The 144,179-nt window shown below is 37.7% G+C and overlaps 1 protein-coding gene across 2 annotated transcripts; it reads right to left on the reverse strand.

The window, feature by feature from the left end:
* Window positions 1-29,178: 29,178 nt before the first annotated feature.
* On the reverse strand, window positions 29,179-116,832 carry LOC145990929 (catalase-like). Of its 2 annotated transcripts, none has more exons than XM_083126466.1 (10): window positions 116,667-116,832; window positions 52,909-53,080; window positions 51,641-51,782; window positions 46,178-46,328; window positions 42,481-42,660; window positions 35,856-36,047; window positions 35,033-35,185; window positions 34,172-34,404; window positions 32,331-32,463; window positions 29,179-29,765 (listed from the first exon to the last, which is right to left on the reverse strand). In XM_083126466.1, the coding sequence occupies exons 1-10, from the start codon at window positions 116,721-116,723 to the stop codon at window positions 29,673-29,675; spliced, it is 1,506 nt and encodes a 501-aa protein (XP_082982592.1). In that variant the 5' UTR covers window positions 116,724-116,832; the 3' UTR covers window positions 29,179-29,672. The 2 variants fall into 2 exon arrangements, with proteins under 2 accessions (XP_082982592.1, XP_082982593.1); XM_083126467.1 differs by lacking the exon at window positions 116,667-116,832 and adding an exon at window positions 109,335-109,358.
* Between the last annotated feature and the right edge of the window lie 27,347 nt (window positions 116,833-144,179).

The following is a 144,179-nucleotide window of genomic DNA, read 5'->3' on the forward strand; positions in this document are numbered from 1 at the left end:
TACATGCTTTGACACCTGACAAACAAATAGGAATCCCTTGATTGATGAATGACTTCTTGAATTACAGTGTCATCAATATTTCATATTAAGTATCATAGAATGAAATTGTTTTAATAGGGCGCAAATAACTTGAAGGAGCGCCATGGAATTCTCTTTAACATTTTTTTTTACTATAGACCGTTTGGCTCCTCATAGCTATGGCTCAGAAGCTGGACTATCAGAACAGCAGATGTTGCGAGCGAAGCGAGCAAGAATATTTTACGAAATGTATTTTTATTTGTATTAAATTTGAAATGGAGGGGGTCAATTGCCCCTCTGTGCCCCTTGCAAGTGTCCTTGGCCGTCTGGAAGAACAATGCAAGGAACACGTAAAAACTAATTCCATCATGAGTATCCAATTGTCCTGCTATTCTTAGATTCTCCTAGTCTTGTTTCTTTTACTACAATTTGCTTCCCCCAGGGCCTTCCCCATGACGCAGTGGTAGCATCGTCGCCTTGTAACCAAGGGGTCCCGGGTTCGATACCCGGTGGAGGCACAAGTGGTTCGGATCCCACTTTAAACTGTAGGTCCAGTCCCGATTAGCCATACTGTGCATAAAGTGGACTTAAAACACCAACTCAACAACAACAAATTTGCTTCCCCTCCAAGGTTGGGGCGATACCCATGTGGTTGCGGCACTGTTTATGAGTGTCTCTTCATCAATTTCACGTCATCACTCATTGTTGCAATTAGCTAGAAGTGGCAGAAAAGCAACGATAAGTAACAAAAATCAAATATCCACTACAGCGCACTACGACGCCAGGGGTCCTGGGTTCGAATCCAATCGGGTAAGACATTGATTTGTCCTTAATGAGAAAATTGAGAATTTAGTAAATGTGATAGTATATGTGGAAACAAAGATTGATTGATTGATTTGCCTTACTTTACTTCCCTTCTTGTGCCACTTCTGGCTAATTTGCGAAGATAGGGTTGAGTGATGAAATTATGCAATTGATGAATGAACACTCACAAACATCCATGCCCAGGCCAGGATTCGAACCCGGACCCCTGGCGTTGAAGCGCGATGTGCTAACCACTACGCCAAGGAGGCCGGCTTGTGGAAACAAAGAAAGAGAACGACCGGGGGGGGGGGATACCTCTTATGGGTTTTGCTTTCATATTTAAAAAAAGACAGAAAAGCAAAAATAAACCAAATCTGTCAATCAATTCTTTCTTTGTAACTCTTTCACTATGCAATTCTTCTTTAGCATGCAACGTTTTTTTTAATTAAAATCATAATACGATTTATGAAATGATGAAATGTGAAATGCTAATGAGAACACGGACAACCTTCTTTGTAATATATCGATCAGGTTTCAGAAACATGAATTTTTACAATACTTTTGCATGCGCAATTTTCTCTCTTTTAGAAGTAGCATGTTTTAATTATGTTACTAATCATTAAAGGAATACCTCAATACCATCCCGAAGTATGATAATTAATATTTACCCTCAAAGTAATGAAACACTTTTCCTCTCTGAAACTCGCATAGAAATGATAGCGGCCGTTTGCTTCGGCCAAGCCCCGAACGAACATAACCGAAGGGGCACCGATCATAACCGATCCTCCCACATGACGTCACGCGGTCGTGCATGATCGGCAAATTTTCGGATGGCGCTATCTTATATATTTAGTTACCTTGGAAGAAAAGGTATGGCACGAAGTATCCATAAGAAAATTTCGTTTATTTGTTTTTAAGTCGAATTTTATACTCAGATAGGCTAATCGGGACTAAACCTACAGTATAAAATGGGGTCCGAACCAGTGTGCACTTTGCTTCCAGCAGGGGAGTGGGCAGTAGAAACCAGGACCTCTTCATTATAAGGCGACAACGTTATGCTATTGGAGGAAAAAATATACAGAAGAACTCACAGGGAACGTGTTATATTATCACCATAAAAGTTGCGTTCATTTAAGAGGGTGTATTGCCAGAGACAAATATTTGAGACTTTCGGAAAATAACGTTATTGTTCACGTTGTTTCATTGATCCAACAATGAAACACTGTGAAATTGAAACTACCACCTCAACTTTCGGAGTGGTATGAACTAATGAAACTCCACTTTTGGAAGAGTAAGTTGTTGCTGATTCGACTGATTTGTTTTATGTGAAGTCACTTTTCTTCTAATTTTGGCTAATGGCGACAATGAGGTTCAATGGTTATTAGATGAAAGTCACGAAGGGGGGGAAACAAATACACGCACGCAGACATTAAAAATACAACCCCCCCCCCACACACACACACAGATTAATATTTTGACTGCGGTTCCAAGCGCCAGAGACTCGTCCGCCTGCAAGATTAAAGTTTCCAGGGTATACTGTGCAGTATAAAGGTTGACATTTGAGCGCTTTCGAAAAGGTCACGCCATACAACCCAAGTCGTCTGTGAAGAAGAGATGAATTACCGGGTATGGTCATGGCCGTAGGCAGGGAAAAATTCGGGGGGGGGGTCATTCATAATTGTTCCCATTGGCGTCGCCAAAAATTTGAATAATAGAAATAATAACAATAATTGTACAATAATAATTAAAATTTCATAATAATAAAACAATTTTATTCCAAAATAATAATACCAATAATTATTATTATTATATTATTGTTATATCCTTGAGGAGGCTTACTCAATCCAGCAGATGAGTGAATATCCAGCACAAGTTTCTTTTAGTTTTTTTTCACGTTTCATACAGTGTGTACTGAAATGCACAATTATTATACTTCGTCATTAAACTTTAGATACCTTCAAGAGAAAAGCTTTAAAAGTTAGATGGAAATTTTAGTCATAAAGCTTTTGTTGTTTGACTTTAAAATTAAATTTTTGGAATTTTGAAAAGTGTGGAACCAGTTATTCTTTTTAAAAACTTAGCCTGGTGCATGGATTGTAACCTCAATCGTGAACGTAATGCGCTACAAAACTGGAGATCCTAGGTTTGAACTCCTATCAAGGGGGATTTTCGACTTTATCGGACAGGGAATTTAAAAGCTGGAAAGGGAATTTTGGGACAATCATAAGGGAATCTTCAGTCTATATTCCTTGTGACGCAGGAGCAACACTGGAAAGATGACAACAGAAGTGATAATGGTGGGGTCGCGGGTGGGCTACGATTCTGAGAATAAATCCTGTTTCACTCAAGTTTCAGAATTCCAAATGTATGAAAATTCTAGCTCGATCATTTCAACATTGTCTCCATGTATTTTTGTGATGCTTCGAAAAAAAAATTGAAAATTTGTTACCATTTTGGTTTCTGAACTTTCATTAATCCAACATGTCGGAAGTTTCGGGGGGGTTTGAACCCTAGAAACCCCCTCTAAATACGGCCATGGGTATGGTGATCAATTTCGATGAATTCCTTGTGTCCAAAATCACATTCTACAAAATGTAAACTATTTGTTACCTCAGTGCAGGTGTTCATCTAACCATACGTGTGTTACTTCTCCCGCATGAGTAACGAAGACTTACTTCTGAAAACGAATAGCAACTTAGCTAACAGATTTTTCAATGTTACTTGATTATTACTTTTGGGCGCTATTTTGTCAAAATAGCCTTTCATAAGCCTGGGGATACTTTATGCAGAATGAACAAAGAATTGGCTTTTCCGTGCGTGCGTGTTTACATTTTCAATAAGACATTAATTTTAATCCAAATATCCACTGGCGGCGATTAGGAAGAGCGAGATGCCACTTGTTGCACCCGCATTATGGCTTCTTAATGCTAAGACTTTTCTACCAAAAAAGTAAACTGTCCTTGCCCCCAGGTTTTGGCACCCGATAGCCGTTACTGATACATTTGTCAGTTCTAATAACCTTGTAAGCCAAGAAAAGTGATCATTAACCCCCAAGTTTCAGTCAAAAACTCATAAAAGGCAAAGGCAATTATAAATAAAGCATATCGTATGTACATTAAAGAAACCGAGGAAAGCATTAACAATAATATAAAATCTTTTTGGAACTATGTACATAATAAGAAGGGTAGAAACGCGTATTCAAATCAAACTATGATACATGACAGCAGAACTTTACAAACAAATCAAAGTATAGCTGACAGCTTTGCTTCATACTTTCAATCTGTTTATGCTGAATATCCTAGCACATACGAAATTACCGATGAAGTTGAATTAAAGGCATCTAGTTCACTCACTAATTATGGGATCACTGACAAGGAATATTGGTATGCAGTAAAAAAATTAAAACCGAAAAAATCCAGTGGACCAGATGGAATTCCTCCATATGTAATTAAGGCTTGCGCCGAAGTGCTTCAGAAACCATTATGTTTTATTTATAATTTAATAATGAAGACACAATGTTTCCCCAAGATTTGGAAATTAACTAAAGTCTGCCCAATCTTAAAATCAGGTGAATATACAAGAATTGAAAATTATAGACCAATTGCTGTAATATGTGCACCTGCTAAAGTGTTAGAACAAATTTTATATGCAAGAATATTCAAACATGTCAAAAACTACATAAGCGATTGCCAACATGGGTTTTTTCCAGGTAGATCTACTACAACCAATTTAACAAATTTTGTGCAAGATGTATATAATGCATTCTATTGTAGATCTGCTGTACACACAATCTATATTGACTGTGCAAAAGCTTTTGATAAAATCAACCATGATATTCTTCTGCATAAACTATCAGGCTTTGGTTTGACAAATAATATGTTGAATTTACTGAAATCATACACATCGCATTTGCGAAAAATCAAGGTCCCTACTAATTGGAAATTACTTTCTGGGCAGCCCTCGTATAAATCAGTAGATGAAAAGTGAAAATTTAGCAGGGCTGGCAGAGAAAAGTCAATTCTTGAAGAAAGTGATATGATTTTATGATTGAATGATTCGAGTAAATATATTAAAATATTTACATACTTATTATTAGTATTTTATTTCATAATATTGGACATTAACTTCACTCAGTGAGATTAATGACCATCTCTTATGAGTTTAAACAGACAGGACAAGAGTGGCGTTAATTTCAATACTAGTGTGGCAGTAAATCTGAGGTTGGGAGCATGCACTTGCCAAATTTTTATAACGTTCACCAATGCAGATTTATGTTTCACATTTTTGTGATAGTATTCAATATACATCCCGTTTTGTTGGATTCTTCTTGATATCTAAGAATAGTGCAATGTTATTGTAAACGTATGTTAACTTGTGCGAAACCAGTAATACGTCAGGATGATGAAAGAAAACCTTCGTAAGCACTGCTACATTAAATAAGGTGAAGTGTGATATGCACCTTCTGCCTTTAGGGCTTTATGTTAGTCTGGTTACAATCCTTTTATCGGACTTCTCAAAGGCTTCTTAGGGTTAGTAGGACCAAGCCTTTGTGTGGTCTGTGCTGCAGGATTTATTTTTAATTATTAGCAATATAGGTTTGAAATAAAAGATCATTTAGATATTTTACTCAGAGATTTATTTGAACTTCCGATGATATACAAACACTTTTCAAACAGACAATTCACCCGATACAATCTGTAGGCCTAAACCTATTAGTTGTACCGAAGTTTATAACCCTGGTCCAGGCACGTATCCAGGAATTCCTTTCGGGGGGGGGGGGCTCAACACCAATTTTTTTAAGGGGTATAGTAAGAACCTCACACTTGTATGTTTAAGACCAGTGGTGGCAATTGGGTTAAAAAACGGGGGGGCGGAGGGTGGTGCAAGGAAAGTTTATTTTCTCTTGGTAGACAAGGCTTAATATTAACAGGGCATAATATTGAGGCAAAAAAATGGGGAGCAACTATCCCTTAAATCGTCGCCACTGTAAGGCTGTCATTTTAATCAGAACGTGAAATCGGAACATTTTTTACCACTCGACTCCTCTGTTTCCATGCATTAACATTGTGTGCCGGAACCATCTTTTTTTTATTTTTTTTTTTTTATTTTTTATTTGAAACTATTACATATTATTGTGCATGTTATACATTTTTTGTCATTATAAAGTTAACATTACATTTAGGAAATTTGCATATAACATATCTCTTTTACAACGAGGGATCATTTGGTATTCCTGGTGCAGGTGATTGACAAATTGGGTGTGAAAATCTTGTTGCCTATATATGGATACAAAAAGGGTATATTGGCCTAAGAGCCATTGTACACTGTGGCGTTTTGTTCTTGTATAATATGCAAAGGAAGGATACAAAAGAATATCTACTGAAATGTTACGTTCTGATGTACGACAAATTGTACTCACAAGTTTTTTGATATATAACCATGATTTTTGGATTATTTGACATTCACTAAGCTTATGCACTAAATTATCTTGTACATTACATGTAGCACATATTGGAGTATTTACTAATTTTATATCATAAAGTTTAGCTCCAGTAATGAATATTTGGTGTACAATTATATACCACGCTGATCTGACTCTTAACGTAAGGTGGCGGGCCTGTATATTATTCCATACTTCCCGCCAATTGACTCTTGGATTCCGATCTACAATTTTACACTGTTTTTGTGATAGTGAACACATTCTTCTATATATTTTTGATGTCTCTTGCGTTGGAAGGATAGGAGATTGTATTAAAGCGTAACTGATATCCACTATTGTATTCTTAAAATACCATAATCTGTCTGGAAGTCTTGTAACATCAATGGGGGCCTCCAATTGAATGTTGTCCAAGGCGTGCCTCAGAACTTTACTAGTGAGGCTGTTAGGGTGTTGAATCAGTGTCGTTACATCAGCTTGAATACGTAGAGCCTGGCTTTTATATTCCACGTTTACAAGGTTCATTCCCCCTTCTGCATAGGGTAAACAAAGCGTTGCGTGATTTACACGCAAGATTTGACCGTTCCAGACAAACCAGCTCACAGCACTCTTGAGCTTAAAAATATCCAGTTGCTGCAACGGGAGGATTTTTGCTACATACCACACCTTGAAGAGAGCGTACACCTGTACAAACGTCACTCTTGACTGTATACTAAGTATTCGAAATTTATTCATTTGTAGAACTGCTTTAACACCATTTATCACTCTGTCATAGTTTAACTGGATCATTCGTTGAAGGGAGCGCGCGAAAATGATTCCAAGTATTTTTATCGATGGAACAACATGAAATTCTCCGCTCTGAGGGTAAGTTATATCCGGGTTTAAATACATAAGAGTTGATTTTTTCTGATTTACTGTGAGCCCTGAAAGGGGACCAAATTCCTGTAATACTTTAAACGTTGCAGCAACATCAGTCTGCGTATTTATTAATACATTAACATCATCAGCATAGGCCAACACCTTTGTGTTTATAGATTGTATGGTGATGCCTTGTACTTGCTTTTCTAATGCAGAAAGAAGAGGTCTCAATGAGATACAGAAAGCTATCATCGATAATGGGTCACCTTGTCTTACTCCCTTGTGAATAGGAAGTTCTCTTGTCATAAATCCATTTATTTGTATTTTGGATGTTGCGTTACTATAAAGGCTTTTAAATGCTGACAAAAAATGTCCACGTATACCGTATTTTTGAAGCACATTAAATATGTAATCATGGTGTACCGAGTCAAATGCTCGTTCAAAATCTATTGTTAATATAGCATTATCATGGTTATTTCTATTGACTCTATAACAGGTAAGCACTTCACGAAGCGTTTGTAAGACATTTGTAATTTTCTTGTTCATACCAAAAACATATTGTGTATCTCCAACTAGTTTTTCTACATAGGGCATAAGTCTGCCTAGCATACAGCGAGAGAATATTTTATAATCAGTACATAAGAGGGTAATGGGTCTATATTGACCAACTTCAATGGGTTTCACACATTTTGGTATTAAAACTATAATCCCAGTAGTTGAGGATTTTCCCATTTTATACCTTCGGAACACTGCATTTATCCATTCAGTTAGTGTTTTTCCCATCAACGTCCAAAATGTTTGGTAGAGTTTGTTTGGTATCCCATCCAGACCAGGTGCAGAAAACGGCTGCCCCGACTTAACCGCACGGAATACTTCTTCGCTTGTGTAGTTGTTATTTAATTGCTCACTTTCCTCATCGTCAAGGACCTCGGACAAGGATTCCAAGTTATACGTCAAATCTACATTTTGTGTTATTGGTTGGGAAAATTGATTCTCAAAATAGTTGTAAAATCTTTTACGTATTTCCGGGGCTGTTTTTATTTTAATTCCAGAATTATCGTTTATTTCGCTAATAAATTGTCTTTTTGCATTGTGTCTTTCTTGCAGTACATGGCTTATCGATGCAACCTCTTCTTTATCAAAGTGGGGGAGTCTGCTGCGAATTTTTACATCTTGTCGTCTTTCAGCTGTCATCCTCAGCAGTACAGCTTGTACACGTTTTACCTCTGTTTGCACTTGTTTCCCTTCAGTGGCTTCATGTATAAGTTCACGCAGCACACGGTAATAAAAATTATATTTATTATTCCAGTCACTAGAACGTTCCTTACAATAACTAAGACAAAACCGTTTTATGCCCGGTTTAAGAATTTCATCCCACCAGCGAATTATATCACTTTGTCTGGTACGGTGTGCTTCCCATACATTCCATTGGTCCTGAAAGGCTCGTTGGAAATTTGCATCTGTAAGGATAGAAGCATTTAATTTCCAGTAGCCATACCTTCTAGGTACTATTGGTATATCCACATTTATCGCCATGATTACGGCACTGTGGTCTGAAAAACAGGTGGGTGTTATACTAAGTGACTTGATTTGTTGGCGTAAATGTGGTGTTACATAAAATCGATCTAAACGGGAAGCACAATTATTACGAATGTACGTGTACCCTTTCTGTCCAAAATATTTGTCATTCCATACATCTGTAAAATTAAACCCATTTACTAATTTTTGCAAAGTATTGGAGGTATTAAAGCCAGGTCTTTGGTCCTGCGGATGCAGGACACAATTGAAATCGCCCGCGCAAATTATATGTTCTCTTGTACCCTGCATTTCAGTAGCGACATCCGTCGCAAAAAACGCATCCCTCTGTTTCCTAAATTGTGTCCCTGAAGGTGCATATAAATTATATACCCAAACATTAGCTATTTTTGCTGAGATAATTCTACCATTGGGATGGCACATCACATTTGTAATCGGTACGGTGTTACGTACTAACAGGGCTGTTCCTGTCGCTTGAAAGGTCGCATTATTATAGACTAATATGTTTGGGGGGAGGTTAAATGCTGTTATTCCACATTCTTGAAGAAGTGCTATATCTAAAGATGATTGTAGGAAAAAATCTCCTAGCGCCTCCTGTTTAGTAAAAGATCGCATTTTGTTAACATTGATCGTAGCTAAACGGAGAGTCGTCATCATATATACAATTAACAGAAATTTAAGAACTAGGGTTACCCAACACTTCGAATTATACATTTTGCCCAGTGGACACTAATATTCGTACACTGTTTTTCCACTCCCTTCCATGCCACGAAACGTAAACCTTGCATATGTGCACGGTACCTCGTGCAAACACGTGACCAAGCCACATATACCTTTACTCATTTTACACATGCTATTTCTGACTTTCATTTTTACTTGCACCCACACATTCACTAGACACACTAGGGGAAACACTGAATTTGGATCAAATCACAGGTTGAAAATCAACACTCGGGGCTAAATTTGTCACACTTTGGGATCTGGTTATACGTACTGGGGAGGGGGCTATTGCCTGATGCTTCACGTTCTTCTTGTGGTGGGGGTTAGGTGCCACATTTTGTTGTACTTTTTTCTTCTTCAACTGCTTCTGTTCCTGGAGTCTCTTCACATTTGATTTTCTTTTGGCATTGTCCTTAGTTCCTGTTGTGGTTTCACCAAGCTGAACCTTGTTTTGTTGATCTTCCAGTGTATGGGATCCTCCTGCTTCGTACATGTCAGTCTCCATTTGAAGATTACTCGTAGTGTCAGACTCGCGCATCGCTTGATCAGTTGTTTCCAGACTGTCAGTCACCAACACGTTATCCCGTACGTCACTGTGGAGGTTGTCTAAAGATGCCACATCTTCCGCCCACGATGTGCTGTGGATAGACGCAGGTAGAGGTGTTTCCTTGGTAGGGTCCACTTGGTGTTCTAAAACATCAGCTTTTTTCGGCTCTATTTGCAGATTTTTATCGCGTTCATTGTTCACAGCTTTTTCTTGCAACTGCATTGGAATTGGCAACACTGTAAATTGTGTGTCAGCCTTTATCTCCGTCTCATGCGCTGAACGTTGGCTAGGTGGTCTATGTACCTTTGCTGCATATGACTGCTTAGGCTGGATTTCTACAGGAGTAGCACATGCTCCAATATTGTCTTGTATCACTCGCTCCCCCATAGCACCACGTCGTTGTGGACAAAACCGTGCTGTGTGTTGAGTGTCTTCACATATTTTACAGGTAGGTTTCTGTCCATAATATGTTACCCAATATTGCATACCCTGTATTGATACATAGGACGGGATTGGCTTATTCAGAACCATTCTCACCAACTTAATGCCTGTACGAGTTTTATAAATATGCTCGTCCGAATATCGCTCGTCCACCGGAGGGGTCTTAATTTCACCATACTGCGCAAGCACTGTACGGATATGGCTATCGGTTATTTCCATTGGTATAACATGTAGTCGCACTAGTGTAGTTGTCCTATCAGCCCAGTCTAATCTAATTTCATGTTCATCATCCTCATCACAATACACTAACTTCCCTTCAAATTTATTAATTAACTGTTCGCCTAATAGACGCGTCACTAACTTAATATATACACACTTACGGTATTGGTCCAGTTCAATACTTAATACCTGGTCTTCAGTCAATGCAAGAGTATCCCGTATCCAACGATGAAGCGTCAGCGATGTTGGGCACTTCTTCACACTTGAAAACCATAACTTTAGCGTATTTACGCGACGAATTTCCATTTTCCTTTCAATTCAACAACTTTACGTAACTTGAAAATTTACGCGTTTCGCGTCGTCTAGCACGCCAGAGTCCCGATGACTCACCGGTTCACGACGGCGATGTTGCTCGCGCGGGCACTTCCGCTGAACTAATCTCAGTATGTGTGTTTGTCCATTTCTTCTCATCAGGCATAAAAACATCTATGGTGTATTTGAGTGTTTTTTACGAAGCTGTTACACATGCATGGGATGGGCAATCCACTCGACAACGCGAGATTCAAATTGTGGGCTGCCAACTGACGCAGACAGCTCTCGAATATTTCTCTCTGATTCGAGCCTGAACACCACTAACGTGTCTTGTCCTCCAATGTTTGCAGCTGTTATAAAAGCCGAAACCTACCAAATTGTTCAGATTCAAGCCTTAGCATTCACAAGTGTTCAAAAATGACTGTCACAGCTTCCGCTGTCTTGTCATATATCGGCACGAAACAAAGGAAGTCTTCTCGAATACAGCTGGATCACGAAACAATAAATGCACAATGAAACCTTTTGTTCCCAACACATCTAATGTTTCGTCTCCCAGTATGATCAAATGCTTATTCATTTATCTCCAGTGACGTGCCCAAGGGAGGGTTGGTGAGGTCATAACCCCATTTGATCCAGTATTCCTTTTCTTTAATAAAAGAAGAACGTCAAAGACAGGAAAAAATTGGCAAAATCAGGACTGACCACCAAAAATAGTATGCGTAACCCCTCTCCCTTCCGAAAATCCTGGGCACGCCACTCTTTATCTCGGACACATTTTTTAAAATCAACTCACCAGAAGTTTTTATCATTCCGTATTGGAGATTGAAGTAAGATGCGTTCTTCCTGCAGTTTTGGATATGATCCTTTGCGGTGCTGTCTGCCTGCCTTCACACCTAACCTTAACAAGGCCCTAATTTTCCATCCTTGTGACTTCGATTTTGAAGACTTATGAAGGTTTCAGACCGAAGGAAAAGGCAATACATGTCCATTGGAATGGGCCAATCAACAGCAACGTTTCACACCGTAGCGACACAAAAGGCCTCACAAACCTAATTTCGAATTGTGAAATCCTCAGGCGACACGGTGTGAAATCTCCCGTATTAAGCCACTGTCATTGTCACCTCGAAATAGTACCTCTTGTTGACCACAGAAGAAAAAAAAAATCTCCTCAACCGGTGGGAATGCTCCTCAGTTTTATTCTCTCTCCTATATTTTCTGTGCTTGTTCACTATACAGGCAACACCTTACGATTTGATATACACAGGACATGTACAGTCGGAGAAAGAATTACCTGGGCCACGGGACCTAGAATTTCGTAACTTCTTAAAGCCTGTTGTTTATGCAACCCAAATAACAAAATATTCGCTTAAGTTTGCCTGGAGGATCTGAGTTCTTGGGAAGGATTGAGCATTGATAGCATGAGTCACGTGACTCATGACCCAGCCACAACAAACAGCAGCTGTTTGCTACGTGGCCTCAAGAAGAAAATTTCAGCAATTGGTTTCTTAACAAGAGCTTCTCGTAAGGAAATATTCTTTACAGTGATACTAGTCATTGTCAAGAAGGTTCACTGAAATGATGGTTCTCATCACCGACCACATGCCACACGTTAATTGTTTAAGTCTAGTTTATGCACTGGACCTACAGATTAAAGTGGTATCCGAACCAAATGTTCCTCTATCTGGTATTGAATTCGGAAGCCATTGATTACATGTCGAAGACGTTATCACTACGCCATCGGAGAGGCAATGGAACGCCTTGAGAAAGAGAAGAGTGAATCCATATTTGGCGCAAATTTTAAAAATAAGACAATATTTTGTGGTGACTGTTTCGAACCATGGGAGAGGCATAGATATTTTTGTCCCATCGTCCAATTTACGAGTTTATAATTTTTCCTCACCGACACGATTAACACGAGTGGTAGAAGAAAAGCGAAGTAAAATAAGTGAAACAGAAATAAAAGGAGAAAGCGAAACAAATTTTATCCATAATATTCTGCAGTCGCTTCAGTCGTATTCACGGAATGTTACCTTTAAAGAGAGCGGTGGTCTTTAACTTGTCTTTTCCCCTTCCGTTGTGGTCTCGATTCTCTCTGTCACGATTGGTCTAAAACTAATTAATGCGACGTTAATTAAACAATCCAAACAACGAAACAACGCACAAAACAACATTCCACTTGTTTTCGAACCGGAAAACAATTGAGATGCTGTAAAATTCAGCAAGATGCAGTAATAAACTGGGAATTTGGTACGGTATAGAATTAAATCGGTGAAGATGTTCGATTTGATTGGATGTTTGTTATTTAGTGTCGCTATTCTTTCACTTTTGACAAATAGCGACGATGAAAATGAGTAATGAGTGATGATATGATGACATTGATTAAGGGACACTCACCAAGAACACCCATGGCCAAGCCGAGATTCGAACCAGGGGCCCATGCTGTCGTAGCGTGCTGTGCTAACCACTCCGTCACGGAAGTCGGTTGGGAGTGGACATTATACCATATTTTCTGTGCGTAATTGGGATCAATGAATGGAATGACTAGGCATAGTATATTATTAATATATTCATATCATAATATCACGTCATATTATTCGGCACGAAGTAACATCAGAGGCATACAATATTTCATTTTTGCCTTTCAACTAATTCTTCGACTTCAGGTTTATCACATCAATAAGATAAATTATGAAACAAATGATAATGAATGTGGATATGGACAGTTATTACGAATTACCTGACACAAGCAACATTAAGCAGACTCGGTGGGCAAACTCATTAAGTGGTCGACATTCGACCTCGTCAACAATGTTCCCGGGTTTGAGTAGCGTCCTTGTAACACGTGTTTGAGTATTTCGTCATTAATTTCATGTAATGGTCACTCGTCCATGGCTGGGAAGAAAAGTTATGTTACGTAACAAAAATAATAAAAATAAACATGATCGAAGAGTACTTATTTCGTCTCTCACGAAATCTCCTACAGAACCGGGATATATGAAATATATGTATCTTCACATACTTTTTCGATTTCTATATTTAACTAGCCGAGACCGAGAACGGGAGAGCAATTTTCAATTCGATAAACCGAGAGACGGAGACACTGTAAAATCTTGTTTCTTTCTTGACATCTCCCTAATAGAGTTGTTGTTCTGTTTGTTATTGGCTGTGTATTTGCAATTATTGTCATTATTCTTCCCCTCTAGGTAAACCTTTACGACGATTTATGATGAAATAGAGCAGATAGAAGGGCAAGAACAAGAAAGTCATGCCTGCCCGGGACTTCAACCCAGAACCTTACGTAACGAGATTTCAAATTCTGGAGAAGGCATCCGTGTATCGCTTGGCTTTCTCTTTCCTCTACTTCTGTTATTTTGTCATACACGTATAATTAAAACGGATCTGAGAAAATATGTTGCGATCCATTATTGTGTTGGTTAGATACAACAGATGTGAATTCCAATACGGAATTTTTTTTTTTTTGTATTTTGTTGAACATGAAATTTTCTTACCCTGTGACAGTTCATTATTTTAGTTTTTGTTTTGTGCACAGATAAGCTAATCGGGACTGGACCTTCGGTTTAAAATCGAATACAAACCACTACGTGCCTGCACTGTGTATCGAACCCGGGATCCCTTGGTTACAAGGTGACGACATTATCATTACTCCATCGAGGAGACCCCGTGACAGAATGTTATTCATTCGATCTATACAAAAATATATTTCTTCTTTTTTTTGTTAACTACTCTTATATGACTCTTTTTGCGTCTTCGATTTTTTCTTGTTTCAGGAGATATAATAATACATGCAGGCTGTATAATCCCCCCCCCCCCCCTCCGTGCAAATAGATAGAAAGCTCACTCTCGAGAACTAATTTATAAATAACGTAACCATTAGGAAACTATTCGAACATTAACTGATATAACTGCAGATGAAACAATACTTACAGACGCTAACGAAATATCTATTCTTGTATAAGCTCACAGGCAACAGGTATCTGTTGAGCCATTCACTCTTGCTAACTACGAGCGAAGGTCACTGAATCAAACGGTAGCAAAAAGGCGTCTGCTCTACGAAACAAGGGTTAGCAGACGAGGCCCGTCTTCTTGCTATCAATGACGTACGAAGTAAGGAGGAACACAGCTTTCATATCAAACTAGACGTATGTTTGGTCCCGTCTGCAAGAAGTATAGCTTACCATTGAGGGGAGGAAAAGTGTGTGTGTGTGTCCAGGTCCTTCAACTTTCGTATTCTTTTTAATTTCAGAACGCGTGCTTTATCGTCGACTTAATCCAATCTATCCGTTGTAGGTTTTAGGTTCTGTTTCTGTTCGGTAATTTCACATTATCTTTCTGCTTATGTTATTAGCGACGAAGGTTCTGGATTCGATAATCTGGACAACAACGGGATTGTGTTGGTTGCTTCATTTGGTGTCTTAAGTACACTTTATGCACAGTTTAAGACTAATCGGGAATGCACCTACAGTTTAAAGTGGAACCACTATATGTGCCTACACATTACTTTGCTACTAGATACTTGCATGCTAAGATGTAGGAAGTGCTGCATTTTCAGTGTGTGGAATATAGAGTTATTTTGGATACGAAGGATCGGACAATGGAGTAGTGGGAAAAGGATCACCTCACATGTTTGAATTATACCCTCCCTCCCCCCCCCCCACACACACAGCATATCGGCCGTGGCTTTTATAACGAAATATAACATGGATGAATTTAGTCAAGAAAAATTGGAGTCTATTTACATCCCTACGGAACTTGATTGATTCATTGATTGAATTGTTGTTTTAAGTCCACTTCTTGCACAGTAAGGCTAATTGGGACTGGACCTACAGTTTAAACCACCATGTGCCTCCACCGGGTATCGAACCCGGGACCCCTTGATTGCAAGGCGACAACACTACCACTGCGCCATCGGAGAGGCCACCCTACGGAGCTTGGAAGGAAGTTCAGGTAGAGATTAGAAAGTTCTGTTCCGACAAAATCTGACGTATAGTAAATGAAAAAGCGAAGTGCTAACTCGTGCTTTGCACCAACTCATGAAGGCGTGTAGGGGGTGTGGATTTAGGGCCCCCCGCTTTCTTGCTACGGCCGAAGGATAATGTGATCAGCACCACGCTCCTGGTCCCTTTACCCCCCCCCCCCCGAGTTTCCTACAGGTAGCCACTTTGTACGAAGCTGGGTGGGCGGCGGAGCCACTTGAATAGGTGGACAAAATTCCAATTCTCCCCAGTCGGGGATCGAACTCTCGCCTGGTAATCAAACGCCCTAACGACAGAGCTACCGCGGCCCATATAGTATAGTAGCCTTTGTAATTAAGGCAATAATTATTTTAGCGTTTCGTTCAACGCTTTTAGGTGAATCATTTTCGGACATGTAACGTGTAGCTCTTGTCGGTTCTGCGACTTGCATTGAGAACAGGCGATTTTCTGACGAACAACATTCCACCTAACAAGTCACGTGACTTTCCTACATTTCCTGTGTCTGTTGGCTATTGCATGAAAGACGAGTTGCTCTTGAGACAGACAGAATCACCCGATCACCTAAAGGTGCAATGTGTGTTGCCTACCCTTCCGGCATTATTTACTGCCATTAAAGTCTTATGGGGAAGAACTTTTTTCCACCACTGTACTATGTAGACATTTTAACGAAAAATCGGTTGAAGTCAAGGATGGCTAGGTGACTCAGTTGGTAGAGCCCTGATTCGGGTCTTGGTAGAGCCTGCAATTTCCGCCTAAAATGTCTACATATGCAACATCTTCTTGCTTTCCCTTCTTGACATTCATAAAATTTTCGGCTGTCTCTTTATGGTAGTTAAGTGTTTGAATGTGTTTCGAACCCAGTAGTATTTTTTTATACCATGAAATTCTCGGACTGCATATACGAAATTTAGTTCTGGCAAAACTAAATCATCACTCAAAACTTTGATTTTCAGTTGATCTATGCAGCTTATTTCTGTTTTAATAAACCACTCCAATATTCGGTACTGTTGAAATATTCACTTCAGAGAGAGAGAGAGAGAGAGAGAGAGAGAGAGAGAGAGAGAGAGAGAGGGGGGGGTTGATCTCTTCAGACCTCGACCCGAACTAGCATTACACTGAGGTCCCGGAAGTTCTGCAGTCGTCAATGTCTTCATTTTCCGAATCACTATATCTTATAAAGCAACCAGAGGACGCTGACTGATCACTAATCGAAAAATTGAATCCGCGTATTTATATCCTCATTATATTCTAGAACGTTCCTCAGATAAAACGATTCGTTAATATTGCCAGTAGTTGACTCCTTCTCTCATTCAAGAACGTGCCCTCTCCCGCCTTCCAGAGATTTGATATTACAACGAATCGCCCTACGTGTGGCGCTACCTTTGTTGTACAGCTTCCAAATGCTGACAAGTCTGTCTCTACATAGTGTTCAAGTGCACTGCGACAACACCGAAAGCGCAAGAAAAGTTTACGTGCAATATTATGAACAACATGGTTATAGAACATTCTCCGTCTTGCCTCGATAATTGTCTATCTCCTTAAATCATCGTCACATTATTATAAGCCAAAAACCTAATTTTATCTAGTAAAAAATTAAAAAAATTCTGGGGGTGGCTCGAGCCACCTCAACCCCACCTTGGATACGTGCTATTAACAGTAACAGGGTTATATAACATTCTCCGTCTTGTCTCGATAATTATTTCTCCCAAATTATCATCATATTATTCAAGAAACCAAAATCCTAATTTTATCTAGTGTAAACAGAAAAATTTCCTGAAGGGGGGCTCGAGCCTCCTGATTCCCACCTTGGATGCGTGCTATTAACAATAATAGGGTTATAGAACAGTCTCCGTCTTGTCTCGATAATTATTTCTCTCAGATTTATAAATCACATTATTCAAGACGCCAAAAATCTAATTTTATCTAGTGTAAATTGAAAAATTTCCTGAGGGGGGCTCGAGTCACCTCATGTCCACCTTCGATACGTGCTATTAACAATAACAGGGGGTATAAAATATTCTCCGTCTTCCCTCGATAAATTTCTCTCCTTAAATTATTTTCACATTATTCAAGAAGCCAAAAACCTAATTTTATCTAACTTAAATTGAAAAATTTCCTGGGGAGAGGGTCGAGCCCCCTGTGCCCCATCTTGGATACGTGCTATTATCAATAACAGGGTTACGGAACATTCTCCGTCTTGCCTCGATAATTATTTCTCTCCTTAAATTATTGTCACATTATTTTATTTCACACCACAAGAAACCAAAAACCTCATTTTATCTAGTGTAAACCTAAAACTTTCGGGGGGGGGGCTCAAGCCCCCTAAGCCCCCCCTGGATACGTGCCTGCCCTGGTCCTTTTGATGATGCAGGAGAACACTTTATTCAGAGTTGGGTTGTGAACTATCTGCCAAATGGAGTACAAGTACACCAGCCGAACCGAAGAACGAGGCAAGATATTTCCCCAACGTCCCCTGAATCATCAGCTTTTCAGCAACCAGGAGAATGTCCTGCTGGCTTACAAAGGTCTTGCTCTTTTATATCAAAAATTTGTTTACATTTTTCCAAGGTAACTACATCATTGTTTACATAAGCATAGTTTCAGCATCTCTGCAAGAATTAAGTTAACAATCCTTTACTTAAAATAACTCATTTTTAAAGAAAGAAATCTAACATTTTTAAAAGAAAAGATTTCAACATTAATTCGTATAACACAGATTGAACATTTTTGTGCTTGAAAAAACATGTGTTGGCTGGGGCGACACATAGCGTTCCCCCAGAAGAAAATATAATTAAATATAAGTTAGCGTTATTTAATTTTGTTTTATAACTTTTTTTTTTTTTTTTTTTTTTTTTTGCATATTTTCATTTTTTCTGGTTTGCTTTCTAACTTTTCCCCCCTTCAAATATTCTTATCTTCTGCATGATGTGACGTGATTTCCATTTTGGATCGTCTTCTTGGACTTCATTCTTCATCTGCATGTATCTTCTGGAGAACAGGAAATGGTTTTACATCTTGTTCAATACACTCCTTAGTAAAACTTCTTGACGTCCATTAGCCAGGTCTTCCATCCATTTAGGTCTTCTTCTAGATTCTCCTCTTTTGAAATGGGAGATGGATTTTGTAAAGGAAATACAGGTTGTTCTGCACTTATGTCGCAGTCGCTGTTTGTCAGAAAATAAAGGACAGTGTAGTTTCTCCTCATCTTCTTGATTCAGCAATCCTGGAGCATTAGCTTTCTTTCCTATATCTTCCTCGGCGGCGGACCTATTGTCTGAATGAGATTCCCTTTCAGCCATCAATAGTTTAACACACGAAGTCTTACCACTAACTGCTTCAAAACTATCTTCTTGGCCATCTGGAATCAAACTTTCTTCATCGTTAAATATAATTTGCTGGCACCTGCATTCAAATTGACTTTGTATCTTTTGAAGAAAGGATATCCGAATAACAAATCTGCCTCTAAATTCTTAACTACGTACACTTGATCTTCGAAAGTGTGTGCTGCAATTTCAAAAAGAATGGTTCGGCATCCTACATGTCCAACAAAATCCTTTAACCCTATTCCTGGACATCTTTGCAGTTTCAAACCTGGTAATCTCTCTCGGAGCTTTACCCACACGTTATAATTCATGATGGTGCATTCACTTCCTGTATCCAAAGTACATCTTATTTTTAATCCCAAAACTTCTATTAGAATTTCTGGCTTTTTGTTACAATTTTTTGTTACTTCGAAGATGGCAAATAACTTCTCTTCCTCTGAATTTGGACAAGAATTTTGATCCAGATACAAAACATCTAATTTGTCATTAGTAATAAATTTATCTTCTTCGCTCTCACAAACATCAAGATTGTGTCGCGTTGTAGAAGGGAGAGCTCCATCTACAACGACCTTTGGTTTAAATTCGCTCGACTGGTAGAAGGAATTTCCCATACAGGTGTTCTGGGATTTAAAGAAAAGTCTTCTGGAATTTCATCAGTCTGTATTCCACATTCTTTCCTGCGAGACTGGTTCCAGTTTCTTTGATTCTGTTTCTTATTCCAGAATGTCCTTCTATCGGCATCCTTCCTTTGGAACCTTCGATTTCCATTAAACCTTTGGTTTGTCAGTTCGGGTCTCTTATTTTCTTCCTCTCCATTCCTCCAGGATAGCCTAAGATTCCTTACTCGAGGTTGAGGATTCCATCGTTCATCAGTCCGTTGGTGGTCGGCTTTCCATCCTTCCATTTGTTCAGATGCTTCGAACCTTCCCAGGAAGCTCGCAAGTAGGTCTATGTTGGCTGGATCCCGAGTTAGTACCAGTTGTCGTACTCGTGAGGGTAATTGGCCAATGATCAAATTCAGTACTTCTGATTGGTTGATATTTTCCGTTAGATTGCAGTAAGCTGGATAGACCTCCCAGCAATATTCTTCTAATGATAACCCGGTACCTTTGCTATAATGTCTATTCCTCAGAGTATTCATTTCCCTCCGTTTTGCTTCGGGTGAAGCATATTGCTTTCTAAATGCAGAGCGGAAATGTTCAAAAGTTTTCCATCTGCTCTCATTTGCCATAAACCAAGCCTTGGCTTTACCCACCATTAGCGAGGGTACAACTTTTAGCCGATACATCATAGGCATTTTCATTAAATCCATGTAAGTATTTATCTCTTCTAGGTACCTCTCTGCAGATACTGAATTTATTTCCCCATTAAACTTAGTCATGGAACTGACGTCAGACATTCAGAAAATTCGATAGGATGAACAGTTTAAGTAGGAATTGGACTCTTCCATTTTTTCTGGGTAGCAGTCCCTAGTTTGTCTTATTCTGCCGTTCCTTTTTCGTTTCTTTCTTTGGCATGGTTCAGAATGTTCGGGAGCTTCGGAACTGGAAGAATGCGAAGAGCAAGAGATTCTTACACATATCCTCTTCGGCATGGTTTCCATTTCTTCTCTTTGCTTAGCTGCAAGGTTTCTAACTTTGAGGATAAGGTTTTTATAATATCAACTTGTTGTGTTTGGACCTCTTTCGTCTTTCTTATCTCACCTTCCAAATTTAAGGATATTTCCCTCTGACTTTCCTTCATCTCGGTTAGCAAACCGCAGTTTACATTATCTTTGTCCTCTCGATTCTTTATTTCTTGGTTCAAACATTCTTGTAGCTGTTTAAAATGGTCGTCATCTATATGCTGATCTTCTCTCCTTCTTTCCACTAGTTCTTCATATTTTTCGTCTCTCTCTTTTCTGATCTCAGCTATCGCTTCGGATATTTCTTTTCCCAGATTTATTTTAAAATCTTCAAACATTTTCTTACTCATTTCTCGTTCCCTTTCTCTTTCTGCTTTCTGTTCAGCATCTTGTTCACCCAACGTTTCAATTAAACATGCAAACTTTTGGTCATTGCAACAGTGAAAACATGTTTTTCAAAAATGTATGTGTACTTTATGTATTTCGATCTCCTGAGTTCAAATATGATACTCAAAACATCGTATCACCCACAGTTTTTGCACAAATCGCATAAATTTGCAAATCATATAGTACAAATGTATTGCACAAGCATCATGCAGAAGCAGAATACAAGTACACATCGCCAGCACCAATTACCTAATTCATTCCGTGTTTTCTTGCTTGTCATGGTGTGACTCCTGCCTTTCCTCTTATGGGACGTGTCGGGGTGCTCACGGTGAAGCATCCAGCAGTAGTCACCCATCATCCGAACGTCCCACTGCCCCTGATATCATCATTCCATTTCCTTGATATCCTGGTGGATTCGCTCCCCCTGTTCCTCACTTACAGCACCCAAGTTTGGAGGGAAAAAGTTCAGGTGAGAATTTAAGAAGTGTAACTTCAAACTCATTGAGCATCCCATCATTTTGAATTTCGTCAGCATGTTCTCAACTATGTCAATATAGTTCGGGCTAAGATTGTTTCCCAGAAAGTTGTGAACCACCCACTTAAAGGCAGTCCAGGCCTCTCGCTGTACGTCAGTCATTGATTGGAGGAAATCGTCATCTAACATTAGTTTCCGAATATCTGGACCAATTAAAACACCCTCTTTCAACTTACCATCTGATAGATTGGGGGAACTTATTGCATAGGTACTTGAAACAGTTGCCACACTTTGGTAATGCCTTGACAAAGTGCTTCATAATGCCCAGTTTTATGTGCAGAGGTGGCAAGAGTATTTTCTCTCTTTCCACTAGAGGCTCGCACTTGATATTTTTGTCCCCTGGAACCAATTCAAACCTTCGAGGCCAATGTTTGTCACGGGCCCGACTATCCTTCACTATAAAAAAATATTCCCTTTTTCTATAAAATGTAACTGATGTACCAGCTGCTAACAATTTTCTTTCCTGCAGTCTTGACCCTAGGAGCTCTGCTTTATCCTGCGTCAGCCCTAGATCATGGACTAAATCATTGAGATCTGACTGAGTGAAGAGTTGAGAGCCCTCATCAGTGCCTACTTCAAACGCTGTATCATCAGTCTCCTCCATGGTATCTGTGTCATCACTGTTGTCCATATGTAATGTCTGCGGAGGCTGTGGTATAGGTATGTCCGGGCCATGTGGAACAGGACGAATTGCTGAGCGAATGTTCGGATACACAATAGCATTCTTGTTTTTCCTGTTTAAACCAGCTACCTTACAAGAGCAGAAGTAGCAGTCGTCGGTATGATTCTGTCTGTTACTCCCGCCAGACCATAGGGATGCCAAATCGAAATGACTTCTTCTTTCCTGCAGCCCACCATCGTAAATCTTTTACACACACAACCCACACCACCTGTGGAGCCCATGGTTTATTTACATCACCTAGTTTCACTCCGAAATAGGCATGGTAGACCTTTTTCACAAAAGCAGATATGTTTCTTCGGTCTTTTTTCACCACAAGTTCACCACAAATATAACAAAAATTGTTAGGAGAGTTTACACAGCCTCGGGGAGACATATTCCACTAACACTTCCTGCTGCAAACACAACACAGTGAATGAACAGGCAACGCCATTTGCATTTCGATAGTTTGCTATGTGTCGCTAGAGGTGCAAGTGTACAACAGTTGAATGCGATGCAGAGGTTCTGTGCTTCATATGGTGTTTTCCTGTGATATTATTCATGCAAATTTATGCAATTTGTGCAAAAACTGTGGGTGATACGATGTTTTGAGTATCATATTTGAACTCAGGAGGTCGAAATACATAAAGCACACATACATTTTTGAAAAAATAAATTTGAAAGCGATGCGACGCTTCTGTGCTTCATATGGTGTTTTCCTATATGATATTATTCATGCAAATTTATGCGATTTGTGCAAAAACTGTGGGTGATACGATGTTTTGAGTATCATATTTGAATTCAGGAGGTTGAAATACATAAAGTACACATACATTTTTGAAAAAAAAGTTTTTTTGACTTTTCATTTTGTAACATTGTCATTTTCTTCCTTGTCCTTTAATCGTTGCTCTTTTTCTTCTTCCTTTTCTATCTGTCTTTGCCTCCCCTGTTCAACCTCTAGCTTCTCGATTAAAAGTGCAAATTTCTGATCATCTTCTTCCTTGTCTTTTAATCTTTGTTTTTTTCTTCTTCATTTTCTTCTAAGCTCTGCTCTTTTTCATCTTCCTTTTCTTTTAATTTTTGCTCTTTTTCTGCTTCTTTCTTTCTTAAAATCAATCTTAAAAGGGATCATCATTTCCCTCCAACTATCATCTGTTGGGGTTGGCGTAACTTGTTTTTCCACGCACTGTCTACATTTAACGTCCACCTCTGCTGCTACGTCAGATCCTGGGATCTTATGTGCGCAACTTTCATGAACATATCTGTTGCAGCTGGAGCATGGTAATAAGGTTTCCTCCTTTTTTTCTTCATTTGTACAGCAGTGGAGCCTCTCCTTTTGCTGCCTGGCCAAAGATCTCTGGGAACCCATCATCTTGGCTTCTTCTGTTTCTGGAACAGGCTTCTTCTTCTGCTGGGCCACGAAGATCCACAGGTGGTTGCTTCGATGGTCCTGGTCACAGTCGCCAAAAATCATTGACACACACAAAGGCTTCTTAGGGTTAGTAGGACCAAGCCCTTGCGTGGTCTATGGTGCAGGATTCATTTTTAATTATTACCAATATAGGTTTGAAATAAAAGATCATTAAGATCTTTTACTCAGAGATTTATTTGAACTTCCAATGATATACAAACACTTTTCAAACGGACAATTCACCCGATACAACTTGTAGGCCTAAACCTATTAGTTGTACCGAAGTTTATAACCCTGGTTCTCTTGATGCAGGAGAACACTTTATTCAGAGTTGGGTTGTGAAATAACTGCCAAATGGAGTACAAGTACACCAGCCGAACCGAAGAACGAGGCAAGATATTTCCCCAATGTCCCCTGAATCATCAGCCTTTCAGCAACCAGGAGAATATCCTGTTGGCTTACAAAGGTCTTGCTCTTTTATATCAAACAATTGTTTACATTTTTCCAAGGTAACTACATGATTGTTTACATATCCAGTTTCAGCATCTCTGCAAGAATAAGTTAAACAATCCTTTACATACAATAACCCATTTTTAAAGAAAGAAATCTAACATTTTTAAAAGAAAAGATTTCAACATTAATTTGTATAACACAGATTGAACATTTTTGTGCTTGAAAAAACATGTTTTGACTGGGGCGACAAAAGTGAGCCAGAAGAGTAATAAAATTCCAGCAGCATATTTGAAGTCTAAAGCTCATTGTTTATGCATGCAATTTTTGTTGGAGTTTGCAGTCCAAAGACATCCAACAAAACTCAATTCCATAAGTGTGTCATGCATGCAATTTCTGTCACATGTTGTAGTGAGATACTTTGTCGAGTGGCGATATTCGACAAAAAATGTATGTATCAATGGAGCCTATTTGTTTCCACGTTACTTCAGTTTGTCCAACAAAATGCCTTACTACAATGTCCGACGGCACCACACGCTCCCATCCCCATCCCCTCTATCTGTTGACAGTTCTGTCCCCTTACTACTCCCATACGGACAAGAAAAAAATATAATTTAATGCATTTTCCACACAGTATTTAGAGGCTTAGCACATTTTTCTGCCCCTCCCGAAATTTCTCTCTCTCTCTCTCCTCCTGCCATCACTGGTTTCTGGCACCGTGGTTGTGTTGCATATAAAAGGGGCCTAAAAGTTGAGGCCGAAACTTAGCAACAAGATTTCCTTTCTTTTAAAAAAAATAAAATAATAATAATAATAATAATTCGACAAAATTCCCTGATATTTTCCTGACTTTTTTTTGACACCTCAAATTCCCTCACTTTTCCAGGTCTGTCGCCAAATTAACTCACATTAGTTAATGTCTCTTATTTATTCTATTAGATTGACTGAAGGGGAGTTCAGAGAAAGGTGGAAAGGCACAAGGAGCAGATGAAAGTGAATGATGTTAAAAGGCACCTTCTCAGGATTTGCCTGAAATGAGCCAGAAAATCAGGCTCGATAACAGCACAAAGGTTCATTCATTGTCTGGATATCTATCTGTAGACAAAACATATTACATGAAATTTGTTCCTATGCCTACAAGTAGGCCTGTGCAATATTTCAATAGCAATCAGATTTTTCTAATATATTGATATTTTTAAAATGTCAAGTTCGAGGATGGCCCTTAAACACCCTTACTTGAACCACTACACTCAATTGTGTTTTGGAACTCCTGTTTGTCACTTATTCAATGAGCAACACATTCTCTATTTCAAGTGGAAAATGTTAGCTGAAGGGATGTTTGGTCAAACATTGTGCTTACTTGGGGGGGGGGGGGGGGGAGAAGCTCCTGTGATTCAACATGGTGACAATGAGATAGCTGAGGGGATGCTTTGGGAAAATTTTGCTAGCTGAGGGGATAGCTCCACCCCCCCCCCCCCCCTCTTTCACTTAAAGCACAGGTACAGCGCCTTGAATAACGTAGTGTGGAAAACGACCCAAGAAACTGGTTCCCCGAGACGATGACAAGTAGATGGCAGTGCAATCGACACAGCAGCTAATTTTGTTATGAAAGTAATGCGGCTTAGTTAGTTTTTGGAATATATTGTGTAGATTTGTTTCTCTAGAAAGGCGGTAAGTGAATTGATGGAAACAGTTATATTTGTGGAGTGATTTGCAGTCACGAAATGGCATTAATTTACACAGAAAAGTAACATAAATACGTTTTATGTGCAACGCAACACGAGCATCAACATATCGCATGTGAGGCTGGACGTCAAACGTTGGATTGTGTACACAAGTTTATTTTTGTATACTAATAAAATTGAAATAGTGTCATGAAGGAGAAAAAATGTTTCGTGGCGTACATATTATGAAGTCATTTTCCCGAAATGCAGATATTCGAAAGAATTTAATTTCATATTCCATGGAGTTGAAATAGCCGATTACGATGTACCTTGTCATCTCTATCAACAAATTGCTTTACATTCGTGTCGATTGGTAAGTAGAACTTTGGTGTTAAGGACTGTGCATTTTTACTCGTGACTTGGCTGTAAAATGTCTACCTTGTACTTGATGAAAATAAACTGCAAATTAATTTAATTAATTAATAATAAAATAAATTAATAAATTGATTAAAATAAACGAGTATTGTCTGTGTGAATTTCCATAAAAATAATATTTGTGACAATGACAATATTAATGAACCTTTCAGGATAATGCATACACAATACTAATTCTCGCAGCAATTGTCATGTTACGTGTTACAATCCATACCTATGTTTTCTTCCGTATTGTTAATAAAAAACTCAAGGACAGGTCATGATCGACGGTTCATAATATTATTTAATATTTTCGCGACTACTGTACCAAATATCATAACAATTTTCTGATGCAAAGAAATGTTACAAGGAAAAGAATCAGACGTTGCAGCAAAAACTCCATTTACTTCCATTATAAGCAGTCGAGCGCTGTACCCCGGTGTCAACACCAGCGCCTCTAGCGGATTTCATTTTCGAGTGGAACCAGCGAGAGAGAGCAAAACCATGCCGTTTTCCACACTACGTTATTCTAGGCGCTGTAGCACAGGTATCAATTTGTTAAAATATCAAGTTAAATGTTGGTCAGATATTTAGTAAAGTTATGATATTGTCAGCATAGTTGATATTAAACTACCTACCTAAAATTTTCTAAAAGTAACCCTATCTTAACATGCCCCAACACACTATATACATATATATGTGTATCTTCAATGTAAATATTCTAGCCTGTGAATGTATGGTACAGACAACAGAGTTAGTAATAAGGTGTTTTATACAGCATATATTGATACACTTGTAGGTTTAATTGAATCTTCTGCAAATATGCTGCATAAAGAAACTAACTGCCAGAGTACTAAGTGAGGCGAGTGTATTAAAATGCCCAGTTTGATTTTTATTCATACTTGTCACCTATTTTAGACCTGCCTTCACATTCTAGATTACACTAAATCAATTTAACAGAACAATGTATTCAAGATGTAAAAATATTCAGTTAAACATGATCATTGTATTAGAGCATCAAAATGTGGATATCATGCAAAGTTGATTTACATGAAATCTGTAAATTGGATAAATGGAACATTTGGATGATCAATTTGTTGATGATCCATACTGTAGAATAGGGATGCAATGCTTACACCAGCTAAACTCAAAGAGTTAAATGACTAATTTGAATATCCAGGTAACAGGCGTGCCACCTGATAATGTTCGCATGAGCACGTGAATACTCATGTATCTTAAATTACGTACATATTAAATGCACACACACATACGTATATTTATTCGAAAGAATACTATGTTTGATGTACGAATATACACACAATTTACTCTGACACGACTTCTTTCACATCTGATAACTTCTTTAGATAGTTGGTAATCCTGACTCCCACGGTGTTCCAGGGAGGGCGTTGAACACAATTGCTGTGCATGTTGCATAGAGCTGACAGCTAAGGGGCTGTTGGCCACTATACCCCGAAGATATTCACTTTGCTGTGCGAACGATGATGCAAGCGGAAATACTTCTTACATTCGGCACCAGAGTGCAGCATGTAGAAGGCATGTCTAGGGGGACTCGAAAATATCTGTGCTACATAGTTGCAAACTTTAGCAAGAATTCGCTAAACCTGGCAGATTTTAAGGGCGAGAGGGACAATTTCCCCTAGGTCCTTCTTGCATTACTTCAAATATAGCGTGATTTTGGGGGGAAATTGTTGAAATAAATTGAACTGCTATTCTCACTTTTCAATTGAAGATGAAGTTACAAGGAAGAGGAGTAAATCTGCATTCAGTACAAAAACAGTATTGTGAACACTCGTATGCGAACCGCACGCGACGCCACTGCCAGATAATCTGAATATGTATTTGGGTAATCCAGAATATTATTGCATTCAAGTGGTATGGACAGTGAAGGCTATGGAAGGTGAAGTTAAAAGGAATAATTCTGCCATTGTGGTGGTAAAGTCAGGATTTGTCTGGCATGTGGAAGACCAGGGTATGATTCCCAGGGTGGCTGATCTCTGGTAGGAATGTATTATGGTCTAGTCACAAGGTCCACATTAGGTGGAGGTAGATAGCATGCAGTGGTGGTGGGCAATTCAGGAAGTTGGCATGATGACGGCTTTGTATGAATATTCTTGTATTGATATATTTTTCGTGGTGGTAGTAAATGTTCTGTAAATGAAAAAGTAATCTTCTTTATTTATTATTCTAATAGCGATGAAATTTTGACTGATACCAATGAAGTACCAATATAAAATTTATGGATACTGACAAATATTCTACCGATCTGATATAAAATACCAAATTGTCCTTGAAGAATCTAAATGGTTCACTCACCTCCTTAATAAATGTGTGTTAGCAGATGACTGCAATGCAAAAGAAGCTGCATATTTCAACATTTACTTTTTAAAAAAGTAGGGCAGATTGTATAATTATACCCATAAAAATAAAATTGCAGAACACTCACTAATAAGATATTTATAGATATATTGGATCAGTACAATTATCGGTAATATTACTTATAATTTTACGGATAAAGCGATGCCTATATTGTGGCAGATACCAATAGAGTAACGTAAAATCAGTCCCATACCTATGTTCTAAGGATCTGAAGAATTTTCCCAACAAAGTCCTTCCATACATTTGCTCTGGATTCATCCACTCATAAACGGGTAGCTGGGAAAAACCCTGGGGGTGTAACTGTGGCTGTAGTTTGGTGCTGATTACACCACATCCACAATAGCCAAGCTTTGGTGGCTTTATCTTTAAGAATCTGCCATTGCACAGCACATACTAACTCCAAGTTTAACATCAAATAAAATAACAATGCAGAGAGTAACATTTTATTTATAAAATAAAAAGTTACAGGGAACCAAAATTTTATTTCTAGGTTTTTACCTCTAACAATATACATCTTCATTAACACCATGATAGTTTTATGAAAGTGAGTGCACAAAAAAAATGAAAATAGTTGAAGCTCCAAAAACAGTTTGGGAAATAGAGTATTACATTGTGCAAAATCTTAACACACTGGTGTAATAAAGTATCAAAAATATAACTGATTGCACTTTGTAACAATGTCAGTTGAAAAACTTCATCTATATAATTCACAATTAAATTGTAATAAGCAGCATAAGAAATCTCTCACCAATGTAGACTGCAGAAAATTCTTCTACATTTCTTCAATTATACAAAGTTTGACTACACTAACAAATGAATGAAACCAAGATTTCCAATCACCAGTACATGTAACAATTAATCCTCTTTAAAAAAATCTTTAAAAAATAGGCCCACAAATTATATTTTTTTTCAATTATCTGTATTTACAAATTTGACCTTGTTGCCTTTTTCAGGCCTTCACGCAACCTGCGCCCAAATTCTGCATCCACCTGGCTGAAGTTCTTCACAGCTCGTTCCTGCAGAAGAAAAAAGACCCAGTTATTGATATATATATCAAGTACATAATACGGATAGTACTTGTATTACATACTGGATGAAATGTGTTAAAATTAGAATAGGAAAATTAACTAAAATTTTAAAAAAGTTTCTGAACTTTAAATTGTTATCAAGTTCAAGAATCGTCTGTATTGGCAGGAACAGACATCAGTATCTGTATTGGTTCAAAGTAGTATGGGATCAGCCATAGTAACTTTAAAACAATTTCTACCAAACACATGTTACAACTGTGTTGTCAATAGTAGGGGAATTTCATTGTCAAGGGTGGGACACGTTGACTACATTTTTCATATTAAAGCGACTGTTCTACTGATAGTTAAAACAACATTTTCCTCACAGTTTCTGTGCAATAAAATATGAAACTTAACACTATTGATTAAACATGTAAGTTGCAATACTTTCCCAGATTTCTAGCTATAAGTGAACAATTTTGTGTCACGGGTGGGACAGACAAAACACTGCCTCTTCACTTAATGAGAAATTTATTGTAATTTCTGTGATTGTCAAATGATAAAAAATAAATTATTTAAGACAAAGAGAGAAGGTAATTGACCTTTGAATATTCTAGTGGAGTTGAGGGGGGAATGTATCAATTAAAGGAGAAATTGTTTCTTTTTTTGTGTCACAGATGGAACACAGTAGGAAACGCAAATAAATCAAAAAGTTAAAATAAACAAACAATATGTAAAATACCTTCTAACTTAATTATGTATAATACTTGAATTTTTATGCAAATAACAATTTTAGATTCTTCATTCACAAGATAGGATAATGTTACAGCATTGCATTTAATTTTAGAAATTGAGGTTCAGGAACACTTTCACATGGAATGCCCCAGAAAATAATGCAAGACTACAGAGTATTTTGCATAGGTGATGTGAATACCGTTATTTCCACATTGAGAATTTAATTGTTTTTTTCCCGATTAATATTGAAGGACCACTGCCTTCATTAACAAAGGTTATGGCATCTGGGACTCCATCTCTGTCCCAGATGCCCTAACCTTTCTTAATGAAGGCAGTAGCCTTAGAAATTAATCTTTAACAATTAAATTTGCAACATGGAAATGTGGTACATCACTTGTACAACATCAAAACTGCATTTACAGCACCCACTATTAATAGTGAGTATTCATTCAAATTCAATGAGAAATCAGCCAATACCTTCCCTACAATCTGTGTAAGTTAATACACATGCAAAAATTATGCAGCAAAAAATGTCTTTCTACACTACTGCTTGTGCAAATTGTAACATCATGAAAGAATTATGATAATACAGGAAATGCAAAGCAGGGTACAACATACAAATTATTTGAATTGCCGAGTGATTGCGCATGTCTGGGGCCAGCAGCACTGTCTTAACTGCTGTGTTAGGTGCATAAACAAGACAGCTGTTGAGGAGCCAGACAAGTAGCGCATGCATCGTTTCTCCAAGAGTCACTATGCTCCGTCAATCTGGCAGTGAACCACGAAAAGTGACAACACCACAAAATGACAAGCATATTTCCGCATGGAAATGACAGACAGACCATACAGCTTATCACAAGAGTTATCACAATGGTGAAGCACTGTAACAGGCGTGGCATTGTCTGCTTCCACAGTTCACAGATCTACTTCACAGAGAACTGGCTGCATGCATTCCGTTGTAGCAGAATCCCTTGACTCTAAACCATCAACGTCTCAGGCTACAATGAGCTTGTGAACACAGACAATAGCATGTGAATTGGCAACAAGTGTTTTCGGATGAGTCCCGCTCTAACTTCGACTACAATGATGGCTGCATACGCCTTAGATGATATTGTGGTGAGTGTTATCTTCAATCATGCATTGTTCAGCATTATATCAGCCTAATGGCAGCAACCGTTACACCAGACAAGTTGTAGAGGCAGTAGTCGTACCTAACTTTCAGCGCACTCCTGATGCTATATTTCAGCAGGTCAATGCCCGACGACATGTTGCCAGGAATGTTTAAGCATTCTTCGCACTTTGCAGCACAACAAATTACTTCTTCCCTGGCCTACACGGTTACCAGACATGTCACCTATTGAACATGTCTGGGATAAGGTCACTAGGAAACTAGTCCATCAAATTTCTCCTGCAGCCAGGAACAATGAACTGAGGTATCAGCAGCCTAGCAGGCAAGTTACAAGAAAAACATCCAAAGCCTATTTGATTCGATGCCATGACATATAGCAGCTCTTCATGCAGCTCGTGGAGGCTTCACAAGCTACTGATTATTTGCATGTAATATTGCTGTATTGGTCTGAAACTTTATTTATGTATGTCATTATTAATAAAATGTGGAATACATTTCATTCGATTTGCATGATTCCTTGATGATGTTGCAATTATCACAAACAGTAGTGTATATTATGAAAGTTAGACCTGCAATCCTCAGGACAAGTAAAAACTTTTTCTTTGTCATAAATAATATGGACCTTACATGAATTACACATACATAGATGTATGTGCAACTAATGCATTTAACTTGAATTATCCAACAAAGCTTCCAAGGCAAATAAGTACCTGAATAAAGTCTACGGCATCCTTCAAATGGCCAGAAATATTGTCAACCAATCGCGTTCTCTCTTCTTCCGACAGTGTTTTCTTCCAGAACACACCTGGCTGGGTGAAGTTATCCTCATCTGCTGAGTTGTACCTATAAATAGACAATCCTATTATCAAATATACATACAAATAATTATTGATTTTGTAATATATTTTATGGAACTTTTTTCTTATTAACTGAGAAGACTGATACTTAAAGGCACATCATTTTGGTAAATAAAAAAGCAAAATTTCGGTATAAAAACAGAGTCAATTTCAGGTTCAAAAGTGGTAAATAAAATGAAATTTCGGCATTATAGCGGTGAAAAATCAGATGTAAAGTAGTATATAAAAAGACATTTTGGTTTTTAAATTTGGAATGTAATCCTAAATTTGATTTAATAACCATACTTATTACACAAAATTAACATTTCACTTCTAATACCACTTCTGTGTAAAGGAGTCCATTTTTGCTTCTCCAATATTAACAGCAGAATTAATCAATTTTCTGTGATTTACATGACTCTCAGGATAATTCAAGACCTCAGAAGGTGACACGTCGGTAAATAAACCCTAAATTTAGTGTCTAAGAGTTTATTTCACAATTTGCAGTTCATTTCGCATTATTTCGTGACAAAACATAGTAGCAAAATGCCTCTCACACCTTTCAAAACATGAAAAATTAACACTACAATGTGTTTCTTGAAATTTCGTTTTTTCATCAAAAACGAAATATGCATGCCCCTACTGATACCAGAATGGCAAAAAAACAATATCAGGTTTTGGACCCTCTAAAAATGGTCATAGTCTAGTGTAAATATTTTGTTAGTTTTGTTTAACACAACAGGAATCAGATTCATTAATGTTTATAATTTTACAAATCTGGTAATTCTATAAATACATCTGTAATTGAATGTACAAGTACAAAACCATGTCATTTACTCCAACTCTGCATGATAAATATCTATGTATGTAGTTTCTTTTTCTTTGACAGTAGTTCAAAGAGTGGTAGAGTCATGACATGGGGAGGAATGTTTTATCCTGTAAGTTATTCTAGGTTCGTTGAATTGGGTTGGATTGAGTTGGTGTTTTAAGTCCACTTTATGCACAGTAAGGCTAATTGGGACTGGACCTACAGTTTAAAGTGGGATCCAAACCAGTATGTACCTCCACCGGGTATCGAACCGAGGACCCCTTGATTACAAGGTGACGATGATACCACTGCATCAGGGAGGCTCTCGGTTCATTGAAGATTTATTTTTAGTTTTATCCCCTCCAGAGATAATCCCTTAATTTTAGATATCAAAGAAGTTAATAATTTATTCTATATTAATTGATGATTCTCATTTCAAATATCTAGAGGAGGGATGATTGTCATTTTAGAAGTCAAGGGAAGCTGTTTACTCATGTTAATTGAAGATACCATGTTAGTACAAAAATTTCAGTGGGGTGCCCTCCGTGCCACCAGAGAATCTTGTCACTTAATCAATGTATCTTAAATCACTTTCTCTACAAAATATCTCAATTCAGCATGGTTCTGTACATCTGTACATTGATTATAAGTTCTACAAATTTCATATCTTTATATCCGCAATGGAAACATTTTACAATTACTGGTAGCAGCAAACTGATATATTTACCAAACACTGGGTCAAATTACCAATTAACTGTTCATAAAGATGGATGAAAAGATACAAGTGTGGTGTGATAGCAGTGACATGCTTGTGGAAGATTTTAGAATGAAATACCGGATATTATGTAAGATTCATCTCTTATGATAGTCCCAAATAAACTATAGATACAAACAATCCACTGCTAACCTATCAACATCTGGAGAAGCCTTGAATTTGGGAAAGGCGGCACTTGGAACTTCCTCTGGGCCACCAAAGCTGTTGGGGAAATAGTTGGGTGCCCCTTCTTGGTTCTGGAAGGCCTGGGGACCATCTCTCTGGTAGTTGGCAACTTTGGTATTGAATGGGCAGTTCACAGGGATCTGCAAGTGGTTGGCTCCAAGACGGTGGCGGTGTGTGTCGTCATAAGCAAAGAGACGACCCTGGAACAATAACATGGAAGTTGTTGAAAGTACTAACATGACACACCAGGATCAAGGTAAAAACTGTGCTTGTCAACTGGTGTAATAATTAAAAAAATAATGTTAACACAAAAATGAACATTAATTCACAAAATATTACACACTTTTGTCACAGACACAACAAGGGGAGGGAGGTGTAGAAAGTAGCATTTGATCTTGATAATTCACAAAGATGTTGATTAGATTGATATTTTTTTGGAAAAAAGAAAATCAAAATTAGGATTGCATGCTAAAGATTAACAATAATACAAAGTGACAATGTTTTCATTTCAAATGGATTTCAATTGTACTTTTCTAGAAATTTTATACTTTTCCTTTACATATCACAGTATAGGAGCAGAGTAAAAAGTACAGCACACAAAACATTTTGCAAGCTGTTTAGGCAGATTGTCAAATAAAGTCAACCTCCATTTTGCATTACCCAATATAATATTTTGAACAAAATTTCAGTCTGAAAACTACCTGGGCTTTTCCCTTTAATTTTGCTTTTATTTGTGGCTATTGTCATATTTGTCAGGAAAAACATCGTGTTATTGTCTGTAAAAAAAAATAAGGCAGGCATGATTTACTCCTAAAATTTTAAACTTACCTGAAGCATCTTATCAGGGCTTGGTTCAATGCCTGGGATCATGTGTGCTGGGCTGAAAGCACTCTGCTCTACCTCAAGGAAGTAGTTCTTGGGGTTCCTGTCCAAAACCAACTTTCCTACAGGGATCAGAGGGAATTCTGAGTGAGGCCACACCTGGAAAGAAAAAAATATATAAGGTTACCCATCGATTTATAATAATCTTTGTTAGACTCATAGGCAGGATGGTATTTGAAGGAGGGACGTGAGGAAATTTCCCCCTCTGGTTTCTGCATCACAGGTGTAATTCATATAATATTCCAATGCTTCAAGAGTAGTTCATGGAATTTTCCCCACTGGAAATTTTTGCAATACCATGCTATTAATAGATAATGCCAATTGTTGTGAGTAATTTGTTGATGGTTTTGTTTCAATTCCTTGAACCTGTCATTAGGCACAATGCAAAGTGAATGAATATGGTGGACAACTTTAATGCAGGAATCTCTTAAGTGACTGCAATTATATTATCAATAAAATAACAAGATAAATCAAACACACTACAGCACTGAAATTTCCTCATTGCATTAATAATTCTACCATAACTTGCTATAGAAAAAACTGGCAAAGATTTCACAGGTTACTAGGATCTCAATTTCCTTTCAAAGACAATACATACACATAATTACTTTTAAAAAATAAACACACTACTTGCTTTTAAGGAGGTACACTTTTACTAAATATTGACACTTAGATGAATAATTTCTTGTTTCAAGTGAAGCAGTAGCAAATATATATAAAATAACATGTTATTTAATGTAATATTTTCAATTGAAGTAAATTTAATTACCTTTGTCAAGTCAAAAGGATTGAAGCGGTACTTTTCTGCTTGTTCGAAAGTCATCACTTGAATGGAGAATGTCCATGAAGGAGGCTTTCCACGGGAAATGGCATTGTACAGGTCTCTGATGCTGTAGTCTGGGTCAACTGATGCCAGCTCATTAGCCTTGTTCACTGGGATGTTATCTATGCCCTGGTCAGTCTGGAAGAGAAGTAATAACATGTCTTAAACACACAAAAAGTTTCTGCCTTAGTATATTATTATTATTTATTTATTTTTTATTTATTATCTCCATAGGGTTACAATTAAGCCATACAACATTTTATTGAGACCAATATTATTACAAATAATGACTTGATGCCGTATGTAGTAAAAAAAAAACAACATACAAAAGTTACATCTAAGGAAAATGAGATGAATTTACATGAGTATGTAGTGTGTTGCATAGTAGCAATGAAATAAAAAAAGTTTGAGTGTTATACATATTTAAAAGAAACGAAAGTGTAGGGGTGTGTGGGTTTGGATATGAGTGTGTATGGAATTACTGATCGAAGGAAAGGGATGAAAATTTTAAAGCATATATGCGTGGAGGGGTAAGCACTGAAAATAATATTACTGAGAGTTAGAATTTATAGGCATGTGAACGTAGAAGACAACAAAACTGCACTTCGCTGGTACTAAATTTGACCTTCATCGGGAGTGAATTCCAGGTTACCGCTGCAAGGTACGAGAAGGACTTCTGACCAAATCTGCTTTTGTTAGGTTTGTGGATTACTAGGTCTCTATGTAAAGACGATCTGGTGTTTCGGGTGCTGAGCTCACAGCGGAGCTTAAGCCTATTATGCAATGGAGATGATTTGTTATGAATACTATGGAATACCTTATTCAGGTAGATATAATGTATTCTCGAAGTGACTGTGGGTATGTTCTAAATCTTGCACAATTGTTGGGAATTCTTTTCTTGGGAGTGCATGTGAATGGTTCTTAAACAATTGTTTTGGATAGTTTCAAGTTTCTTCAGATGAGTTAAGTTACCGCCAAAAATAAGACTAGCACCATACTCTAATACGGGACGAATAAAGGAAAGGTAGAAATGTCTACTAAGATTTCTATTGAGATATTTACGAATTTTTTGAAATATGTAAATATGGTGATAAATTTTACGGATATAGTTATTTATTTGGAGGTTAATATTTAGCTGGAGGTCGATAATGATTCAGAGATACTTTAAATGATTACTCAAAGGTACCTTCGTGTCATTAAGGGTAATATCTATCCTGTTAGCCTGGATTCTCTTACCAGTGTGAAGCACCATGGCCTTCATCTTTGCAACATGAAGCTTCAGGTTATTGACGTTGTACCAATTTAGTACTTTGGGAAATGAGTTTTCCATTTTCTTCCATACAGCCTTGTGCGTACAGAGTAATCGATAAATCTGAATTTATTAGTGAGATATCGTCAATAAATAGGTTGAATAATTTTGGGCCAAGTTTAGAGCCTTGTGGAATGCCGGAGGACACTGACTGCTTGGTAGAAAGTGAACATCCTACTTTCGTTGAGATTTTTCTATTTGCGAGAAAACTTTCCATCCAGAGAATTATTTTGCTATGGAAACCAAATCTATCCTTTAATTTTTGTATTAGCAACTTGTGGTCAACAGTATCAAATGCTTTGCATACGTCCAGGGAAATTAATCCAACCAGGAAACTGTTCTTTTGGTCCAGTATATCGTGCCATTCATTAACTAAACAAAGTAATAATAATTCCAAGGACACATCCTTCCTGAATCCAAATTGTCGATCAGACATAAAATTATTTGTTTCCAGGAAGGTAGTAGATTGCCTGTTTATTGGTAGTTAATTGCCTGTCTATTACCCTCTCTAAAACTCTGCTCAAAGTAGGGGTTAGAGAAATAGGCCTACAGTTAGACCCTAAGGTAGGAGATCCAGATTTGTGGATTGGGGTTATAATGGAGTGCTCCAGCTCGTTGGAAGAACATGTTTATTGTGTCGGCGAGGGGCTCCACTATAAGTGGGGCAACACCACCACTGTTGGGAATGCCATCCGAACCTCCTGCCTTTTTTAAGTTTAATTTATTAAGAATTGCCAAAACTTCATCGACCGTAACAGAGTTTAATGTGAATTCTTCAATTTGCTTAACGATAGTTGAAATAGAGTCTTCTCTTAGTATATTTACGCCTAAATTGTTGGTATTAACGTGCACCGATGATTTGCAGATATTAGAAAAATGAATGTTCAGATAATGAGCTATATCGGATGGGCTTGTTAGGTGGACATTGTCGACTAGTAAGTGATTAATTATTGTTTTTTATTCTCTACCCGTGATCTCATTGATAACCTTCCATTTGCAGCTGTTATTGCTAGTGGTCTGGTTCACCATATCTCTGTAGTAATTTACTTTTGCCTGCCTAGTAACTGTTGTGCAATGATTTCTAAAAGATTTGTATTGCTCCCACATATAGTCACAGGAAGGATCCACCGCATTCTGGAACAGGCAGTCCTTCTGTGATATTAATTTAATAATTTGAGGGGTAATCCAGGGCTTCCTGCTTTCTCTCACCCGGAGAGTTTTCAAGGGAGCAAATTCGTCGAGTGCAGTCAAAATGAGAGACTGCAGATGACTGACTTTTGTCATCCACGGTTAAGTCTGGATATGTACTTGCGTAGAACGGAAGAGAGGATGCAAAGGTGAAAAAAATCAGGTTCATATTTTGTGAATTTTACGGGTAGTAATTAGCTTCTTTGGCATACATGTTATATTAATTTTGAGTGAGATGTAAACGAGAAAATGGTCACTCATGTCCTCATAGACAGTTCGTTTAACTGTGTGCAAGTTAGGGTTTGAGGAATAAATGTGGTGAATTAACGATTCGGACGTCCGCGTAATTCTTGTAGGCAGAAACGAGTGGTTTGTGTCCTAGAGCTGATAAAATTTTGAATAATGTATTTGTGTCTTGGTCATCTTTCAGTAGATTTACATTCATGTCTCCTAGGAATATGGATAGTTGGCTTGGTGGTAAGCTTGTGATCGTCGTTTGCAAGATTTCGCCTGCTCTTCTAACCAAACTGCTAGGAGGTCTATATCCACAGCCAACAATAACACTTTTATTTGTTTTAGAACACGAGACTCTCACCCAAAGCCCTTCAAGGTCACTTTCATTGACCGAGGCTACGTGAGAGGTAAGAAAGCTGTTCCTAACGAAGATAGCGGTGCCACCTGCTAGGGTGTCTCTGTCGTTTCTAAACAGATTGAAATTAGGGATGCTATAGAGAGAGTCAGGAAGGGATAACTGCAACCACGTTTCGCTCAATGTGATAACGTTAAATTTTGATATTTCAGATGTGGAAAATTCTGTGAATTTGTTGTCGAGCGATCAGACATTCAGGTGGCATACGTGAATGTGGTCTTTCCCCTCCCCAAGCTGAACATCCGGCAGGGTAGGGTACAGCCTTGAAAGCACTTGCTTCAGGTCTGTCGGCACCTTGGAATGTGGGCCGGCAGTCGGGGAGGGGGTGTCCTCGAGGGTTGCTACTTGGGGTGGAGGATCAGCCATTCCTTGCAAATGTCAAAGACCTGTCTATGGCTGCAAGTGTTGCAAACTCAACATCAGCTTTGGCACCAATTCTAAACGATCGTTCTGCTATTTGATCAGTGTATAGGGAAGGGACTGTGGAAGATAGGTATAGACTTACGGACCGAGTTGTTAAAAGTAAGAGAATTTGAAAGTGGAATTTATACATATACAGGGTGGCGCACGAAATGTCATACCATTCAATCACCTCATAAAATTTTTAATATCATATATTGAATGTTCAAAACACGTATGCGGGTGAGTTGGTTCATGGAAAATCAGGTAGATGTCAGGAGAAGTCAGTATCGGACACTATTTTGTTGCGAAACAGCAGTTTGCAAGATGGCGGATAACGGCCGGTTGAGTGTCGAACAGAAGGTGAAAGTTGTAATTTTTTTGCAGAAACAAAGAGTTTGGTAGCGACACAAAGGTATTTTCGTGCACACTTTGGTACAAGATGGGCTCCTTGTAAACAGACCATTCGCAGATTGTGCCAACAATTAGAAACCACTGGCTCTGTGTTGGATAATAATGGACGGCGCCCGTCAAGTGTCCGAACACCTGAGAACATTGAAGCAGTTCGCGTGGCTTTGGCACGAAGTCCAAGCAAATCAACAAGAAGGGCGGCTGCTGAGTTACGAATATCTCGTAGGTCAATCCAAAGGATTCTCCACTCTGATCTTCACTTGTTCCCTTACAAAATGACAGTTGTCTAGAAACTAACGGCAGTGGACAAGGAACTAAGGCATCAGTTTGCTTCGTGGTTAGTGAAAGAAGATCATGTTCTGCACAACACTTGGTTTACAGATGAGGCGTACTTTCATTTAAATGGTGTGGTAAATAAGCAAAATGTTCGATTCTGGGCAAGTGAACAGCCTCACAAACTGCATGAACGTGAGAATTATGGAGAAAAAGTGAGTGTGTGGGCAGCAATTTCAACTCATGGAATCATTGGACCGTTTTTCTTTGACGACACAGTAAACAAAGAACGATACGATTTATTCCGCAGCTCTTGGCAACAGGTCTCCATTTACATACTCAGTGGTTCATGCAAGATGGAGCCCGCCCACATACTGCAAACATTGTTCTTGATTTCCTGTATGAGATGTTTAATGTGCGTGTAATGTCTAATCGGTTTCCTGAACGTCACGAAGGTGGGAGATTGTGGCCCTCGCATAGCCCGGATATTAATCCTTGTGACTTTTTTTGTGGGGTTTCTTGAAAGATAAAGTTTTCGCAAGGAAGCCTGCAGATGTAGTGCAACTCAAGGCCTTTATTGTGCAGTTGTGCCGTGAAATTTCGGAGGATTTGTGCCGGAGGGTTGTGACAAATGTAAAGGTTCGCTTGCAAGAGGTTGTGAACCATAATGGTGGACACATTGAACACATTCTGCACTAAACAAACTTTCCATACTCTGATAATTCACTATGCATTAATTTTGTAATGTTTCGATAATAAATAAATGTGTAATAAACAAAACAAATGGTAAGACATTTCGTGCGCCACCCTGTATATTTATATTTATAATGTAAGGCAGATGGAAGAAAAATAAAATAAATTACTTGAATTTAAATTCAGGATTATGAAACTTAAGGCTGTTCCAATTTTTACAATGAAATTAAAAATAAAATAAAAATAAAAATATCAAAAAAAAAATAAAACTATAAGGGAAAAAACAGAAGAAATAACACAATTTATGAAGCGGTTGAGTAGCTTCATTCCCAGTGATCTATCACTGCAGTTTGTGTGAACAAAAGTTCATCACATGTTGTGACGTAGTGTCTGACATTATAAAGAAACACTATCTAGCACTGTTTCCGAAATTATAACTTTTGATAATTAAATTATACATACTGTGATTGGTATGATAAACTAATAAAGAAAAATACACTATTGTTATGTGTGAGCATTCCTATGCAGTCAGAAGCTTACTTTTAAAGCAAAGATGGTGATGAAAAATTGTTGCTAATTTAGATTGTGAACCAGATGGCGAGGTCAGTATGGCATCTGCCTGTCATGTGGCAGAGTTTGGTTAAATTCCATGAGTGCAAATTTTCTAAACAATGTCCCTGCTTAAACTGGCTCAGGGACTCACCTGTGTCTCATCCATGTGCATCTGGAAGAAAGCATGGTGAGGGGGTGGGAGGTAAGGAGAGCTACAGAATGGTGTGGATCACATCACTTCCACTACGGCTGTGTGAGAATGTGTTGTTGAACCCTAACTTCACACACTGTATTTACCTACATGGCATGGTGCAATGTACAGACAATAGTGTACATTTTTTCATTTACATAATTTAGTTTATGCAATTGTAGTGAAGATAAAATTGTAGGGTTGAGCCGATACAGATGCTGATACCCTCACATATTCCCTCTGATACAGATATTAATTGTAATGATTAGAAGTTGTTCAAAATATTGATTAAGTACAAGTATCAATTTACCAAGATTATTACTTTAAAATATTCAATATTTATTGAATTACATGTTATCACAAAATTCAGCTTTTTCACACAAAACTTGAGTAAAATAAGAAGAAACTTCGAATTTCACATAATTTCCAGGACAATAAGACTCCATGGAAGTGTCATGCCATATTCTTGCAGACTCCGTGAAAAACAAAAATGCCGGAAAACTTTCAACCAGTAATAGTACTTTCCGATACAGATACCACTGGCATTAGCCAATGCCGATACATCAACATTAGTATCAGTTCAGTTCTAGAAAATTACATTGTTGAGGGACTTATAGACAAACATGCTGAAATTCTTTCAACTTCCTATCGACCTGAAAAACAACCTTGTATCATCTCTCCATTTTTACCTTGACTTGGCCTTGTTTGCAAAAAAAAAAAAAAAAAAAAAAAAAAGTGAAATTATAAAAATCTTATGGTGTTTTTTCTCCTGACTACCAACGAAATTGTTGTACAAAACGAACATAGTTAATTGATCTTGACACATTTTTTACAGTGAAAAATACAAAAACTAAAAATGTAGTGTAAATATTGGTGCCAGTACTTTACACATTGATGTAAATTTTACCTTGTAATGGAACTTGCAGTACACTGCCTCATTCTGGGCATTCACCAGCTTGAATGTGTGGGATCCGTAACCATTCATGTGTCTGTAGCCATTTGGAATGCCTCTGTCGGAGAACAGGAACATCACTTGGTGAGTGGTCTCTGGCCTCAGGGTAATAAAGTCCCAGAACATATCAACATCCTGTAAATAAATATTAATGCATTGAAATAAATGCAGGAATAGATTACAGAAAAAATTCAGCAGCACGTAAATGAGTGTTCAATAGTGACATTACCTGACAAATTTAATTGGGGATCATTAGATTTTGTATGCAATTTAGTGACTCCCTGCAATTTACCAATTTTTCTTTAAACCTTCAAACCTGAATAATTTCTAGGATGCAGAAAAACTGAAATGCTGCACACTGCTTTTTACAAAATTTTGTGCCAAAAAACTATTACAAACAATTTATCAAAATTTTAAGCAATCTACATAAAAATAACAAAGAATGGAAATACTCTACATCAGTGTTTTTAATTGCCAGGCTGTGGCCTGGTACCAGGCAACAAAAGGTTCTCCTGAAAGTGATTCACAACTAATTTGAACTAATTACAATTTTTTGAACAAGCCTAGACAGAACCAAACTCTTTCTCTTTATGATTATGCCATTATTTACTAATATTTAATTTCAAGGGTGCCACTAATTGATGTATGAAATTAAAACATATTAGAAAGGTATTTACCATTTGGAATTAGGGCATTAACTTTTTCTAAAAAAAGAATTTACTGGGCTGCAGTCCCGCAAAGGTTGAGAATTTCTCTTCATGCTGCATTCACTATCTACACAATATACCTACTATCTGTATATTGTGTTATGAAATTAATATACGAGGGTGGTTTGAAAAGTTCTCGGAATCACCACCAGATGTCAGTGCTAGGACAACGAGGTTCCCGCATAGTAATAGGCCATCCTTTATTAATAAACACGTGGTGCGTCAGTGTTCTAGGTAGAGATCTGTGGTGCGGACGTCACTTTGTAGTTGTTTCCGTGCAGTGCTTTGTGAAGATGGAAAAAATCGAGATTCGAGCGGTGATTAAGTACTTCGTAAAGAAAGGTATGAAAGCAAAGGAAATTCATGCCGATTTTCTGAACACACTGGGGGACTCTGCTCCTTCATATTCAACTGTTGCAAAGTGGACAAACGAGTTTAAATTTGGTCGGGACAGCTTAGAAGATGATCCACGTAGTGGTCGCCCAAAATGTGCTACTACCCCAGAAATTATTGAAAAAGTGTATAAATTGGTCATGGAGGATCGCCGACTGAAAGTGCGTGAAATTGCTGAAGCTATAGGAATGTCATCCGAACGGGCATATCACATTTTAACAGTTGAATTGGATATGAGAAAATTATCTGCAAGATGGGTGCCGCGACTTTTAACACAGAACCATAAACGCATCAGAGTGGACATTTCCGAACAATGTTTGACTCGTTTTAAGAGAAACCAAACAGATTTTTTGCGCCGGTTTGTGACGACAGATGAAACGTGGGTCCACTACTATACCCCAGAGACAAAACAACAGTCAAAGCAGTGGAAACATGTTGATTCACCACCACCAAAGAAAGCAAAGGCAATACGGTCGGCCGGAAAGGTAATGGCGTCAGTTTTTTGGGATGCGAAAGGGATTCTGTTGATCGATTATCTTCCCACTGGTCAAACAATTACGGGACAATACTACGCTAATCTCCTCGACCAACTAAAGCATAAGATACGGGAAAAGAGGCCAGGTTTGGCAAGAAAGAAAATCATCTTGCATCAGGACAATGCGCGCCCTCACACAAGTGTCGTTGCCATGGCAAAAATTCATGAACTTGGTTACGAATTGTTGCCACATCCGCCTTATTCGCCTGATTTGGCTCCCTCAGACTTCCATCTTTTCCCCAAACTCAAAAGTTTCCTCGGTGGACGGAGATTCTCTTCAAAGGAAGAACTAATAGCCGAAGTTGACACGTATTTCACAGGCCTGGAGGAATCTAATTTTCGAGATGGGATCAAGGCATTGGAACATCGCTGGACCAAGTGCATTAGTGTACAGGGAGACTACATTGAAAAATAAAAAAAAAATCACTGTTGTAAGTCGTTTCTTTCTATTCCATTCCGAGAACTTTTCAAACCACCCTCGTAGTTTAATATGTTATTGATTTTAAATGCCCATTCCTAGGTACTCTATTTCTAGTTATGCAGCTGATTAATGTACATTACTTGTATTGACATATTAGTTGTATCTGTAAATTTGTCAATAATTTTACCAACCAGATACTTCTCTAAAATTCTTACAATTGAGAGCACAATTCTATCACTTCGGTATTGTTTTTATGACTACAAACATAATTCATGTACCTGATTTCTGCCATCTTTTTCGGTCTATCAGGGTCTTCATGACACACATTAAAGTGGGAATGAATTATCTTGAATACATTTAATTGTTACATTTACCTGTTACTGGTAGTTACTCTAATATATCAAGTGTTGAAATTTCATACCAATAAATATGTCCCCATTTTTTTAATTATTACTTTCTTTATTCAATGCATGGAGTTAGTTATTAATGAATTACGCAAGCATCCACACGAAAAAACAATTCTGATTAAAATTTGTATGATCACTGGCTTCATTTCATTGGCAATTTGCAAAGACAAATGTGGAATTAAGTTTTACAAACAGAAAAACGGCAAATGGAAACCGGAATAAAAAAACAACATACTTAGGATGTATTCTATTAGCAAGAGAGCAATAACATGAGTTTATGTTAGCACTAATTCAAATGACAGTACACAGTGGCCTATGTGGACAATTTGAGGTTTTAAACTAGCATTTTCCCATCCACTGAATTGACATGAAAGTATGCGGCATATGCAGTGACAGCAATTCCCCCCCCCTCCCCATGGTTTTGGAACCCAATCGCAGCAACTGGGCATATGCTTTGCTGTTAACTCCTGCCAACAAGATGTTTACTGCTTGTGATCACAGATTTTATTATTATTATTAAGCAGAACAGTATTCAGTTTCATGTCCATTAGAAACTGGAAACCTTGTTTCCACTTTGTATCTTTAGCCTTTTCTGGCTTATTGGTATTTTTTTATTACCATTTTATCATTGCCAATGTTGATTAATTGCATTTAGTTTCTTGTTACACATTTTGCATTTTAGCTAATTTGTTTCTCCAAAAAGACTACCAACAGAAAATCCATTCCTTTACTTTAGTTCAAGTGCAAAGATAGAGCAGGCATATAAAGGTACGTAACTAATACCCAAAGCTTTAAGGTGTGGTGTACGTAACTTTCAAGTCTACATAAAAAATACATACTATAGATTTTTTTGCAACTGCAGTAGTTGAACAGCCATCATGTCTGAAGTACATTAGAGATCATTTTTAAAAATAATTTTAAGATGACTAAAGAATATTAAGGTCATTTTTTTTAAAAAATAAAGTTTATTACGGTCATTTTTCAAAAATAAAGTTTACTATGGTCTTTTTCTTTTTAAGAATATTAAGGCCATTTTTTAAAATAATAATTTAAGATCACTTTCTAAACAATTTCAAGTCATTTTCCTCCCAGAATTTATATATCGAACTACTTTCAAGGCCTACTTATGACTTTGTTGCTCTCAATAAGCAAATAAAAAACATAAAAAAAGCACTTCATTGCAACACACCTTAAGATGAGTGGCAGGGTTCCTCTTCTGTGTGTGAATGAAGCTGGGGAAGAAGAATGGGTCTCTGATAAAGAAGATGGGTGTGTTGTTTCCTACCAAATCCCAGATTCCATCCTCTGTGTAGAATTTCACAGCAAAACCTCGAGGGTCCCTGTAAGGAGAAAGTAGCAATTTTAACACTCAACTGGTTGCTGTTTACTATTGTATAGTGCATTTAATGCAATTTCTCAATAAGGCATACAAAACTAAATGAGGGTTGGTAAATTTACAGAATGATTTTGAATTACACCAAGTACCAGAGCAATCATATGTCTTACCCTGAAGCCAGTAAGTTAAACACTGCACACAAAAATATTAACCTTAATTTAGAGCTTTCAACCCCTTCTAAGGTAGATCATCAGCCAAAGAGGTACAGGTTGGAAGCAGAAGGAAACCCTTTTTAAGTTTACTTTAATCTTAGCTTACCCGAGGGGGCCGTCAGGCTCACAACCTTTTTCTCTTTTTTTCGATTTTTCAACTGGTAATATTTTTATTAAAAAATCACGTGGTGCCTTGGGATGCATGCTCCGACATGACACTAATGTCTGAAATAGTGCACAATTGGTTGGTAATGATGGTAATTTTTGCAATTATTATAATTACTATATAACTGAATGTATGTAAACAAAAAGAGCAATGAGGCAATATTAATGTTTTTTTTAGGTTTAGTGAATGATAAAATATGTGTTTAACACTTGTGCAATAATTGGTTCTTATTTCTTATTAATGATGGTAATTTTTGTAACTTTTATAATTTATGTGTACAACTACAGCTATGTAAACAGTAAAGGAAGGAGTGATTAAATAACAAATTTGTTTCCTGGATTTTAGTGATAAAAAGAAGTATGGGACTGTGAGCCCCCCCTCAGAAAAGTAAGTTTCTCATATGACATGGGTAAGCTAGGGTAAGTGTTTCCACCTTTAGGAAAAACATCTGATCATTTGTTCTTATCCACCTATCTGCTCTTCAGTCTTGAAGCACACAGGGTGACACTTACCTTTTGCCAGAGCTTATATGGTAGCATGAAATCTGCATGTACATTGCATGTATACTACCTTCTGGAGTATCAGCATGAATATATTATATTTCACCATATACGCAAGAGAAATTTGTCATGTTGCACCAGCAAAAGTAGGCATAATTCAGTGATTACTCTCATTACTTGGGATTCATTGGTCAGTGCTCTATAACAGTGGTATTCAAACTGTGAGGCACCCGTCCCTGGGGAGAAGCCGAAGTTTCGCAGAGGAGGAACGAGAACTTCCAAAAAAATATTTAGTTTTTCTGAAAATTTGAAATGTGTTAATAAAAAAATATTAATTTCTTCTTCTGTATTACTATAACTCATGTTGGTTGGCCATGGGTAATAACATCTCCCGTGTTCTTGAACTGAGACAGAAACTGCACTTGTACCTTGTAGAAGAAAAATATGCCAATGCTGCAAACTTCATTGACAGTGTCTTTGTCCAGAAGTTGGCATACTTTCCGATATTTTACACAAATTAAATGTTCCGAATGTATTTCTACAAGGTACAAGGGAATCCTGCATCTATCAGACAAGGCATCAGCCTTCAAAATGAAGTACCTGCTTTGTAAGAGGAAGATTCAAGATGAAAGCATTGGTCTCATAAATTGAGCATGTTGTTAGAAGAAACAGGACTACAGTTAAATGAGGAAATCAAAACATTGCTGTTTGCCTGTTTTTAACATCTATTATCCAGTGTGTCTTACTATTTGTATTTATCTATTTTATCTCGTGAATATAGTATCACTGAATGAATTGACAGCAGCTTATAAACATTTAAAAATTGTACATTACCTGCACTAATTACACACATTATATTTTCATTTGTGTATGTATATGTATAAACAGGAAATAAACACAAAGAGATTTTGCATTGATATTTCATGATGACATCACCTGCATTTGTATATTATGTGGGGAGGCACATGCAGATCTTAGCAGCGGAGGTGAGTCACGACAGCTAAAAGTTTGAAAACCCCTGCTCTACAGGATGAACTGTGCCTGGCAATTTATTGACATCAGCACACATTTCAGATCTGTTCTTCTATTAAAGGGAAAAACTGACAAGCTGTATTACACTGCAATTTAAAGTCATTTAAGAAATTACCATTAACCAAGGTATTTGGTATGGTAAATAAATAACCGGATTAATGCAGTAAAAAAGCGATGAAACTTACGGGATATGTAGGCCAGGCTGGGGTATGCCACATGTCTGCGAGACGAGTTCCAGACTGCGTCACTAGGTGGCAGCACTGGCATGGAAGGGAGGTTGTGTATGTGCAATTTGCCTCCAAGGTGCCAGTCAGTCATTCAGTGTCAGGTGCCACAAAGGAGGCTAAGCGATCTGTGATACAGTTTCTGATGACAGAAGGCAACACACCAGGGAACATTTACAAGCGTATGACTGCTGTGTATGATGGTGAGTGCATGTCCCGAACACAAGTGTATGAGTGGGCAGGTCGGTTTCGAGCAGGACACACAACAGTGTCTGATGAGTAGTGCATAGTGGGCACCCTAAATGTGCCATTATGGATGAGTCCACTTCTGCCATTGATGACCTCATACGGGAGTATCGGGGGATTAGTCTGAACCAGATTGCAACCGATCTCAGCATTAGTCATGGTACAGCATACACTATTGTTCATAAACACCTTCAATACCAGAAGGTGTGTGCAGCCTGGGTGCCAAAGATGCTCACAGAGGAGCAAAAGGCTACATGGATGGGGAAGTCTCTCACGCTTCTCCAGAGGTACTCAACAGAGGGCGAGGGTTCCCTGGAGCACATTGGGCAATGGACGAGATCTTGCTCAGCCGGTATACACCAAAGAGTAAATGCGACAGCAAGGAGTGGAAACACAATCCTCGTACCCGCGACCCAAGAAAAGCAGATAAGTCGACTTCGTTCGCAAGGTGATGTTCATATTTTCCTTTGATCATTGTGGTCCACTTCTCGGTCGCTTCCTCCAGCAGGGTGAGAAAATGAACGCTGCTCTGTACTCTGACATCTTGCGAAATGAGGTGAGGTGTCATCCTACTGCAAGACAATGCACGTCCCCACGTTGCTGGACACACTATGGACATCACCGCACAAATGGGTTGGGAATGCTTAGACCATCCCCCTACAGCCCTGACCTATCCCCATGTGACTTTCATGTGTTTAGCCCACTGAAAGGCACCCTACGTGGAATCCCCTTTGCCTTGGATGCACATTGGTTCTCACAGAGGCCACAGGACGTCTGGGGCAGGGGCATCAAAAATCTGGTGAAGCGGTGGGATGCCTGCCTCATCAACGCAGGGGGGTATGCCGACCAGTATTAAAAAGTAAGTCTGTACAAGATTCATTCCGGTTATTTATTGACCGTACCAAATATATAGTAATGTGGCAAGTGGTTAACACTACACACATTTGAAGTCCAATGAACTGTAACTGCAGTGAAAAAAATGGGTGGGAATGGGGCACTTCTGAAAAATTATTTAAAAAATGCATTTGGAGCAAAAGAGAATTCATCATTAGATATCTATGTACTTAATTTAAATGTAATCCTTTTCTCTTTCTTCGTTATTCAATTTATGTTTGTTCTATTCAATCCATGTTCATTAAGCTTATATGTAATCAATGTATATTCTTGTATTTCATTTTTGCATTGTAATCAACTTCCAGACAAGGGTCTGTTGTCAGAGCGGCTCGAGGCCAAAACAAGAAGACACTAATAAATACTATTTTATTATTATTGACATAATTTTCCTTGTTCGCCAAGGTGGGAATGGGGGAAGGGGGTGACAGTGATGCTGTCACTGTAACTGCCTAGTATCAGCCAGAAGAAATTCAAGTTTGACAGCATGTTAATGGTGAGATTACTTAAGAGTGGAAACATAGTTTTCTGCTTGTAGCCTTATTAGACCTTATTCACTTATGAATATTATTTTAGAACAATGTACAGATACATGTGTTTTACCTGATGACTGCCTCACCTATGGAATAATAATTTTTCCAGCCCACATTTTGCCACATTTCAACTTAAAAGTGCAACAACAAGGTTTTTCACAAAGCTGAAAATTTGGCAGCAATTATCACCAACATTAGTAAGAGCCAGGCATGTAGCCAGGGGGAGGGCTAAGAGGGCTGAAGCTCCCCCTTCCTAAAATTCTACAAATATCTAATTTAAATAGTGTGTAGTGGTAGTTAATTTTACTTCCTTAGCAGGATTAAACATTACATGGAAAAAAGTTTAGTGTATTATAGAGCAGCAACCAGCTTATATTTTTATATTCTACAATTTAATCCAAAGAATAGATGGACCCACACCTCCCAAAATTTATAGTTTTCTTTGTGAGAGGTCACACAATAAAAACTTTATCAGTAAAATTTGCCCATAACTTTTAAAGCCTTTTACACATTCTGTTCAAAAAAAGTTAATAACAAAATACAATAACTATGAATTTCAGTACAACTAACTATACAAAATGTAAGAAAAATTTCTTACTTAATGTCACTCATACTCATCGAATAGCAAAGTCCCGCCATTTATGTAATTACAATAATAATAATAACAATAAATTTGGATTAAAATTTGTGTATTTGTAATAACTTATAATAGTTATTATTGTAAAATAACAATTATAACCATGGTAATAATTATTATTGTCATTATTACTTGTACTAATCAAGTTTGATCAATGGATGACTTGCCCATTCTACAAATATTTCTGGAGACGCTTCTGCTGATAAGGAATGAGCACCCCCCCGCCAAATAAAATCCTGGCTACGGGCCTGGTACTAGCAGTAACATCAAACATTGAATCAAAGGTTTGTTTGCCAAATTTGGTTTCAAATCCACCTCATCCACAGATAATGCAATTGAGAGTTGATACACAGTTCAATAGTTGTTAGCATTAAGGTTGAGCCGATACTCTTACAGATTCCCAATGGTCCTGATGTTTGAAAATTGTAATAAAAGTTATTTCAAATACTGATTAATATTAGTGGGTGTATTGCACTCAAATCATGAGAATCAATTTACGCGAGTTTTGCATTAAAATGTTCAAAAATTATATCAGAATATAAAAATACCTACAAAGTATTGACAAAATACAGCTTTTTTTACATAATATTTGTCATAATATCAATGAAAACTTCAAATTTTGCATAACTCTCAGAATAATTATACTCCACAAAACTGTCGCACAGCATTTTTGCAGACCGTGAATGATCAAAATGCCGTAAAAGTATCAGCCTGTATCAGTAAATAAAATCCAACCAAAACTTTGATACCGATACCAGCGTAGCTTGTTACTTAAGTGTGAAAAACCTTACAGCCTGTATACCACTTATTTGAATAAGTCTTAAGTACTTAATGTAGTCAAAGGAAATGATAAAGACATCAGAGTTACACCATACCTTACTGTATCAGCTGATCCACTCTCTCCACCAACAGTCGAAAACCTCACAGCAAGTGGAGTACGTTTACCAATTTTGGAGAACACAACAGCCTTAGTGTACTTTGTGATGTCATGGGTCACTTCAAAGTAACCAAATGCACCTGTATTGGAAATGAAAGAGAATAACAGACTTACTTATGATCTCAAACTGAGCAAAAGTTTGAATTTTTAGTACGTTCAACTGGCATTAAGATAATGAAACTGAAATCACGAAGTTGAGTTTTATAAATGTTCTGTTCATTAATTTGACATGGAAGTTTTGACAGCCCTCAAACAGGTGCACAAAATGATAAAAACTTTTGAAAGTAAATTGTTGGTGACGAAAATAAAAAGGTAGGTAGATAATGTTCCCCATGCTCATTGCACCATGCCATAAAGTGCACAGGGAAATGTGGAAGTGATGCGATAACCATGTTCCAACCACCTTTACCCCTCAGGGTTGCACCAAAGTACCTCTTATTACAAGCTAGGTGAACAACAGAGCCACTTATGTGGGAACAAGGTCGGGAAAAAAAAATTAAAAATTCCAATGTTAGATCATTCACTCCAGGTCTCCTGCGTCAGATTTGGTTATTTAAATGATTTGTTTTTTATGTTGAATACAATAAAATATTGGTGGAGCATAAAAAGGAGCTCCCTTTAAGTAACAAGGTTAGTACCCTTGTCTTTGATTAAAGTAATATAGGCTCAATACCCACTTGGAGGTTGAAAATGATAGTTTTGACCTAGTCTTTGGTCTAGACTCTAAAATGACAGAAAAGAGCAGCATCTAGTTGTGATGTGCTGACAACAGATCACCCAAAGAAAAGCTGCTTTGCAGGCCTTTGCCCACAAAGAGCCGTTGCATCAGAGATTAGTTCAGTTTAGTTCAACAGCATCCAAAGATCTTTTGTTAATAAAGCCCATGACCTCCAATACGAAAGATTATGCAATTCCGACGTGAACACTTATGATTTCAACTCAAAGAAAGGAATGCAGAGCAGAATTTAAGATGAAATCCTGAAAAAAGTACAAATTATGGAGGAAAAACAATTTAATCTAACATGTGAATTTTTCACCATCACCCACCCCTTCCTCAATTTAATATACTAGGTGAAGTGGTGAAGAGGGCAGGGAGTCCTTATTAATGGTTTGAGAGTGATTTGTTCTTTCAGGAGTGGAGTGAGTTATGAGGATGGCAAACTCAAAACTTTACGGACTATTTTTTTATTAGAAACTGACACTCACCAGCTCCTTTGGCATGCACCACTCTTTCTGGGATTCTCTCCCTGTCAAAGTGGGCCATCTCGTCCAGAAAGTGGACATCCTGGAGGAGCATTGGTCCTCGTGGTCCGGCTGTGATGACATTCTTCTTGTCGGCAACTGGTGCTCCAAAACCTGTTGTTAATTGATCTGTGTTCTGCAAGACAAAAATGGTGGGAAAATGTAAGTCTAGGAACATACATCCACATGTATACACAGGTTAAAATGCATTTAAATATCCTAAGTCATCCAAGTCTCTTCTGACAAAGTTGTTTTTTCAGCCATCATAAGTGATCAACACCTAATCTGATCATTGAAGATTCTGCATCTGAGCTGTGCCTGGGTCAGGTGCCTTCGATTTCATCTAATCATCATTCATTCTCATAACTAGGGCCCAGGACTTTATGTTATATCATATTTTTTTTTGGCATCAGATGGAATACTGGGGTCAGATCTTTACGTATCTGAAATGGACGAACTTGATAAGGCATATTTTGACTTATTTTACCAATTTCGTGTTTTTACAACATATTTCTTCAATTTTCTCGTAATACGATGTATTTCTGCACAATTTCGTAATTGTCTTGCTTATAATCGGTTATTTTATAAATTATTCTTCATACCTTTAGCGCAACAGATAGTTTATATTATCGATGGGAGGATAACGAAATTATGGACAAAGAAATTAAAATCAGATGCCGTGTTGTCTTACCAACTAGTACAGAACAATAATACCGCTCTCCCTTTCTTTTATCCCAACAATGATAGCTGTGCGAACATTATTGAGGAAAAATGTTCTCAGTCAAACAAGTAAACAAGTTTCAATTGTTCATTTCTTTACCTTTTTTTCGCTTATCACAACAATCAATCCAAAGAAAAAAATCCCCTACAGTGAACCTTACCATATTTTCAGTATTTTCCCACTACATTCTTCGGTTAAAGGGATTCTGACTTCATTTAATACCGCACCCCCACCCTAGTTAGGGTGACAAGACACACACATTCAAAAAAAAGAGGACAGAGGATGGGGGAAAAAGTAGGACAAAGTCATAAAAGAGAGGACACTGCAAAAAATGAGAACACATTTTCCATTATTCATAATTTAATCAAATTTGATCAATATAGAAAATCTTACCAACACTTTGCTCACAAATACTTCTCAGATGATATTTTTCAATAGTATCCTCTTACCTTTAAGCAAAGAAAGCAATTTCCTAATATATTATTTAACATATGACAATCATAACTAAGAATATCTATAATTTGAAGCACAGAATTTTGCTCCTTTTCCAATTCTTGAATATTAGAATGAAATATCATCATAAGCGAATGCAACTTAAAAAAAAATTAAAAAAAAATTGGTAGTTTATATTGGGACAAGGAATATGAATTTAATTCCACTAACATTAGTATCACTCTTTCAACATCAAGTGACAGCCACCTTTTACACTTTACTCATATTAGTTTCTTCCATCCTTTAAAACCTGGATAATTTCTTGCCAGGTCATTGTTGAATTTTCACTTTATGTACAAAGTAAATAATACTTAATAATCAAAATTATCACTACAATTTCTGTATTGCGTATGTATGACCCAAAAAGGGGTTTCATTATCACAGCATGCTACAACGCCAGGGGTACAGAGTTCGAATCCCGACCTGGGCATGGGTGTTCTTTGTGTGTCCCCCTTCATCAAAATCATCATCATATCGCTCATCTTCATCTTCGTGATTAGCCAAAAGAGGCAGAAAAGCGAAGTAAAATAAACCATATTAATAGAAAAGGAACTGCACAGAACACACGCGTTTCAGCAATCTGGGATGCACTCAGGGTGAAGCAACATATTAAAATAATACTAATGACTCAGTCTGGCAACGTGATTGTGTACAGCTCCCAGATGCTAGGATTTTCGAGCGGGTTACGTAGCGCCTACTTTTTTTTTCAATAGTTTGCCCTCATTTTGCCATCTTTTCCTGCTTTTGACTTTCTTTTTTAGGAATACAGGGACACAGTGTGTGTGTGTGGGGGGGGGGGGGGTATAACTGCCACCAACCCCTCACTTGGGCACGCCACTACGTACATAGTACATACATATATGCTTGCCTGGTAATCTGATTCATTGGTTCCAAGTAAGCATATCGTGTTTCTAGGTTTCAACTCCCTGGATAATTTAATATTACTAAATCCTAAATCAGCGTAATATAACATTATTTCCATATTCATAATGTGCCTAGTCTTGCACATTTTTAATGATTATTTCGTTGCTAAGTTGTTTTAAATAACGTCGCATTAGTCCACAACAGGATAATCACGACAGGGAAATAATAGCACAATGTAGGGAAAGGACTATGACGTAGAACTAACAGGTAATGTCTCACTGCATACAACTGTAGTCACTTGACAGCCACAGTGATACATCTATGCCTTACCCAGTATTCGAACCTTGGCCCAATGAACATCCATTCGTGTTAATGTTATGGCCAAAGATGATTTGTCACGTAACATTTTTAGTTCGCTTTTTAAAAGAGTTTGATAGCCTGTGACCTGTGATGAGTACGAGATATAAACCAGCTTTTTATTAAACCTTCTGGACATGAGACTCTAGCATCAGCCAAGAAAACTTCCTTGAGAGTAGGTCTTGTTAAAGAAATCAATTTCTGAAGCTTTCTTCTGAAAGCCTTGTAGCGCCCAGGTTTTATTGATTGATTGATTTGGTGCTTTAAGTCAACTTTATGCACAGTAAGGCTAATTGGGATTGGACCTACAGTGTAAAGTGGGATCCGAACCACTATGTGCCTCCACTGGGAATCAAACCCGGGACCCCTTGAGTACAAGGCGACGACGATACCACTGCGCCATCGGGGAGGCCCTGTAGCACCCAGGTGGTTGCTATGGGCGACTCACGCTAAATCTTGTAGGGTGTTTTTGTCAATAAACATATAAAGTGTATAAACGGGAATTTAAGAGTTAATATACTACATAGGTTGTAGTCTGTGCAAAGCTGCACTATCGATGTTCAACTGTTTTTGGGTTCTCTAATATTTTTTTTGAAGTACTTGTGTTCGTCCGAGTGCGAAGCACAATAAACTTCTCAGAATAAACTGTAGATGTTATTTTATTAAACCAACATAGGTTATGGGCCCAGAACACTGAGAACACGTCTAATGCAGTTGTAATAAGGAAAACGAGGTAGTGCGGCTGTTCATGTTTGAATACAGACTGTGAAAATGGAGTCTGTGAAATCGACTATACAGAAGTTAAATAACAGGAACTATCAAACGTGGAAGTACAAATTGGAGTTACTACTTCTAAAGGAGGAATTGTTGGATGTAGTGACGGGTGTGCAGCCGAAAGAACCGGATGAGGAATGGAAGAAAAAAGACAGAAAAGCTAGGGCCACCATTGGACTTTTGCTGGAAGACGATCAACTCGTTCATGTAAGAAAACAGGAAACAGCGAAAGGATATTGGGATTCTTTGCAACGGTATCATGAAAAATCAAGTCTCACAACTAAAGTGTATTTATTGAAGAAATTGTGCCGCTTACAGCTTAGTGAAAATGGCAACATGGAGCAGCACATTAATGCAATGTTGGATATTGTGGATCAACTTGCAGCTTTTGGTGAAAATTTAGCGGAACATTTGCAAGTAGCAATGTTGTTGTGTAGCCTGCCGGACAGTTACGAGATGCTAATTACTGCACTGGAGACGAGACTGGAAGAAGACCTAACTTTAGAAATGGTGAAAGGGAAGCTCATACATGAATATAAGAGAAGAAAGGAAGCCAAAACTGACAGTGGTGTTTATTCAGAAAGTGCTCTTAAAGTGAAATCCGATAATGTGAAAAATGTCTGTTATTTTTGTAAAAAGCTAGGTCACTTTAAACGTGATTGTTTTAAGTACAAGGCACATAAAAGGAAAATTGTGTATAAAGCAAACCAGGTGAGTAATGTTGAAGAAAGTGAAAAAAGAGATGATGAAAGTGGTTCTGATTGTGATAATGTTCATTTTCTGTGTTTTGAAGCAAGTGAAAAAGGTACAGGTAAAGACAAATGGTACATTGATTCAGCAGCCACATGTCATATGACCAGTGAGAAGGAATTTTTTGCCACATTTAATCCAAGTATAACAAATGAAATATACCTTGCAGATGAAATCACAAGGAATGGGTCAAGGTGTAATACAATGTATACATGATAAAGGTATACAGGATGTATTAGTAAAATCTGTGTTGTATGTACCTGAATTGCATGGTAGTTTACTATCGGTGAAATGTCTTACTGAAAAAGGTTTAAATGTTGAATTTCACAATAACACTTGTATCATTAGTAAAGATGGAAAAGCTGTTGCATCAGCAGATCTGACAAATAATTTATATAAGTTGAATACTATTTCAAATGTAGAATCTGTAAATCAATTGCACAAGGAAAGTCATGAAAATGACAGGAAATGTATTCATCTTTGGCATCGTAGATTAGGACACAGATGCAACAATTGTTAAAAATCTTGGTAAAGGAAATTTAGTTAAAGGTGTTGATATTGATGCATGTAATGTAACTAAAATTTGTGAGGAATGTATTCAAGGTAAAATTTCTCGTAAATCATTTCCAAAATTGAAAACTGAAAAATCAAAGGAATTATTAGATATAGTGGTCCGATGGATGTTGAAACTCCTAGTGGGAACAAATATATACTTACATTTATAGATGATTTTAGTAGGTTTACTATGGTATATCTAATGAAGAAAAAGAGTTAAGTTGAAGATAAGTTACAGGAATTTGTACAATATGTGAAAAACAAATTTAAAAGAAAACCTAAAGTCATCAGGACTGATAATGGAGGAGAGTATATGTCATTACAATTGAAAGATTTCTTCAAAAGGGAAGGAATAGAACATCAAACTACAGTACCATATACCCCACAACAGAACGGCGTTGCGGAAAGGAAAAACAGAAGTTTAGTTGAAATGGCTCGTTGCATGATAATTGATGCTGGCATACACAAGAAGTACTGGGGTGAAGCTATAAATACAGCAAATTACTTACAGAACAGGTTACCCACAAATATATTGGAGACTACTCCATATGAAAAATGGTACGGAAAGCAACCATACATGGGTCATGTGAAAGTGTTTGGCAGTGTTGGATATGCTATGATTCTAAGTCATCGACACAACATGGACGTTAAAGGAACAAAACTTGTCTTAGTTGGATATGAAGGATATAGGTTACTAGATATAACATCAGATAAGATATACATAAGCAGAGACTGTAAATTTATTGAAAACTCAAGTCATGTAATTTCAACTTTGAAACCTATCCAAAAATCTGATTCTAATCATAATACTGATTGTGAATTATCCGTGGACATTCTTGGAGAGGAACCAGAAATGCATTCACATTTTGGTAAAAAGGAAGTGAAGAGTGATTCAAAAACTGATTAACATACAGATATCAAAGTAAATAAAAGGACACCAGATGTTATCAGAAAATCTGCTCGTACAACAAAAGGACAATTACCAGCTAGATGTCTACAAAAGGTCATTGTGGAAAGAAAGTTACCAACATCTTTTGAAGAGGCAGTTACAGGACCTGATAATGATAAATGGGAGACGGCAATGAATGAAGAAATGAACTCATTAAAAGAAAATAAAACTTGGGAACTAGTTCAACCATTAAATGGAAGAAATGTAATTGGTAGTAAATGGGTGTATACCATTAAAGAAGATGCACAAGGAAAAGTTACTCCTTACAAAGCCAGACTAGTTGCTCAAGGATATTCACAAATATATGGTGATGATTATGATCAAGTGTTTGCACCAGTTGGAAAACAAGCAACATTCAGAGTTCTTTTAACAGTTGCAGGACAAATGAATATGGCAGTCAAGCATTTTGATGTAAAGACAGCATTTTTGTATGGTGATTTAGATGAAGAAATATACATGAAACAACCTGAGGGATATCATCAACCTAGGAAAAAAGAATATGTATGCAGATTGAAGAAAAGCATATATGGGTTAAAACAAGCAGCAAGATCATGGTATAATAAAATTGATGATTTTTTGGTTAACAATGATCTCAAAAGAGGTGAGGCAGATCCATGTCTTAATACAAAATCTGTTGATGGGAATATGATCTATATTCTAATGTATGTAGATGATCTTGTGAATGCATGTACAAATGTTGATTTGATTAATGATTTAGCAATGTTAATGTCAAAGAAATTTCAGATTAATTGTCTTGGTGATATTAGTTGTTATCTGGGAATTCAAGTTGAGAGAAGTAAGGATGGAATTTTTGCTCTTCATCAAAGTAATTATATAGGGAAGTTAATCAAACAATTTGGATTGCAAGTTGCAAAATCATCAAAAATTCCAATGGATTCTGGATACATTAAATATGCAGAAACTTCTGAACCATTACCAAGTAATGAACAATACAGACAAGCTATTGGAGCATTATTGTACATAAGTATAAATACTAGACCATACATATCAGCAAGTGTGTCAATTTTGAGTCAGAAGGTCAGTTGTCCTACTAAAGCTGATTGGATTGAAGTAAAAAGAATTTTTTGTTATTTAAAGGGAACTCAATCATATAAGTTAAAATTAGGAAACAAATTTGAATTTGAAAATGATTATTTGTTAGGTTATGAGGATGCTGATTGGGCTGGGGATGTATCAACTAGAAAATCAAACAGTGGTTATGTATTTATGTATAAGGGAGGTATGATAAGCTGGGCTTGTAGAAAACAATCTATTGTTTCATTATCTTCCACTGAAGCTGAGTATGTGGCAATTGCAGAAGCATGTAAGGAAGCAAAATGGATAAAATATGTGTTAAATGATATGGATAAAAAATGTGATTATCCAATTATCATAAATGAATATAATCAAAGTTGTAACAAATTAATTAAAAATGAAAAAAATAGTTTGAGAACTAAACATATTGATGTAAAATATCATTTTGTACGTTATCTGTATTATAAAGGTGAAATAACATTTAAGTACTGTGCTTCAGAAGACATGATTGCAGATACATTAACAAAACCACAAACAGGTATAAAGTTAAGAAGGAATTGTAACTTAATGAATATGATGAGTGAGTAATTATGATGATACACACTTTATTATTCATTGAAAAAAAGGGGGGTTATATGTAGGGTGTTTTTGTCAATAAACATATAAAGTGTATAAACGGGAATTCAAGAGTTAATATACTACATAGGTTGTAGTCTGTGCAAAGCTGCACTATCGATGTTCAACTGTTTTTGGGTTCTCGAATATTTTTTTTGAAGTACTTGTGTTCGTCCGAGTGAGAAGCACAATAAACTTCTCAGAATAAACTGTAGATGTTCTTTTATTAAACCAACAAATCTTTCCTCAGAAACCAGGTCCATCAGACAAAACTGAGACAATTTCGTCATTTGGGTTAAAGCGGCAACTGGCTTTAAGACAAAATCAGAGTTTACGTGGCCCACGTATCTTAATTATTCCATTGCCGTAAATGTATACAGTAGTGGGCCAAGGCTGCTTGATGGAGCTAATCTCCCTATGGGCCTAAAATTTAAAAGCAATAGAGGCCAGATACTTGATAAAACTAAACTATTGTAGAATTAGTGGAAGGAGATGCATGCCACATTACACCCTCCCTATTGGATGCACCTTTAAAGGAATCAAACAAGAAACCCCGTAAGTGCAAGTAGTAGCGGGTAGGAACTGCCTACGCAATCTTACCAATTGTAGAATGCATCTCGTTGATTAATAAACGAGTCAAAACAAATGAAGAAATAATGGGTGGTGTCAGGAAGCCTACAGGCTCCGCTCCCAGACAGTTGCTTTTTGCATGAAGCACAAGAACTCGTTTCACGATATAACATACGCTTGAACTCACAAATTATATATATATATAACACACACACATATACGTATATAAACTCACATGAGTGCTGCACAAAATTTGGCATTTCTTCTCTTACAGCCAATCGACCGTTTGTTTTCGAATATACCTCGTATATCTATCATTGTGTACCTAACAAACAGTGCGAACCTCCTTGATGGCGTATGGTAACGTCACGTCACCTTGCAATCAAGTGGTCCTGGGTTCGATCCAGGCGAAAAACACAGGGTGGTTCTGATCTCCTTCAACTGTAGGTCCAGTACCCTTTAACCTATCTGTGCATAAAATGGTCTTTAAAAAACTCGAACCAATGGACTAAAAACTGCAATTGCTTTTGATTCGAATGCCCAGTTTCGATGTGTTTCAAAAATTCGAACCATGTATGAACGCCTTAATGCGTAGTTGTGTTTTACCCGAACAAATCTTTGAATTGTTAAGTTTTAAGGCGAGGAGGGACAATTTCCCCTAGGTCTTTCTCGCTGGGGCAGCTGCTCATCACTGTTGCCAACTTCGCTCTTTTGGAGCCAGATCTGGCTCTTTCGTGCACTCGTTTGACTGTGAACTGTGTAACCCGACCTCTGCCCCACTATGATGGCACCACTGGCTCCGGCCCATAAATACCAACTTTTGCCATGAGTGTACATTTTGCACGTGACGTGATATTAGTATGGCTATAGGCTGCGTCACCCACCTCTTCTTTCCTCCCCATGTATTTTTATATATAGCGCTGTGGCTAAGATGAAGATGACAATTTTGTTATCCGGGAACCCTTTATTTTCGATTTTATATTAACATCATTGGATTATTGAGATGGGTGATGCCGCCAAATCTAGGCGGTGAAAACTAAGAATAAATTGCCATCACTTTAAAGCTAACGGTAATAGCAGTACCCCCACCCCTCTGACAACTTAAATTACCCTAGTAGGCACTTTATGCAGCCTTCGTTAATCTTGAAAGTCCTCTTTAGTTATATTAATGGTGAAATTTAGCTCTATTATGCACATCAGGTTTGGCAACACTGCCAGGATGGCCGTAGGCGGCAAGGAGAAATGCAGTAGGCTTATGGGACCATTATTTTATTCGTTGAACTATGTCATAGTAGTAGGAAAAGTCGAAACTCCCATTTGATGATCCGTAACTTGAAGTTGAAGTGGATGTCCCATAAGGAATACATGGGATTCGGTAAATACTAGGGATGGGCCGATATGAAAATTTGGCCGATACCGATAAAGTACCGATATAAAATTTACCGATACCGATAACCGATATTCTACCGATCCGATATAAAATTAGAAATGGTCCTTGAAGAACCTGAAAGGTTCACTGACCTCTTTAATAAATGTGTGTTTCAAGGTGACTGCAGTGCAAGAGAAATTGCATATGTAGACATTTACTTTTTTAGAAAGTAGGGCATGTATATTATCCATAAAAATTACAACAAAATGGCAGAATTTTGCACTAAATTATCAGAAAATAATCGATATATCGGATCGGTAAAATAATCGGTAATTTTACCGATAAACCGATACACCGATATGCCTATATCGGCCGATACCGATAGAGTACCGATTAATCGGTCCCATCCCTAGTAAATACTAATTCATCATATTTTTCAAAAATCGTATAAGGCTTAATAATCAACTTAGGAAACCGCTTCCACTTGCCACATGGGGAGAAATTCATACTCTTCATTTCTGGCGGAGATCTTTTTAGTAGCATTGCTCATTCCGACGATATTGGAATAAATGCATGCCTGGTGCGTAATTGTCCCTCTTCGCCTTAAGTCCACTTTTATGCACAGATAGGCTAATTGGGACTGGACCTACAGTTTAAAGTAGGATCCGAATCAGTATGAGCCTCCACCGGGTATCGACCCTGGGGCCCCTTGATTACAAGGCGAAGACGTTACCACTACGCCATCGGGGAGGTCCAGAAAAAATCTTTGTGGTTTTAAAAATGTAAACAATACCGGTATGCTAGAGTGGATCACGTCTTATCCAAAATCAGAGTGACCCACCCTATCAAAATGCAATAAGTAAATTTTGTGATAAAAATAAAATTAATAGATAATTATTTTCTTGATGTGCCCACCTAAATATTTCACAGCCATTCAGTGGCTCACTACGCACTAGAAGTCTGGCGCCGCCACTGGTAAATAAAAAGAATAAAATAAAAAGCAAAACTATTGGGGACGGGTTCAGAGGATGGAGGTATGGTGGGAGGCAAGGGGACGCTTGTCCCCCCTGGAAAACGAGTGGTGAAAAATTGTATTTGGTTCATTGTGCTTTTTACGTTTGAAAGTAAAAGTAAATGTTATTAACTTTTCTATATGTTTGAACGTAAAGTAAATTTTATTAATTTTTCAAATAAAACAAAGCATTGCCAAAATTTCGAGGCATATATTCCTTGCCCTCCCTGGGAATGTGTTGTTTCACCCCTCTGGAAAATGCCTTATTTTGCCGCCACACCCCCCCCCCTCCTGAAAAACCTGCATCAAAAGCTGAATAACCAAGAAATGTTCATGGTTTATCTCACTCATGGCCTTAAAAAGTCTCATACTCCACTATCTTCGTGAAGTTACTCGCAGTGAAAGAAAAAAAATTACATCGTGTTTACAGGACAATACAAATGCCTTTCGACCAGTTACGTAATGAATCTCAAAATGCGACATCATCCTACGTTGCCAAGAAGACACGAGAAAACTTGTTGCATGCTGTGTCTATTTCTATACACAAGCGCAGAGCTCGTATACCGTAACTGCCACTAAAGAATGGAATTCCCTCCCAACCTCCATCAACAGCCATAAGCTATTTAAAAAGAGTGTCAAACAGTATCTACTGGCAAGGCGGCGAAATACTTAATCACGAGCAACTTTTCATTTATTAAAAAAAACACTGTAACATTTGGCAACTGTGTGCATATAAATTTTATAATTTCATTATTTTATTTCACTTCATTATTATTATTATTATATTCATTGTTCCAGATTACTGAATATACATATGTACTAAAGGCAAAAGCAACAAACATTAGATACCTATGTTCAACAATTTATAGGTAAATCTGTTTTTCTTTTTCACTATCTATACATATATGCTTATATACCTATATATTGTTCTTATTTGTATTGATATATAATCCTTTTCATGTTTTTATTTTTTCAATGTATACACTTTATTCCATTGTATTGTATTAATCTATCAGACAAGGGCCCTAGAGGCCGAAACACGCCCGCTCTAATAAAGACGATTTTATTATTATTATTATTATTCCTCGACGTTCTTACTGAAGTGCTGTAACCATAACCCCCGAGAATTTTTCACATCACCCCAATTTTTTTTAAAAAACAAAAACAAAACAATTGCATTATTTATGGTCGTTTTGAGTCCAAATTTACCTTTCTATCCTTCTAGAGTGGAAATTCTGATGAAACAGTGCCTCGTACTGGATTCCTATTTGAGATAGTTTGTGTAAACCTTGATAGGATGGAATACAGATGATTATGGGATATGTTGATAAATCACCGAGGCAATAATAATAAAAATGGGGGTGTTAGTAAGACGTAGACAAGTAAAACTCACGCAAACGCTGTTCCTTCGTTCCTGAATGTCCTTTGAAAGAGGGCATGAAATGGTGGGTGCAAGGGATGTTCTATTCACTCGCAAGTCATTTGTCAGTTATCTTGTACAAAACAGTTTCAGTATGAATGACTGCATTTAACATTAACACTCAAGACTGCTCGCTCTTCTCAATTGCAAACAGTCGAATGCACTACATGCAAATATCAAAATATGATTTTTCTGTACGTGGAGAAAACACTAGCATCAAATTTTAATACAATGTAGAAGAAAAATGAGCAAAATTGATCGGGAGTGTTTTTGATATTCAACTTTGAATACTAAACACTTCCAACACTTAATCAAAACGTGTTCGAAATATCCACTTGTTGACTAGATAATATGGATTATTGATATTCAAAGGGGTGTTTAATTCCTAGCTTGATTCATTCCCAATATATACTCATTTGAAAATAGTGTGTTATGAAAATAAGCAATCCCTAAAAATCGGACAAACATGATTTTTATTCAAAATCCTTGTAGTCGGTTTTATAAGAAGAGGAGGATCCACGCACCCCATTAAAAAAATGGTCAAAATTAGAGCTGATACCGATGTCCTCACCGATTCCCACCGATACTTGTGTAATTCAAATTTAAAATAATAATTATAATATATAACTTAAAATAATTATAGCCTATCCATATGTATAAATGTGTATAAGTATTATTACATTTTATAGATATGCATTTCTAACAAGCGGTGATGAATAAATTAACCCACCAAACGTTTTTCTGTGGACATATTTCATGTTGTTATTCTTCCTGTTAGCTAATCTGTGACGGTGGAAATTTCACGTACTTCTTGCTGTTCGTGGAAACTTGAGTCTACGTTCATGTAAGGAATGCAAAATATATATATATATTTTTCGAAATTTTCTCAAGACCAAAGGTAAGTTGGAAAAGGTGAACGAACCTTTGAAAAGGAACAAATGTTGGTCTTGGCCGCGCTTCTAGCGACTCAAAAACAATGGTATCGGTGGAAAAATTTCAACCGATACTTACCGATACATCAGCCCTAGTCACAATGTTAGGGATCATAAGTCAACGCCTAACTGATTTTCCATGGAATTTTAAAACTAAAACCATTCGCTCAATTAAAGAAAGAAAAATAGTATTAACACAATTTTAAAAAATTGTGCAACTTTAGGAATTCTGGGTTCCATCTTCACTTGTCACAGTTCAGATAAATTAAATATATAGTTTCGTTTCTCCATTCTGGAATTTGACCTTGTTAATATACATATCTTAAGGTTGAAATAATTATTGGAAGCTTTCCTGGCGGCGAATATCGAAAAGGTTTTCTCGGGCAATCATCCAGGTGATTTCCTGATAGGGTTCCGAGCTTTCGAGAGCTAACATCACTCTCATCTTCAGGGATTGAAATCTGAAGTGGTGCTCTTGGTGAAAAACTATTTCCAAATAGACAATCCATATATATATATATACGAGGGTCGTTCAAGTCAATCGGGGACTTTTTTTTTAAAAGAAATAGAAAAACAAATTTCAAAGTGTGGTAACTGGATTTATTTTTCCACATAACCTCCTGCTACAGTTATACACTTATCCCAGCGTTTAACTAACGACTGGAATGCTTCGGCATAGAAAGATTTATCATTACGGCGGAGCCATTGTAGGACAGCATTCTTCACTTCATCACCAGTGTTGAAATGTTTTCCTCTAAGGAATTCCTTCAGGGTTCCAAACAGGTGAAAATCACTTGGCGCTAAGTCAGGACTATAGGGGGGTGTCGTAATATCTCCCAGCCGATTTTCTGGAATATTTGGAATGTGCGTTGAGCGGTATGCTGTCGTGCATTGTCTTGCAAAAAGAGAACACCCTTTGTGATGAAACCCGGACGTTTCTTCCATAAACTCTTATGCACATCACGCAGAACACTGCAGTAATATTCACTGTTGATAGTATAGTATTGATACTTGCAATTTCACGAAAGGTTATGCGACGATTGTCCAGGATCAGCTGCTCCACGCGCTGAATGTTCTCAGGAATGACTGGCGTGGGCTATGATCCACCACGACCGGGATCGTCAGTAATAAAGATACGGCCATCTTTGAAGCGCTTACACCATTCAAATGTCTTACTGCGACAGAGTGTCTCATCACCGTACTGAGCCTGAAGTCTTCTGTAAATTTCAGCAGGTTTTCTGTCCTCATTCACTAAAAAACTTCATCACAACACGCTGTTCCATGTAGACGTCCACACTGTTGTCCGCCATCTTGAATAACGGTCTATGCAGAAGCGCGGGAAATAAGCGCCGCCTACCAGTAACAGCACACAGTTGCCAGTTCCTACTGCATACAAAACCTCCAGCCTAGGCGTCTATTTAAACCTGGAAAAGAAATAAGTCCCCGATTGACTTGAACGCCCCTCGTATATAGACACACACACACACACACACAGGGTGGCCCAAAAGTCAGTTTCCCCTAGGAGAGAACAAAATTATGATACTTGCAGTAAGGAAATAAATGTGTATTTATTGCTGGAGAAAGGTAAGAGAACATAATCTACCGTACATGCTCACCATACCATCATTTGCAATACATTCTAAGCAACGATGATACACAGATTCACATATATTTGATAAACCCTTCTTTCAGGGGAAACTGACTTTTGGGTCACCCTGTATATATAGCCCTAAATATGTTTTTTTTTTAGCAAAGTTCTCCGCCGGGCGCCACCGATTGAAACAAAATTCGATATTCGCCTCAGATTTAGTTCCAACTTGCAATTCACCCCCAATACAAGATGACCCTGATTCACAAGGTCTGAAAGTTTAAGAATACACGCTGAAGTATGAATTAATCCTAATTTAACTGATTACACAGGAAAGTTATTAAGGAAATAATTCCACGGATGTTTGCATTTGTGTATAATTCGAATGCGTGGAACACTTTCCCAATACAATGCAAGTGAAACTCCAGTGCAACAATGTCACTGAACTAAGGCAAATCCGTTCCAAAGGTATGAGGATTTGATCAAAAGAAAGGAAAATTATTGTTGCACGTGTATAATAAGTTGCACAATGCAGCAGAGCCTAGCAGCAGAGCCTATCGCGCCCCAAGTTAGTTTGGTGTCAAACGTATCAGGGAAATCGTAATATCTAAATAGGAAGGAAGTCTCTCCACCAAGGTTAGCTTTCTCAACGGACGATTTCTATTAACTCTCAGAGCGAAATGTCCCCACGTTGCAGCGCGCCCAGAAACTTCGCGGGGGGGGGGGGGGTTGTGATAATGGCCATTTCAGGGCGTAGAATTCTTTATTTAGTGATATTTGCTACTATATTTTATCACACTTTAAAGGAAATCGGGCCAGAGGGAGAAAACTGTTATAGTTATCACCACGGGCGGCTCAAAATAAAATTTTACGCTCCACCCCCAGCCTGTCTTACTTTCCATCCTCATCCAATAAAAAACAAGTTTATTTATTATTTATTTACTGCTTTAATGACGAAAATACTAGCCTAATTTTAAAATACTAAAGAACACGTTTATTGTACACAGTCTTTATTTAATATCTACAATGACATCAAAATAGCAGTAATCTCTCAGCTTCAATTGCTGCATGATTTGGCAATATACTTATTGTTATGCAACAGTAACTTCAATTAATTCTTGTTAACAATAAATTCAACTCCTTTAAAAACTAATAGCCACGCACCCGGTGGAGGCATATAGTGGTTCCATCTCACTTTATACAGTAGCCTTTCTGTGCATAAAGTGGAATTTTAAAAATAAACTCAAATAAGGCTTTGGTGCTAATCAAGTGTTGGCGCACCGGGTGTCCCTAACTATCACAATCTCACCTTGAACACTACACTTGCCATTTTTCACATCATTTTTAAACTTAGCTAGCACACAAAGAAGATTCACGCTAACACCTAGCAACAGATCCTGTATGCATATTGCACTTCATTCCCTTCCTCTCTAAGTAGTACTTTTCCATATCGGGCTTCAGTATACTATATTGAAATACTGAAATCAAAAAATATCTGATTAAATTATCAAGAAAGAAACTTGACAATTTATCAACGAGAATTACGATATAAACTGAAAAAAAAAAGATCCTTGAAATTAAGAACCATATCACAACGAAAGTTTTTAAGCCCTCTTGTTATATATTCGAATCCCAGGCCTGGGCGTTCCTTGTGAGTGTGCCTTCATTAATTTCATCACATCATCCTCATCGTCGCGATTAGACAAAATTATCAGAAAAGTGACGTAAAATAACCTAATTCCATCAATTTATGTCAACCCTGTATATCTTCAGTGTTTGAATTTAAGAAAATGTACAAAATTGGAGGAGGTGGGGAGGGGGGAGAGAGATTCCTATTTTGACATTTTTACCTGATATCCATACTTTGGAAACCATCAGTGGCGGTAGAAAGTATTCGAGGGAGCGGGTGTCAAAAATTCCTGATTAAAATACGCTTCCATTTAGTTCTATTTCTAGCAAATACGCAAAATCAATCCACCAAATTTTCTGTTTTATTGCTCTGGAACGTTCCGAGATATCGATACCACACGGTAGTACACGACCGACGACGGATAAGGGTATTTTTTTTACCCAGCCATTGCGCATTAGTAACTGAAAACCAACAATTTAGACTTACAAGTGAGTAAAATTAACTTGAAATGAAAACAAATATTATTACTTGCAATTCTTTTCATTACTAATTGCGAAAATGAAAATGGGTGGGGTAAAGGCACAAGAGTCGACACCCCCTCCCAGAAATTGACATCGTTCAAGTTACAAAATAAAGATTATTTTTATTGTTAATAATAAATAAAGTTCAGTTAGTATTCGAACAGAATAACCAAAGTAAAAACTGCATTAGATAGAAAAATCTTATTAAAATACAGGAATCAGTTTGCTTTCATATTGTACTACTTGATAAAAAAAATTGTTCCACAGTTTTCAAAATTCAAGAAATTTGAATTTTATGCGAGAGGTCAAAATGTCCCCCATACTTTTAAGCTTATTCCTGAACTAGGTGTGTAAAGTTAATAACAAGTAATAAATAAAGAAATATGCATTTCAGTAGGTCTACGCGAACTGGATGAAATGTAAAAAGATTTCGAAAAACAAATGTTCTAAGACGGGGGTTCCCAAATTATTTTTTTTTTGTTTTACGGCGCCCTTGATTTTTCACTAATTTTCCGCGGCGACCAAGTCAGAATGTAGGCCTATCTAACACATGTAACGCTCACTTTTAGTGTGGTAGTTAAAAAATTAACATTTCAAATTCAGAAACATTTTACAAGGCACGTCCAGAAAGTAAGTTCCGTTTGGTAATAAAATTAAATTGTGTACAGATACAGAAAAGTTATTTATTGCACAAAATTCTACAACTCTTAAACTACTTTTCCACATAACTGCCGAAATTTTGCAGGCATTTGTCATAGCGTGGCACAAGTTTTTGTATACCTTCTTCATAGAAATTTGCCGCCTGTGTCTTCAACCAGTTGGAAACAGTTTCTTTCAGCTCGTCGTCATTGTTGAAGTGTTGACCGCCAAGGAAAGACTTGAGATGTAAGAACAGATGAAAGTCGCTAGGAGCGAGGTCAGGGCTGTACGGAGGATGGTCAAACACGTCCCAGCCAAATCCCTGTAGGAGGTTTTTCGTCACATTTGCAGTGTGTGGTCGTGCGTTGTCGTGAAGAAAAACCAACACCTTTTGACAGCAATCCTCGACGCTTATTCTGTATTGCGCAATAATAATAATACAGAAACAGGCGGCAAATTTCTATGAAGAAGGTATACAAAAACTTTTGCCACGCTATGACAAATGCCTGCAAAATTTCGGCAGTTATGTGGAAAAGTAGTTTAAGAGTTGTAGAATTTTGTGCAATAAATAACTTTTCTGTATCTGTACACAATTTAATTGTATTACCAAACGGAACTTACTTTCTGGACGTGCCTTGTATATGTAAAAAGTACTAAATAAGTACATATTTGGAACATTCATATCATTGACTAACAAGTACGTGTCATTTCAGTGAAAATATTGGAATATTTTGCGGCGCCCCAGGGGAACCACTGTTCTAAGACATTCACTGATCTGATGGATCAAGTAAAAAGTCTCCCCAAAGATATAATAATAAATTTGGAATAAAATTGGTTATTTTTATCATTATTGTATTATAATTTCTACTATTCAAGTTTTATACATGGCTGTCCCCCTTACAAAAATGTCTGGCGACACCCATGGGAATAGAGGTTTTTTCCCTGGTTGGGAACTAAATTAAAGATGTAGCTGGGAGAGAAATTCCCAGACTACTTCTCCCCTCGTCCAAATCGAACACTGTATACATCCATTGTTTCACAAGTGTTGTGCTGAGACCGTCAAGAAATTCGTGAGGCACTGCAAACGAGTCTCGGACAGGATGGGGTGGGAATGCGTTTCCACGCTCAAGGCCAACTTCTAACCTTTTTTCTCTCCAAACAAACATGCAAGGAGGCTTATGCTTCACCAAGCATGATACAGCCGGAAAGTTTCAATAAACATGAGGGAAGTCAGAACTTTACACGCATTCGTATAGAGGCTTCTTATTCACAGCGCAGGATCCGAAAATTTCGTGAGTTTTCGCAGTAATTGGGAAAATAAGAATATTGCAAAATTAATTTCTTCCAAAGCGGATAAGATTTTACTACCGACACAATTAATAAGAATGCAATTAAATTCACTTGAATGTAAGTAGTTAGTGACAGGAAGATGTATATACTTTTACGAGCCTTTAACTGGTTCAATTTACAGTTATCACATGATTTAACCCAAGGACTATATAATCACGATAGATTCAATCACGTTCTCATTTCCTACTGTTGAGTGACGTCATAAAACTATTATAAAAACATCAAAGGCTAATTAATAAACATGTAGATATATTATAGGGCGACACGATTTGAATTTCAAGTTTTGCCGTTTCGTGGCTGCTTTATAAAGAATCTCGAATTTGCAATCTAGAGGGTGTGCGGACGTTTTAGCGTCAAAGATACATATTAATACAGTGGAACCTTGATAACTCGAACCTCAACATCTCGAATTCCTTGATAAGTCGATTTTTTTGTAATCAATAAGTCGAAGTGTAGGGTGCGTACGTACAATGTCAGGTGATCAACAATCGTGTCGGGACTTGAACTTCTCCACCCTGCCGTGTATGTAACCATCATTGTTAATGTGCTGCTACTTAAACTTTAGACCTCTATAACTCGAAGTCGGCGATTTTGGCTCTCAATAACTCGAACCTTGGTAAGTCGAAATCCTTGATACCTCGATTTTTCTTTTCCCCCTGCAAGTTCGAGTTATCAAGGTTTCACTGTATTTGGAAACAATTTTGGGGAACTATATATTCATATTGTAAAACCTATTATATTGTAAAACCAAATATTTGACTAACACCGAAATAACTTCAGACACAAACAAATAATCCATATTACCATATATTGTAAACTAATCAACTATTGTAAATCAAAATTAAATAAAACAAATAACAAGAAAAACGGGGGTTCGGGTTCTGTAGTGGCGGCGATTAGGTGTCAAAACTGGGGGGAGGCAAGGAAAGTTTATTTTCTCTCGGTAGACAAGCTTAGCATTAAGACGTCATACTGCGAAAAGTGGGAGTGGCAACTGCCCCCTTTGGGGAAGTGTTGCAAAAAAAATGGAGGAGAGGAGTTACTGAATGTGGGGGTGATTGGTTTCGTCTCTTTAAATTCACACTTTTTCCTCTCTCGATTATCGCTACTATGGGAATAATTAGATTAAATAGGTGAAGGAACAGAATGAAACAAACGTCCATGTCTGGCACATCCCAGAATGTTCAGCTACCACCGTGCCGCGCCTAGGATTCTCGTAACGGTGTTTATGCCATCCTTTTAGTTGTCTGTCCTATCATCTTCACCCACATTTAGTGTTTCTCTTTTAGAAATGCTGAGGCAAGGAGGCGGCATACGATCCTCACCAACCAGCCCCACTCTCTATAGTGAAATCGCGGTATCTCCCGACGAGGGACCCGCCTTTCTAGCAGTGACCTTCTGTTGCCGCGTTTACCTACGAATGGTCTTACGGTCAAACAGCCGAAAATTACGCCCACCGCTTGGGCATGATCCGACATTACAATCCCTCCTCCCAGAAGCAGCCAGCAGAAAAAAACAGGATTTTGTCAAAGTAACGTTCTGCGCTGTGATTGCAGACCGGTTCCTAGCTGACTACTTTAGTGTATTACCACTGCCAGCTACTGAAGCACTTTTTGTTTAGTGAATCAAAGTCTACTGTGTACCTCCGTACATGAAATGAATCCGGAAATTCTAGCGTTAAATGTAAGGTTAATACCTTGAGAAGGCGATAGGCTATCGCAAATGTATTTATCTTATGACACCCACTACTGGTTAACTTCCAAGAGAAAATTACCCGATATTTGCAGACCCTGACCGAGGCCATCCTGACAATTAACAATATAATGCCTCAAAACATGTTAAAGCGAGGAACAAGTCCTTGTTAAAACGACGTTTCTAGTCTCGTTGTAAAGAAAAGCCAGTGTCGCTAAGCGGGCGTACCACATATTAATCAGGTTTCCCTCCCTTTCCCAATGATGCCAAACCGGTTTCTAAAAAAGCCATTGTAGAAACATGTCACGCGTGAAGACGACGGGGCAACGTTCTATAAGACGACGGAGCAACGTTCTATCCAAACTTGAGAAGGTCACCTTCCACTGCATGCCTGTGGAAACTTCTTCAAGCACAACACGTCAGCATTTCCAACAAGGAGACGGACGCTCCACGCCATCTTCATCGCTTCGATACATACATTCACATTACACACACACGTAACTCCGATCGGGAAAGTACTAATTAGGAATTATTTATGTTTACACTTTGAATTTTTAGAAGTATTGGTAGAAGTATTGGTGATTCAGTTAATTCTATCCATTTTGCTAATCTTGCGAACTATTTATAAGTACTTCAATGATTTTAACACTCGCACGTTTTGGTGATACGCAGTGTTCAAAATGGAAGGGGATGTGGCATGTGGGTGTATCATTATGAGACGTATGCCCCCTGAAAGCACTTCTTTCACTTTATTTAGTAACGTTAAATTTCCGACTGACTAAACAAAACCACACCTGGTATTTCAAAATTTCTTCGTGTTTTGTAAGCCAGTATGACCTTTGCTCGAATTGAAAATTGTTATCGGGAGCGAAGGGAGCTTGAGCTTTGGGGCTAGTTGTGGGGAACCTGCTGTTACAATATGGGCCAGCTGGGTAAATAGTTTGCATAAATTTTCCTATCTAGGAGGATACTAACACCCACATCCCCTTCCATTTCGAACCTTTAACGTGAGTGTTAAAATCACTGAAGTGACTTAAAAATTGAAATACTTATAAATCAAAAGAATTAAGTGGGCTAAATTTGGTAAATTCATGCCTATGTGTACACATATTGGAACTTTGGGAAAGCTTCAAGTCAAACAGGCACACACACACACTAAGCATTCCACTTTTCCAGGTCAGTGGGAAACCAAACAATCAGTGGTAGCAGAAAATATACCAGTTGATATCGAGCTTATAGTCTCACGTCATTACTCGAAAAAAAAATGCTCTTCATTGGTATTCACTGAGGAAAATTTTAGGTATGTATATTTGACTTTTAAGTGAAGAAGTCGTGATTGCTTATGCAAATTCCAATCTGGTCTAATTCATATAAATTCTAATATTCTAATGCTCTCCTTTGCGTAAGTAAAAATTTGGACCAGATTAAGATGATGCCTAGTCCAACACAAGCATGGGCTTCATTTCGTCCATATTTACAGTAACGTTCAGATACGCAATGTTAACACAATGAAATCACTTCAGGAACGAGATTACAAAAAACTTTTGTTGCCAGATCGAAAGTCCAATCAGATAAAGTGTATCGGAAACACAACCGGGTCAAACACTGACCTAATAACCTAGCCTAATAGATAACTTTATCAATGATACCAAGTTTAAACAAGACTGAAAGAAATACGCCTGCAGGGTGATTAAACAATCATAACGATAACTATTGCTGACTAATTCGGTTTAGATATACGAAATGAAAATGACATTGTTTATTGTCACACGAGTACCACGCTTGGTAACAAACGCCAGTTTACTGCCATCACTACACCATCATTTCAATGTCCTTCAGACAGACAAAAACGCTGGATCATCTTTCTTTACACAGTGGGAACAAGTCCTGTGGCGTAACCTTGGCACGTGGTATGCATGCATCGCAAACAAGGCATAATGGCTACACTTCTCCGTGTCCTTAATTAAGCTCAGGAAACTGCCGCGATATTTTCTTATAAAGAGGAGAATAAGATGAGAGAAGATCGTCCCAAATAGACCCACGTCAAGGTTACCAAGGCGTCTTTCTGTTCGATTTTTCACCTCGTGATCCACTTTCACTTCCACATTTATCTTGAAACTCTCAAAACCGATGTAAACGATGCCACTCGGGTCTTGTATGAAAAGAAAGGTACTAAAATGCAAATTTGGAGCTGAAATGACGGTACCAGGTGAGTTCTCTTTCACCTGGGAAGAGACATGGACTGTAAAAGCTACCATATTTTCAGAACTTGAAACAGGGACTTCTTTAAGAACAATAGGATCATAAGAGGAAATAAAATGACCAGATTACTACTGTACTTCCCCTGTTGTAACCCATTATATTCCATCTCCTTCCCCGTTGAAATGAAACTAATGCTGAACGATACAATATCCTGCAACTTTGTATTCATTGTTGGGATTTTGACCAATAGGCGCGAATGGTAACTAGCATTATCCATGATAATGACGCATTTTGTATCGATTGGCATATTTGCCAAAAGATAATATTCGAAAACTTTTCCTGTCATTTCATCGTGGCTGTCCGCTTTGCAATCTCCAATGTTCTTTGCTGACAGATAGAGACAATTTGGTACCCATCCCTCACTGCCCCCAGCATGGAGCACCATAATACGTTTCCCCCTCCCTGATGGCGACTTCAAAATACAATTGCATGTACCATCGTCCCACCCCTTCTTGACTGCATCGTAGGTGTCGTACCAAGTCTCGTCCAAGTAAATGAGTTTGCAGCCTTCCGAACGCAGGTCCTGTAGTCTCCGCAGGTACCGGTATCTCCAAGCAACAATTCTCGCCGATTCCATTATTACATTCTTTTTCCTTAAATGACCAAACCGAAAACCAAGTTTTTTTATTAGTTCTCGAAGCGTTGTTTCTTCATAAGGGAAGTCCGACACACTTTTTAAAAGTTTCAATAGTTCACTCACTGTCGGTGACTGTCCTTTACCATAGAACTTGTAAATCTCGCGTCTAATAAAATCACAAGTAAACTCGTCCACTTTGTTAAATTTTCTTTTTATTTCCAGGCTTCTTTGGTGTGACTGGACCTCTCCGAATCACATTTCGCACGGTTTTTCTGTCTAACTTTAATATTTTGGCTGTCTCTGCAATGGCTCCTTTTCCTAGCTTTTTCTTTTCGACATATTCGTGCACATTACATACAAATAACTGACTTTGTTTGTTCAACGTTTTGATTTTGGATACTTTTCTGTTCGGTGCTCCGGAAGTGCTTGGTTGAGGATTATCTTGGTTCGTTGAATGATCTGGAACTTCGGTTGCGTCCCACGGTCGCCACATGTCGATACAAACTCTGTTTTCCCGTAAGATTTCTAAGATATAACAATAAACTAGAAAAAAAATAATTAAAAATACACTTTGTCAATCGAAGAATACGAACTCGCATACGCACCTCACACTGCTCTCTTGTTGCTGAGTTTGTGAATGTGAAAGGCAGCGAAGAGAAGGCCTTGGGGGAGGAAGTGACTTGGCAACGTCCAGCCTGTTGACAGCATGCTCACCCTGCACGCGTCGCAGGATTGCAATATTCTCAAGGGTGGGAGGATCTGGTTTCCAAAGGAAACCGGTGCGCTTTGATGCCGCCTGGGGATCCAAAGAACGAGGCAAGTTTATACTCTTCCACTGAAATAAACTTGCAAACCTCACGACAATTTTTCATTTTAACTTAAGAAATTTTCGCCTATGTACAAGACATCCTAGGTAAAAAACACAAATAGGAAGTTCAAATTATTTTAAACTACAAATTCAGTTAATTTTCCCCTCACGTCAGAACGAATTAAAATTATAATTAATTTTCATTCCATTTCTTATAATGAAAATTAAATGCTTAGGTGTGTGCTAAAAAAAAATCGGGGCAGGGATTGAAACTCACTGTTCAGACTCAAATACACATTTGATGGGACAATTTCGACGGAAGATTGTTCATGTGGTAAGCAATATGAAATGATATATCACTAATCACTAGGGCTGAGCCGATACCACTTTGAACTAGAGTTGGAAGTGGTCGAAAAAACAAAACAAAAAAACAGGCTTTTTGAATAAAAAAAACAGTTTTGGTTGGGCTTTCTTCACAAAAGTGTCTCAAATCAATGAAAATACTGCAGTTGGCAGTATTTTTTCTGTTCCATGGTTTTCGTTTATCTCCAGTGTGAAACAGACACTCATTTCAAAATATAAAATACAATTTACAATATGAAATTCGTAGCTAAAAAACAAACAGTGTTTTCAAAGAAGCTAACTTTTTTGATTGGGCGGTTCTTTCCGAGTGTTATCTTCATATTTCTGTAGGCTTATTGAATATATCTATGTAAAACATATTCACATAACTAGATTAGCTTTGTATGGGTTTTTAATAGAACCTAATAGCATGATTAGTATGATACGATTTTCGATATTTTAATTTGTTATATGAACAAATACATGAAGCAAAAAAGAAAATACTGTCCTACTTTTTGAAAATCGAGTACCAGATCTCTTTACATTAAATTTTGTGTTCAGTTAAATATGTATATTTGTGTTCTGGATTTCCAATAATGTATAATTTGGTAAATGGCTGCTAAACCTTCTCACACTGCAACTAGTGATGTATTTTGGCTGCTTGTTGCAAAATTCTCAACCTTTCTGAGACCAGAGCCCAGTAATTTTATTTCTTACAAGTCGATGTCCTGATCCGAACAATTTCCCTCATAAATAAATTTCTGATCTTAAAGTTTATATGGAAATTAATGTTCACCCTTAATTAATATTAATATGCACCCAGGGATTGAAGACTAATTTAAAACTAATTTTATGGGCCTCCCCAATGGCGCAGTGGCATCGTCGTCGCATTGTAATCAAGGGGTCCCGGGTTTGATACCCGGTGGAGGCACAAGTGGTTCGGATCTCACTTTAAACTGTAGGTCCAGTCCCGATTAGCCTTACTGTGCATAAAACTTAAAACACAAAATCAAATCAAATCAAATCTAATTTTATATTTGACAGCAAGTATAATTTAAATTAGTCGTCAACCCCTGGATGCAATGGACCTTTTCCGGCCCGGGGGTTGAACAACACTCTCACTAAAACTGAAGCAGAAGCAAATAAGACTGGTCGCAAATGGGGGGGGGGGGATCGTATTTAAGAAATCTGGAGTGGGCCTACAGATTGAAATGAGATCCGAAGTACTCTGACCGCTGGGGATTGAACCTCAGACCCCTTCTTATTACGAGGCAACAGCATTAAAGTAGACTCGCGATTATCTGAGCTAATTGGGACCGAGATTACCTCGGATACGGAAAAACTTGATAATACGGAGATAATGTGCTAATAGGTCGTAAATGACGAAACAACACTTAAAGCTGTATAGTAATTATTTATTACTAGTACAAGATAAATGAGAAGATTACTTTTTGCGCTTAGAATAGGCCTACACAAACAAACACAATCGGATGCACCGACAATGTAACGAACACGTGCAGCGCGGACGGCGACTTGACTCCATAAACAAACCGGGAGGGGGGAGGGGTTATGAAGTGCGATGTTTTCCAACCACTCCCTCGGTTAACCTGGAGCCTGGGTTAATCGCGAGTCTACTGTACTTTATTCCACTCCAGAGGCACATTCATGGTTATAAAAGGAACCTTCTATAAAAAAAAACGGCATTTCCCAACAGTACTTGCAAATTGTTCTCTCTGATTTATAGGCTAAATTAAATCTTAATCTCTGATGAAGTAGCTAACAATCTTGTTAAGTATACAGAACATTCAGATCGAAGCAACACATGACAGTGGGAGGTGACACATTGAAGTGACAAGTGACATGGGCCCCTTCAGTCTGCAAGCAAGCATCCACCACACACGCACAAACAAGACCGAGGTGACACGATGCGCACCCTTGAAGGAGCTTTCAGACTGAAGTCACAAATGACAAGCGACACAAGTCTCCTTCAGTATAAAGCAAAACATTCACCATGCACGCAAGAGCAACAGACCGAAGCGGCACGATGCACGCCATTGAGAAAACAGTATAGTCCGAGCAACATGCAAGTGACATGTTTAGCTCATGGTCGCACTTCGGTTCAAAGAGTGAATGGATTACTGAGGGTCTGCTTCCAAGTGACACATGTAAATTGTTGCTTCGGTCTGAAAGTTCCCTGAGAAAACGGTACAGGGCAAGTGACAAGCGACAGTTGCAGCTTATGTTGCTTCGGTTCGAAAGGTTGCATTTACTTCTAAGAACCACGTGTCCCTTCCATCTCAAAGCTCCACTAAACAGGATATATTGAAGAGTGATGCCGAGCAGAATCTAGAAAAGCTCTACTCGGCATCACTCTTCAATATACACACGTTCACGTTATTCGTATACTTCTGCATATGTGCTGTGAACAGTAAAGATTTTTAATTGTTCTGACACATCCAATATTTTGATATTAGTATTTGTTTCATATTTTATGACATCAACATTTAAAAGACACAAACACGTAAAAGGTTGTTTTGAGTACATTTCATGGTCAGACGTGCTCATCAGGACTACACATTTAGTTTTAATCCTAGCTTACCCGTGCTGTACAAGAAACTTACATATCAGGGGGCTACTCACAGGCCCACACTTTTTATCACTAGAATTCAAGAAACCATTTCATTATTGAATCACTGCTTCCTTTGCTCATTATATATGTGCAATTATTTATTAATTATAATAATTATAAAAATTACTATCATTAATAAAAAATAGTAACCAATTATTGTCTGAGTGTCTCCCATATATTGTATCATTCATTAAAACTCACAAAATCAATAATATTTTTATTAATGTTTTTATGTTTGTAGAGGTGCAATTTATTAAATATAATAATTACAATAATTACCATCATTACCAACTAATTACACACTATCACTGGCATGAGTGTCTCGAATGAGATGCATTTAAAAATGGCTCCTGATAAGCCCACCAAGTGCATTTTGCCTCCTACTTACATTACATTTATGTTTTTTTTATGAACAAAAGTAATACAGAAATATTGGGAACAATGTACGTAGTTTATTTTCAAACAGTTGAAAAATCTAAAAAGTAGATGTGGTGGGCCTGCAAGTCTCTTCCCCCCCCCCCCCCTCGGTAAGCTAGGGTTAACTTAAAATTGTATCTGAACCACTATACAATATATGTCCACTGGGATTGGCCAATATCTGTCTCTTGGCTGCTACATCACGTAAATTTCTTGTAGCTAGTTGTAAAATATGGCACTACAAACCTGTAAACTCATAACAGTAACTTCAAGTGAAATAGGTTAGCTGTAACTGGTAAAAAGCCAAAAATTCCGGGTTTCCCCCCCAAAAAGCAGTTTTTTTATCGAAAAAAAAACAGTCCATTAAAAAAAGCCGGGTTTCTTGAAACTCTACTTTGAACCGATACTGTTACCGATTCCCACCGATACCGATATTTGAAAATTGTAACAATTAAACGTTGTTCAAAATATTAGAGCGGTGAGTATTCCATTCCAGTTATAAGCATCAATTTATCAATAATTGAATGAGAATATTAAGTAACACTTCTTACATGAGTACAAAAACATTTTTATGTACAATGTTGGTGCCAAATAAATAGAATAAATTAGACTCCGCCAAAGACCAAACCAACGATAAAGTAATAGACCAGTACCGGTAAACCGTTCTAATCACTACAAATTTCCAAGCCTATTAAGCATGTCAGTTACAGACACCTCTTCGAGAGCACCTTCAGTTCTCACCAGCGCACGCGACAGGGTGTGTACAGACTAGGGATGACCAAACGGATCCGGATCCGAAAAATTATAATATTACCACACTTTAAAAGGTATTATGATCTTCGATTACAATGAAATTTTTCATTAGTTAGTCTTACAATAATTTTTTTCAAGTGTTGTTCCTAAAATACTTTGCTACGCATCGGCTAACACACTGTGCACAAAAATAATCTTACTTGTTTAACATAAAATGTCAGAGGTGATTTTTCAAATGCCATTGAAACGAACATGTATTCATTCGAATGTATTGGAAATGGAAACACACATAAATGTGAGACATTCCATTCTAGGATGAAACCTTTAACACATATAACAAGATAGAAATGTTATACAAAAATTATACAATTTTTCTACAGTTACAGTTTTACAAATTAAAATAAAACATTATAATATATGCAGTGTTATATAATTACAAAGTGTAAGACTAACAAGTGAGGTTATCTAAGTGTCCCACTCCGATTTCCATGAAACTTGGCAGGTGTATAGTGGGGTACAATGGAAGAAATGCGTGTTTTTTTGTTTCAGCTAACAAACTGTTTTAGGGTGCAAAACCCCCCCTCAAATGTCTAGATGAGGACAAATTGAAGTAAGGATCTGCCCCTGTGTCCCCCTCCGATTTTCATGAAACTTCGCAGATGTATAGAGAGGCCCTATGCCCCTGCTTCTTTCTATGCCATATTTACGTGGTTTCGGGGTCGGATCCCCACTTCAATTTCTCCTCATCTTGATATTTGATGGGGGGGGGGGGTTCCCCCTAAAAGTTTTTTTTTTTTTTTTTTAGCTGAAACACAAAAACACGTATTTCTTCCTTTGGGCCCCTCCATACACCTGCCAAGTTTCATGTAAATCGGAGGGGGAGACTTAGACCTCCCTTGTAAGTGTATTAATTAATTACAAATCGCGCACGCGCACACACACACTATATATATGTGTGTATATATGTATATTATATTTACAGGGTGATTGGTAATTCGACCTATTCCTGGAAAGGGGTAATACTAGAACACATTTGCAACAAATTTGACCCTATGCACCGGGGGTCGGAAATCAATGGGTTTCGAGTTATTGCAGTTCGTAGATTTTCGTGGCATATTCCGACTTGCGACCAAAAAACTACTACACCCTGAGCATATAATCGACATGTTGCTAACAGCTGACGAATGAGTGACTACTGGGGAAAAAATTCATGCCCAAAATTCCCATACCCACAGAAAGAAACAGTCATTGGTGCAAACGTCATGAAGAAATTTGGAAATTATCGTTTAAATCGAAGAGGATTACTCAAAAAATTGGTAACACACTTGGCGTAAAAATTACGGAAAAAACTTCCTCGTTTCATAAGCTCTCCAAAAAGATAAAAATGTTGTCAACTGACACACGGGTTGGGGGAAAAATCTGAATAAAAAGCGGAGAAGGCGAGTTGTAGACCTCTTTGTAAAGTGAAAAGAAGTTGTCGTTTGTGAGAAATAAAGGAACGAAAATGAGTGAAATAATAATGTTATTTACCATTCACTTGATTCCAGGTTGTCAGAATTAACTGTTACAAAAACTACAAATCCTGCGGCGTACTTCAGACACAATCACTCGCGTTGACACTCTGTCTCTTATGTCTCAATTCTCTCTCTCAACTCTTGTTGGGAACACTGGTGTACTGTAGACTAACCCTTTCATGTGACCCCAAATGTAAAAGTCGCATGGCGTTAAATCCGGACTCCTCGCCGGCCAGGGAACCGGGCCGCCTCGACCAATCCATCACATGGGATAATTGTCGTTCACTTTCGTCCACTGTCGCACGCCCCGGAAATAGTGGGCTGGGCAGCCATCATGTTGGTTAATAATAGGTACCCCTTCTTGTGGCGAGCGACACATCCTCCAGCAGCGTCGTCAATTCTTCCGTTAGGAAGTTTTCGTAGGTAATGCCGTTTAGGATTTGTGGCAGAAAAAATGGCCCGATCACATGATTGTGGATGATTCCCATCCACACATTTAGTGAGAATTTTCTCTGGTTAGCATTCTCTTTATATTTTCTTACACCCTTAGGAACCCAAAAATGCGCATTATGAAAATTCGTAATACCATCGCGGTCGAATTTGGATTCGTCCGTTCACAGAATTCTTGTCAGGTGATGGGGGTCTTCAGTGTCGGTATGTAGTAAAAATCGACAAAAGTCCATCCTTCTGACAGGATCTCCCTCCTCAATAGCATGCGACTTTTAAATTTGTTGTCACATGAAATAGTTAGTCTACAGTACACCAGTGGATTCCCAACAAGAGTTGAGAGAGAGAGAATTGAGACATAAGAGACAGAGTGTCAACGCGAGTGATTGTGTCTGAAGTACGCCGCAGGATTTGTAGTTTTTGTAACAGTTAATTCTGACAACCTGGAATCATGTGAATGGTAAATAACATTATTATTTCACTCATTTTCGTTCCTTTATTTCTCACAAACGACAACTTCTTTTCACTTTACAAAGAGGTCTACAACTCGCCTTCTCCGCTTTTTATTCAGATTTTTCCCCCAACCCGTGTGTCAGTTGACAACATTTTTATCTTTTTGAAGAGCTTATGAAACGAGGAAGTTTTTTCCGTAATTTTTACGCCAAGTGTGTTACCAATTTTTTTGAGTAATCCTCTTCGATTTAAACGATAATTTCCAAATTTCTTCATGACGTTTGCACCAATGACTGTTTCTTTCTGTGGGTATGGGAATTTTGGGCATGAATTTTTTCCCCAGTAGTCACTCATTCGTCAGCTGTTAGCAACATGTCGATTATATGCTCAGGGTGTAGTAGTTTTTTCAGAATTAGTAGTTTTTTGGTCGCAAGTCGGAATATGTCACGAAAATCTACAAACTGCAATAACTCGAAACCCATTGATTTCCGACCCCCGGTGCATAGGGTCAAATTTGTTGCAAATGTGTTCTAGTATTACCCCTTTCCAGGAATAGGTCGAATTACCAATCACCCTGTATATGTATATTAGCAGGTAACAATATGTTATAAACACATTCTTACTTTCCAAAGAAGCGCATGTGGGATGGCAAAACGGATCCGGATCCGAAAGTTCTGGAACCGGTTCCGAAAGTTCTGGATCCGGATCCGAAAGTTCTGGATCCGGATCCGAAAGTTCTGGACCCGGATCTGAAAGTTCCGGATCCGAAAAATTTTAGGATCCGGAACCAACCGGATCCTGATTTCGGATCCGCCAGGATCCGGATCTGGCCATCCCTAGTACAGACAAGGTTGTCACGCAGCTGCTGGAAGTGAAGCCTCGACTAGGCTGGGAATACATAAACAGAGTTGGGAATACATAAACTGGAGCAACACATCTCAAGTCATTATTAGGAACCATCACTTGTGGCAATCCCACAAGATCTACTCCACCTTTCTCCTCTAAAATATGAGCAGAATACAATTGGATGATATATGTGAATTAACGTTCACAGGTGGTTACCATTTTCCTTGGTAATTCACGTATTTATACAACATTATCGTTCAAGGTCCCTTCGACCGACATCGTTCGGTTGTTTTTAAGTATAATTTTCCATTACTTCTTGTAATTGGTCTTTAATTTTTCTTAGTGAAAGTTAAAACTTTTTCTAATTAATTTTACAAAACTAACATTAGTACTTCAAAACTGTGCTGTTAAAATTCGTTGACTGTACGAATGGTATGCGATATACAGATGGGACCGAAACATACTTATTTAAGATCGAGACTTTGTTAAACAAGTTCGAAAATTTAACACAAACCAACACTAAATTATTACACGCCTTATTGAACACAATCGTTTTTGATTTGATTTATTTTACTTCGCTTTTTGTGCCACTGTTGGCTAATTTGCGAAGATGGGGATGAGTGATGATATGATAAATAGACATCACAAACGTCCATGCCCAAGCCAGGATTCGAACCCGGGACCCCTGGCTTCGCAGCGCGATGTGCTAACCACTCCGCCACGGCGGCCGGTTGGACACAATCGTATACACTGTATTTGTATATCGTAATTACAAAGTTAATCCTTTAGTGGTAACTGAACTTTTTCAGTGCGGTTGCATGCATGCAGGATAAAATCCACTTTTCGGGGGTTCGAGCACCGACGAGGAGTCAAACGCGTAAAAAAAATAGTTATTTCAAGATCTAGACATGACCGAAGTTGGTCGAGAGTAAGGTTCGCTTTAGACGGAAGCATTTCCTTTAACATTTTTGCTAGCATACATGCTATTTAAATGCTTCTAAAAATATTATAGCAGACAGTACTTTACACATGGAAGCATTTCATATTGCATTCCGGTTAGCTTTCTCGCTTGTGATATATCACGAAAGGCACACAGAGTTACACCATATACGGTTAGTGCACGGCGTTTGCAATTGAAATAACTAACATATTCTTCCGTACGTGTACTCTATACGCAATAAAGTATGTATTCAAGCAGCGCCATTGATTTGTATCTAATACCTTTTTATTGGAAACGTTATTCCTCTCGGTTGAATAATTAACGACTTTTAAAAATGTGAAGTGATACATTGCTTACATCTCACTCGGCCACCAATACAACTGCACTCGTGACCTAGAGCTTGCTTGTGATTGGTTATGCAACGAAAAATGCTGCGGAAATAAGACCGATTATATCCTAGAGAAATGCCATGAAATATGCCATGGCATCTGAAATGCCATAAGATTTTTCACTTTACACGGTAGCATTTTGGTCATGGCATAAATGCTAAGGAAAAAACTTTCGTCTAAAGTGGACCTACGACAGGTAGTGTTGCTCACGGGACGGGACAAGCCTTTTGAAATTCGAGACGGGACGAGACGGAATGCCTTTCTCGTCTCGTTTTCGAGACGAGACACGAGACGGGACGGCTTTTGAAAAGTCTCGTCTCGTCTCGAATGTCTCGAAAAAATAAAAGCAAAATATTTAATCAGTTGCAAATACTTGTTTGCTTGGAATAAAGTATTTCAATTAGAAACGTTGATAAGCGCGTATTAAGTCAAAATAAGACTATTCTAGAGAGAGTAATGAATGAATACTTAAACTTATTTTCAATACTCTATCGAAACACAGCATTACTCCCTATTTTTGTTTTTAAATTTTTTCCAGATTAATAACTTTATGTTACGATAGTACTCCAGATACTAATACAATTCTGAATAATATCAAGTAAAAGGGCAGGTAGAGAAGGTGGAAGGAGGGGCCACAAGATCGTGGAATGTCTGCGTCCGAGGTTTATCTTGTACAAATAGTCTCAGCTCTATAGGTTGGAAAGATAAACGGACCGACGGATATGGTTTATTATTATTATTTAATTTTTACATCAAAGGGTGTACAGAAGTGAATGTTATTAGGAAGTAGGAAAAACATTGTGGGAAACATGGCAGTACAAATTGATAAGGAGTTGTTGGGAAAGTTATTAAGGAGTCCAAGATATTAGCAAGACTAAGAAGGAGATAATTAGGGACAAATAATCTTGCATTATCCCACTCCGACCAGCTGAGAGCTAAAGAGGAGGAGAAAATACGGGAAATATGGAAATAAGTAATTTGGTGATTTTAGTGTTTACAGGGAACCGTGACAAGATTTTACCACATGATTATTTGCACGGGTTGCGAAATTTTTAGAATGTTATGGAAATTTCGGAAATGTCTTTGTTGAGAAAATTCTTGTTGTTTCCCTCAGGCATTCTACAGGTGGTTGGATTCGATTTTTTTACGTCCGTTTGAAGATTATTTCCAATGCTTTTTTCTTTCTTTATTTATTTCTTATTTAAGGAGAATACTATTCCTTGAATTGTAATAACGAAATACTGAGGTTGAAATAGAATAGATTTCAAATGAAGGAAGTGCAATAAGTTCTGTATAATCGTCGTAGAAGGAAACTTTATTCTATGGGGACTCCCCGATGGTACAGTGGTAGCGTCGTCACATTGTAATCAAGAGGTGTCGGGTTCGATAACCAGTGAAGGAACATAGTGATTTGAATCCCACTTTAAAGTGTGGGTCTAGTCCCGATTAGTCTTTCTGTAAATCAGATGAACGAATGTTGTAGCTGTTCTTTTTATTCTGTGAATTTAGCCTTCACGTTTATGAGCAAAATACATGTATCTACTGTCTACATTTTTAATCGTTACTAAACAAATTTCACAAAGTAGTTTTATCAAACTTCAGAGAGAAGCTGACACCAATGTCAGGGTAGCGGGAGCCTATTTACGGTCAGGGTGTATTCCGAGACTATTTTTCGCCGTTCTTCACTAACAGAGTTTTCGCATTGAACAATGGACACCGTTGCTTCAGGGGGCAAACACCAAACATTATAGGGGCGAGGTTGACCTGCAGTAGCGGGTAAGTGCCATAAATCCAGGCCTACAGTAGGAATGAAAGTTGATGCAAGGGAGGGGCAATAAAAATTCTGTAATTTGCTTTGCTTGCTGACAGGAAGTTTTGCAGGAAAAGCTGAAAAGGAAAACGGCAGACTTTGAATGAAAGAGGGACAGTGAACACAGGTTCTTTGTATTATTCGCCGACACACAAGCTTCCATTTCGAAGGTGAGGCTATCAGCAGCGAAGTTATTAGAGGGTTGGAAGCAGTGACGACGCCAGAGGAGGCAGGGGGACGCCCCATGTCAGACACTTCGCCCCCCCCCCCCCGGGCCCTCCAACTGAAGTTAATTAAATATCGAATAATAAAAGAGTTCATTTATAAGAGTATGACGATTTTCACCTTTTCAAAGTGGTGTATTCTGCATGATATCATTTTCCTGCTTATAATACCAACTTGATTAACAAATATTAATTTGTTTAGTATATATATAGCTATGTGTATGTGACTTTCGTTCAAGATTCGAGCGCCGACCTGGGCATAGGTGATTTCTCATTCATTTATGTCCTGTAATAGCCGAGATTAACCTAAGTTTTACCCAGTCTTAAGAACTGGGAAAAAGTGTTGAATATGGATGGTTTTAAAACATCACGAATATTTTCAGGACCACAAGACATCATCTGTAGTACGCACAAATTATTCTAATCGTGGTCGTTAGTGACAACGCTAATTATTAAAAGACATTCAAAGTTGATTCAAGATTTGGTTGGTTGGTTGATTTGGTGTTTTAAGTCCACTTTATGCACAGTATGGTTAATCGGGACTGGACCTACAGTTTAAAGTGCCTCCACTGGGTATCGAAGCCAGGACCAAAGGTGATCGAAGAAAACCCGTCACTACATGTCAGTTCGTCATTGCCTTGTAATCAAGGGGTCCCGGGTTCGATACCCGGTGGAGGCACAAGTGGTTCGGATCCCACTTTAAACTGTAGGTCCAGTCCCGATTAGCCTTACTGTGCATAAAGTGGACTTAAAAAACACCAACTCAAACTACATGTCAGTTGTTGCGGATTCATCGCGGTTTCTTACTATTCAGGGACTTGAATTTCGAGATGATGAGTCTGAGGAAACCTTAACAAAGGGAATTTCTTCGATACTCTTGAAGTTACTGAGGGGATATTATTTGGAAATGTATTGAACGTGAACCTTAAAATGCAAATTACACTTAAAATTCGATTCAAAACATATCGCGGGCAGGTAAAAGAACGCTTATTATGATTTGCGACTTTTCAATCATTGGGTGCAGGTTCGCTTTTTCTCGTACATATCAAAATCGAAGAACTTCTTCCCACGAACACCATAGGTGTCTCTAATTGTGTAGCACAGACATACGTTGGAGTGGTAGAGTAAGAGTAAGTATTGCCAGGGTCAGAATATTTCTTGAATTATGAGATAACTGTAACCTTTGTCTGATTTTTTTTTATCCTGTGATAACATTTCCCTGAAAGGTGAAACACAAATTTTAACCAAAACTCTTCAGCGTTACGAAGATGGTTGTCCTTAAAATCTTTGAAAAAACTTGCTCGAAACAGGATGCTATATGCAAACTGCCTCATTTGGCTGTTCTTGCCATTGAGAAGAAATGTCAAGTCCTGGACGTACCAAAGGTGGGCAATGTGTTCTCCAAAGCACATAGAGCAGAATTCTCATACAGGAGAAGTGCCTCACATTGTTTCTAATACTTAAGAAGATTCATTTCTTCCAACGTCACGTTTATTTTGCAAGAAAATTAAACTCTTCGAAGCATTTTTTCGTCATTTATATTATTATCTTATAACTTAAATATTTATATCAGTAGTTTCATCTCAAGAAAGACGATGAATTATAAAATTATAAATGAAATAGGCCACTAGAGACAACGCAACTTACCAATAAAAAAGAATTAATGTATTTATTAAAACGAATCATGTGGAGATAAACTCGTAATCAAGAAGTAAATTTAGGCAATAAACTTCCACTCTAAATAAAAGACAAACACAAAACACCATACATGAATATAATAATAATTATAATAATAATAATTATAATAATAATTATTATTAAAAGTATTATTATATACTCGTATGTACATATATGTGTAGTGTTTTCGGGCGTTTTAATGTGACTGCCCCCTTACAAAAATTTTTTGCCAGCCGTTCGCCCACCCCCTCACATTTCCCTGGCGCCGTCACTGGTTGGAAGTAAATTTATTAGGACGAGGAAAGTAATATTAGCTGTTGACAGTGTTGCACCAAAGGACATGACATGTGCTACTGTTTGTATAAATTATAGGAAATTTAAGCAAAAAATTATAATTGTTGAGACTTGAGAGTTGTTTCCTTCATTTGATCGTAGGAAGAGGTTTCTGAGACAGAGTGGGATTATTTTACACATACATGAGAAAGGGTGGTTGTTTAAAGATAGAGAAGTATTTTGCAAGTTTTGTAAAAGTTCAGATAAAACGAGAATTTAGGCTTACTGTTATGAAAAGAAATAACGCAGTACAGGGAAATAATAACTCTTCACATTTCTCGCACCTGGTGGGATGCAACACACATGCACAAGAGTATTGCAGGAAGTCTATGAACGAGGATGAAAAGTGATATGTGAAATTTGACTTAGCTGCGGGTGAATTAGTGGCTTCTAATATTCTTAAGGTTGATATTGTTTTCTTTTTAAAGTCCACTTGATTCACAAATAAGCTAAATCGCGAACCGACCTACAGTTTAAAGTGCGATCCGATCCACTTTGTGCCTCCATTGGGTATCGAACGCGGGGACCCTTCATTACAAGACCCCGACGTTATTACTACGCCATCGGGGAGGCACCCACTTTACACAAATATGTTCGTTCATTCCAATAACACGTTATATCAGGGTGGCTACAAACAAGCAGAAATGAAATTCCCTGACTTTTCCAGGTTTTCCAGGACAAAATTTACATTTTTCCCTGACAATTACAAACTAAACTAAATCGATGTTTTTGCAAATGGAAATAATAAAGTCATACAGATCCACGTATGGTTTTGTTAAGTACCAATATTATCTTCTATGAAATTGACTTCATTTCTCTATTCTCTATGATTTGAATTCAAACTGCAAAATAGTGAATTTGGAAAACTATTACAATTCACAAGCTAGGGAAGGATTACGGAATGTTGTCATACGCAGTAAGTTTAAAATAAAATACTTGATTATTTTTAAAGTTACGACTAAATGAGATAAGAGTGAAGAGTGATTGATTAAAAAATACAATTTGTAATTTATCAGTCTCCTTATACATTCTCGGGATTATATGTTGATATTTCCACTGAGGTTTGGAACCCTCTACTTGCAAGAACTATGAGTGCTGACTCATTTTTCAATGCATAAAGCTACTTCTCTCTTCTCTGTAAAGCAAACAACTTAACTCTTGCATATAAGTGAAACAATTGAATCGAACAAAATAAAGTGTCTTATTTCCTTACATTATCAATGGGATTTCTGCTTCAGTACAGTATTTCCAAGTGAAGTACTGTGAAACTGACAACATGCAGTTATACCATTAATGCTGACGAAAAGGGTATGTAGGTATTAGAAATTTAACGCAAGCAATTTATAGAATTTCATTGTATAGGTACCTGACTTAGCTAACCACATATTAAAACAGGAACACTCTAATAATAAAAGCTTCTGAAAGTTCATATACGAGGGGCATCCTGAAAAAAGGTCTAATGGTCCCTATACGCAGCACTAGTGGTCGGAGAGCAACACACACATATGCAGGCAGGAAGAAGTGGCATGTAGCTGTAATCTGGTACAGTTGCAATGCAGCCGTTTTAGGAAAGTTCTAGGTTAAATATTGCAGCTCTCATACAGTCTCCCACCGACTGCAATGTAGCCTACGTGTAGTTATCAGATTTTTGCACGCTCAGAATTTGGCACAGAGCCACCAGCAATCGTGTGATGTGTGCAGACCAGATGTCGTGAATGATAGCATGGTCAGACGTTGGTGCAGACAATTCATGAAGGCCAATCGAATGTGCACAACCCCATACAGCTGAGTACACGCGGGTGTTCCATCACTTCAGGTGAGAGATTTTGGACCCCTTCCTGTACAGCCCTAGCCTTGAATGTGCCGACTTTCATCTCTTTGTTTAACTGAAGAGGTCTCTGGCAGGGCAAGGATTTCACAGCTACACTGCGGTAGAGATAGTTCCAGTCTTTGCTGTCAGACACATATACCATGGGCATACAAAATTTAGTGCCATGCTACGACAAATGCCAAAACAACTGTGGTGATTATGCAGAAAATTAGGTTAGGAATCACTGTTACTAATGCATTAAATTACAACTTGTTTTATTTATACGTAATCGGTAGGGACCTTGAAATTTTGTTACTTTTTTTCAAATTGGTGTATTTTTTTTTTAGTATAACGTGTAACATTTTCATTTTAGCGCATTTTCTGGCAAATATCTCAAATTATACCTTCATGGTGTTTTAAAACTACTGTTTCAAATTGTAAGTCACATGGCTTACGCCTCTTCGTGAGAGTTTGATATCTTGAAAGTTATTTTGGGAATGTTATTTTCCATATCCATTTTTTTAATTTTAAGGTATGGATTTTAGATAATGGAAATTTTCCCGTATATACTGACCATAATGACCATAAGTGGCGACGCACCCAAAAAATTAAAATCAATCAATCTCATGTGACCAATACCGATATATTATGGCCCCAAAAAATTGGCATTGTATTTTTTTGACTTGTTAAGTGTTACGTTTCCCAAAATTCGCGTTTTTGTTTTAGAACATTTATCTGCCAAATATATTGAAACTTAATACTCCATTGTGCTTTTAAACTATTATTTTAAATTGTAGGTCACATGGTCTACGTATTTTCGAGACAGTTTGATATGTTGGAACAAATTTTTGAGGAAGTAAAAGTAAATAGCTCCCCATCACTTTTCCATGAAGGTGTATAGGGGTTTGGAGTTAGGGCCCCACACTTTCTTGATCACGGCCGAAGGTGGGGGTGATGTGATCAGCACCACGCTCCTGGCTACCTTTATCCCTCAAAGTTTCCTCAAGGTACCAGCTTCACATGATGCTGGGTGGTGCCGGAGCAGTTTGAATAGGTGGAAAACATCCCGGTTCTCCCCGGCAGGGGATCGACCCCGGGTCTCTTGCATAGTAGTCAGACGCCCTAACGACTGAGCTCCATTATTACTCGCTCGACAAATGCCAATGGTGCACACTTAGCTTGGTAATTCAAAACATATCTCGTGCGACAGATACTGAAGTGTGACGGTAGATACGCACTCGATCTCCTGTTAGAACCCTGCCACTTTTACATGATTTAATGTGGCTGTCGGAATTATTCCATGTACATATAACTCTATAGTTTACTCTTGAATAAAATGTTGGAAAACTTGCATGTTCTATGTACACAAACATGCCCTACAAAAGACAAGCATGTTGGATTTCATGGAATTTTTCATTGTTTTAGGACATTTCTTTTAAAAAAATCGCTAAAAACGCCAACAATTCGCATTTTATGCCAAATACGCATTATTTCGATATTTCTAACGGGCGAAAAATGTGTCCAGACATCACTGCACATTCCTAAACATAACTTCACAGCAATTACAATTTTTCACGGTTTTGGCGTTTGCGAAAAATCAATGTCCCTACTAACAGACAGGACAGAGAGTGGCGTTAATTTCATTGCAATACTAGTGTTGCAGTAAATTTGAGGTTGGGAGCATGCACTTGCCAATTTTTATAATGTTCACCAATGCAGATTTATGGTTCACTTTTTCGTGATAGTATTCAATTCTTCTTGATATCTAAGAATAGTGCAATGTCATTGTAAACGTATGTTAACTTGTGCGAAACCAGTAATACGTCAGGATGATGAAAGAAGACCTTTGTAAGCACTGCTACATTAAAGAAGGTGAAGTGAGCCAGAAGAGTAATAAATTCCAGCAGCATATTTGCAGTCTAAAGCTCTTCTTGTTTATGCATGAAATTTTTGTTGGATGTTGCAGTCAAAGCAAATTTTGTTGGATGTTGCAGTCAATGCAATTTCTGTCGCATGTTGTAGTGAGATACTTTGTCGGGTGGCGATATTCGACAAAAATCGTATGTATCAATGGAACGTATTTGTTTCAATGTTCCTTCAGTTTGCCCAAGAAAATGCCTTACTACGACGTCCGACAACTATCGGACGGAGCTACCCGCTCTGTTGACAAGTTCCCTTACTACTCCTATACGGACAAGAAAAAAATGATAATTCAATGCATTTTCCATGTAATATTTAGAGGCTTAACCTTTACTCCCCCGATGATACCATATGGTATCATCAGAGTAAGGTCGTACTGGCCCGATGATACCATATGGTATCATGGTGCTGATTACGAAATAAATATGCTTTTCGAACTTCATACTCTTACGTTTGGGTGGAAACTCTGACACAGGTCTGGAGCAAGCCTGGGAAATTCATACTGATGACCAACCTCCCCCCTCTCCCCGCAACATATCCATGCCACATTTCCGAACAGAGTTTCACATTTTGGCTCATTATTCAACTTTTATGGCACCCAGGAACATGAAATGTTTCAATCTTTTTGGAAACGTTCATTCTTTGAAGGAAATACTATGGTTTGCGCCTTCTCCCCCAAATAGCGGGAGAAGAAGGGGCAAACTCCAGATTTTTATAGTTTTTTCATTGAAATTCGGGGGTCGGGCCCCAAAACCCCCTTCCTCAGTTCGGCGTTCTGAATTATACACGGTTGCATGCTCTGATGTTCTATCTGACAAACAAAACTTATCCGAAGTAGATTGCTCCCATAGTGCCCGATTTTTAACAATTTACCTCCAAAAATGCAAATTACCTATTTTTCGTAAAAACAAAATCACATTTTGGCTTATTATTCAACTTGTATGGCACCCAAGAACATGAAACATGTTATGTTCTCTTGAGAAATGTCCATTCTTTGAAAAGAATACTAAAGTTCACGCCCAATCCCCAAAATAGCACAGGAAGAAGGGGCAAACTCCAAAGCTTTATGTTTTATCCATTGAAATTCGGGGGTCGTGCCCCCCCCCCACCCGCTTCCTCGGTCCGGCGTTCTGAATTTTACACGGTAGCATGCTATGATGTTTTAGCTTCAAAACAAAACTTATCCGAAGTAGATTGCTCCCATAACAATTTTCCTCTAAAAATGCAAATTACCTATTTTTCGTAAAAAAAAAACAAAAAAAAACAACATTATGGCAATGTGGCTTATTATTCAACTTGTATGGCACCCAAGAACATGAAACATGTTTCACTCTCTTGAGAAATTTCCATTCTTTGAAAAGAATACTAAAGTTCGCGCCTACTCCCCAAAATAGTGGGAGAAGAGGGGCAAACTCCAGACTTTTATGTTTTTTTCATTGAAATTTGGGGGTCGCGCCCCCAAACCCCCCTTCCTCGGTTCGGCGTTCTGAATTGTACACGGTTGCATGCTCTGATGTTTTAGCTGCAAAACAAAAGTTATCCGAAGTAGATTACTCCCATAGTGCCCGAGTTATAACAATTTTCCTTCAAAGAGTGTTCGAATTTAAAATTCCCGCCGAGAAGCCTGGGCGTGAGAAATCTATCTATCTATCTCTCTCTCTCTCTCTATCCTCCTGCCATCACTGGTTTCTGGCGCCGTGGTGTGCATAAAAGAGGCCTAAAAGTTGAGGCTCAAACTTAAGAACGAGATTTCCTGTTCCCGTGCAGAGTTCCATAACGATAAAAAAAATTAATTTTTTTTTAAAAAATTTAAAAAATTTAAAAAAAAATTTAAAAAAGACGAAATTCCCTGACATTTCCCTGACTTTTTTTGACACCTCAAATTCCCTGACTTTTCCCGGTTTTCCAGGTTTTCCAGGTCTGTCGCCACCCTGTATATGCATAATCTGATAATGATGCACGTTTGGTGCATCTAAACATATTTTTTTCAACTATAGCATGTCTAAAACAATCATTGAAGTTGGGATTTTTATAACTTCAGGAGGCACGGGTTTGTAAATGTGCGATATAAAATATATGCAGGTTTGCCTTCCATACGTGGTGGTTTTGTCACGTTTCTTCGCTTCGTACAACAAACATTTTTCCAGGAACGGCTTCTTGCATCCACCTGGGGCCTTCCTCTAGCTAAACAAAATATATATTTGTTTAGCATAATCGAGGGTTACTTTTTCCTGCCGAACAAGGATTTTATTGCGATCATACGGCTTTGAATGACAGTATCAATGAAGATTTATGTACACTACTACTTATAATAATGAGCATAAAATATTAATCAGGAACTTTATTTTTCGTCAACTGGATGTAACATCCTTTTTTGTTATTCAGCAAATATTCAATTCATCACATTTTTTGACATTAAACTTCTTGCCAGGACAGCTGTTTTTATGCACATTTTGGCGATCTTAACTACACGTAAGCTAGATATTAGCTAATATTCGGGCTGTTATAATACTATTCTTCTACAATCTTTGTAACATTTCATGTAATAACAATAATAGAATTGATTAATTTACATATTCAAGTGAATAGACCTATGAATTATATTAATGTATATTAATTTAAACATTTGCTTAATTGTTGTCGTTAATGTTATTATTATTTTTTCTGAAACACTTGGCTCGGACACCCTCCCCCGACATATATTTCTAGATGCGTGCCTGCCGAAGGATAAATTAGATCAAGCGGTGGTGGTACCGGACTTAGAGGCTAAAGGGAAAACAAATAAGTATGTGCGTCATAAGCTGAGCATAAGAAACAGCACAATATCACAAAGAAACACTTTTTGAAACTTATGTCATAGAAGATGTTTAACAATATTAAGAACAATAAATGCTTTCTATTTGTAATATACTAAGTATTGAAATTTTAAGTAGTCTTTTGTGTTCGTACTACACATTTAGAAACTTTTTTGTTGCTTCCGAGCGCCAAGCTTAGAATTTAAAGAAGAAATGTACATTTTCATAGTGCACGGAAGCTCGACATTCAGAAAGAAAGAAGGTCGAGTGGAAAACATTTCAAAACTTCCAAAAGGTATAGCAGTAATGAAAAGAACACTCTTGTATGGAAGTCAGAAAAACCACAAGGTAGATTTCATAAGATACCTAGCAATCAGTAACCAAGAAACTGCATTTTTAATATTAATGTCCTCATGATTAACGAACCTTATTTATTCTCACCACGCAGTGGGTAAAATATTTGGAGCTTTATCCCACTTTCCGGAAAAATATTGTGTTTCTGCTACTTTTGACTTTTGTTGGCATGATATCCCGGATCACTTTTACGAGACGAGACGAGACAAAACGAGACGGGACGAGACGAGACAGAACCCTTCGAGACGGGACACGAGACGGGACAGACCAAAGTCTCGTCTCGTCTCGTCCCGTGGGCAACACTAACGACAGGCCTTGACAAATCTCGTCTCGATATCATCTATTGTTGTTATCTGTATCGTCCAGATGTAACTGGCATGAATGAATTGGCAAGAGGGCACTTTCTTCAACCTCTAGAAAGCATTACTCATAGGCACGGGTTATAAACGGCAAAAACAGTGCAGTCATGTGAAATCTATGTAACAGATTACACATTGCAACATCTATTCAGGAGCAGAAATAGGATACAGCTAAACTAGAATATTCCTTGTGCATATCAGAATGTGACACGGGTCGAGATAACCCTAATTTCTTCCCAGCTGCATTTTATCCTCAAGTTCTTAACATATCGCTTGTGACTTCTCACAAAAACTACCCGAGGGTCGCAGGTCACTGGGTTCAAGGTGAAGAGCGACGTCACATTCATATGACAGACGCCCGATTGGGTAATGTGACCTTGCTCATACATTTTTCATACGGAAGCTGCTTACATGCAAATGTAGACGATTCTTACTTTCAACAAGAGTACGTACTTGCATCTGTTCGCATCGAAAATACCCTAATGTATTGCATTGAGCGGTGTGTGAAGACGATGATCCACAAATTAGAAAGTGTTCTAGGTCATTTACGTCTCGGAAAAGAAATTCGTCAATTTCTATTAAAAGAAGTGCAATATGTATAAATCTGTAAATATTAGGTTGACGGGGGTGAAACAAAAGGAATAGAAAAGTACAAGGAGAATAATAAGCAAAAGAAACGGAGGCACAGAGGAAAAGAAAAGAAGCAAAGGAAAAAAGAAAATAACGATAGGAAAAGTAAAGATTGAAAGGGGAGGAAGGAAAGAAATATTTTTAAATTTTTTATTTTAAAACTGGCGAAAGCCACGATTACACAGCGAAGTACATTTTTAAAATAATGAAGTTCGTATAACAATATTAACGAGTTACAGCCGTGGGAACTCTTGTCGAGGTTCGTCAAAGATTGGAACAATGCAAAACAAATTACACAAGGACAGAGTAAAATGGTTCCTTATTTAGAAGGCTCCGCAGAAACTTTTCACAAAGACTCATGGATTGCCTACGCCATAGTACCCATTTTTATATCCATGTTTAGCCAGTGGGAGGACGAGCGCTGCTCTAAAACAATGCACGACTGAAAAGACGTCTCAAATATGTGGGCCATTCTTTAATAATTTTCTTTCCTCTTGATAATCTCGAAGGCGCATCGGTCGAGTTTCACCACTTTTTGTCCGTAAATTTTATGTTTGTGAAGCTGTTTTGAAAACAGGTTTTGGTAGCCACGGGAATCCTCGTTTAGCTTTAGATAAAGGAACTTGTGCAGGACCTGTCCATCCTGTTTTCTTGAAAATATTTATATCATCACAGGTTGCTACACTAGTGCTGTACAAATTTAAAATTCAGTTTTCATTTTAGCATTTTGTCTCACGTCCAATTTTCTGTAGCCGCAGAAAAAGTTATTAGAAAGATGGCTGCAGAAGTAGCAGGCACGGTTTTAAAGTTGGAACTGCAGTAAAAGATACCGCCCTGGTGTCGAAGAGAACGTTGTGTGCTTGACTCACGATCTCGCCTCTGAAGAGCTTGGATTAGAGCTCCTGTCAGGATATTGTGTTAATTTAATTATCCATCTTGTCTAATTTTTCATCATTATTAATCTCGAGAGACAGAAAAGCTACATTAAATCTAAATAAAATGAAGTTTACAACCGAATCATGATGGTCATTCATTTCCAGTTTTGACTTCATCAATATCCTGAAATTGCAATTTTCATCGACAGCTGCAACCCTGAACAAGTTATTTAAATCGGAGGTATAGTCACTGACACTTCTGGGTTGTAACAATCCAATCGACTCCCAATTGAATAGTTACCATAGGCTTGGGGGGGGGGCTCGAGCCCCCCAATGTTAACGATGTGGGGGCAGAGCCCCCAAATAATTTTGCTTAAAAGGATCTAATGTATTATTTTGATTCTATTGTACAGTTTACTATGAATTGTGCCACATGAACTTAACTTTAAATACACATTTGAAATGTTCTAAACCATCAACTTTGGGGGGCTGAGAGCGCCAAACCATCAACTTTGGGGGGGGGGCTATGACCAGAGACAGCAAAACACACGACTTATTACTATATACTAAGTATGTAATTATGAGTATTGTTAAAATTTTTACAAAAAAAAGTGTCAAGACACGATGTGCATGAAGTAGGGTAGTGTCTCTCACATGACATTCAGAACGAGATCATTGATATATTAGGGAGATTTGTTTTGCGCTCCGTGGTAGGAGATATTAAAAGTCTGGAATATTTTGCTATCATGGTTGACGAAACTTGTGACATATCCATCCGTGGACAATTAATATCCTGCATTCGAACTGCGAATAAAAATTGATATTTTTGAGGAATTCATGGACTTTTATGAGATTCCGAACACTGAGGCCAAAACTTAAAAAGGGAGAGAGTGAGTCATTCATTAATTTATTTCAGTGATCAGAGCCCCCCCAATAATTTTGACAAGTCGGCGCCCCTGATCGTTACAGTCGAGAAGTGTCCGTGACTGTACATGTCCTAAGTTTTATTCGTAAAGGATCATTCCAGAAACTGTTTGCAGAAGTACTAGACCTACATATTTAACAGCTGCCAGTGTGGAACAACGATTCAAAAATGCCCCTACCGGTCAACAAACGTGAAAAAAATTGGGTGTGGAACTTGTAGACTCTTTCGTGTACTGTACACCACGTCTCGGGTTTCTGCTATGCACGTGAAATAACAGTTTATTGAGACGGGGGTGTACATACAAGTAAGTATTCGGGGGAGTTCACATCCCCTTACAAAAATGAGGGATTTGGGGAATTTTTCAGTTGTGAAAATGTTTTGTGTTCTCGGTGTAGAGAATATCTTGGCCCACCATAATCGTCGTGGGCTTCGCCGTAGCCTTGTCTATATCTTCCAGACCTTCCTAATTTCAACGTCACACAAAAAATACAAACCTTCAGGGACTGTCACCATTGAAAATACCCCAGATACCTTTATATTTCCTGGTTACCTGCTTGAAGAAAGTCAGTGATAAATAGAGTAATTGTCCATGTGCAGACCACAGAAAAATTAGTGCACGTGTATACACAATGAAGTTTCTCGTTATTCAGTTGTTGCTGTGGGCGGGTGAAAGCAACATGGCGTGTTGTTTTAAAACTAGTTCAACGACCATTAAACACGAGAAAGAGGGAGTTCCAGTGGATGAAAAACTTACATAACTTTCAGATGAACACTTCCGGATCTGTTAACAACCACACGAGTTTTAAGCCGGTCTCCACCTGAATTGCATCATGGCATAAGCAGTGAAATACACTGCTTTCTAAGTGCCTCTTCTGAGTTATTTCAAAGGGCATATTAACACATGATAAGTAGGCCTCGGATTTTTAGGTTCTAGAAAATGTGCTTTCAGGTTAATAAAATAGTCTCAAAAAATCCGAAAATAGGTTCTAAAAACCTTAAATTAGGCTCGAAAAATCCTGAAATAGGTTGCAAAAAGACTTAATTTGGTACAAAATTCCTCAAAAATACTGATTAGATACAATCGTTAAAAACAAAAATTATTGGCACCGGAAATTATGCCGTGAATTATTGGCTCTGGAAATTATTCATGAATTTTGGCAAGACATGAAATAAGGTACAAGCGGATGTTTTCTCTACTCCATTTTTTTCTCCGTAGACGTGAAAAATTGCAACTTTTTTATTCCATATCCCATTAAATTTATACCCGTTTACAAATGCCCTGAGGCAAGTTTCTCTAAGTTTAGCTTATATTTCATTCATTTTTTTGAGGATGAAAAAGAAAGCTACACAGGAAATAAAACAAAATTTTCTCAATCCGTTTACTTTGTTAGTGTCTTTTACAGAACAATCTATCTGACAAACGTAAGATTATTACAAAATAATATATCTTGACGTTGATTAGGTATTTTTTTGTTATATTGGAATCATACAAACCCTTTATATTGTCAATATTTTTGTGTATGGAAGGGAGGGTGAGAGTTGGTAATACGTAAGGTTGGAATAGAGAAAACATCTGCTTGTATCCTTGAATTTTTGGAAAGTTCACCTTGAAAACCAGGAATTATACTTGAATTTTATCATGGTCCTAGTGACCACCATGAATCTTTTTGCGTTATCCACACTCAAACTCCACCTTTTGTCTGAGAATCATTTCATGTGCTGAAAATTATCTTTCAACAGAAACATAGTCAGTAGTGCTAATTTGAATGCTGAAATGTTACTTCGCAAGGCATAACGCCAAAAAGAACCAAACTGACGCGAAAGTGAGCAAGGCCACACAGATCAGAAGTTTGCACTTGGGACTGTGCAGGCAGTAGAGACGATTGGGTGCCAAAACTGAGAATGGGGAGGAGGGGGGGGCAAGGACAGTTTACTTTATCATAGTAGGGAAGGCTTAGCATTAAGAGACTATAGTGCAGGGGTAAAAAGTAGGGGGAACTGTCCCCTTTCGCCGCCACTGTCTGCAGGTAACAGTGACGTCAGATTTTTTGTTTTGTTTAAATCTTTGATAAACATCATACACTTGGAGGGAGGGAAATCGACAGAAAACATGTTTTAAACACGCCAGTCATTGAATTATTTCGCCACCAAACCTAGTAAATACCTCTGTGAGATATAAAAATCCTGTAAAACCTAAAAAAAGGTTTAATTTAGGCAAATAAACCTAAAATAGGTTCTCTAGTCAGTTGTTTCGTTTTTTTATGAAACGCCGATATAACTTATTTATTTACCTGCGAAGGAAAAAATAGGTTAAAAACCTGAAATCCGAAGTCTAATGATAAGCCAACGCAACTACAGGCATTTTACAAAATGGAAGATAGACGACTTTCTGTGGCTGAGTAAAGCTAGGCTCGAAAGCATGGATTTGTACAGTGGGGTCCATGAGTATTACCGGTACAAATTGTCCATCACCATATTCGTGCACATTATTTGACCCAATAGGAGCTTCAAGAATTAAAAGAAAACTCAAAACAAGCTGCAGACAACTTCTGCACCAGAATACATAAAAATCCATCGCTTAAAAACACATAGGATGCACGAGAAAAATTAATGAAAATAGTCATGGACAATTTGCACGATATGGATCCCAGTGTACAATCATCTACCTTAGTGATTAACCAAGATTGCCATGCCAAAACGACGAATGCATGACGAGATACAGTATGTACAGTCGCGGACACTTCTGGGTTGTAATGATCCCAATGAAAGTCAATGGGGTTGCTACAGAAGTGTACCTCTAAAAGTTGCGCCACTAACTTCGGTTTATTGTTCTGATCTACCGCTGTCCTCAGATGTTCCCAAGTACATTTTTTAACGAAGAAATGTCTTTTCTAAAGTGATATAATAAATATGACGATCTCTTATGGGGGTTATAACTCCCCCTTTGACCCAGTATTCCTAAAAATGAGGAACGTCAAAAATAGGAAAATATTGCAAAATGAGGGCCGACTACCCCCCAAAAGTGTTTGTAACACCTCCCTTTTGAAAATCCTGAGCACGACACTGGTCTCCCCCCCCCTCTACATGTTGCTCGACCACCTTGGCCGAGCATTTATTGTTCCGAGGGTTTGCAACACTGGTTGTGTAGAAAACAATCAACTTGTTAGGTAGTGAAATATGGGCGAGTCGGTAAAAAAAGAAACACCAAACTGTGTTCGCAGATCATTGGCGCATGGCATTAACTGCCAGCAAAGTAATTGTTTACGATGCAGAAGGCAGAATAATGGCTTTTTTGCTACAATACTTTCCCGGGTATCTCTTGAGACGCCTGCGCTTATAACAATGAAAGGGAAAGCATTTCCAGGAAGTTGCGACTTCTCGCAGGATGAGGGACTCCTTGCATCATACATCGGTTTGGAATTCTCATCTACGTTAAAACTAAAATCACATGCAAAATTCATATTTGATGTAAATGTTCTTCCTAATTAATTTTTCCTTCCTGCACTAAGGGGTTTATCCAGAATTTTCAACTGGGAAGGTGCTAAGGGCGTTTTTAGGGAGTGTTTGAGGTGTGTGGATAAAATCACTGCCTGCAACTCTGGAGCGGGGAAAATTTTTGATTGATTTAGATTAATTTACTTCCATTTTCTGCCACTTTTGGCTAATTGCAAAGATGAGAATGAATGGCGATAAAATGAAGTGATAATCACAAACACATATGGACAACATATAATGTAAGTCCTATAGAGGATTATGTTGGCTGAGAGTCCAGACGCCAGAGCCTCCCTAGTCTGCAAAATTCAATCCAAGGTGTATTATACTGCTCGCATTTCTAGCAGGCGGCTGGGAAAGAACGAATCAGCGATCACTTGAATTCTCTTCGACTGACATCCGGCATTTTCGTGTCAAGGCACCGAAAGTTGCTTGCGGGACGAAACAAATTAGCCTCGGATACACATGTTTCCAAACGTATTGTGTAAAACGAGGGAGAGAGAGAGAGTTATTCAGCACCGTTACTGGATAAAAATTGTACAATAGTACAAAGCACGGAAACTTGGTACACAAAACACCACAACACTGTACAAACAAGCAAATTAAATCAACTGATAGAAACAGACGTACGTAGGGAGAGCGATGTTACCCCTACAGCTTCTGCGTCGCACTCGCAACACTCATCGAGCCCCCTCCCCCCCCTGAAGACGACTGGTATACAGATGGAGCTATGCCCAGGCCAGGATTCGAACCCGGGACCCCTGGCGTCGTAGCGCGATCAGCTAACCACTCCGCCACGGGGGCCGGCCGCGATCAGTACGTGAAAGGAAGATTGACATTTGGGTGTCTTCAGAAAGGGTCACTCGTCCTTCCACGCACGGGAGTTTTGTGACTTTTCGATGGCGGGAGGAGACGGTCGTGTTTTAAACCAACTGTGCATTTGGTTAACCTCTGCTTTGTTATTTAATGACGGTGATTAATAGTGGTTGGATTAAATTGATGAAGGGACACTCAAAACAAGTTATTAACTTCGACCGTGAACTGTAGGAGGAGTCACAGAATAGCAGAAGAAAGCGAAATAAAAAATACCAAAACCTCAAGATAGGCTCGAAGCAAGGGATCAAGGCAGAAAAATGCTCCTAAAAAAATGCAGTGAGACGGAAGGGCGACATACCTGCGAAAACAAATGTAACATGCACAAAAAATCATACCTGGGCTAAAAGTGCATTTAATTGTCTGGTTCCGTCGTTTGTAGAGGAAGGCCGGACTTGTTAATGTGCCCCTCCCCGTCGAGTTGCATTAAAAAAATATTGAATATTTTAATTTACTTCATTAGAATAAGAAGCAATAATGCAATCAGTTTTGTTTATTGAAAACAGAATAATGGCGGATGAGGTTATCAAGATGCGTATGGATAAATATGTTTTCTGGCAAGTTACTGTGCAGAATCTTCTGATGAACGTATCACTTTTGGAAAACATTTATTACAATCTGGCGACTTTAACAACAATAACGCTCTGGAGACTTCATGAGATGATTAGAGCTGCATTTTTGTCCCTTTTCCTAAATTTCCTAAGAGCACAATTAAAAAAAAGTAAGAAGCTTAAAGAAATCTCACGTACTCTCATTTTGTTTTTCTACGTTCAGTAGTTACAATAACTAACTAAATGACATATCAGATAGCACTTGCGATGGCATCACTAGTCAGCACCAATATTTAAACTGAACGGCACCCTGAAGTTCGAGATCATCCAACGATGCAAATAACACAAGAACTGAAAATAAAGCAAAGCAACTTTCCTGCATCGATTGAAAGGAGAAAGGTTGTTGACTTCCAATGCACGACATTTGAAGACAAGAGCAAATAAAATTTGCATACCGAAAATGAACATACAACACGGAACTCGCTACTAAAGACTGCCTTAGCGAGGGAAAAAAAACTGCTAGGGTTATAAAAACGTTTAAGATAACAAGTTCCCAAACTACCATTGCTCATTTTCCGCAATGTACGCATGCAACTGAACTTTCATAGAAACTGCAGTTGAGAATAAATGTCTTATAAATGCAATGACTGCGCACCAATACAGTTATTGTTCAATTCCAAAGCACTCGATACATATCTCAGCATTTATAGTGATCGTACGGTAATTCCTCACGTGATAAAAATGGCAACGAGCAACGATGTTGCCATACACACACGGCGAATTGGATGGGCAATATTCAAGCCTCGAGTTTTAATGTTCCACTTTAAAAGTACATTATCCGTGTGCGTGAACTCTTACCTTCAAGGAAATGCGAATTGAGTGCAGCGATTAAAATTCAAAGTGCGAATTACGATCGGCTTTGTTGCACTATCTTCACAACAATAAAAAGCTGCCATGAAATATTATTACTATAAGTTACAGTAAGTTAACTACGCTTGAAATATCTGGGCGAGTGAGTGATGAGACTGCGGAGATTATATTAAATACACAGCATGTAAGGCCACAAGTTCCGATTGGGTAATGCTCATGCTTACAGTTGTTTTGAGTACAGATTTGATTTCCTTAGTATTTCCACATTTCCCTCCTTCACACAGTTTTCCACGGGAAAAAGAAAGCTTAAGAGAGTGATCACTTGTGCAACCTGCTTTTCAAAGGTATAATTTATCACAAATTAATACTTTCCGAGACACTGAAGGGTGCAAACTAAATTCAACTTAACTTTCACACTCACGCCCATTGTGTCCTAAACGCCTTCTCATCCTGTAAAAAGTACAAAATTATTCATTACACAATCGGAAGTAAGACCTCACATACGCGTACAGTGTGATTAAAAAATCGTGCGACCCAAATTCTGATAACCTTATGCATTTCAGATGACCATGTATGAAAGGAAATTCACCACCTGTGTCGTATTATTCTGAATAATAGCAACACGTTCGCACCTTAGCGATATTCCCAAGTGTAACTAAATGTAAAACCGAACCTTCGATGTAAACATACGTATTATTACATTTCTTATTAAACATTGCTTATATTTAGGTGTAAATCGCCAGTATCCAAGGATAAATTTCGTAACATGGGCTACGTACCCAAAGAATTTTACCAACAATCAACTTCTTCAAAGTAATTTCAAATGAGAAAAAAATCACCAACTTTCGTATTTAATTTCTATGGTGTTCCTGTAAAACGTACAGGTTTAACTCAGGCAAGACTTTGGAAAATTCTGACTCTCACATGCTCTGAACGATACAAAATTCAAACTGCGCTTATTGTGTACTTCATTCAGTGCTCATATGGACAATTTTGATCACATCAATACGTAAGGCGGAGGAGGGGGATATGCGATGTGGATTAAGTTACATTGTATGCCGTTCAATCTCGCAACGCACGCACGACGAAGCACGAAATCAATACGCTTACCACCCGCCTATTTACATAAATTTACACTTTATCCGTGCAGGCAAACTGTAATTATAATTGGAATTAATTTACCTGAAAAAAAATTCTTGCAGGCCATTACCACATTCATTTCTAGAAAACAGTTCAAGGAAGTGAGTTTTTCTAGCGGAAATCTTATTTCAAGGGTCATTGTCACTGCATAGTTCTCATACGTCAGTCTGAACTGGAAACTGACGTGGAATCCGGAGTTAATCAACTATAAACAAGCATATATTCTAGAAAGCTTTACTTAACAAAGGGACATTCCGGTTTGGTAAACGATAACCTCCTCCCCCAATTTTAAGGAAATTTTTAGTATCTAGTAACCAAAAGTTCGGCAAAGTTTTTAAGTCCACATTATGCTCAGACAGGCTAATTCGGACTGGACTTGTAGTGTAATTGGAACCCAAACTACTGCGCAACATGCATTCACCAGGGATCGAACTCGGGACCTCTTGATTACAAGCCGACAGCATTACTGCTACGCCATCGGAGAGGCACTTATTTTCTCGAAACATTTAGTGTTTCTAACGTGATGTGTGATATCAAAACAATTTTAGAGCGTGGATCTACGGGCATTGGAATGTGTTCCGAAATGTCTTCTCACAATACGGTACATTTAGATTTTTTAACGGCAACTTTCTTGTTATCCCACTCAGTCACCTATTCTAAGTTTAAGGACTGGCACGGGAACGTAGTAAAGCACGTGTCAACGGAAACATTTTTATAAAAATATTATCTTTTGAATAGCTTATTCTGCGTCACTTTTTCCTAATCGTGAAAACGATGAATGATTACAGGAAAACTGATGGAGGGACATTAACAAAGAAATCCTTGCCCAGATTGGGACGCGATCATGGTACCTTCGGTATCGATATTATGAGACGATAACTCAATGCGCTCGACTACTGATATATCAATTTAATAATTGTATGTGTCAGGTGAAAGGAACCACCAAAAATGTTGCCGAAACAGTTAACAAGCCCATGTTCGTTGCCAAAGGTAAAAATATCAGATCCTTCCACAAAAGTAGTTAAATCGCCAATGCATTCTACATACACATCTTGGGGAAACTGAGTAGAGTTTTATTTTCCATTAATAAGGTATTACGATTAGTTTTGGTAACGTGAATCCTGGTATCACACACGGACACAAAATCAGATAGAAAAACAATCCAGTAACTAACCTTCAACACTAACGTTCAGCAGAAATTCAATTCAATAACACTTACATTTCCCCTCGGGTTTTGCTTCAGTGCAAGTACGTACGTTACACACAACAGACACCTCACTGGTCACAGAGTGTGATAATTTCCAAGTTTGAGCATGAAGGTGACAAGGTTGGAGTTTGACTTTCAAAACTGATTAAATCGCTACGTGCAAACCACCAATCCATTTGGGTTTAGGGAAAAATAAGTGACTAAAAAGCACTCGTGCATCTACAAATCGGTTCACGCTTCAATGATCAAGTGGCGTTTCTTGCCCCTTCCCGTCAATTGCCTCTCTCCACTGCCAAATTGACCTGCAATTTGTCTCGCACTCCATCATTACGACTTTTGATTTGAACGCCACACTTTGCAATTTAACTCAGAAGAAAACCCTTTAGCTATCTAGTCAAAAACAGAGGCTTTTCTTATTGTACACCAGAAGATCCGAACTGTATTTCTGTTATGTTAGGCGATGAGAATGAACAATGAGCTAGATGAGGGGATAACGACAGGTCTTACCTTAGCCAGGATCCCCCCCCCCAACCAAAGAGGCCGGTTAATTTTCATCCAATCTGCGAATAATTTGAGAGTTAAGCAAATTCTCTTGAGACGTGGTGGCCCAGTTGGTAGAGAGCTGGACGCCGACGCGGGAGATCCTGATTCGATTCCAGGGGTGGGGAGATTTCGGGTGGAATTTTCCATGTGCCTGCAAGGAGCAGCTCTGAAGTTCATCCAGGCTTCAATAAATACGGCCAAGATTGTAAATGAGTGGGAGTACCCTATCTGCAAAACCCCCACATGCTGCAACGTGTAGGGGTTACCTTTACATAGACCTCCATATTTAAAAGTAATTAATCCAAAACAAATTTCTCATTAAGGAACAACCTGACAAAAATTACCTTCACGCTTAGTTTCACAAGTCCACTGTAGCCTATAGTGATCATGAAGTCCTAAAATTTATCAGTAGAAAGGCTGGCTGCTGTGCCAGTTGTAACTCAACACCGTAGATAATGAAAAATGGGTTGCAATCATGGGCGTAACTTGGGACCTAATTTTGAGGGGGGGACAACTCAACTGGGCTTAATTTTGAGGATGGCAGAATCAAACCTGGAGCTTAACTTTGGGGGAAAAGACTCGAAAAATTTTCCTTCCCAAAAGAACAGCGTCCAGGATTATTTGCTAAATAAGTGTGACATTTGCGAAATTACAAATATTACTCATTATAACTTTGCTCCTCAAGTCCCCTAATTTGTAAATTTTAATAAACTCGAAAATTCGGGGGGCACCGCCCCCCTTGCGCCTGCTTCGTTACGCCTATGGTTACAATAACTGCTAGTTCTAACAAACATGCCATGTCCTTTGATACTACTGATACATGATCTAAACAGAATCAAAACTTGATCTAACAATATTTGCGAAATATAACAATTTTCACTTGACACTTATACAAGCTGTCAAAATGTTCTTCCTTTCTGTGAATGCAACTTTCAGAGATTGTTGCACGTACTTACACATCATCTAAGGTGCACCCCGGAAGTTTCAGGGGCATGAGGGATCAGCTACTAAAGTATTTTTGAGTGCCAATGTGAATATGGAAATGACTAATGCATACATCTCAATCTACAGGTTGTTACTGTCCCCCAACAACACAATCTTCATCCTTAGGATGGTTTTGGAAATCAGCACATTGTGTTGCTTTCTTGTTGCCATAATATGTGGAACTTTTTAGGAAAAACACAATTTAATTTAAATTTACTTGATCAATCTCTACCAAAACCACAATACAAAATAATAATAACGATTTACAATGATTTGATACTAGGGCACATGATCTTGCAGTACCTGTTAACGTGTATGTATGTTGCACTATTGATAAGGTCCTTTATGCATTAAATTGACTAAAAACCTTCTATTCCAATACGCAAGACAATGTCAAAGTGTGAGTATTATGCTGTATAATTTTTTATATTTGTGGGTTCTCCCGCTGATTGGTTTTCACATCCATGTAATGACAAATGGCATAGAATAAATAGAAACATAGCCATCACATATAAACTATTTCAGCTGTTCTAATTATTAATATTATAATAAAGTAAAGAAATAAGCATAGAAAAATAACTACCAATTTACTTTTTCCAAGTGAAGTACATTTAGTCTCAGTTGTTATTCTTTATAGTTATATATTAGCAATTCACAAGAAACAATACCAAATAAAAATTAACAAATTTTGGTGCACATTGTAGCTGTCACGAAGAGTGAAAATTACATATGTACGTTGTGGAACTATTGCTGGAACAATATTTGCATTTCAGGTAGTCTTAATTCAGTTTTAAGAAAATACTTACAAATTCCATACGGCAACCTAGGAGGCTGATTTGCTGACAAAGCCCCCCCATTCCATTGCTTATCTAGGACAGAATGAAGACATTCAATCAGCACCCAGTTGGCACAAAATAAATTTTTTGTGCATATTTAATAATTCTGTGAACTATGTATATTTTGTGTGGTAATGAGATTTTCTTTCATATAACAATATTACTGAATCTAATATTCTCTGATACTATTAAATTAAAGCATCATCTTACAAGTTCCAATGGAAGCATTGTTACAGCAGCTACTCAGTACTTTACAGAAACAGAAGTCAGACAACTTTAAATTTTCCGAAAATTTCCCTTTCTACCTAAAATTTGACTTAGATCCCCTTCACCAAGGGAATTTCCCTTCATGTAGCAACACTGCCTCTGCCAAGCATAGCAAGGAAATTAGGAAGGAATAAGCATTGTTCTCCCACCAACACTATTTGGAGTGGCGGAACTGACCATGCAGACTTGAGTTGTTGTATTTTTATCAGAATGGTGTGATGGAGAATGATCAGTGGCATACATAAACCAATCTAAGTTCTTTAAATAATTTACTTCATTCTAGTTTAGAAGCCTGCTTTAATAGTTTGCATAATATATTTTAGCTAAATGTATAAAAATGTACAAAAAATGTTACCAGTGGTAATGTGGTAACATGGAGGATTCACCACTGATTTACAGGTGCATTATCTGTTAACAGTACACCACGAAAGGAACTTGCTATGGGCCCTTTATATTAGACTTACTAGCAAACTATTCTATTTGTAGAATTCGGTGGATCCCTTGTTTTTGTTTTGGCTTCTGTGCAATTATCGAGGTCTTTTAAAAATAAATGCTCTGAATTACTTACGCACTTCTGCATTGCACGGGACCGTCAATTTCTAAATTTCACGTAAGTAATTTTAAACCGCTTTTACCGCAACCATCATGAAATGTACTGAAGATACATTGGCCGACTGAGAAGCTGCATGCAGCAGAATTACCAAATAAGAATTGCACAAGTAATCTTATATGATGGCTAAAAATTAGCTAACATCAATGTATTTAAGTTTCAGAAAATTGGTGATATAACACTAGATCATGTTATTGAAATTCATGCTTGAGATATAGTCAGAGGCGGTAATTTCCTGTACTTAAGTATTCCACTTGCTGAGAATAATGTAGTGAAGTCAGCGCTCCATTCCAGGGTAATGCAGAGGGATGCTACACCCCCCCCCCCCAGTTAAAGTCTGCATAAAGCATCCCCCAGCTAGGATAATTTGCATAAGCATCTCCCCACCTGGTACACTGCCTCCATGTTGAATCATATAAGCATCCTCCAGCTTAAATATCCATTTCGAGCACTGACTGAAAGACCTAAGTAACACTAATATGTATGTTTTTGTTACTTGTATGTTATGCAGCATTTATACATAGTTCACAGTTTATAATTTGCAATTTGGCATACAACACAGCATAAGTACACCTTTGTTCAAAATACATGAAAAGTAAATTTTGTTGGCTAGACTAACATGAAGCCATCAAAAGCTAACTGTTGCCAACTAATATGCTTAATTCATTTATGAAAAATGTTGATTTAATTCTACATAGACCAGTGCCTCTACTGAATGTGCAACGTAAATAATGTGAAAATGTAATAAAGATTGCAATATGTGTATTTGTATTAAAGTGCATATGGTACATGCATTTCATTCCAGACTATAGAAAGGAAAGTATTCCTACCCACTATTTACATTAAGTAAAGAGAATTAGTAATGTGCATAGTGATGGTAGTCTATTTGTCAACACTCAAACAATGGCTGCCCTGTCAGTAACTCAGCCTCCTGCGTTCACCAGAAGTGTAGTCGAGGGCATACAGTGGTATATGCTGTATACCCCTGGTTAACCTTACTAAGAGTAAACCTTCTGCTACAATGTATATTTTGTATTTGTACTTTTGTTATTTAGCATAGCTTTTCTGCCACTTTTGAATAATTCAGACGAAGAGGATCAGTGATATTATGAAATTGATTAAGGAACACTCGCAGAGAACACCCAAGCTCATGTTGGGATTAGAACCTATGTTCCCTGGCACCGTAGCATACTGTGTTAACTACTCTGCCACACAGTAGTTCTAAGATGTATATACCTTCTACTTTTGTTTCTTTTATATTTATGTAATTTCGCCATCGTTAACAATTCACAAAATCAATACCAACAAGAAAATAGAATACACTAATACGTAACTGTAGCCTTAAAATCATTAAAATGACCCGTTCATTATTTTATTTTAAAAATGCTCTATTGTAATCTACAGGTATATCATCAGTGAGATTTTTCTTATAGAAGTTACACGATTTCACCCAGAATTTAATGTAAACAATATAAAGTCTACAGAAACATTGTCTCCATTTAACGCTTCACAAGATTTAGCATGTACCCAGTGAACATTTTGGGACTACAGCATTGGCGTTCACTCATTTTTAGACCTGCATACAATAAAAGCAGTAGTCAAATTACAAATCCACTTCCTACAACTCATACTTTCACTAATGACAGCAACGGTCACCAGTGATAAAAGCAATGCAAAATCTTCCCAATACACAAAAAATTATCAAGATCTGCATACTGTTGACCTTCCACTAGATGTGCCTGTTCTAAGGCAGCTTTACACTAAGGCAACCTTCAGCAACTTGTATGACATAAATCCTTTATATCAAAACAATACTTTTGTTTGGTTCATGGTGAGGTAGTATAAATTGCACTGAAGTGTCTACTACACTGACATATCTAGTGAATGATATTACTTTCAATGTTGAAGAAGGATGTCCTCCACTTCAAAAATTCTTCCCAGTTTCGAAAAACTGCTACATTCCAAAATCTGAAAAACTACATCTGTTTAGAATTCCGACAAGAACATTCATGATAATCTTCATGTGATTTCCTTTCAGTTGCCTAGATATTTTCAATAGTTTTGTAGCTAGTAAACTATTGACAATATCTAGACAACAGAGAAAGCAAACCACGTGAAGATTCATGTGAATGTTCAGTACTTTAGCATTATATGGACTACCTCATTTCAGACCATCTAGGATTGCCTATGTTGTTAGGTTAAGCTACTTAGGTGTGGTTCCATTAGCATAAATACATTATGCAATTTAGAGTGTTCCTATTATCTTTTGCTTTCCCAGAAAACAGATGGTCTGAAATGAGGTAGTCCGTATAATACTAAAGTATCGAATGCTCTACAAGGAATTCGAAGCAGGTGTAATTTTTCAGATTTTGGATCTGAGCAATTTTTCGAAGGGAGAGGAAAATTCGAAAACAGCTGCCCTGGTATAGGCTAAAGGTCCAGTCGAGCTTTAAGTCCAGATAGCATGTACATATATGCCATCCACAGTGCATTGTTGCAGACGAAAAAGAAGAAGAAAGGGAATATAAGTTAAATGTAAGTAAAGTTGTCTACTCTCGTGTGGTGTATTTCATGCGTAATAAAAAAACAAAATATGGCCCAAAACTAAGTTTGTGTGACCGGCATTGAGTTGCACTTGTTTTAAAGACTTTCATGCTGAAAAGATATATTCTGCATGAACCTGAAGTACACACATGCCAACATACTATGTATTAATGTATTTTTTTTAATTTGTCATGAAATATGAAAGCAATTCTATAAAAAATACTGCATAAAAGAAGGCAGGCAAATACTGATGTTATATTTTAGTGTCAGTGTTTCTTTGTATATGATAGGTGAGACATTTTAAGTGTGAAGAAAATCCACAAAAAACAAGCAAATACCTAGGTATATTAAAATAATCAAAGTATGGAACTCATCCAAGAATTGTTTTTTTTTACTATGCTTGCCTAACGTAACCAAACCTAACCTAACCTTATTCGGAATGGTTCATGGGGTTATCCATGAATGGTTTGTGGGGCTATCTGTGTATGGTTCGTGGGGCTATCCATCAGCTACCCGTGCATAATGTATAATTTCTACCGGTGACGAACACGATAGTAGGTATTTTTCGGTGCAGAAGGTTGAAACACTGCATACGAAGCGAAGAAAGAAATAAAAAAAAACACTTAGAATGTGAAAAATTGAGTTTCTTTTCATGTAAAAAGCACAATGGCACCTTGAACAATGTTTAGCAATACACAATTGGTAAGTACGAACCATGCGAAACACAAAATATGTGATTTTAATGTGTCTCCGATCTATGAAACTGGTACTACATTTTGGATATCTTCTGTACATTTCCTGATCCGAAGCCCACATGTTAATTTCTGAAAGTATTTTGCACCATGGAAATGTATTTAAGTTATTTCAATAATTTGTAATACTGAGATAGTTAGGTTGGGCAGTACAATTCAGTCTTCCTTCTTAAATGTAATACTTATGTTTTACCAGTTGGCCCATTTGTAGTAGGTATTAGTAATTTTATTCTTGATAGAACTGACCTTTCATAGTTCTTCTCACAAAGTTAATGATAATACAAAATATACCAAAATCCTTCAATGTGATTTAAAAGATTTTGAATAACATAGGGAAATTGTTAACTTTCTGAATATAGTCCATAAACTAGTGTTTCCACATTCTAAAAAAATTGCATGGAAACAATCACACTTGCTTATGTATGTACACTCTATTATTTAACGATGCTGAAGTTAAGACTGATGAAAAAAAGGTAACATTCTGTATATCGGAGACACATTAAAATCGGATATTTTGTGTTTCGCATGGTTCGTATTTACCAATTGTGTATTGCGGAACAAAGTTTATATATTTATTTCTCTTCTTTCCGTTGACCCTTGTGAGAGGGCATGGAAAGCATCAATTACATCTTGTTACAAAGTATTACCCTGTATCCCTTACAGATTTATGTAATCTCACACATAGCTACAGCTATGGACAATAATAAGGGATTTGCAGCATTACAATATGTTATGGGTTCTGCATTTTCCCTTCACACTATGATATACAACAAGTTTTTATGATTTGATAGAAATTCAAGTAGATATAATGTATGTCTATAAGTCCATAACCGGATACATTTGACTACCATATTACATTTAAAATTTACACAATGTTATAGATACCTGCTTTTTCACTTGCTTCTTAAGTGATTAAACTAAAAGTGTAAGAAAAGATAATTTGGCTATGCACAGTGCCTTACTTGTCCAGTTTCCCAAAGCAAACTTCATGTGGGGTGTTCCGTATATTCTGATATATTGTATAGGGCTCTATTTGTGAGGTAGTTTTTGATTGCCTTCGTTTTCCTGTTTTGGGGAGTTGTGGATTTAATGTCATTTGGCAGTTTATTTGTGCATTTTTAGTATTTATAACATATGAAATAACTTTGTATATGTATAGAGAGTAAATAGTCATGATTTGATTTTTCTTAAATTCCTCCTTACAAGATGACCTATACCCCAGGTTGTTCATTATTCTTAGTGCCCTTTTCTGTAACATTAATATTCTCTCTGTGTATTTTTGAGATGTCCCTCCCCAGGCTATTATACCATATTCTATGTGGGGATATATTAACCCATATTACATGCATTTATTGATTTCAGTAATATTATATACAGATAGACATTTTAGCAGATAAATGTGTGTTGATAATTTGCTACATGGGTTATTCCTTTTTTCACCTCCTTAATACACAATATGGTGGGCAAAACCTGCCTACTGTAGTGCAAATTGTACATTATGCATGGGTAGCTGACAGATAGCCCCACGAACCATTCCGATAAGGTTAGGTTAAGCAAGCATAGTTTCAAAAAAAGGGGTTTGGAAACACTGACAGGGGGGTACGTCATCAACCGTATGCAGCATCCTGTTCATGTAGGTATGACTTGAGATGACCGGACCCCTCTCCGATTTTCTTCATATTTGACATGGTCACGAATTGAGGCCTCCTAATCACGAATCTGAAGTTAAAATGTGTCGGAAACGTCTAGAAATTGCGAACCATTGACGCTAGCCTCACGAACCATTGGCACGTGGTTAGGTTAGTTTTGGTTAGGTTAGGCAAACATAGTTAAAATTTCGTGTCGTGGTAGTATCAGGATCTAGAAATTGCAAATAATTGCGAACCATTGACGCTAGCCCCACGAACCATTGGCACGTGGTTAGGTTAGACAAACATAGTTAAAATTTGGTGTCGCGAAAATCGACGGTTTCCATTCCGAAAACTAACGCCTTATTTTCGCTTATTTTGCAATTTCTAGAAGTTTCAGACAAATTTTAACTTCAGATTCGTGATTAGGAGGCCTCAATTAGTGAGTATGCCAAATATGAAGAAAATCGGAGAGGGTTTCCGGGCATCTCAAGTCGTTCCGCGAAAGCACTGGCACTTGTGCGTTGGTAAGATATTTCTCTTCAAAAATACATGATTTCCCAGTCAAAAAGATTCCACGATGAAAGAAAATACCTCGACGAACGTTGGAAACCTTAGAGAAACTTATTTCCGTAAGTAGTTTCTTCTGTAAAAATGAAGAAAAGTGTCTCCGATATACGGAACTGTTTTCAAAAAAAAATCGTGCATTCAACTATGGGTAGAAACGAACTATTATATTACCTTCTTTTCTTCATAAAAAAACATTTCCAAGACGGGAAGGGTTCTGACCCCCTTCAGTGCGGCTATAATTTGATTACACATCATACATAACGTATCTAGACAGACATTCGGCAAGTGTACATAATGTAGAAAATATCATATAACATATGTAACTTGGCCCGCATAATCAAAAATAATCATGGAATACACCATGTTTGAATTCTAATCTGAACATAAATTGAAATAAAGAATCGTCAGACTTTTCTAAAATAAGAGCTACATTAGTTAAATAGTACGTGAAAAACGAGACCACAGAAGAATTTTGTATTTAAAAACAAAACTTCGCTCATTACAGGATAAGATTATCCGTTTACTGCTTACGGAACAAATACACAATTCAGAAAGATGCCTTTTTGTTGGAATATTCCACACATGAAGCTAATAAAAACTTCCAATCGTTGAACTGATAAGATGACATAGTATGTCCCCTCCCACCTTTTTCCAGTCCAGCTTGACCTATCACATCACATTATGTCCAAAATCAAATGATGGAAAGAATTTATAATTCAGCATAAGGTACAATCTTCTCAAGGAAATCATTATGAAAATCTATTCCAGCCCTCTATTAACTTCTTTCAATCAGCTGGGTCACTGTGGGAACAAACTTAGTCCATGGCACACCAACCACCAAAAGGGAACAAAAAACACCGAACCGAAGTGCAAAACGAGCAAGTGTTTCTATTTCAATTTTCCGAAAATAGGATTAAAACTGTTTACTTACAGCTAGCTTCTTCTTATGCTCGACCAACTGATTAGATGCTGGGTCACGACCAGACATGGTGGCAGATTAACGTGCTTCACTCTCTTTACCTTACGACGACCGGCACAAGAATACACCTTGTTATCAACGTGGTTTGCGGTTTTACGCGAGCGCGCATCTGTATGAGAGGCAAGACGCCGCGCAAGTGTGCATTGCGCATCTTTTCATGTCATGAGATCACTCGCAAGTGTTTCCATCTCAGCATGGATTCTCCCAAAATCTCGTAGCCCTTTTCACCTGTAGACGAAGAACATCTTTTCTGTATCCGTCACAGTCAGTGTAAAATTGTATTTATACCATGGCGTACGCAAGGGGGGTTACCGGTTTACCCCCCTTGAGCTTGTGAAATATTATGAAAAATGTTGTGAAAGAAAATTAAAAAATTGCTAATTTATCACAAAGATCTGCGACAATACTACTATTACTACTTCTGTTGATCTGTACAAAGAATCGGTTAATGAGATTTCAGAGGTAAATGTGACAATTCATACAGTCGATTGGTGATCAGATCAGTCAACATCCTCTGGTTGCTTTATAAGATATAGTGATTCGAAAATGAAGACATTGACGACAGCAGAACTTCCGGGGCCTCAGTGTAGTGCTAGTTCGGTTCGAAGGCCGAAGAGATCAAGGCCTCTCTCTCTCTCTCTCTCTCTCTCTCTCGTGTGAATATTTCAGCAGTAGCGGATATTGGAGTGGTTTATTAAAACAGAAATAAGCTGCATAGATCAACTGAAAATCAAAGTTTTGAGTGATGATTTAGTTTTGCCAGAAATAAATTTCGTATATGCAGTCCGAGAATTTCATGGTATAAAAAAATACTTTTGTTTAAGCCTACTGGGTTCGAAACACATTCAAACACTTAACTACCGTAAAGAGACAGCCGAAAATTTTATGAATGTCGAGAAGAGAAAGTAAGATGTTCCATATGTAGACATTTTAGGTGGAAATTGCAGGCTCTACCAGGACCCAAATCAGGGCTCTACCAACTGAGCCACCTAGCCATCCTTGACTTCAACCGATTATTCGTTAAAATGTCTACATAGTACATGTCCTGTGTATATCAAATCGTAAGGTGTTGCCTGTATAGTGAACAAGCACAGAAAATATAGGAGAGAGAAGAAAACTGAGGAGCATTCCCACCGGTTGAGAAGAATTTTTTTTCTGTGGTCAACAAGAGCTACTACTTCGAGGTGACAATGACAGTGGCCTAATAAGGGAGATTTCACACCATCTCGCCTGAAGATTAAGTTTGTGCGGCCTTTTGTGTCGCTACGGTGTGAAACGTTGCTGTTGATTGGCCCATTCCAATCGACATGTATCGCGTGTCCCTTCGGTCTGAAACCTTCCTAAGTCTTGAAAATCCAAGTCACAAGGATGTAAAATTAGGGCCTTGTTAAGGTTAGGTGCGAAGGCAGGCGACAACACCCTAAAGGATCATATACAAACCTGCAGGAATAACGCATCTTAATTCACTCTCCAATACGGAATGATAACAACTTCTGGTGAGTTGATTTTAAAAAATGTGTCCGAGATAGAGAGGCATGCCCAGGATTTTCGGAAGGGAGAGGGGTTACGCATACTATTTTTGGTGGTCAGTTCTGATTTTGCCGTTTTTTTCCTGTCTTTGACGTTCCTCTTTTTTTTAAAAAAAATATAAAAAAGGAATACTGGGTCAAATGGGGTTATGACCTCACCAACCCTCCCTTGGGCACGTCACTGGAGGTAAATGAGTAAGCATTTGATCATACTGGGAGACGAAACATTAGATGTGTTGGGTTGTTTCGTGATCCACCTGTATCCGAGAAGACTTCCTTTATTTCGTGCTTGTGAGTGCTAAGACCTGAATCTAAACAATTTGGTGGGTTTCGGCTTTTATAAGAGCTTCAAACATGGGAGGACAAGACACGTTAGTCGTGTCCAGTTAGCTGCGTCCAGTTCGCAGCCCGCAATTTGAATCTCGCGTTGTCGAGTGGATTGTCCATCCCGCGCATGTGTAACAGCTTCGTAAAAACACTCAAAGACACCATAGATGTTTTTATGCCTGATGAGAAGAAATGGACAAACACACATACTGAGATGGTTCCGGCACACAATGTTCATGCATGGAAACAGAGGAGTCGAGTGGCAAAAAATGTTCCGATTTCACGTTCTGATTAAAATGACAGCCTTACAGTGGCGACGATTTAAGGGATAGTTGCTCCACATTTTTTATTTTCTTGCCTCAACATAATGGCCTCTTAATGTTAAGCCTTGTCTACCAAGAGAAAGTAAACTTTCCTTGCAACGCCCTCCGCACCCCCCCCCCGCCCCGTTTTGGAACCCAATTGCCACCACTGGTCTTGAACATTTGTGAGGTTCTTACTATACCCCTTAAAAAATGGTGTTGAGCCCCCCCCCCGAAAGGAATTCCTGGATACGTGCCTGGCGCGTTTCTCATAAATCTTTACAGTGTCGTTTTGGATCCGTCGATATGACTAAACAATGTAAGCGAACCGCAAAGTTCAATTTGCAATTTTTTTGCAAAAAGTCATGCAGTGACTCTCGCGAGAATTGTGAAAATTACGCTTCATCGCAGTGTGTCGACGTTATTGCGAACGTTCTTCCCGGTATTGATTTCGCATCCCCTTGTGAATTCTCAAGTGATGCTGAATCTACATCCACATCACTAAATAATGTTGAAGAACTGCTTTGTGAATCGCTTAGAAGTGATAAATGTGTTGGAATGTCTTTAAACTTACTTTTGAACGCAAGAATAGACTTAGTGGAATTTAGCAACATGTATTCTACATCGCACCTCATCATCATCCTGGGTGAGTTCCATATGTAAAGGTAATGTAAATTTCCCCGTGCATATAGCACCGTGCCATGAAAGCACATGTAGGGGTGAGGCCCCACACAATCTCGATCTCGCCCATTTTGGAGGTGATCTGATCAGCACCACGCTCCGGCAGCGTTTACCCCCCAGGTTTGCTTTCAGGTACCCATTGATATGAGGCTGGGTGATCCCTGGATCCACTTTATGTGGGAACAAGGACTGAAAAATTCTAACCAATTCCGGGAATCGAACCCGGATCTCCCGCATGGTTGTCAGTGGTCCTACCAACTAGATCCCCGCGGCTTCTTGGATGAGTTCCGTACTTTGATTATTTCAATTTATTTTAATATACCTAGGAATTTGCTTGTTTTTGTGGATTTTCTTCACACTTAAAATGTCTCACCTATCATATACAAAGAAACAAAGAAACAAAAAATGCACCTAGAATTTGTTAAAACTCGAATAACTAAAAAGTTATTTTGTTCTATTGCTTTCATAAATATATTTATGTAGATCTCTACTACTTAATAGTAGTAACAGCAGCTGCATTAGTAGTATTATTAGTACTAATTAACTAATTAATTAATTAATTATAAGAATTAATTAATTATGAGTATTATTAATGTTTAAAGTATAATAAAACAATGGTAATGTGAATTTGGAGAAAGTTTTAGAAATAACCCCCCCCCCTTGATGAAATCCTGCGTACGCTGCTGATTTATACTATCACTATTCTGAGAATTATTAGCATACGAGCAGGGTGTGAAATCATTGAAGACTGGTGGGGGAGGAATATCTTAATCTACACAAGTACACCACACACACACACAAATGCATACATTATATATACACCCACTGCAAAATGACTTCGGACCTCATAACAAAAGCACAAAAAGACAGAAAATGCATGTGAAAAGCTATTATTAAGCTATTAGATAGAGCAAAAAATGCATACGGAGTCATGTTGCCTTTCCTTTTGAGAACCATTTGGATGCGCTTGGGCATGGAATCACTAAGACTTCGGAAGTAATTTAAGTCCTAAAAATGAGATTCAACTTCCCATTGTTAGAAAGGTTTCCATGGAAACGAAGCCTAAATATTGCACATGGAATCAAATTTTTTTACGGAATCTAAAATAATAGCTTTTCACATGAATTTTCTGTATTATTTGTGCTTTTGTTATGAGGCCCGAAGTTATTTTGCGGCGGGTGTACTGTATGTGTGTGTTACTAAATATTTAAAAGTACACTATTATTAAATAAATATAAAGGAATAAATTTGTTATTTTATATATATATATATATATATATATATATATATATATGTATGTATGTATGTATGTATGTATGTATGTATGTATGTATGTATGTATGTATGTATGTATGTATTCCCTGAAAGGGGTTAAAGTAGAGACAATTTTCAATAAATTTGACTATATGATACCCGCAAGAAGAGCTCAGGGAGAGGATCTTAACAGCTGGTCAACAGATCAAGGACACCATCAAATCACGAGTTAAGAAAACAAATGTCCGTAAAAACATGCGTGCCTGCATTCGTAACGGAGGTGCCCACTTTGAGCAAGACGTGTAATGTTCTTTAATTGTAATGTTCAGTGATTCCATTCACATGAAAATGAATCAAGTATTATTTCTTGTACACAAATGTGAATGTTAGCAACATTTGTACCTTGTTGGATAGCTGATGACTCAAGGAAGTAATTTAAGTAATTTGTACCCTTCGTGTCATACCATTTTTGTTATTAATACGTTGCCTAGTAAACTAAGAGTGTATTTTTTATCACCACTTGTAAGTTTAGACCCACCCGTTACTTACATGTGAATGTTATTTGGGAAAAACATTATTTTATCAACGAACCACTTATATGTTAGCTATCAGAAAACGCTGTAATATGTGCCATACAATAAGCAATCTTCTCTCAATTCATATTTTTATGTGGAAAATTGTCATTGTTTAAAAAAAAAATAGAAATTCGATTATCTCGAAAACTACTAATTTTTTGACGGGGTATCATATAGTCAAATTTATTGCAAATTGTCTCTACTTTAACCCCTTTCAGGGAATACATCTAATTACAAGTCACCCTGTATATAAATCGCATATTTATAAAGTAGTAACCTAATGTCTGTATTAACTGGTTTTATTAAACAAAAATAAACAAAGAATGGAAGAAGGTGTTAGAAAGAGTGGAAAGGACAAGAGCGAAAGAGGAGAGAAGAAGGAAGAAGAATGAAGGAAACAGAGCGTGAGATAAAGAGTCCAACTACATTCACTTTGAGGTGAAAGTAAAGTTGACAAGGGAAAGCCACCTGCTAGAATGTTTCCAGAACAACTTTCTAATAGTCTGGAGGGGAGTATTTTTATGTATATATATCGTCCTGTTCTTGTACCTTGTTACATTTGTACTTGGTGCATAGTCTGAAGAAGACCTTGCTAGAAGGTTGAAACGTTACGTTTAGTTTATGTTTTATAATAAAATAAATGTCTCCCTTGGTCAGCATATTGAGTTTTTCATATCATGGAAACAAGGCTTAATGGTGTTCCTATTAATATAAATCATGATTGAATTGAATTGGTGTTTTAAGTCCACTTTATGCACAGGAAGGCTAATCGGGACTGGGCCTACAGTTTAAAGTGAAACCCGAACCACTATGTGCCTCCACCGGATATCGAACCCGAGACCCCTTGATTACAATAGATAATAAAATAAATACATCACCAATTCGATTTGATAAAGCAGTTAGTAGTGACTTGTAATCCAGGGGTCTCGGCTTCGATACACGGTGGAGGCATATAGTGGTTCGGATTCCACTTTAAACTGTAGGTCCAGTCCCGTTTAGCCTCTCTGCCACGGAAATTTTTGGTGCGGGGAATTTTTGTGCAAAGAATAATTGCGATGTTGTAAGAAGACAGAATATTTGCAAACTGACCAAGGTAAAGAATTTCCAATAAATACGGACTGAAATTGAAGACTGTTCATTCCAAAATGATATGACAACGAAATACAAAATTGTTGCCTGTACGTAAATTGTAGGCCTAAATAGTTTGTGTGTAATAGTAAAGATTCAACCATTATAATAAACAAAACAAAAACTTACTCTTAATGAATTTTCACATAGTTCTGTTTGAATATATTATATCAGACCTTCAAGATATACAATTGCTTTGAAAATGTCTACTCAAAAGCTAATTTTGCGCAAGTTAGCGTCATGTTAAATGTCATTCACACTTCTTTTGAGTTCCTGGCTAGAGTGACCAAACGTTCCGTTTTCAGAATGAGTTTCTTTTTCAAATTTTGGTTTAAGTCCACTTTATGCACAGAAAGGCTAATAGGGGCTGGACCTACAGTTTAAAGTTTATCTCCACTAGGTATCGAACCCAGGACTTCTTGATTACAAGGCGACGACGATATGTTCCGGTTGATATGTCTCGAGAGATATTTTCGGAACGCTATTGTCCCAGGATTTAATCCACAAACGATATCCGCAATATTTTCTGAGTAATTTGATTTTACCATTTTCGGTATCTGAAGAATTGAACAAATAATGTTAAAAATTGCAGTATTCTTATGGCAAATATCAACAAAATCTTCCGTCTACATTGCGTCTACGGTCAGTCCCGGATTTCCCAATAGGCCTCAAATTATGTCACCTGTATTGACAGCTACAGTGTTGGCAACTGTCAAATTATTTACACGGTAATTCAAGTGAAATATTTAAAAAAATTTGCAAATAAATTAAATAAATTGATGGTTTTTGCATAGAACTTTTGGGTGGAAAAAAGTACCTGAAAAAAGAACTATTTTCTGATATTTGTAAACAGTACAAAAGTAAATCGCATATATTGCACACATTAAGAACATAAGAGCATTTTGTATTATTATGTCATTTTGTTACTTGAATATTATATGCATACTCTTTCTGTTGTAATGATTCTGATTCCACCACGCTCCAGCCGCCTTTTTTTCGCCAGGGTTGTGGTAGAAATGAGAAAATAGAAATGTTTTGCATTTTACCTATGTGACAGTATTCTTTGGATATTATCCCTGAAGTATCTGTTAACATCCTAACCCGCAGATTTTTTCAGGATAAACTAGTTGAAGGCCGTGAGTGGTTTCTGAGAAGTAATGAACATATCACAGATTGCGCAATAGTTTAGCTCACGTTTCTTGGGGGGGAGGGGGGGGGGAGAATGATATACAAATTTATTCTACGAATGCTTACGTCATTGTGACCATGGAGTGTATTTTGTAGACTAACGAGGATCTGGCGTTTAGACACAAGGCCAGTATTATGGTCTGTGGAGTTTGGACTGTGTTCTACGTTTGTGATTGCCTTTCACAAATTTAATCTTAACACACCTTTCATCCTTATCTATGTGATTACTGAAAAGTGGAAGAAAAGCGAAGTAAAATAAATAAATAAATTGATCATTGTGTCCCTGCGTTTTTCAATATTTCTTCCTGAACGAAAATTAATGTTTCGCCGATGTAATGCATCACTATATTCATGTGAATTATTATTTTCCGTCATCATAGTGTGCTTAATCATTCCTTAAAGCATAGACTTTAACTACAGCGCCTTGAATAACGTAGTGTGGAAAACGACTCAAGAAACTGGTTCCCCGAGACGATGACAAGTAGATGGCAGTGCGATCGACCCAGGTGCTAATTTTGTTATGAAAGTAATGCGGCTTTGTTAGTTTTTGGAATATATTGTGTAGATTTGTTTCTCTAGAAAGGCGGTAAGTGAATTGATGGAAACAGTTATATTTGTGGAGTGATTTGCAGTCACGAAATGGCATTAATTTGGAAAGAAAAGTAAAATAAAATAAATAAATAAATAGCATGCGTGCGTAACACAAGAAGAAACATCGCAATGTGATTCCGGACTTCAGGTCTTGGACTGTGTATTAGAGTTTATTTTTCTATGTTATTAGAATATAAATAGTATTCTGATAGATATTTCATACGGAGGCGACACACCACAAGTGTCGCTTGGAAGCGAGCAGTCCGTAATCAATGCAGCCTTTCGAACCGTAGGGACAAAAGTTCTGACTGCACCGTTTCCTCAAGGAGATTTTACACCAAAGCGATACGCGACAACGATACGAGGATTTCACACCAAAGCGATACGGGTCATTCGGTCCAAGGCAACTTTCATACCGAAGTGACACATGTTGCTTGGAAACGAGCCAATCAAGAGCAACATTTCACATCGTAGCGGCATGACGGGAAGCACAGGCCAGCGTTCGGTTGGTGAAATCCTCAAGCGATAAGTGTCGCGTGTCGCGTGCCGCTTGTCGCTTTGGTGCGCAATCTCACTAAAGCAAGACACTCATTGCATCGCGTATGCGCGAACAACAAACCACGGCAACATGTTGCAAGCTATTGAGGAAATGGCCCAGTTTGAGCGACGCACACGTGTGGCTTATCATGTCGCCTAGATCTGTTGTTGTAATGTGCGGTTTATCGTGTCGCCTATCTGTTGTTCGCAAGCAACGCTTGCTAATAGACTGAAGGCACCATGTCGCTTGTCACTTAGTTGGGAACTCCCGCTGTAGCGCGTCGATCCGGTCTCAGCACTCTTCCTTTAAGGAGCTTTCCGACCGAAGTAACAAGTAGCACGCGAATACGCCATATGAACGTGTCGTTTGCTGTTTGGATCCTCATGTGCAATGAATGCTATTTTACAGTCTGGACACAGATTAATAAGATCGCTTACTTCCTATCTCTCCTTTGTAATCTGTGCGTATACCAAACCGGACATGTGGAGCCACCCTACGGCTGTTTCGAAACGTAAAGCGTTGTCATAGCAACCTCTCCGCCAATCATATCTTACTCTTGGCAGTGACAGTTGAATCCGTCTCAGCGCAATGATCCGCTCACCCCACCCTTCCATTCCTGCTTTTATTATCTGCTAATAATTCGGGACATATCTCGTAAGGTCGAATTAATTATTTTATATAAGCGCATAAAAATGTTCTACAAGGATAAATACCATTGTTCAGTTAATGCACGTTACGTTTGAATGATTTCTACATCTAAGTTACGAGATATACAGAATAAGTAGCCCAGAAGCACAACATACGAAAATAATTTCAAGTTCCTGAAATTCCAGCACGTAAATCATTCCGTTGTGCATGAAAAATGGTCCGTGTATTATCTGTGGTAATAAGTATTTTTATGTCGTATTCTCCCTATTATGCGTTGCTTTTCTGACATTTTGGGGAAATCGCTATTTTATCTTGTGTAAACTGTACGGCGATTACTTTGTTCGTAGATCAATGCGTTTTACCCCTCCCTCGTCGATGTTTATTTAGCGTCGCATTTTTCCAATTTTAGGCTAATCGCGACGATGCTATGAAAATCAGCCTTGGAAAATTAACAACTGGAAAGACTTGAAGAGGAAAGAAATACACAAAGACGAACAAGAGAAGTTTCTGAGAAAATGTTTGGAGAGAGGCACAGCGCCTAAAGGATTAAAAATAAGTAAGAAGGGGGTGGTTTGCAACACCAGGAGATGGAGGATATTGGTTCAGAAAATGGAAAAAGAACTGATATGGAATGAAATAAGGGCAAGAAGAAAGGAGATAAAGATAATAAAGGAGAACCTGACAAGAATTGAAAAAGCTATTGAAGATGGTCTCACCATTTTTACGAGAGAATATACATTTCATGAAATGAAAATCTGGCAGGAGAAATTTAGAGAGAAAATGAAAATAAAATTGAAGAAGAAAGGAGAGGGACTAGGATGGAAAGAAGAAAGAAGAGAAGAGGAAGAAGAAGAGGATACCAGAAGAAGAGTTGTGGTAATAGGGAATGTAGATCTAACAAAAGAAGAGGAAGCTTTTTTAAAACTAGGCAGAGGTTTCAAAGTTAAAGAAAGAAATGTAGATTATGAGGAAGTTATATATGACATTGAAGAAGCAGTGCTCCATATAAAAGAAGAACCAGAAAGAGACAAGATTAGAAGAAGAACAGCAGCCATACTGAAGAAAGAAATGGGAAAACAAGGAAAAGTAGATAATTTGAGTCAAAAAGAAAGGGAAGGGATGAAGAAAATCAAAACAAGAAATGATGTGGTGATAGAGCAGGCAGATAAAGGTGGAGCAATTGTGGTGATGGAAAGAGAATGGTACGAGAGGAAGTTTGAAGACCTAAAAGAAAATGGATATGAGGAGATTTGTGGAACAGGTGAAGAACAAGCTATAAAAGAAAGAATCATTAAAGACTGTAGGAGGAGTGGATTCAAGAAATGCATAAAGGAGACAGGAAGACTACCAAGTTTGAAAGGCTTTCCAAAGATACACAAAGAGGAGATAAAGTTAAGACCAGTAATGAACTGCAGAAACAATATTTTGGAACCCTTAGAAAAGAAATTAAAGAAAGTTATTGACGTGTTAGTAACACAGCAAGAAAGCAGAGCAGTTAAGAACAGTGAACAAGTAGTAGACCTCATAAAAGGACTTAAGTTAAATGAGATGAAGACGACAATGTTTAGCTTAGACGTGAAAAGTATGTTCCCGAGCATCAAGAGGGGACACGTTTTGGACATTATTAAAAAGAGAATGGGACAAGAAATTATAGGAGAATGGGATAGTGAAAGGGTAGTGAAGGCGCTGGAAACCATTTGGAATAACGGTTACAGTATAATGGGAGATAAAATAATGTTAATGAGTGAAGGACTAAATATAGGTTCCAGTCTAAGCCCAGCATTGGCTGAATTGGTTATGAATGAATGGGAAAAGAAAGTGATAGAAAAGGGAGGTGACAAAATGATTCTGTTTTGCAGATATGTGGACGACTGTTTTGGCATATGGAAGGGAACGAAGAGGCAGCTTGACATTTTTGCCAAAGAAATTCAAGATGAAGAAAGAGGGATATTATTGGAACTTGAAATAGAAGAAGAAGACAAGTTAAGCTATCTAGATATATTGATGAAAAGGAAAAGAGGACAAGAAATTGAAACCGCTTGGCATCAGAAGAAGTGTGCAGCAGGGGTATTCTGCCACAAAAGAAGTGATGTAAGTGAGGTGACAAAAATAAATTTTATAAAGAATATGGAGGACAGAATCAAGAAAATATGCATGAAAGAATGTGAAAAAGAAGGCAAAATAAATAGCCTATGGAAACAGCTGGAAAAGAATGGCAATGAGAAGCAGGATAGACTGGACATAAACAGAAGAAGTAAGGAAACGGGCAGGGGAGAATTGGCAGAAAAAGAAAAAGAGGAGAGAAGGTTTGGAATAAGGAGTATGGGGAAGACCACAGAAAAGATATGCAAAGTGCTTAGGAAAGCAGGAATTAAAACTTACAGGAAGGGAGGCAGAAGCATCTTAGGAATAGCGAGGAATGCTAACAAGAAAAAGGAAAACAGAGAAGAGGAAGAAGAAGGGATTATCTACGAAGTAAAATGTAAAGAATGTCAGAGTGTGTACATAGGAGAAACGAAAAAAAGGCTGAAAGACAGGTTGAAACAACATAGGGATGATGTACGACTTAAGAGAGAGAGAAATGCAATATTTAAACACACGAGAGAAACAGGACATGACATAGAGTGGGATGAGGCTAAGCAAATAGGAAGGGAGAAGAGAATGCTAGTGAGAAAATGGAAGGAAGCCAAGGAAATAGAGAAGAAAGGCGAAGAAGACACAATGAACTGGAATGGGGGACTGAAGTTAAACAAAGAATGGAAGAAGATGTTGGAAAGAGTGGAAAGGACAAGAGAAAAAGAGGAGAGGAGAAGGAAGAAAAATGAAGGCAAAAGAGCATGAGATTAAAAAGTCCAACCACATTCTATATGGAAGTAATTGTGTTTAGCCTTTTAGGTGATAGTAAAGTTGGAAAGTGAAAGTCATCTGCTAGAAAGTTCCAAACAACTTTCTAAATAGTCTGGAGGGAGTAATGTTTGTGTATATATATTACCCTTCTTGTTGTATCTGGTTACTTTTGTACTTGATACAGAGTCTGAAGAAGACCTTGCTAGAAGGTTGAAACGTTACGTTAGTTTATGTTTTTAATAAAATAAATTACTGCCTTGGTCAGCATATTTAGTTTTTCATAATCATGGAAACAAGGCTTAATGGAGTTATAATTTAATTAATATTTTAATTTAATTAAATATAATTATTTATTATTATTATTGTTATTATTATTGCAACACTTGGTTGGACCGGCGAAATGTATTTCTAAGTGCAGTAGTATGTGTGTTTATATATATATGTGGGAAGCTGAATTTTGTACCCCCCCCAAATGAAAAACGTTCCTGCGCCACTGGGGTGGACAATCTCGTTAGCATCAGCAGTTTTCATACCAGGGTACGCTATATTCAAGGTATAAACCACAAAAGGAACACTGATAGAGCGGTTGCGAAATCTCATCCGTATCTATCCAATTTGCACCGGAGGATGAAGTGGATCATTACCTTCTCAATCTGAAAGCCTGATGGCTTGCTCCGGTCACGTGACTAAACGTCATCAACTGGAGGCGAGATAGCTGCCATGTTTGATTTGCTTCTTCGGAATCAATATTGGACCTTTTTAGTGAATATGGAATTGTAATGCAAATTTAAGAACTGTAATCGAGTTTACATGACGTGTAAATATGCTTAAATGTGGAAGAGGTATGGTGTATAAGTCTTGTGTACTCAATTGCAGAGTCAATTACAATGAAAAAGGTAAGAGTAACATTCACATTTCTTCAAGATGTTGTTAAAAATGAGAAATTTTTAGGGCAATTCCATGTGATTCAGTCACTACGAAAATATACAAGTAACAAATGTATTATACTAAAAAATAAATAATAGTAATAGTTCATAATGTAAACATTTCATGTGTCCGAAATAGGCATCAAATATACTCGTAAATGTGGACAACATGTCAACATTTTTTTTAGAATTATCAATTAATTTACCCTGAATTACAAACGTTGGTTAATATTACGTCTACCAAAGCAATTTGTTAGTGTAAATTTTATGCAAGCATTCGATAAATTATTCATATTATTTACACAAATTTTCAGTTTCAAAATGTGCTTAATGAAAGAAAGCTATACAACGGGGCAAAGTTGATACATGTGTACATTTATTCTTATTTTATCCCGCTTTATGCTTCTTTATGCTAATCGGAGGCTAATGGAGGATATGTTGTACGTACATTTAAATACAAACGTGCGATGTGTAACAAGAACGTCGATGAAATATTCGTGTTAAAAACTATCCCAGAATATATATATTACTTATGTTTCAAATACAAATGTTTTCACACAGAAAGCATTTTGTTACCTAGCTATGTTAATATGAACTACAAATGTATAAAATTTTTAAAACTGTTTCATATGAACTGCTTTTTACTTTTTGTCTTTGTGAATCTTCAATGTTCGTAACTTTGATTATTAAATCAGTGATAATGTTTATTGTTTCATAATTTATTAACATTCTTCACGATTTTTCTAACGGAATGTAAAAAACAGTGTAAGGAAATATTCCAAATTTTTATTTCCCAAGTGAACGTTAAAATGGAAATATTAATCTGCTTTTTTTCTCAGTGAAACTCTTAAGTTATTGTCACAAATCTTACTAACGACAATGAAAAGATTCAATTTGTTTATTATCTTTCGTTCAATAAAGTAAATAGGATCGAAATTACAATGTGACAAATTATTTACGTTTAGTCTTTATACACAGAAATGTAACATTGCTTTTGTACCAATTTCTTTCGCTTTTGCTGCAAGAATATAAAAATTAAGGTTTTGTATTGAGATTGTATAGCTACACAGAATATCTGCATTATCTGGTTGATTAATTTTGGGTTAACTTAAAGACAATTTAATTGATTAGGTAACTTGGAAAGTTTACGGTCAACCTAACATGTTTTTTATTTAATCAATTGATTTTACATACAAAAGTTCATACAAAAGCGGTTACGAGTTTTACTGTAGCTGACCAATATTCCCGATAATATTTTTCAAAGATATACAATGTTTAAATATTTCCGACGGGAAGTTTCTAACGGTTTTCAACTCTTTCTTTGTGCTATGGTAGGAATTTTTGTGGTGGCCATAGTGACTTCCTGAATGAAAATTTTGGTGTAAATATTCAATATTATACATTTTTCTTCTAACTATATTCGTTGGAAGGGTAAATGTCAAAATTTAACTTCATAAGAGAAATAAAAATACCTTAATTATCTACGGTAAAATTACGTCAAGGAGTTTACACCGTTAAGACGATCGCCTCCAGATGATGACGTCTTGACTGAGCGCTGTGGCCTGAACCTCAAGATGGTCTTGAGTGGATGCGGAATCTTAGAGTGCTTTCTGTTCACTGTATTCACCCAGCACAGATTGGATATCATCGTGTTTCTCTCAACATTCACATGACGTCGACATTGAAGTGGGAGAAGAAGTGGTCTAGCAGTTTCGTGTAGTTGCGAAGGTATTCAAAATTTTTAGAATTAAACTTTAGAAATTCAACGTGTTGTTAGGTGTGAAATATCATTAGGCTTCTGTTTATGTTTTGTTGAAATATGGAGGTGTCCATGGTGGGAGTTGTATGTTAAGCTGTCTGTCAGTAAATCTATTGTTATATGTTAATTAGTAGTAGTCTGTTTATATCTCAAGTTTAAGTATGTATAAAACGCATGCGTATTAGCCTGTGTGCATACACGACAGCTTACAATGTGGCGACGAGAAGGTAAATTTGAGTAATTACAAGTTTGTTACAAGTCTAGTAAAATGGCTTATGTAGTACATTTCAATAAATACGATCCTCTAAATGGATCTGTTTCTGCATATTTGGAAAGATTTGCTAATTATTGTCGTATTCAGCACGTTGCACCAGAGGATAAAGTTCCTACATTGATTGCTGTAATTGGATCGCAACCGTATGAAGTTCTTCGAGAATTGTTTGCTCCAGCACTGCCGGAAGTTAAAACATATGAAGATATTGCACAAAGATTAATGGTACCAGTAGTATAAGCCGGAGACACATTAAACTCGTTTGTTTTCAAATAAAAATCATTGCTACTTACCTCATATGCATAGCGGAAGATTTTTCAAGCTGGGGATCACTTTTTTCCCATGAAAATAGCGTTATTTTTAACATTATAATCATTTATTGGTCGTTGCTAATTCGGCGCGCAAATTTTGACTCACGTTGTCTATCGTCAGCTGATATGCAGTATCGTAAGCTGATGTGCAGTGTTTCCAAACTTATGAACCGATAAATGCCGCACAAACTATTCACAAAATGTTTTTAAGCGAAAATTGAGGCTAGACTCTACTTTACGTCCGGGTCAATCCATATGAAATCATACCAGCTGGTTGCTTGACCATTTTTAAAAAAGTTTATTTTTTGAGTGGTGTGAGCCTCATATATTGACAGTTCAGAACCACTCTTATTTTATTTTTACTATCACCGATTTGAAGATGGCGGGCATTTTTTTATCATGGCGCGCGTCATTTTCTCCATTCGTAAGCATCAGCAGCAACTTTTTTTTCTCAGCTCTGGTAAGTCCTACGACAATGAGACAAAATCTGTGATGTTAAGCACATTATAGGCTACAATTATATTTCTATGTAATTTTCTAAATATTATTCCTTCATAATAAATTTTAAGGTTGAAATTGTGTATTTTAATCGCTCAAAATGACATTTTCGGACATTTTTTTAAGGGGGAAGGCAGTTTACTTGACACTTGAATTTTTTTGCGCAAGTACCTGTGTACCAACAGAGTACGTCAAAATTATTTGAAGCTTGAGACTTTAATATTTGTTTTTCTACAGGGTCATAAACATGTACTTTTTGTTAAAAAAGTCCAAGTTCAGGGTTAAATATCTCTGGTGGCACTTGTTAAAAAATCTGAAATTTGTACACAATACAGTACTTCGGAATAAGTAACTTCAGTAAAAATTTTGAGTTTGAGATTTAATTGGTTTAGGAGATACAAAACTCGTGAAAAATTCAACATTTTGCATTAAATATGGCATGCCTAATTTCATTTCTTATTAACATTTTGTGTTGAAATTCTGCAAACTGTAATTTGGAATGTCAATGAACAACATTACAATCCTGAATGGATCTACAATAAAGTATATACACGAGGGCGTGCTGAAAAGTAACGCTTCCTATGTTTTTATTTTCTTTGTTACCTTGTAAACGCATTTTGGATTTTGAGCAACCATACATTGCACTTTCCCGCTTCTCAATTGAAGGTTTCAAACTTCTATCGCCAGGGGCGCTGAACTATTGCGAGGAAAATGGCAGCATGTAACCATGCAATGTCGGTGAAGTACCTGAAGTAGCGTGCTGTGATAAGAGTTTCTAAACTCAGAAAATGTGCTATAAATTGACATTCATCTGAGACTGAGGGCACTTTATGGGGATGAATGTGTAGACATCAGTACTGTGCAATCGTGGGCTGTTCATGCTCGTAAAGATAACCCCAGCTGAACACGATTCCGATAACCTCCATCAGTTGCATTTCGCGGCCTTTCATTCCATTCTCTCACATAGCTGAGATTTCTTCAGCTGGGGTTATCTTTACGAGCATGAACAGCCCACGATTGCACAGTACTGATGTCTACACATTCATTCCCATAAAGTGCACTCAGTCTCAGTTGAATGTCAATTTATAGCACATTTTCTGAGTTTAGAAACTCTTATCACGCTACTTCAGGTACTTCACCGACATTGCATGGTTACATGCTGCCATTTTCCTCGCAATAGTTCAGCGCCCCCTGGCGATAGAAGTTTGAAACCTTCAATTGAGAAGCGGGAAAGTGCAATGTATGGTTGCTCAAAATCCAAAATGCGTTTACAAGGTAACAAAGAAAATAAAAACATAGGAAGCGTTACTTTTCAGCACGCCCTCGTGTATATACTTTATTGTAGATCCATTCAGGATTGTAATGTTGTTCATTGACATTCCAAATTACAGTTTGCAGAATTTCAACACAAAATGTTAATAAGAAATGAAATTAGGCATGCCATATTTAATGCAAAATGTTGAATTTTTCACGAGTTTTGTATCTCCTAAACCAATTAAATCTCAAACTCAAAATTTTTACTGAAGTTGAATGTCAATTTATAGCACATTTTCTGAGTTTAGAAACTCTTATCACGCTACTTCAGGTACTTCACCGACATTGCATGGTTACATGCTGCCATTTTCCTCGCAATAGTTCAGCGCCCCCTGGCGATAGAAGTTTGAAACCTTCAATTGAGAAGCGGGAAAGTGCAATGTATGGTTGCTCAAAATCCAAAATGCGTTTACAAGGTAACAAAGAAAATAAAAACATAGGAAGCGTTACTTTTCAGCACGCCCTCGTGTATATACTTTATTGTAGATCCATTCAGGATTGTAATGTTGTTCATTGACATTCCAAATTACAGTTTGCAGAATTTCAACACAAAATGTTAATAAGAAATGAAATTAGGCATGCCATATTTAATGCAAAATGTTGAATTTTTCACGAGTTTTGTATCTCCTAAACCAATTAAATCTCAAACTCAAAATTTTTACTGAAGTTACTTATTCCGAAGTACTGTATTGTGTACAAATTTCAGATTTTTTAACAAGTGCCACCAGAGATATTTAACCCTGAACTTGGACTTTTTTAACAAAAAGTACATGTTTATGACCCTGTAGAAAAACAAATATTAAAGTCTCAAGCTTCAAATAATTTTGACGTACTCTGTTGGTACACAGGTACTTGCGCAAAAAAATTCAAGTGTCAAGTAAACTGCCTTCCCCCTTAAAAAAATGTCCGAAAATGTCATTTTGAGCGATTAAAATACACAATTTCAACCTTAAAATTTATTATGAAGGAATAATATTTAGAAAATTACATAGAAATATAATTGTAGTCTATAATGTGCTTAACATCACAGATTTTGTCTCATTGTCGTAGGACTTACCAGAGCTGAGAAAAAAAAGTTGCCGCTGATGCTTACGAATGGAGAAAATGACGCGCGCCATGATAAAAAAATGCCCGCCATCTTCAAATCGGTGATAGTAAAAATAAAATAAGAGTGGTTCTGAACTGTCAATATATGAGGCTCACACCACTCAAAAAATAAACTTTTTTAAAAATGGTCAAGCAACCAGCTGGTATGATTTCATATGGATTGACCCGTCCTTATCTGCATGGTGATTGCTTCTTTGCGTTCGCGGTGCGCGATCGTGGTGCGGCACCCGGCATCTCTTCGGGTAAGTACCTTTTTCTTTTTACACTTTCTGTTCACGATAGCCCCACTATCCATTCACGGGGTCGAGGTATGCCTACGAGGTTAGGTTAGGCCTGTTAGGTTAGGTTCCATTAGCACTCATTTCACCCCAAAATATGTGCTTCATCATCTAAAAAAATCCTCAGTACGTTCAATTACGCATATCCGGACAACATCGGTTTTTCTCGACTCACTCCTTCAGGAAATTTTTCCTCGCTTTGGAATTTACGTTGTTGAATTCCTTATAAAATAAGCTTTCCAACGATATATGACACATATTCCTTAGGAAAAGGACGTAAACTAGAGTCTTACCTTAAATTGGAAAAAAAAACCGCTCACACGTCATCTTGTAAAACTACCGCGTGGAAATTTTTCCTCGCTTTGGGATTTACGTTGTTGAATTCCTTATAAAATAAGCTTTCCAACGATATATGACACATATTCCTTAGGAAAAGGACGTAAACTAGAGTCTTACCTTACATTGGGAAAAAAAAACCGCTCACACGTCATCTTGTCAAACTTCCGCGTGGTTGCTACACTGTGAGGGGGTTACATAACCGAACGCACGGAACATTTGATTCACGTAGTCGACGGTAATGGCGGCACGAGCTATCGTACAACGGAGATGCATGATTGACGAAAAATACCTTATTTACAGGCAAAATACATTGCACGATTCTAAAAAACAATTTCCCCGGCTTTAGAAAGTCCCGAAGAACGCAAAAATGGCCGCGGTGGCTCAGTCGGTAACGCGTCTGACTACCATGCTCAAGGTCCCGGGTTCGATCCCCGGCCGGTTCAAATCCGGGAACTTTTCTAAGGTTGGAATCGGCCCCGGCGCCCACCCAGCGTCGAATAACATGGGTACCTGGGGGAAACCCTGGGGGGTAAAGGCGGTCAGGGGCGTGATGCTGATCACACAGTGACGTGCACTGAGGAGTAGCTAGTCTAGCAGAGATAGATCAATCAATCTCACATCTCGAATTATATTCAAATCACAATATTTATTGTCTTGTTAAAGCCACCACAGCTCATACGCAACACTGTCTTTTCCACGCGCTTCTCGTCCATCGGTGTTCTCCGCGGGCAAAGCTGGCTGGATACCCTAGCTCGCTCTTCTTCCGCCAGACCAGTTTTCAGGTAGAAACGGCCGGCCCAAGGAAAAGGAAGATTTCTACCTCTACCTCCCTTGCCTCCTCGCCCCCCGCTGCAATGGTTGAAAGCCCGTGCTTTCAGGTCCCCCAGTCTATCTCCTATAGGACAGATAGGGGATTGGTCTCTCATAATTTTTTTGTAAATCCTCTAAAGAACTCAGGGTAAAATTTTCTGCAGTACTTATGTTCTCTGTATTTACAAAACCTTTTACACGTTGTACAATATGTGCGTATGTATAACATGGGGTGTAGTTTTATTATTTATGAAATGGGAACGTGTTATGTGCAGACAATAATGTTATGCTTTCTTTCTTTTTTCTTTTTCAAGTATGGAATATATAATGATTAAATTACAAATATGTGCTCAGGCTCTCTCTGACTCTCGTTTTAGTAGTGTTTTATTTAAATATACTACTCTTGGTCTCTAACAGTCATAAATACGGATGTATTTATTTGGGCAAGAGAACGTGTGTTCATATTGTTTTTTGTTTGGTTTATTTTACTTCGCTTTTCTGCCACATTTGGTTATCGCGAAAATGAGGATTGAGTGATGATATGATTAAATTGGTGAAGGGACCTCATATGAACAATCCAGGCCAGGATTCGAACCCGTGATGAGTGCGCATTCTTGTCCTATGTGTTGCAGTGAATAATGAAATAATTTGGAATGAAAAATGTATCTCAGAACTCAAAAAGTCAAATGAATATCATTGAAGAAACTACAAAAAAGTGTGTTGTGGTTTGTTACTTGTCACCAAATCAACCAAGCGTGGGGGAGTGGTTATCACAGCGCGCTACGACACCAGAAGTTCCGGGTTCGAACCCCGACCCGGGCATGGGCGTTCCCTGTGCTCGTCCCTTCATCAATTTCATCGTATCATCTTCGCAATTAACCAAATGTGACAAAAAGCGACGCTAAGTAACAAAAATGAAATCAAATCATTGATTAATTGCTCAATTTGGTTTATTTTACTTCGCTTTTCCGTCACCTTTGGTACGACAAAATTAATGAAGGGACACACACAAAGAACACAAATGGCCAATCCGAGATTCGAACCCAGGATCTCTGGCTTAGAGTCAAATCAAATAGTTTTTTATTTTCGAATGTGGGTGGGGTTACGTGTACTTTTTTCTAGTACTCATTCATAATTTTGCATTTTTTTCCTGTTATTGACATTCTTCTTTTTTGTAGGAATACTGGCCCTAAAGGGAGGAGGGGTGTGATCCACACCAACCCCCCCCCTTGAGCACGCCACCGACTGCTACCCCAAGTGTCGACGTCACCGCACGTCACTGTGATCACATCACCCCCACTCATGACCGGATCAAGAAAGTGTGGGGCGTTACCCCCACACCCCCTATACGCCTTCATGACGTCGTGCTATGCACAGGGGAGCACTTTACTTTTTTTTACTTTACCAAGAACGCAATTCCGTAAGTACTTTCTCGTCTTTTCTCCTGTAAATTTTAAGAAATCCGTCTCCGGCTTATACTACTGTTACCAGATTAATTTCTTACTATAGTCCTGCTAGTAATTACATTGTGCAAAGGCTGAAACTACGGAACTGTAAACAAGAAGATGACGAACAGATTGAAGATTTCGTAAGACGGTTAAGGAAAATAGATGAGCAATGCGGTTATGATAACTTTTTGACAATTGCTTTATTTGATTCTCTAATTAGTGGTATTAAATCAGAAGCAATTAGAAAGCACATAATTTCTAAAAATATTATGGAATTTCAAAAGGCTTTCGAAATTGCTAAACAGATGGAAAAATTAGAGCATGATATGAAGGAATATTACAAGCAGGCTAACGTAAATCACATTTATCATCATAGGCCAAGTAGTTCTTACAATAAGGAAGATGACAGACCACAGATCGAATTAAGTGCAAGGGCAAATCAACGTTTCAGCTCAGATAGGATGCATGATACCAACAAAAGGCACTTTACAAGTAAGAATTCTGCTAGGTTTCAAAATACGAGCTCGAACACACCACGACAAGGTCATTCACGTAGTTTTAGCAATTATGAAAAACAATTTACAACTTTTCATAAAGAATATAAACCTAGAACACAATGTAAATATTGTAAAAAATATGGACACGAAATAAAAGATTGCTATAAATTGTTGAATCAGAGAGATAGAAATTATGTCAATTTGAAGAAACCTTATTATACATTCAAATCAAATAATGTTACAATGCCAGAAGATCCAGTTTCGAAGGAAGTGCAGTTGGATAAAGACTTAACCGACTTGACAATTGGTATAATTGAAGTAATTCCGAGGAATACACATCCAGTAGATGATGTTACTTCAAGTAAATAATCTGGAAATGATACTTCTTCCAATACATGTAATGATCAAGGACGTAAGCATTTAAACAATTTATTATCTGAGACAAATTGTAATGGATTTGTAACCAAATTAGCACCTTCATCTGAGTATTTACTCAATTTAAGTATGAATAATATAATGGTAAATTTTGAAATAGACACTGGATCATATGTATCAATTATGAGTAAATCTGTTTGTGAAAGTTTTTGTCTAATGTACAGAGTGATCACAAAGTCCCATTACCCCCTATCGCGTGTCCACATCGTCATAGATGGTCGCATTGTATTAATGTGGGATCATGGCAGAGGACAACTCGGAGGTAGTGTGACTATTCGTTATGATTTAGTCCAGAGTGTCTGTGTGTACACCATCGTTTTCATAACAGAGTATGATTCTCTGCCATGTACGATGGGAAATTTTCCTCAACATTGCTGGCGTGATGGCAGTAAATGCACAATAAGAAACAACAATTCATTAACATCTATGTAATACATAGGGGGTAATGGGACTTTGTGATCACTCTGTACAATACGAAGAACCAAATTGTAATCTTCGAGGTGCGAATAATTCTATCCTGCCATTAATAGGAAATATTGTTGTTAAAGTTGAGTTTCAACAAATTCCACAGATGTTAGACTTGTACATAGTTGATTGTAAAATGAAATATTCTTTAATGGGACGTCAGTGGATTAGACAGATTATACCTAATTGCCATGATTATTTATCTCGGTTAAACATTTCAACTGATGAGAAACGTTATGAATCTAACTTTATTGCTGTGCATAACGACTTGTTACAAAATGTCGAAGTGCGTGTTACGATGCAGCAGATATTGGATAAATGTAAGCAATTGAACGAAACTAAAAATGTGCAAGGAGTTGTTGATTTAATCAAAGTGAATTACAATGAATTGTTTAATGAAGATTTGTCTCAACCCATAATAGGTTATAAAGCAACGATACCTATGAAAGCAGGTGCTACGCCTATGAAAGCAGGTGCTACGCCTATTTTTAAGAAGTTTTACAACATTGCATTCGGTATGAGAGATAAAGTAAAGGAAGAATTGGACAAGTTGATTGACCAAAATATTTTGGAAAAGGTGGAATCGAGTGACTGGGCGAGTCCAATGGTTGTAGTTGCAAAGAGAGATGGTAATGTACGCTTGTGTTGTGATTTTAAGAACACAATTAATAGGTTTGTGGAAAATGTAACATATCCTTTGCCAAGAATTGATGACATTTTTCCTAAGGTGAAAGCTTATTTACAAATAGCGTTAGACAATCAGGCGAAAGAATTGCTCGTTATAAATACCCCATGGTGCTTGGTTCGACATACGAGACTACCATTTGGAGTTAGTGTATCTTCCCAAATATTTCAGAAGACAATTGAAGATATACTTCACGGTTGGAATTATGTCATACCATATCAAGACGATTTGCTCATATCAGGGAAAGGAATACATGAAACGTGTGCATGAACACTGGAAGTTCTGCAGCGTTTAAAAGAATACAACGTTAAGATTAATTGGGACAAATGTGTATGGTTTGTACATGAAGTAGAATATTTGGGATATGTGCTGAGTATGACAGGGATTAGACTGTCAGAAAAGAAAATGAAAGCATTATTGCAATGTCCTGAGCCACGTAACGTTCGTGAGGTAAAAGCATTTCTTGGTGGTATCAATTTTTATAGGAGATGTGTGGCCAATTTATCGATAATACTATCTGAATGATAATCTGTTAAGGAAGAATGTTATGTGGAGGTGGACTGATTCGTGCCGCAAGCAATTTGAAGCTGCAAAACAGGCATTGGCAAGTGCTAAAGTTCTGGTGCCATATGATCAGAATCAAGATTTGGTAGTGCAATGCGATGCTGTACAAAATGGAGCACAGTTGTGCCACAAGATGCGCGTAAATGGGCAGCTTCATACAATGGAATGCATATCATGTATGTTAACCAAACATGAATTGCAATATCCTATGCACGAAAAGGAAGCATTGTGCATTGTATTCGCGGTGAAAAGGTTTCAAAAGTATGTCCAAGGAAGGTTTTGCGCAATTATGAACTTTGTTAAGCATGGCTGGCCTAATGAGATAAAGGGTTATAATGGAATTGATTGCCTTTAAAAGGAGGCAAGCAAAATTGAGCATGCTTGAAGGATTGTTATTTTGGGGTTATAAATTGGTGGTACCCAAAATAGTTCGGAACATAATACTTAAGAAAGCACACGATGATCATAGTGGCATTGTCAAAATGAAGATGTTGTTGAGGCAAAAGTATTCGTGGCCAGGAATAGACGCGGCTGTCGAGGCATATATTAATGATTGTGGAACATGCGCAGCAGTAAAACCAGATAATTCATCGAGAGAATACAGCTCTTGGGATAACTCTCAATATCCATGGGAAAGAATGCACATTGACTTTTTCTCATACAGAAATAGTACTTACATCATAATAGTAGATGCAAGTACAGTAAATGGGTAGATTGTCAGAAGGTCTCTTCCACGTCTTTCAAGGAAGTGAAAGATTATTTAGTAAAACGTTTTGCCATATTTGGTTTTCCAAAACACATAGTTTGTGATAATGGACCACCATTTTCATCTAAAGAATTTGAAGCTTTCTGTAAAAAGCACAGCATTACATTATATCACTCGCCAGCCTACCACCCAGAGAGAAATGGTCAAGTGGAGAGGTGTGCCCAGACAATTAAAACTGAATTGGATTGTGCAGTACGAGAGTGCCTAAATAAAAACATGCATTTTGACATCATTCATTTGCTGCAAAAGGTCTTGCTGACCGTGCGGAGTGAATGTAGTAGGTACAACGACGGGTAAATCCCCGCAGCAAGTTATATTTTCGTATACGCCGGTCAATACATTTGACGTGAATATGGAGAATATATCTAAAGAGGATTATGAACAGATGAAGGAACCTCAGAAGAAGACAATGATAATTTTGGAAGTAATGTAGTGTGGGTGAAATTACCGTTCAAAGACAAAAAGAACGCAATGAGATATGTTCAGGGCAGGATACTGAGAAGAAACAGCGATGTCACTTGGATGGTAGAAGTGGCCGGGAAGAGAAGAATGGTGCACGAAAACCAGCTGAAGTGGCCGAATAGAAGAAAAGGTACTGAGGAAAATGAAATTGAGAAGCGGCAAGTGTTTCCTGGAACTTCTACTGGATCAACGTTTCCAAGATTTTATGACGATGAACTTTTGATGGATTTCCCAGATCCAGGTGATGTAAATGACACCCCGATTTTGGATAATGGAGCAGGTCGTAGTTCAGCGTCATCCTCGGAGAGACCAGAGCAACATCAGGGAAGCAAAGAAGACGCCATTAGGAAATCAATCAGGGAGAGAAGACCTCCTGATAGACTTCAATATGTTAAGGACTGAGAATTGTAAAGGAAGATAGGGGAATGTTAGGTGTGAAATATCGTTAGGCTTCTGTTTATGTTTTGTTGAAATATGGAGGTGTCCATGGTGGGAGTTGTATGTTAAGCTGTCTGTCAGTAAATCTATTGTTAAATGTTAATTAGTGGTCTGTTTATATCTCAAGTTTAAGTATGTATAAAACGCGTGCGTATTAGCCTGTGTGCATACACGACACATGTGTGAGTAAAAGGTAATTTCTCATGCGGATTTAAGTAGTGTGATTTGTGGTACAACCAGCACCACTTACAGGTGTACAAATGATGAGCTCATATAATTAAACAGCCCGATTTGCCCACACTTAAAATTATGCCAAGATGCCCATATTCCCCAATTCTTCAAGTGTGATATGCTCTTAATTCTAAGAATTTTGAATCCTAGTGTACAAATGATGACCCCCCTCAGATTGATTTGCCTACACTTATAAAAGGCACTTCTGTGAGATTGTTGTCCATAAATTTGTTAAAAATATGCCCCTCTTGATATTTTTTTTGCCCACACCTAAAACTACGGCAAACGTATTAACACACACCCACACACACCCACACCCACCCACCCCCACACACACACACACATTCACTTCCGGTCCACTTCCGGTCCACTTCCGGTCCACTTCCGGTTTGCCCACTTCCGGTCCACTTCCGGTCCACTTGTGGCCTATTTCTGAGCACAGCTCTGTTAGAGATAGGGATATTATATAAATTTAAAAATTATTTCATTCTTCACAAACAAATCTTATCTAACAATTCCATAACAGTTCCATGCTCAGCTCTGTGTCTGTGTGAAGCAAGCACAGCTCTGTTAGAGATAGGGATATTGAGTATTGAAACATCTAGAAATTATTTCATTCTTCTCAAGCTCAGCTCTGTGTCTGTGTGGGGATTTGTACCTAATAACATCAAAACAACACAGCTCTGTTAGAGACAGAATATTCAATTCCATATCTATAACATCTCTGTGTAATTCCATAACAGTTCCATGCTCAGCTCTGTGTCTATGTAGAGCAAAACAGCACAGCTCTGTTAGAGATAGGTATATTTTATAAATTTAAAAATTATTTCATTCTTCACAAACAAATCTCATCTAACAATTCCATAACAGTTCCATGCTCAGCTCTGTGTCTGTGTGAGGCAAGCACAGCTCTGTTAGAGATAGGGATATTAAGTATAAATTTAAAAATTATTTTATTCTTCACAAAAAAATCTCATCTAACAATTCCATAACAGTTCCATGCTCAGCTCTGTGTCTGTGTGAGGCAAGCACAGCTCTGTAGGAATATTAAGTATAGATTTAAAAATTATTTCATTCTTCACAACTAACAATTCTATAACAGTTCCATGCTCAGCTCTGTGTCTGTGTGGGATTTGTACAGCAACATAGCTTTGTTAGAGACAGAGTAGATGGGTATAACTATTATTTCATTCAATTCTTCACATTTATATCCATAACATCTCTGTGTCTGTGTGTCAGTACAGCACAGCTCTGTTAGATATTGAGTATAGATCTATTGGAAATTATTTCATTCTTCACAAACAAATCTCATCTAACAATTCCATGCTCAGCTCTGTGTCTGTGTGGGGATTTGTACCTAATAACATCAGTACAGCACAGCTCCGTTAGAGCACAGCTCCGACTCTTGATCCTCAAACTCCAAAAGTTTCCGTGTAATTTATGTCAGGATCCATATTGGATTTAGGAATATTGTGTCGGTATGTTTGTCTTATTGCTACGACCACAATCAATTAATTCTCGTTATTGCAGTTTAATATACGTGTAGAATTTCAAATAATAAAACAAGACAGTATTATAAAGCTATAAAAAAAACAACCTGTGAAATATAAAATGAAAGACGTGCACTAGTGAAATAAAAACCCGCAATATTAATTTAAGTGCAAAATTCAACTTACTCCAGGACCCACAAGCGTTGCAAAGATTACAGTATCTGCCACGCGTCCATACATTCTTTTCAGCCCCGAAAAGTAAGCACGGCTAACAAAAAAGCAAAGCTTATTAACACTTATACTTCCTGTCAACCATGGTGTTTTGTCATAATTTGCTTGCGAAAATGCATCACATATTCCCGAGTTTTGTCTTTGTGTGTAGAAATAAGTTCAAGCGATCACACTGGACTACCTGTATTAACAATTTGCAACTTCTCCTGAAAAGATCTTGTTCCAAAAAGTTTCACCAGCAAATCTTGTATCACATCCATTACCCTTTAACACAGCACTATCACGCCAAACACTAACACCTAAATAAATAATAAACACGAAGCACAGCACGAAGCCAACGACTACACGCATTCAGTTTCACGCGCCAAACTTCTGTTGTTGTGTTCCTGGCTCAGAATGAAATTCCCTATGAATGATAAAAAAAAATCCCTTTCCGAGCTCGAAATGACAGGTTTTAAAAGTTGGAATCATTGCAGGCCAGAGCCAGAATTTTATTTCGGGATGGGGATCATCCCTTATTAGCAGCCGCCAC

This window comes from Lepisma saccharinum, chromosome 8 (assembly GCF_977018435.1).
Source record: "Lepisma saccharinum chromosome 8, izLepSacc3.1, whole genome shotgun sequence".
Taxonomy (NCBI): domain Eukaryota; kingdom Metazoa; phylum Arthropoda; class Insecta; order Zygentoma; family Lepismatidae; genus Lepisma; species Lepisma saccharinum.

Excerpts from the sequence above, each read along its gene's own strand:
- LOC145990929 (XM_083126466.1), bottom strand. The coding sequence starts at position 116,723 with ATGTCTGGTCGTGACCCAGCATCTAATCAGTTGGTCGAGCATAAGAAG. Across the intron at positions 32,464-34,171 it reads GCTTCTCCAGATGTTGATAG|GTACAACTCAGCAGATGAGG; the intron begins GTTAGCAGTGGA and ends GTCTATTTATAG. Across the intron at positions 29,766-32,330 it reads ATGCCGTAGACTTTATTCAG|GAACGAGCTGTGAAGAACTT; the intron begins GTACTTATTTGC and ends TTTCTTCTGCAG.